The 139884-nt window shown below is 35.9% G+C and overlaps 2 protein-coding genes across 4 annotated transcripts; both read right to left on the bottom strand.

Moving 5' to 3' along the window:
- Positions 1 to 705: 705 nt before the first annotated feature.
- Positions 706 to 12136, bottom strand: LOC150077526 (uncharacterized). 3 transcript variants are annotated; one of them, XM_090386538.1, is made up of 4 exons: positions 12044 to 12136; positions 11691 to 11746; positions 2546 to 2761; positions 706 to 1111 (listed from the first exon to the last, which is right to left on the bottom strand). In XM_090386538.1, exons 2-4 carry the CDS (start codon positions 11729 to 11731, stop codon positions 886 to 888), a joined length of 483 nt encoding a protein of 160 aa, XP_090242664.1. In that variant the 5' UTR covers positions 11732 to 11746; positions 12044 to 12136; the 3' UTR covers positions 706 to 885. The 3 variants fall into 3 exon arrangements, with proteins under 3 accessions (XP_090242664.1, XP_090242663.1, XP_090242665.1); XM_090386537.1 differs by lacking the exon at positions 12044 to 12136 and adding an exon at positions 5982 to 6115 and having other exon boundaries at positions 11691 to 11748; XM_090386539.1 differs by lacking the exons at positions 11691 to 11746; positions 12044 to 12136 and adding an exon at positions 11359 to 11449.
- A 14827-nt stretch (positions 12137 to 26963) lies between these two features.
- Positions 26964 to 129266, bottom strand: Tfb1 (transcription factor B1). Its single transcript, XM_090386724.1, has 14 exons — positions 129229 to 129266; positions 108004 to 108150; positions 105006 to 105170; positions 98140 to 98341; positions 97607 to 97703; positions 86417 to 86573; positions 77217 to 77366; positions 67681 to 67760; positions 58525 to 58785; positions 54293 to 54499; positions 47221 to 47311; positions 37137 to 37252; positions 36790 to 36882; positions 26964 to 27817 (listed from the first exon to the last, which is right to left on the bottom strand). The coding sequence occupies exons 3-14, from the start codon at positions 105157 to 105159 to the stop codon at positions 27713 to 27715; spliced, it is 1713 nt and encodes a 570-aa protein (XP_090242850.1). The 5' UTR covers positions 105160 to 105170; positions 108004 to 108150; positions 129229 to 129266; the 3' UTR covers positions 26964 to 27712.
- Positions 129267 to 139884: the final 10618 nt, after the last annotated feature.

Here is a 139884-nt window from a genome sequence, read left to right as displayed (position 1 = left end):
TCACAAACCTTGCAAGGAAATTTGCTGGATCTGCTTGAAAATGATGCAAATGTTCGCTTGACTTAACAACCCTTGTACGGTTTTGATTTGCTGTAGAAAACTTTGGTACTCATCGTACTCACCTTTTTCATAGCGAGAACATCTGTTATTATGTGGCACACTCGTTCAGATGAGTTGCCCAAGACACTGGCAATATACCAAACTGCCACTCGTCGACCACGCATCACCAGATCATGCACACCGTCAACTTCTGGAGCAATGGGCATTGCCGGTCTTCTAGGTTTTTCCCTCCATTTAAATTCTGCTGCTGACTTCTTAGCCATGGAGTAGGCCCCCTTGAGTGTTGTGACCAAGGAATTTGTGGGCAAGTGTGGCCATAGGCCATACATTTATTCTAAAAGTTTCACATCTTCAACAAGTTCCTTAAATTTATCAAATCTTAATAAATTATAGAGAGCAAGAATCAATCCGATGGGATAAATGAGAATTAGTTATATCTTATAGGCCATGTTACTTAAAGTCTGTTTTAACCAATTGTAAAAAAAAAAATTATTTTGGGAGGTACTCACTGCCAGCTGTATAAACGATATGGGAAATTAATTTATGAAAATTAATATAACGGAAAAGAGAATTCCAGGATCACTGATAGTAAAAATAAAATTTCCAACATAAAAAAAGTACAGCACTTTATTGGTTTATCCATTTTGAGCATCTCTGAAAAAACCCGTGGGGTATCAGTTCATTTGTATGCACAGTTCACACATTGGTGATAAAATAATTCGTAATATCCTTGCGAGTCAGTTTTTTCACTTTAAATATTCTTACTTTGTTTCATTTTCAATCGAAATACATTTAATGCTATTTTTCTTGAATATTAATAAAATGTCACTTCGTATGTGCTCCTAGAGACAGCTTTGTCCGCGTATTGATCACTCTATCACGTAATTTGTGATTAAGCATTTCATCATCATCAAAAGATTTTGTTTTCGGAAATACCGGTACGGTCTTTAAATTTATATCCTGCTCGTGTTCACTTCCTGACGAAGAACAGTGAGAGCAACACCCTTCACAGATCTTTTTCTTTCCATCTTCTTCCTCCTCTTCCTCAAACCTTAAAAAGAAAAGCATGCAAAAGAATATCATTCAGTAACATCTAAGTCATAAGAGGTAAAAAAAATCGGGTCAAAATAATTACTTTTCGCTCGATTGTAAAAATAAATACTGCGCTGATGAGTCAGTTACCAATAAATAACCAATCATCTGCATGATCGGGTGTAGTAAACTCTGTAAAATGACAAATTTAACAATTAGGAAGCATTAAGAAAGTTATCCGGCACTAAGCAACGATCTTTAAGGATCCATATACGAAAGATGGACATCTCTTTGTAAAATGCTTGTAGAACTATCTGTCTTTGAATCTGCTTTTGCAACCAGCAGGATTTAAGCTGCATAGAGAGAGAGAGAGAGAGAGAGAGTGCATAGTGGTGACAAAGAGTACTACTATGAATGCCAGAACAAGTGTTTTGTGTTGGATTCTGTTGTGTCCTGGCATTTGGTCGTGGAGTCCTCTAATGAGACCCCACGTTGCCTCATACACCACTGAGAGGTAGCCAGGGCTGTCTGTTATTCTCTGGCTGGTGTCCGCCAGGGTGGGCTGAGCTTCCTGGAAGGAGACCAAAAAAGCTGCATAGATAATGCATTCTTAATTCTCACAGCAGAACAAACTTGCCTTTGCAACAAGTTGTCCTGGCATTGTACTACTTTCAAAGCGATGGCTCACTGATAGGTTAATTGGCCATTTGTTTAAGAGATTAGACTGCTACGATAGCCTATTTAAGGGTTAACTGGTCCATCATCAGATAGTAGGTGGTCTCTAGCGGCTGCATCCCCTCAATCTCCGAGAGTGCTGGATTTTAAAGACTTTACTATATTTAACCGATGTCATCAATGTACGTGTAATGAATGTTTATTATAATAGATATTCTTTTAAAGGGTCGACCAATTTCGAGGGACGAAAGAGCCCGTTTACTCCTTAAGATTAATTCACTCAATAATGGGAAGTAAAACTTCTACAAAGTATGTAGGAGTTCCCCCCACCCCTCACTGAATACGCTTCCAGTCGGCAGGGCTATGTCTTTAACTACAATCCCTCCACTATTAGACATAAATAGAAAATATTTTCTTGGCCCCTGAACAAAAGATTAGTTTTGCAAAAACCGCGAAAAAGCTGATGCTGTATAAGCAAACTTATACAGCACCAGACTTGAGTTCGAGTTCGGGACTCGAACTAAAGTCTTTTCCACCCGGTGATTCTACCAACTATGCTACCCATGAGGGCACTTCTTTTAGTGCATTTGTATATATCACAATTTATCCCAGAGAAATAAATCCGCCATGCTTTAATCGATCCAGCTTAATTTTTCCCTAACGAACTTGCTTCAAACTTTTTCACATATTTAAACAATAAAGAGAAATATGTTATTTTTCTCATGAGGGATCGCTGATCCCTCATCTCTTAAACAGTTACAGCTAAAAGAAAACTTACATAAATACAAGTCTAGGAGTTCTGGGAGGAGGCAAAACTGTATCCTCGTTCTCTTCAAATTCTTTTATGTCTTCAATTTTAAAAAATTGTTTGACCTTGCGAAATTTTGAGGATAACCACTCCGCTGTCTTTGATTTATTTTGGCACTCCCGATATCTAAAGCCGTATGTAGAGAATAAGTCGTCGTCATCATCCTCTTCCAAAACACTTTCGAAACTAGAGAAAAATCAGATTTACAAAATATTTATTCCTTGAAATCCTATAAAGGATAGAACTGATATTTTCATTAACTACTTAAATGAAAATAATTATAAAGTACTGAACATTTCCCCACAGATATCTACAATACGTTGGCAATACGTTTTTTGTGTAGTTATACTACACAAAAAACCTTTATAAGATTATTTTATGGTCTTGTTTGTGACCATGGATGATATGCGTGTCCATCACTTTCAGCCAAAGAAAAAGGAGCAGTCCAAACAGCGGTAGGACAGCTTTTCTTCCACTAATTACCAAATGATGCAAGAAAGAAAGCTTATAACAGCATCAGCTGTATAAGCTTATACAGCTGATGCTGTACAAATCCATTCCCTCCAATAGTTTGCCAGTTCTCCTTGAATTTATTCAAGTTGCCAACCTCCACAACAACAGATGGATGTTTGTTCCAGCAGCCAACCACCCGCTGGGTAAAGGCAGCAAACTTCCACACTCACACTTATTCTATAAACGTCCTTACTCGATTTGAATATGTACCCACCTCATGAGTGTAGCCTGAGCAAGAAACTCATCAGAATTCTGCTTGCGTCCTCCAAAAAAGTTAAATTCAATTTCTGCTGCTAGAAAGATGACAGCATCGATTTTTTTTGGACTCTGATGGAGTGTTACTAGTGCATTGCCTTCATAGAAGGTCAGACAGTCAAAGGGGCATATTACGCAGACCTGGTGAGCAGTTTGCGTGAAAACATTAAAATGAAGTGACGAGGGAAACTCAGCAAAGGGATCTTGTATTACCGGGACAACACGCTTGCTCAAAAGTCTGTCATTGCTACACTGCATAACTGTAGCTTTGAAATCTTAGACCATCTCCCATATTCACTAGAACTAGCATCACTGGACTTCTATTTCCTAATTTAAAAAAAAACAAAAAAAAAAAAAAAAAAAACAGACAGTGACGTCACTGCTGAAGTGGATACATTTCTAGCGGCCCAAGAGAAAACTTTCTTTCCAGCTGAAAACTTTTTTTTTCAACAGCTACCATAATTACACCACAAGAACACTACCCTCCAACATGTATTCGGACATTAAACGAAGGTTACACTGTTGGGAAGAAAGATCGATATGGAGTATTAAACCTCCCATTGGCTTTAATTTCACCAAAAATTCTCTGGAGGGGGGGATAGAGAATTATTAGTGTAACAACTTTTATGCAGGTTTTTAGTATATAGTGATTCGAAGCTAGTTCCATTCCTTTCAAATCTTCAGTTAGAAGAGCTCATTGTGACTCTCAGTTGTTTCAAAACGTTCTCAAGGTGTTCAAAACTGTATTCTGATCTGGGTTGGAAATGGCAGATTACTGCATTCACAACGGTCGATTTTGGGTCGCTCTCTTTCTACTATATGGCGAATGGACATGTCTGCTAATGTGACAACCAACTAGTACATCTCTTGTGGAGGGATCTTAGGTTTTATCTATTTCCATTCTGCTCCAGCTACCTATCACTGAATGTACATGCGTTTTGAATCCTACTTTTAGCTAGTACTGCCATGTGACCGTAATATTAGCATTACTTCACAGGGATTGGGTGCATGTTGGAGAATATTAGACGTTACAAATACAAAGTATGATAATTAAGGTTAGACTGTACCAATTTTTGCAAAAGAGAATTGACAATTACTTATCACACAAGCAATGATCATAACTATTATATGTATAATAGTTATCTACCACAGGTATTCAATTAGATTAAGGTCAGGCGAATTTGGAGGCCAATCAAGACGGGAGATAGCTTCACTGTGGTCCTCGAACCACTCGTGCACAGTGCGGGCCCGATAACACGAGTCCGCAGAACATGGTCTCCTAAGAGCTGCCAGTAGATCACACCAATGAAACATTGGTCCATACACATCAAGGGTCATAGTTCTTGCCAGCAAAACATACCCCATATTAAGCAACCACTGCCACCTACCTGGATAGTGGGCACCGTGCATGATGGGTCCATAGGCTCGTGTTGCTTGCGGTACACGCGAAGGCGTCAGTCTGCGCGTTGCACTAGATATTTGGACTCATCCGATCAATATGCTCGTTTACAGTTCTCCAGTGTCCAACAAGCGTGTTGTTGATACCACAGCATTCGCAGTCAACGATGATAAGCGTTGAGGAGAGGGTGTTTCTTGAGTTGTTTGCTGTGGAATCCCATAAGTCTGAGAGTGCGATGCATCGTCATTTGGGATATTGTTCTTGCATTCCCCGTATAGTATTGCAATGTCAACTGTCGCACAGTGACCTGCCGTTCAGCTCGTTAAACGCACTGCACCCTTCGCTCACCATGAACATCCGCTTTACGTAATCATTTACGGTTCTGCTGGCGGGAGGTGGTCGGATCGTTCGACACCATTCTTTTTACATCTTAACCACAGTGAGCCTGAGCAACCAAGACCTGCCATTTCCAGTATGGAAACAGCCGACGCACGAGCTCCCACAATCATTCCCTTTTGAAACTCCGTGATATCTTTACTACGACCCATAACTGCTGCTTTGACTTGCAGGGCTAGATGCCAATTACCACTGCTTTAGCGTACGAAGATGGGGTGGTCATAATATTCAGTGATCACTGAGTATATAAATGAGCCCATTCCAGTCTCCATACCAAAAACCTAGCGACTAAAGAAAAAACAGTTTCCACTTCAGATGTAGCAGTTTGTTCATTTCTTGAATACACGAATGGTAAACGATGACAATTCAGTTACGCTTTAACTAGGTTTTCAATCAATTAGGATAAGTTGTTTCCAGCTATAACTTGTGCCATAAATATACTGAGCTGTAAAACAAGCGTACTGAGTCTGGATTGTTTGTTTATGGGATGAAAAACTTGATTCCGGAGAGAACAAACACTTCAACCATCGGGTGAGACCAATCCAGCCAGGTTGCGAATAAAAAGCCATATAGTTTCTCTTGTCCTGACGGAAACCGAACCCAGGCCTGATCTGAACCACGCGGAAAAACAGCGGCTGTGGCCACTGGACTACCACAATGGCAACATTTAAACTTAAAGGCATCGAAGGTTTCATCTCTCTATTTGTGCACAGAAGTAGCTGTTCTACAAGGACCGCTCCAGCGATTAATGGCGGGCAGACAACCTACTAGTCAAAATCTTAAGTCGTACGGTTTTCATCCGAGCTTGTGTACGGAAATAACTGACTTTCTCAAATTACTTACTTGAAATTCAATGCGTCTTCCGCGTCTTGATTGGACTCAGTACTCTTGCAGGGAAACTCTGTCTCATTCTCTTCCTCAAGGTTTTCATATTTGGACATGCCACTGCTCCTGCCTCCAAGCACTTCCACAGCAACCTTAAGGGATCAACGAAGATTTAATACCATACAACGCAATAAGTTTTATTTACGCGAGCCACCAACTGATTAGGGCAAAAGCCAGCGGCGGATTTAAGCATAAACGGGGTTAAGTGGCAATTAGGTGTTCAAAATTTAACGAGGCCAACGAAATTATCTTTAAAAAAAAAGGTACAATTTCAAGGGTTAGCGCTTTAAACATCGAAATACATTGCAAGGAATGCATGTCTCAAAGGTGATTCATTAAAGCTTCCCTTTGTTATGTTTCGTGCAAGCAAGTGTACGCAATCTTGCATTTTTTATACCATAAGAACCACAAAAAAAGTGTCGTCCTCACTTAGGGCCCCGACAGCCCGAAATCCGCTACTGGTGTAAGCACACACAAAAAAAAAAAAACACCCAACGTTAAGAAGTTATCCAATAAAAAAATATGATGGTATTTACACATAGGTTTTTACAATGTTTTAGCATGGGCAAGATTAACAGAATACTGGATTTATATTGGTTGGTTTTTTGCAATGTTCCTTACAATTCAGAAATTCTCCACTTCACTGCAAATCAAAACGTTACGATACGTATCATACTGGTTTGCTCCTGCTCAGGACTGTTAGCAGCTCATTGATTTGCTCCTGCTCAGGATTGACAGCTGCTCGATCAAACTGTACATTGAGCATTTTCACCTTCTCTTAGAACACCAGTATAGTCTAAAATATCCAAGATAAACTATATAAGTTTTATATAAATGAGGTTAATTTATTAAAACCTAAAATCGCTAACACAGAAGATTGGGTCATCAAAATGGTTAGAAATTTTCAGTTTAGAGCTTAATGCACGAGAATCACCAAAAAAGAGAAGAATGATGATATCCAGCTCAGGACCCTGGATGGGCCAAGTCCATACTCACCAAATGTGAGCACATGGGATTATAATTCTACTTCTTTCGCACGGGAATGAGGAACTAAGATCACGGGCTAAGAAATTCAGCTCCTACACTAACCGTAGAGGGACGTAGGACGAGGGCATTACCTTTCAATAGCTCTTTCAAAATACCAGAATGAAATCTGTGGCTGCCATATGGACTACAAAACTGAAAGTGAACCATAACATAAAAACGCTTTCGTTTATTTTCAAACTCATCGAACCTGACGGCAACAGCACCAGTACGGGAACTTTATTATCACATCTCGTATATATAAAATTACATATTTATTTTTATTAAATATCAGAGGATGTAATTGCAAAGTCGCGCTGTATATAATATGTCTGTAAATTGCGTGTGTTTTGTGGTCTATTTGCTGGACGAAAAACCCAGTTTCTGGAAGCAAAAACCATGCTACCCTCGCCAGAGACCGACTAACTCAGCCACGTTGTGAAAAAAGACCCATAAAATTTATCGCGTTATTGACGGGATTAGAATTCAGGTCTTTTCCACCCAGTGGTGGAAATCGATGATTACGCCAAATGTGCTACCCACGAGGGTGGTGAAAAAGAAACTACTATAGTGACATGGATGACACCTTCGATATAGAAGGAAATATTGATGAATACTTGGGAGGAACGGACCAGGGACAATTTTTTAACGCCTGTTACTATGGCTACGTATTGCAAAATGTTAATATTTTCAGCTTACCGCTTGTTTACATTTCTTAGCAGAGGAGTCGATGTCTTTATAGAGTTCCATTCTTAATTGTAACTCATCATATTATCGAGGTAAAAAGAAGTTGTCCTCCAAGTCTGATTCTTCAATTTAATGGATGAGCGATTTAAAAACCATTCCAGATGGAATCTCTATAAAAAAAAAAAAAAAAAATACGTAAAACTGAATTCAAAACGACCATATGAATTCATATTATACAATTAATAGGACTCAAAGCGAATTTCAGTAAGTTGTTTATTAGATCAATCTGAGAGTAATTGAAGCATAACTCTCCGACTGACCGGAGTGGAGGGTGTTCACGGCTGAGTGAGTATATTAAATTATAAAAGGAGATTATTACAACCGCAAACTTAATCATCCAGTGGGAAAAAAAAAAAATTGACGTCTTTAATCAAAAGAAGTTTAATCAAATTATCTAAATAAAATCCTAAACAGTAAAGTGGTTTCTTTATTGCCATCATTGCCTCATTTGTAGCCCACAGACCGAATGAACTACCGTTGGTTATGACTGAAATCCTAACAACAATCACAACCATTATACTCTCACAGAAGAATTTATATTCTTCTCTTACTAGACATTTAACTCAAACAATTTGAACCCATCATAATCATGCAAGTAGATTTTATGGTTAAAGTAAATTGTGAGTGTAAGATCTATCATATACCTGCTCTTATACGCCATTAAGATTTTTACAGCCATTATCAAAAAATTCGTACCCTGACATAGACAAAACATCAGTAGAAAGATGCCGTTTTCAATAAGTTGTGTACATATTCAATAACTAACATGTAAAATTTCATTCTTGTAGGTGATCATACACTAGAGGTGGAGCCCGGGATTTGAGAAAGCACGCATTTGCAGGGCAAGAAAGCTCAGGAAATTGATGAATAAATGAAAGCTATGTGTGGGCAGAATTATCCATCCTATGACACTGTAAAAAAGTGGAAACGGTAGTTCCAGTGAGGTCGTACAAGTGTCTTTGATGAGCCAAGAAAAGGAAGTCCATCAAAATCTACAGACAGTGAGGCGGTTGCAAAGGTTGAGCAGCTGGTGCTGAGTGACAGACGTGACAATTCATTTCATCGCAAATGCAGTGGAAATTAGTTATGGGTCTGCCCACAGCATTTTACATGACCATCTGCACACGTCTAAGGTCTCCGCATGATGGGTTCCAAGATTGCTGACGCCTTTGCAGAAGCAATATCGAATGCAATGTTCTCGCCAACTTCTGGATTTGTGTAACGCGGATGTTGAGAACTTTTTGATCGGTTGCTGACAAATGCTGCGTGTACCAGTATGACTCGGAGAATTAAGACATGTCAAAACAGTGGAAGCACACCTCCTCCCGACCTCCCAAAAAGGCAAAGACCACTCCATCTGCGATGGAGTGGATGTTGTCCGTGTTTTGGACAAAAAAGGGGTTATCCTGGCAGATTACCTACCTCGTGGTTCCACACTTACCGGAGAATACTATAGAAATCTTTTGAAACAGCTACAGGATGCTTTGAAGGTGAAAATGCTTGGAATGTTAACCAAAGGTGTTCGTCTTCTGTCAGACAATGCACAGGCTCACACGGCCGTTGCCACCACCACTTTGTTGCCCAGTTACGGCTTTGAACTACTGCAGCACTCACGCTATTCTCCTGACCTAGCACCGTCAGACTTCGTTTCGAGAAATGAAGAAACCATTGCGTGGACGCCGCTTTGATTCGTCTCAGGAAGTCATCAATGAAGTGTGGAATCCTGGTTTCAGGCAAAAAGTGCGAACTCCTATGATCAAGGCATTAAACAACTGATCCATAGATGGGAGAAATGTGTTACTATACATGGAGAGTAAATAAAAAAGGATTAAAGTTCCTGTGAAGTTTCACCTTTCTAGGTAAGGGTACGAACTTTTAGATACCCCTCGTAAAAACTGTTTGTCATCAGTACTAAAGACTATTTTTGCAATGAAATTTTTTCTTCCGAAGTTCGTAATGCACAAACAGAGGATCTTACTTTAAATACTACAGCAATGACCTTTGTTTTAAGAAAGCCTCTCTCACAGAAGAGAAGCGGATTTTTTCCTACATATGTCATTAAAAAAAACACAAAACAAAACTAGTCATTCACATTTTTCCCAAAGCAAGAAAAGTGCCTAACCAAATTACACTTCGAACTTCACAAAATTTTCATCTTGACTACCTGATAAGGCAGTCGAGATTTTTTGCTCGAAGGTAAAAGCTTCGTGAAATCTAGCTTTCTGTTACTCCCTAAGACTTCATATTTATTTGTCCTTTGGTTTGTATCTCTCCTACTAGTAAAAATATACTACCTTCCTCTTTCATGTCATTTTACTAATCCCCTTCAGAACTTTATATACCTCCTGTAAATCAGGTACCACCTATGATGGTCTAGTTGAATGTGGACATAAATTAGCGCTTCTCACCAATCTGGTCTTCGTACCATGAATTGGCAAGCTCTGTCTTTTTTTTTTTTTTTTTTTAGGTGAAATACACTATAGTCTTTCTACACAGGGAACATGTACCCTCTTCTCTCTATTTAAATAGGTGTACTAAAAATAAGTGCAAGACACAATGTGCCTTCCTAGCCCCTTATTCACACAGCATAGTGAATACATAGGCCCCTTAAGTCTTTTTCGTCGTGAACCACGTTTAACTCCTTTTAACACCCAGTTATAAATATTGTTATCAAAGTGAAAAACATACATTTATGGAAACATTAAACTTCAGTTGCCATTTTCAGGCAAAATTAAAAAGCCAAAGTTGCACACCAACCAATTAAAAAGAATATAATAAAATCTGATCTTTATTTGCATAGATATAATTAAAATAAAATAAAAATGCAAACAAAAAGCATAATCATCTTTATCAGGGGAAATAATTATATATTAAACACAAGACTTCATTCGATGTCGATTTGATTCGAATTCAAATCAAGTCAGTGACAAGAGGAATTTTTTGGGTCTTCTCCACAACGTGACTGAGTTAGTCGGGCGAAGGTAGCATGGTTTTTATTTCCGGAAACTCTAGTTCCTCCTCCAGCAAACCAACCATAGAACACATGCAATTTTAAGACATGCTATATACGAAACAATATGGCTTAATTGCTGATATGCCTTAAAGCCCACTATAATCAACTTCATTCGATAATGTGTAGGCTATACTTATCAAATGAAGTTGAATTTTATACCTATGAGGTCAAAGAATTGCATTTTATTTTCCTGTTTGTCTGCACCCTGTTTCATCAATAACAATATACTATATGACTAAACACACTTCTCCAGAAACGGACCATAACATCCAAACATTAGTAAAAGAAAATTCGTGTTACATGCAAGCTATAGGACAATAGCACGGTTTCTCATGTGCAATGTGTGACTATTGCATCACACCAGTTCACGCATCCCTCCCTGCTATCGAGACTTAGTACAATATTACGTAAACTGTTAGCAAATACATTTTGGTTCCTACAAGATCGAACACCAGCGTCCTTGAGTGAGTTTGTTGATACAGGGAACCTTTATGATGGTAGGGTATATACGTAAAATATTACAATAGGTTTCGTTAAGCCAAAGGAACACACCTTCTGTGTGACAGAACGCAATACATTGCATATTCTCAGAAGAATGTTCCATAAACCATTCACAAACAAGCGATTGTTTCCTGGCTTGATTTTATTCCAATTTGTAAGAACTGAATCACCCGAATTCTAATACATTACTATCCAACGTTTTGAAAGAAGCCCGGTTCTAACTTCCAGCATGACGTAACGGCCCAACACTAGTTGTAAGGGTAGAACTCAAAAAATAGGAGGCATGCTATTATAAACTATTGCCAATTCAAAAGCAACAACTCTATATAACACAATTGCTATTTCTTTCTAGCCTATTTCACCAATGAAATGAGAACACTTACTTTATACTTCCAGCACAGGTACCAACGTTAGGAGTTTCCATCGAACACTGCAAATTCTAAAAATGAAATAACAGGCAATTTTTGACAAATAATAGCAACAATTTAATACGATTATTGTCTAAAGAATTATTCACGTAACAGTTAACACAAGAGCTCGTGAATTGGCTTTCCTGAACACTCGCTTTGAATTCTGAACAGAAAAACAAAAACAGTCGTATATATACGCATAAATGACAGCCAGATTCGAATATTAACATGGCGTATCTGTAACTCGCGCAGGAACAAAACATAGCAAAAATACTTCAGTTACAGTACTACCCAGTACTTATAAGCACTATTAAATTCACGCTTACCACAAAACAGATGGGAGAAGAATTTTCTAATACATAGATATTTCATGATATCATGTTAAGAGGAATATCTCACCCCTCCCCCCGATTCCATATTTATTACCCAGACGAGTAGAGTACTGTTTGTACCATCCTAGATTACACATTGGTTTAATCGAAATTAAACTGATCATCTTCAGCCACAAAATAATTTGCAAACTCTCATGGAAGAGAAGTTTATGTTAATCTCTAGCCTCTATCAGCCAGTAGAATCTCTTAAAATATTGCAAATGCAACAAATTTCGAGTGTTGAGATCAGGAAAATGTCATCCAGATTCGTCTGGAAAACAGCCATAAAAGAATACCCACACTTCCATCTTGTTCTCCCCCAATTCTTCCCACATTTCCATCGCGTTCTGTTCTTCAGAAATTCTTAAAAAATTACTTTGGATAGATTGAACACGTACCTTTCTGATATCCAGTCCACATTTAACTAAGAAATACGTCATTCCTACATAGGAGAGCTCGAATCCCACACAATAGTGAAGACTCCTAACAGAAGCTAATAAACTACAGGTGGCTCAATATTGAATAAACTGTTTACATAATAAAAGGTACTACATGGAAGATATGCACGTGTCTATGGTGTGACATCACCTATGAACTTTCGTTTCATAATAACAGCAGATAGCCTTATAAACCCCTACATCAATTCATAATGGTAATAACCTCTGCTATAACACAGGATATGACGTAAGATTATCACCTGTTGTAACACAAAACTACTGCACTAAAGAGCGTTATTACAGCTAAAAGGGACTTTCTGGTTTTTGGTCACTTTTATAATCGTCTACTGTGCGCACTTTTTTTTTTGGACAACATATTGGAAGATAGGTTTTCTATTTTGTGCTCTGTTGCTAGGATAATTAAGACAAGTCTTAATTAGTCTTCATTAAGGGGAAAAAACCAGTTTTACGTATTCCTTATTGATCATATAAAATAAGGCTGCTTTGTTAAACCAAATACCCAGTTCCTCAGCATATATTCTCTATAAAAGAGAATAGGCACTTGGCGTGCTTCATCCAACAAATTCACAATTATGCGCTTTGTCAATCGGTATGTTGAATATTTCTTTTTAATGAGGTAAAAAATATATATATATATTTATTTATAAATTCATGCTTAGTTTTGCAAATAAACTCCATTAAAAATGGATTCAGAAAATATGGAATGCTTAAAGGCGGGGAGAGCAGAGTTTAGATGATCCACAGCAATACTAGTAAAGAACCATTTCATTCATAACTGCTCTTATGAGCAGGACTCCTACCACTTAGAGAATACTCGAATCTATCAGGGGTAGGAAAGTTTTTTTGTGTATGATCGGTGTGATATGTCATTATACCTGTAAGTTTTAATATGCAGAGGTTTATGATAGCAAAATATTAGGGCTGTTAAAGCCCTAATATTTTGCTATCATAAAATACACTTGCAGCTTTCAGCGGTCACCCTATGCCTCCCTTTAATAAGACTAAGGGTGACCAGAAAAATCCTGTGAAATAGGATTGCCATCATGCTAAAGCAGGATTTTTAACGTTCACACTACACTAGAAATTAAATTTCACTGACCACATACAAATTTTATATCACCCTCGTGTGTAGCACAGATAGCACACCATCCTCCCCACAACGGGTGGAAAAGACTCCGCAATATAAAAATACTGCCACAGGATTGCTCAGAATTACAGCATGCTTTCAAGCATTACTTTACATAGGCTTTTTCTGTGGATTTTGTTGGACTCTCTGTTAGACATGAATTATTCTGATCATTTCGAGGAATATACTGCTGCAAACTTTGCTCTCTTTTTAAAATGTGTTATTCAAAGTTTTGTTTATAATACTGGCACCTGCTTCGGCTTTTAAAAGCACACATTCGGCTTTTAAAAGCATTTCCAGTTTCACCAGAAAGATATCTCAACTGTTTCATCTGCCTGGCTGATGAGGAACTGTTAAAATGCCAAGAATGGTCTGAGATAATTTGTTATACTCCAAGCTTTTGCATCTGTTATTTAATGCTGATTATGCAAAATATCTATTTTATCTGAAATGGTATAGAAAAATAGTGGAAACTTCGATTTTTTTTGCGAAATTCATTTATTTCATTGGTTATTGTTATTGGGATCTAAGCACATCAATGACTTAGGTTATATTGCACCGTATATATTATGCCAGTAAATCGAGTGTGTTTTGTGGACGATTTGTCAGTTTGATGGCAAATACTCGCCTGACACCAACTAACTCAGCCACGTTGTGAAAAAATGCCAAAAAAATTCTTTGCATGATTGTTCAATTTGGTTCAAAAAACTAGTTCATTCAATACTATTACTGGATGACGAATTGGTCATACAAAAAAAGATATTTTGGCTAAAACAGCTTTTCCCCCTCTTTTCGTTTGGTATATTGATGACGTTGCACTTAATGGAAATTGTATCCGTAGTTGATGTTGATCTCCAGGTAATTCTGCAATGGAGCACAGAAAGTTACTTTCAATTTTTCTAAAATTCAGTCGTCTTGTCGTTGGGTTTTAGGAGCATCAGCAACTAAGGCCATGTTACTCCGTAAATATTATCTCTAAATTGCGTGTGCTGAGGCCGATTTTCTGTTTGCTGGACGAAAAACCCCGAGTTTCAGGGAGAAAAAACATTCTACCCTCGGCTGAGAGCAACTAACTCAGCCACGCGGTGAAAAAGACTCATAAAAATTCCTCCCATCACTGACGGGATTCAAAATCAGGTCTTTTCCACCTGGTGGGGAGGATGGCGATCCAACCAACTGTTTTACCCACGAGAGCTTCAGTCCTGTCTTCTTGAAATAAAAAAATCTACTGCTCCTATGGTTATCTTTGATGACACTGATTTCTAGATCACATATCTCTATTAGGGCTTATCCAGACATCTAAACTCTCATGGCATAAGCATGTCACAAACGTTGCTTCCTCTGCATAAAAAAGGGTTTTCTTTTTTGTTCTTGGCATTACTTTTCTTCTAACTGCTCACTCTGTACAAATTTCTAACTTGTCCTACGATGGAATATTGTTCCGTCTGGGGTGATGCCCCCAAAACCTCTCCAACGCTTCTGGACTCCTTTCAAATGAAAGCAGTCAGATTAATGACCTAACCCTAATAGTCTCTCCACTGCCTCGCAAATGTTGTTTGTGCCACATGCTTTTTCTATAGATACTTCCATGAACACTGTTCTGAAAAGCCATCTGTTTTTCTCCCACTCTCTTGCAAACATATACCAGTCAGCATCCATTCATTGTCCAACTCCAACTCACAGAACTAACCTTTTCTTTTCATTTATTCCTTGTACCTCTGCTTTCTGGAACAACCATCCTTCCTTTAGATGCATTTCCTGAAAATTACAATCTACAGAAATTCAAGTCCAATGTCAACAAGTATCTTCTGTCTTCTCAGCTTTTAACCGATGCATGGTACTAAATACTACAAGTTCACTTTTCATGTTTGGAGCGCTAATTAAAAATAAAAATCCAAGGTGTATGCATTGTTTTAATTTACTTAACCCCTTTAAAGCCATATACAATGAACAATCATTAATATCTGCATATACACTGGTGTTCAAAGAAAGTGCATCACCTAAGAATTTCACAGTTCTAACCCTTTTTTCGTGATGGTATGTTAACGACTAGCATCACAAATAGAAATATAAACAAAAGATATTTATTAATAGTTAAGTAATATTTGACAGGTGCTCTCAAAATATTCCAAAATGAGCATTTGCAACCTTTATACAACAGTTTTGCTAAACACGACAATTATGACTGAAATGTTATTAAAAGCCCTCGAATTGATTCAATTTATCATTCTAAATGGAAAACAAAATGAAAAGTTCACCAGGTGCAAACTAATATTTAGTTGAATTGCCTCTGGCCTTGATAACAGCAGCAAACCATCGAGGCATTGACAAGGTCAATTTCTGAAGATAATCAACTGATAGTTCGTGGTTCCAAACATGAATTATGGCTTCCTGAAGTTCAAGAAAGATCTTTGGTTTCTTTCTGGCAACTGCAGATTCCACACGATGCCAACAATTCTCTATAGGATACAGGTCCGGGCTGTTTTGTGGCCACTAAGAGTTGTAATGGACCGTTCATCCAACCATTTTTTCACCTGTAACAAATGTAAACACATTACTGTCGAACCTCTAATGCAGAAATGAAGCTAAAGCAACTACAGAAGTGCATACTTACACTTTTTTGCCCGATGACAAGGAGCAGTCGTCCTGAAAGATGCAGTTACTTGGCAGGTGGAAATGGTTTCTAATGGTTGGCAGCAATTTGCCTTCCAATATAGCCAGGTATCCATTGGCACTTACGGAACCTTTTATACGCTGCAGGAGACCTACTCCTCGATACGAAATGCATCCCCATATAATGTGGCTGGTAGGGAATTTCACCATAGACACCATACAGTCTGGATGGTATTCTTCACCACATCTACGGTGAATCGTTTGTCTCCCATTAGAGCCAAGCAGGTTGAATTTCTTCTCATCTGAGAAAATAACTGACTTCCACTGCTCGGGGATCCATTTGACATACCCCTTATGCCAAATTAATCACTCTGTCACTAGGTCTGATGTGTATCCACCACATCAGACCTTTTTCATTTTTTGTGTGAGGAGGGGCTTCTTCTTAGGATGACGAGCTACGAGTCCATTTTTGAAGGGGCGTCTTCTGACTGTTACTGCCCTTGCTACCACTACTGTATTTCTTCCCAATCTTTTTTCAGCTCACAAGAACGAGCTTTACAGTTTTTAAGGCATAAGCGCTTCAAAACGTGGTCCTGTTTTGGCATAGAGATTCGGTTGCGTCCGGTTCCTTTTTCCTATCAGTAGAACCAGTATTCTTGAGTTTGGAAAGAAATCTATTCGCTGTCGACTGATTACAAGACACTCTATAAGCAATATGACGAGAACATCCTTCCTCACGTAAAGCCAAAAATAGCACTCTTTCTTCATGGTGTCAACTGCATGTAAATCGCCATCCTGACAAACAAGGGATGACCGGAACTCTTGCAGAGCGTGCTTATTTAGCTGAAAGTAACAGCTGATGCAATATTAGGTAATCACCTACGTGTGTCAATCTTATCTGATGCAATCTGTAATAAATATTGCCATATACTTACGTTATTCGGACGACAATTACAATTTTAATGGGTGATGCACTTTCTTTGAACACCAGTGTATACCTACAAATAATCTTTATTTACAGAAAACGTTTAGCCTTCATGAGAGCCTCTAGTCTATAGAAAATCCCTCACCAATCTTTTGGGCTGTCTCTCCTTACATACAACCAATGATCCAATTTGCTCAAGGTCCTCTATTGGATTGAGGTCAGAATTCTGGGCTGGCCACGCTAACTTTTTGTTGCTTATCTCCTCAAACCAGTTTGTAACAAGTGCAGCACGAACCATAGTGTCCTGCTGATTGAGATATGGGTCGTCCCAGACATGCTGCTGCAATGTAGGTAATGCATTATTGTCCAGAATGTCTAGAACACCGCAGAATTCATGGTTTTGTCCAAAGCAATCAACAATACCAGATCATCATGCTGCCTCTGCCAAACTTTGTCACGATAGTCTGACAGGTAGCATTCTCCATGTATTCACCACATCCAGACACAACTAGCAGACCATATACAGGTAGTTCTCGACTTTACGAGTTAATTCGTTCCTAGCGCGCGCTCGTAAAGCGAGAATTTATTTCCCATAGACATAAGGTTAAAAATATGGGTTACGTTCTCAACAATGAAATTAGTTAGTTTAAACAATGATTGATTTATCCAAAGAAATGAAAACGTAGCCTGTAAAATCAAGCATTTATGAAATTATTTACGACTTACAAATGTTAAAGAATGTTTATTCTTCATCATCGACTAAATGCACACTCGTTGATCACTCATTATTGGCTCGGTACCCGTTGGTTTGTTGCACAGGGAATCACTTCTTCGAAATGCTTCAAGAGGCGTTTGTTTCCAAGATAATTTTCTCTTTTAATTATAAATTTCACGATTGCATGCATAAGCATTTTTTAACAGCACACACAAATTGCAACTAACACGATTCGCGTGGAGTAACAAATTTACGAAGCTTAAAAATAAAAAGAATGAAGGAAGATTCCGAAAATTTATTTGTTTTATATACGATTGAAGATTTCAGTAAATCTTCAATTCCACACAATTCCAGCGATAGCTGGAATTGTGTGGTTTTTTTTGTATTGTATATTTTAAATTGTATATTTTCGCAAATGTAAGAAGACTGTGTTTACTACCCGTTTATAATTGCTTGCAGTAACAGAAAAGCCCAATGAACCGGAAAGTGCAAATTGTTTTATGGTCGTGACCTCCAGAAATGGGCTTTAGAAAAATTTCACAAAGGCATTTAAAATTGATTCTTATAACGGAACATATGATAATGATGAAAGTGTAGTGCATTTTAATGATTTGAATTGGTAACTAATACAATTTACAAACCATGCTCGTGACCTTAAAAATGACATTTTAGAGATAAATAGCTGTTATACAGCGAAAATTTCAACTTCCGAGATCTTGAAACGATATGAAATTACCAAAAATGGGTTCACGTTACAATACGATAGTGTCTCTGGAACTGATTAATATCGTAAACAGCTTTTCATTGGTGTATGGTCCAAGAATGGTGACCCTTACACCAAGCTAAACAGCATCTGGCATTAGTTGGGCTAATTAATGGCTTGTGGACCATTATTATGCAGTATCCTGCATACCTACAGGTGCTGATGTGTCCCAACTGTCTCACTGAGGGTCTCTGTGTGTGCTTCAGTGTCAACCTGTTTCAAGTGGAGGATTCTCTGCAGGGCTCTCCCATCATTGTCAGGTTTGGAGGTTTTTTCTGGATAGTTTCATGAGGTTTAGCACTGGTCAGCTTCCATTTGCAGATATCACCAATTGTTAACCTGGAGATCTTTGGTGCTGTAGAAATGCTACATACAGACTGACTTCTTATGTGGCACCCTATTATCAATCTGAAAATTATCACCCAGTTAATCGCAGCACTCAATTGTACTATTGCCTCCTTGAAGGCCTATAAGCATATTTATAGCTTTGTCTGACAGCTGGTGCTTGGGTGGGACATGACCAACTATCAATGGAGGGATGTTTAGAGATTGCAATTTATAGAACCTATCTTTCTTGGTAAGTATATCCTTTTGTGTCAAGAAGAAATTTTGTTGCTCTTCTCTGCACCCTTATCAAAAGATCTAGGTACTTCCTAAAATGAGGTTTCCAAACCTGTGTGCAGTATTCCAGATGCAGCCTAATAATTGCCATACAATGGGATGACCACTTTGTACTTGCTGGCAGTTCTTTGGCATTAACAGAACCCCATGGACTCTTTTAGCAGCTTGTTTGCGCTGCTCAGAGAATTTAATGTTGGATTGGTTTTGATAAATTTGGTTTGGTTTTTATTGGCGGATTAGCAACTACAGCTATAATGCACCATAACCAGGATGTTGAACTATACAATTACCCCTAGGTCTTTTATCTTTTCAACTGCCTTGAATTTTAAGCTATCCAATTCATTTGTATTTTTAGATTAGTGCTAACCAAATACAGTACCATGCATTTATTATTACTGTTAAACATCAACTGCCTCTTTGTTCAATACACTTATTTTACTCAGATTTCACAAAGTGGCATAGCTTGATTACTTCACTGACCACTGTGCCCTACTCTGTATCATCAGTAAACTTAGGCATCAAACTTGATGTATTTATACCAACATCATTAATAAATATTAATGATAAACACAACTCTGTGATGTCCCACTGATCACATTAGTAAATGAAGAGTAGAAGCCAATTATAACCACTCTGTCTCCTACCACTTACCACAATTGCACCAATTTACACAATCACACATGCCGCACAGTACCAAATGCTTTTCTGAAATTTAAGTATATGATGTCAAAATTATTCTTTGCATCAAGTTCCTTTGTAATGACCTCATTATAGCTAATCTGTTTGGTCAGGCATGATTTTCCCTTGAAAATCCATGCTGTGATTGCCTTATGACTTCACTCCTATCAAGATGAACTGGCATTACTATTGACTCCAATATTTTTTACTGGAACAGAGGTAAGACTTACATCTGTAGTTAGCAGCTTCACCCTTTGAACAATTCTCATGAATAGAGATAAATTTACAAATCAAACTTGTAGGGTTTTATTTGTAAATGTAGGGACTACTATTATAAGGATATTCTCATTATTATGATTAAAGGTTTAACTATTTCTTTTACAACTTCTTTTAATATGATCGGATAAACTCAGAGCACTCGATTTAGTTACAGCATAAGTATTTAAGCACTACATAAACCGATGTTACTAAAAGTAATTCAAGAATAATTAATAAAAAAATTGTGAAAGTGATTGAAATGTTTGTTTCTATCACTTTCACATATTTCTGGGAAGAGTTAATTAAATACACTGAAGAACTTATAAACACACTCATAATGAACAGCCTTATTCATTTAACCAATAAAACAGACTCACCCATTCAAATGTGGTTTCTGTGATTATTACCTGAACAGTGATTTAGTTAGTCATTACCGTAGCCGAGTGGTCAGGAGCGGGAGTGCAGTAGTAGCACCCGCTCTTTGAGTAGACCGGGGTTCAAGCCCCTGACTGCTGAATACGGTCAATCTGCCAACCCGCACTGGACCAGCGTGACAGATTATGGTCCATTTCGTTTCAGCATGAATTGTTGAGGAGGCTTCCATCCTACAGTGGGTTGATAATGGCTGCACTTTACCTTTTTATTTTATGATTACTTAGAATCAAAACACAAGTAAACACTGAATATTTCATTATTAAAAGTGAATCCATGCTCATCATAAAAAATAACTGTACTTACATTATCAAGGGTTGTGTGCATTTTCTCTTCAAAATTACAATCTTTCATCATGAAATAAATTCAAGAATACACACAATTTACAGACATGGCATATTGAATGGATTAGTTTGCCTTATTATGGGACATTATACACATCACATGACTAAAAAAAAATGGCTGATCCATTTGAAATGTGGATAAACAGTCTATACTTTTATCTGATTTCTGCACTCCAAAAGGGACTAAAGTAGCAGAAATTTGTCAAGTAAAATAAAAAAAATATATAAAAAAAGAGTTTTTGGTACAATCAGTACAAATATTCTACGTAGCTGTCTTCTCTTCATGCATCAGTGGCCTCATCATTATGGATGCGAGATGCCTGACCATTCACCATAGTCATCTCCCTTGCTCCTTTCATTTGGTCATGCCTTCAAAAACATCTGGCACAAAAACAACTAATGATGAAGTTAAAAGTGTTTTGACACTACGCTGAATGGAAATTATGAGTGTATGACTGCATTTATGACATGCTCTTGAATGTGGTGGGTGACTACATCAAAAAGTATTACACAAATGGGTCTTCATTTATGTACCTTTTCATCATTGTGATTAAGGGATGTTTCTGTGAAAAGACTCTTTTCACAGAAACATCTGTTATACTATTTTTCAAACATCTCTTCATTTTGATAACAGTCCTCTCTACTTACCTGACTTCATAATAGATGAAACATGATAAAAAAAAGTGACACTTTCAGGTTAGTTCTAGCGCTTTTCAGAAATAACATTATTTTGTAACTCCCACAATTATTCAAAATCCAATCATGCAAGAAGTCATACACCAAAAAGCAAACACCATTATTTTGTTCACACCCAGATGGTTGTACAGCCTTCTGCTGTACTAACAATCAATTCTTGTTGCAATGTGCAGTCTCCAATGTTTACCGAAACTAGTCTATCCTTGCGTTCTCACAGAGAGCACAACTAAATGTAAACAACAGAACGATTAAATTAATTTTGTGATTAAAAAATTACATAACTAGTGCAGTTATGAACTTGAAATTTCTATATCAACAGTGCTGCATATTTTCAAAAAAAATAAATAAATAAAAAAATGATAATCACATGTCCATTGTGTTTTGAGAGTTGCATTTTAAAAATTTCATAGAAAAATAACTGTGGATAAAATACGAATACGATATTTGATTTTCATAAAGCATATAGTATTGCTAAACCAACTGGGGTGGGAAGGGTCATAAAGATAGATCTACTCTGTTGTGTTACAGTTCAAATAGCACTGTGAAGCATGTTTTGTAAATTGTTTTAAAAATAATAACCACTAATATGAAAATGATATTTTCAGTTCATATGGTATGTTGATTATCCAAAATATAGCAGCAAGAAAGTCAGCAGTATCCACATAAGTGCTTAAATGCATGGAGATATGTCAGCCTCATACAACTACTACAGTTATACTTTATGCTAGACTACTTCAGACAATAGTTCTCAAATGGTGTGCTGTGATACCCCCCAAAGGGGGCATAGTTAATAATTTTCATGGTACTTGTTGTTTGGCCTTTGCAAAATGTTTAAATTTATCCATTAAATTCCACCATGTCAAAAATTTTGTAACTTGGCCTTAATGAGAGTTTTAAATCAACTGAAACAGACAAAACTCATTTCTGCAGAATATAACAGCTGACTGATCAAACTATATGTTGGCTAATGAAATGTCAAAAAAATAAAATACATATTTCAGGAGGTATGCAAAAGTAAGCATTTTTTGCTCAACTCGAACCCAAGTGAAATCTTAATAAATAGTTTTATTTATGGGGGTGGTGAGGTCAAAAATTTATTTATCATTTTAGGAGGTTGTGGCATCTCAAAGTTTGAGAACTTTGACTTAAGAGTTTAATACACACACTGACAGAAAAATTTTGCCATTCTAAAAGTGTAAATTGATGATCTTTGGTGTACATATGAAGAGTAAGAAGCAAAAATTAAAATTACCAAAACCAGTCATACATTAGAATGTAGTATGATCCCCCTCACTACCACAAGCAGCAACCCAAGCTTTTTTTGGCATTAGGTCAAAATGGTGCCTTGATCTTCTCGAGGAATACTCCTTCATGCCTGCATTAACTGTTCCTTAAAACCACTTTGGTTGAGGCTAGTCCAAAAGCACATGTCAATACTGCAGAGCAACTGACATTAGCAGTATTGGGCCAAACATTATATTGTTAGAATAAAGGGTTATGTAACTGTTGGAAAAAGCAATTTAATCAGAACATCGATCTGCAAGATTACCTTGAACAGAAACAAGAGGCGAGTGACTATCATAAGAGATGGCCCCATGTCACGATTCCTCATGTTTGATTGTATGCCTTTACTGAATATAGAAAGAAACATCTTTCACAGAAACATTATCATATGCAGATCATCATTCCCCAAACAGGATGCCAACTCATCATCAAGACAATCCATTGTCATCTCTCATTCCATGTTGCTTTATCTTTCAGCAGTGAAACTGATGCAATGCACAAAGAAAATGCAATCCTACTTTTACCAGTCACCTACTAATGGTGTATTTTGATACTGTGCTAAAGGTGAATTAACATAATTTCTAATTATGTTAATTCACATTTACATATAATTCTTAGCGAAGCATATGTATATATATTGAAGACGGCAAGAAAATTACCTGGTTCTTATGTTTGTCTGGCTGTTTCAGAATCCAGATGGCTTCTGTGGGTGCATTCTGCTACCTCTAATGGTGCCAAAGCTGTCCAATTATTTTAGGAGCTCATCCAATGTGATTAGTAATGTGTTGGGTGGGCTAATACATAACCTAACTAAGTGAATCTTCAAACTCATTAATTAGGTATAATGCTGTTCACATACTTGGAATTGGCATCTTAAAGGATGATGCTGAAGTCTACTGATACCAAGGCAAGAACAGTGGTCAACAAAAACCAAATTACAATACTATGACAAGGCTAAGATAAATTTAGTTGGTTAAAAAAACAGCAGTTAAAATACAATATGGGGAAATGTAAGGGCCTATACTCGGGTAATAGTAATCTCACTTATTATATTACTTGTGGAGTGGTAGACTTAAGACGGTTCATGAGGGAAAAGGCTTTAGTAATAATTTGTGCAATCCAACATGAAATTCTTGCAACAGTGTACAGTAGTTCTCAAACATTTTTGATGCTGATACAGTATGTATGTGCCAAAAAACAATTCCAAACCCACAAAAACCAATTAAAAGTTAATTTGTCAGAATTTTGTAATTATTTAATAGTCCCATGCTTTTTGGTTTCTTATTTTTAAGCTTATGGTAAATGCAATAGCACTAAACTTTTTTTTTGTTTCAGGCCAGGAAGATGCAGGGAAGACTAAGAAAGAGAGGAAAAATGAGCAGAGCTGGACACAAGTTTAACCAAGGCCACTTGAAATCGATTGCATCAGTTATTAGCTTTGAAAGAGAAAGGGTGATTCAGAACTCACCAGATGAAAATATGAAGAAATAAATGTACACTTTAATGTATTACTCAATAACTGTATTTTAATCAACCATTTACATTAACAGTTTGCTGTTGTCTTTTCCGACTGCAGTTTCTATAGTTGATTGAGTCAATCTGGATTGGAAAGGGCAAGAGATATTATATATATCTCATTCACAAGATATAAGATGTTTCTGCATCTTATATCTTTGTGTGATTAGGCTGGCTGAAAGCAATATCGAAATACTATTTTTCTGTTATCTGTTTCTTTATTCTTCTAAGACAAAGTTTAGATCTTTTTAATGCTACATTGTTTCTTCCCTTTGCCTCATCTGTTTAATGGCCTACTTCCCCATCACACATGGGCACAGTTCACTTTGACTAATTCACACTTGCTTCCCCCTATACTCAGGGTCACTTTAGCTATTATAAATTCATTGGGAACTATTGGCCTACTTCTTTGGTCTCTGTTACAGTCCTGTTATGTTCTCTTCACTCAGTCTGACAGTAAGTTGTTATATCCTGACTATTTTCTTTCATTCTGATATTTCGCTTTCTTTGTAAAAATTCAGGTACCCTACCTGAATTTTTTCTATTCATTATTATTATTTTTTCGTTAACTGGAATTTATGGGTTTTAACTTTGGCTTAATTTTACACTTTACTGGTTATTTATTTTAGTATGAATTTGGTTCTGCTTTCTATTTCTTTTTGGTCTCTGTCGGGTCAGCCATGATGTATACATTTGCTTGCTTTTTCTGCCCACCATGTATACATCATAACAGAAACAGAGGCCTTGCTTACTGCTGTGATTCCTTTGGTTGGGCTGGCAGCCCTTGATGACGTAGCTAAAATCTTAGGACTTACAGCATTAAGTACTATTTATATTTTTTCATTTAATTTTATTTATATAATTTTTAAGTAATCTGCTTTTATTTTTCAGGCACTTTTAATTTTTTCCATTGTAACTACACCTGTCAGGTCAGCACTCCTACACATACACTTATCGTCTATTTGCATATACAGTAAACCTTTGCTAATTCGGATTAATTGGGGGGGGGAGAGGTCATCTGGATTAGTGAAGCAAAAGATAACCTTAAAAGAACAAAAACTCAGAACACAAATAAATGGAAAATTTAATAAATAAAATATACATACTGCTGACGAAAATAAATAAAAAATTATCACTGTAGAGCCTTTATTTAAAAACTATAAAAAGACAACACATTTATTCATTGATAGAGGGAAAAATGTATTTTTATACATTTATCAGGTGGTACTGGCATCGCACGCCAACGCACTTGATCGTTGCCGTGAATACCACTTAAATACAGTTTCTTCCAGCAACACTTCTTTTGGCTTTTTTATTTTCTGTCTATTTGATATGCTGCTATTATCACTGCCCACATCAAATTTTAAAGCAAATGTCTTTATAGATTCTTTTTGTTTGAGCTTGTTAATGGTAGTCAAAGTAATGTGTTTTCGTTTTATTCCACTTTTCAATTCTTTAGAACCCACAATTATATAAAATATGTTAACTTATGTACATATATATGTATAAAGAAGTATGCAAATGAAGCGATATAAGCAATATCTGTCCGACTCAGAGTCAACAAAGACTGAACAACACGCAAGACAATGTAATGTATGTTCTGTCTCTCTCTCTCTCTCTCTCTCTCTCTCTCTCTCTCTCTCTCTCTGCACAGTAAGAATGACTTATCTGCCTTTCTAAATCCCATGTGTCTTTCAAAGTGCTCAACTGTGAATAGAATTTTTCGTATTTCGATCCGGATTAGCGAGGGTTTACTGTATTTCAGTATGGTTGCTGGGTATTTTTGCTATCACTAGCAGTATCCTGGATCCATAATCCATTATTATATATTATTATATTTTTGTTCTTTTATAGACATTCCATTTTATCACCACAGCCTACTGTTATTACTAATTATAAAATATAGATATATATATATATATATATATTTTTTTTTAGCAACTCAAAAAAGATAGCAAAAAATGTAACTATGTGACATTAATACTTAAGTCTACAAATAATGATTAGACCTGCTGTAAATGGAAATATCTATGAGATGTGAGCATTATCAAACCACAGTAATAATCACTAGTTTAATTTAATGATGCGTTACTTTTCAAAGGGTATATACTCAATCTCATATTTAAAAGTAAATGATTGCCACTGAATATATTTTATGTGCTAAAACTAAAACAGTATTAACCACTGGTTTTGTAAATTTCAAACAAAATACTGGAAGAAAGAACAAAGAATAACTTATATATATACTATTTATTATACAAGAAACTTTAGCTTTTTGCTTTCAACATTCACAGCAGTAACAATCAGGTGAGCTTCGTACAATAACATACATGTACGAAGTAGTTGTCAGTGTAAACATCTTCTATTAGCAAAAGGCTAAACATACTTTACAATACATTTTACTATTTCTTCTATATTTTCTTCATTTTTACATGATTATGACTTAATATAAAGTAGGGACAGTGAATGCTTAGGTCATACTTAACTACCCTTCAGGATATTTTGGGATGTGAACAAATATAACGACATATCAATCACAAGTATTGGCTTTCTGTGGCAATGCGTTACCACTATCACATTAGGATTGTCGCTATTCTAAGGGACTTGTATTCAGTCATATGCAGAAAGCACAGTTGTTAAAATATGAAACAATTCATTTCTCCTTTCAATAACTGTACATACGAATCAAGACAAACTGTTCTCATAAGAAACTATTGGTCAATGCCCAATGATGGCATCCATGATAAGTATTAGAACAAGTTCAAAATACAGTTTGATTTCTCCAAAAACAGAGCATCAAAGTAGTGATGATAAAAGCTGGCAGTGGCCTTAAAACCATTTTAGAATGTTGTGAATAAAGCTCCCTTACAGGCTGTTCCCTCACTGTAGGCACTGAGAGTGTGATAAAAACAAGGCTGATGCCATACTTAGGCAAGGCAAGTGGTTCTACAAATTCAAGATGGAATCCATGAGAACAGGGGATGATACTGACTATTACTTGACTGCATCAGAGAAGCTGCACGGAATAATGGCTCCTGTTTCACCAATACACTCTATAGTACTTGGATGAGGAAGAACAATGAATTTTCATATTTACAAGGCAAGTGAGCAGTAAAATTCAACACCACTCACCAGACATCAGTGCAGCATTTCTGAACTTACAAGGAATGTCCATGATAATTTTAGTGATATACAGTTAAAGTGGGCCACCCTTACTTCTTCCTTGAGACATCCTTCTTGAATGCCAAGTGCTAAATTTGTTATATGCTGCTTGAAGTAGGCTATTTAAGTGCTGAATTAGCTGAAACAAAAAAAGAATTACATTAATATTAAACAAATTATACTGATAGAGATTATATCATTACTTCTAATAAGCAATCTGTTATTGAAATATAACCATATTTCAATACCAAAAATTTTAATATATTATACAGAAAGACCAAAGTAATTAAATATTTTTAGATTTCAGCTTTCCAAGTAAAACTTAATTACTATAACTTTCAAGTAATATTGTTAGATTTGTCTATGATAAACATTTCTTTCTTTTCTGTTCCAGTCAAATTTGTGCAAACTAAGACTGTGACATAATTACTTGACAGTTTAGCACCCATAAACTTTTCAGCCTCGAACTTTAATTTTGTCGGGAGTTATATATATATATATATATATATATATATAAAAGTGCTGTTTCATCTGCATATTCTTCATGCACTTTGGGCCACACTAAATTGAACCACTCCAGAAGAGTTGCATTTTTTAATGACTTTTGCTTCACCTGAAACATTTGGATGCAACTTAAATTGATCTATCCAACCAGGAGAACACATGTTCTTAATTGTAAATAATATGGTAAAATGTTTGTCTTTAATAATTAAAAGTGGGCCACTTACCAGGACATTTAGTATTAGTATTGGTAAATGATGCAAAAAAAAAAAAACAAGCTTATAGAGCATCAGTGAAAAAAAACCCACCACTATAACACCTGTCCAACTCCAAGAATTTGTCCAGTTCTTCCTTGAATTTATTCAACCTACTAAATTGAACCACTCCACTTCCACAACAACAGATGGAAGTTTATTCCAACCATCAACTACCTGTTGTCTTAAGGCAAACTTCTGCATATATATCCTATAATCAACCTTCCTCTATTTGAATTTATGTCCCCTCATGTGTGAAGTCTCACCAAGAAGAAGAAGAAGAAGTAGAATGCCATCAACATTGAGCTTACTCAATCCATTCAAGGCCTTAAACACCTCAATCAGATGTCATAGGTACCTGGTTTCCTGACATTGCAATTTGCAGCACTAAAGCCTTTCTTGGTGATAGCACCCTTTTGTTCCCTTGAGGAATCTCAGTGCCCTTCCTTGCACCTGTTCAAGGAGATCTACAATCTTCCCAAAATGATGTCTCCAGACTTGTGTACAGTACTTAAGATGAGTCCTAATTATGGCCTTCTACAAAGGGATATCACCTCCTTATCCATGATAGCAAGGTTTCTGTATATCACTGACAAACTCCATGAGCTGTCCTAGCAGCCTGTATGCACTGCTTAGAGAACTGGTCTGTGCTTGTTGACAGGAGAGACTGCTTCTACAGGAATGGGGGTACACTTAAATAGAAAGGGTGCAAGAATATTTGCTGATGCTATCGAGGCAGTGTTAGGTGGGTCGGAAAACTGCTAGCTTGGGGGGGATACACAGACGAAAAGATTAACAGTGGCCGCAGGCAGAGGCAAAAGTGATTTTTGCACTGCTTCTATTAGAATCAGCAGCAGCCTGGAAAGGAAAGCAAGATAATGTAAATTTCCAGGACTGCTGGGAGTCATAGTGGAACAAGTAAATACATGGGCTGTATTAGGGTAATTAAGCGTAGGAACAGGTGTATGTATACTTGAATGTGCACCAATGCTAGGAGTATAGTTAATAAATTTGATGATTTGTTTGTTTGGTTTTTAGGAGCATTAGCAACTAAGGCCATACTGCTCTGGGATATGCGGTGGTCATTCCCTGACCTTTCCGCATCCTCCGTATTTGGTGGTGACGGGCTCGAACCCTGGTCTAATCAAGAAGCGTGTGTTATGCACTGCTGCTCCTTCCCACCTGGCTACAGAGGCGCCACTAAATTTGATGAGTCTGAAGTGATAGTCAAGACATCAAAGGCAGATATGGTTGGGATATCAGAGACGTGGTGTCAACAGATATAAGCAGTGCAGAATTTGAATTTGGCGAGTAAAATGTGTACAGGAAGGATAGACAGGACGGGAAGGGAGGAGGAGGAGGGGTTATGCTGTTAGTTAAGAAACACAAAATCTAAGGAAGTTCATCCAACTGATTTTGGTAGACAATGCAGTGTTGAGTCTGTTTGGTGTGAAATAAGTACTGGGAAAGGAAAAATGAGAGTAGGAGTGTGTTACAGGCGTAATAAATCTGATGAGTAAAATGAGCAATCACGCAGAGAAAGAGAGTGGGCCAGTAAATCAGAATGTCGTATACTGGGGGATTTTAACTTTCCAGATATTAACTGGAACTTGTGGATTGGTCACTCGCACACTAGCAAGACTTTTGTGGATTTATTGGATGACTGTTTTCTACAGCAACATGTTCGAGAGGCAAACAGAGGGAGTAATACTCTTGATCTGATTATCAGCAGTGATTATTCATGCATTAAGAATTTGCAGATAAAGGAACCACTGGATGACAGTGATCACAATGTCTTGATGTGGGAATTACTTAAAGATGTAACTACCATCAAGGCTAAAGGAAGGGCCTTTGCTTTCGTAAAGGTGACTACAGAGGTCTCAGACAGTTTTTAAATTCTGTACAGTGGGATCAACTGATGTTACCAATGTTGAATTCTAAATGGGAAGCCTTCAGGGACTTAATTTTGGAGGCTACTAGGCTTTTCATTCCAACTAAGAAATACTGTTCAAGGTTTAGGCCTAAATGTATGTCAGATGAATTAATGAGGCTCATGGCAGAGAAGAATGTATGGGATGCATATAAAGTATCAGATGACACAGAAACTTATGGCAGGTATAAACTAGTCTGTAATCAAGTCACAAAGGAGGTTAGGCAAATTACGAGAAATCTTTGGCAAAGGATGCAAAGAAAAACAGAAAAGTTCTTTACTTATGTAAACTCTTGAAGGAAAGGGATGAATCAGATTGGAACCACTTAACAAAGATGGGTTGACTATTGATGATCATGCTCAGGTAGCTGATAAACTGAATGAATATTTTGCATCTACATTCACACATGAGGAGTTATTCAATGAAGGGAGTTAGTTAATTATTTTGGTTTTTAGGAGCATTAGCAACTAAGGTCATATCGCTCCGGGATATGCGGTGGTCATTCCCTGACCTTTCCGCATCCTCCGTATTTGGTGGTGACAGGCTCGAACCCCGGTCTAATCAAGAAGCGTGTGCTACCCACTGCTGCTCCTTCCCACCTGGCTATGGAGGCACCTAATGAGGGGAGTTCCAGATGTTTATTAAACGTCTGGCACTAAGTGATTTTGTAATAACTGAGAGCAAAGTGGAGGAGAAATTGTTGAAGTTAAACATAATGAAGGCATCTGGGGTTGACGGGATCTATCCAGTTATATTAAAGGAGGCAGCAAAGGAAGTAAGCAAACCCTTAGCCATAATTATGAGAGCTTCCTTGGGCTCAGGGAAGGTCCCCATGGACTGCAGGTGTACAAATGTATCACCAATTCACCAAGGAAGTTCAAAAGATAACACAAGTAACTACAGACCAGTTAGTTTAACTTGTGTTCGAGGGAAATTAATGGAATCACTGGTTAAAGAAACATTGCAGGATCATCTAGACAAGACTGTAGTAATAGTTAAGACACAGCATGGGTTTGTTAAATGGAGCTCTTGTCTGACCAATTTGATAGGATTCTATGATGTGGTCACAAAAAAACTGAATGCCAAAAATAATTTTGATATCATATACTTGGATTTCACGAAAGCTTTTGACTGTTGCACATGGAAGACTGCTGTACAAATTGGAGAGGTATGGCAGTAAGGGTAAGTTGCTACAATGGATAAAGGGATGGCTGAATGGGAGATGACAGGGAGTGGTAATCAATGGACACTGCTCTTCATTGACAAATGTTATTAGTGGAGTTCCCCAGGGTTCGGTGTTAGGCCCATTGTTGTTTTGTATATTTATTAATGATATTGATGAAGGTATATCAGGTTTAATGTCCAAGTTTGCAGATGATACAAAGGTTGGCAGGGTTGTTAATGACAATAAAGGCAGTATGTCACTCCAACTGGATCTAGATAAGTTGGGAAAATGGGCCGAGAAGCTGCAACCGATGTTTACGTTGACAAATGCAAAGTACTGCATATGGGTAGCAATAATCAAAGAGAAATGTATACCAACTATGTGGTACTATACTCAGGGAAGTGAAAAAGACCTGGGGGTAATTGAGCAGTTGAATATGAAGTTTGCTGAGCAGTGCAGACAGGCTGCCAGGCAGGGCATGGTCACGGAGTCTTGTCAATGATATATAGGAATTTTACTAGCAGGGACAGGGAGGTGATTATCCCGTTATACAAGGCACTGGTCAGGCCACACCTAGAGTACTGTGTACAGGTCTGGAGACCTCATTTTAGGAAGGATGTAGAGTTGCTAGAACGAGTACAAAGGAGGGCAACAAGATTGGTGAGGAGAACAAAGGGGTGTTCTTACCAAGAAAGGCTTAAGTTCTGCAAACTGCAGTGCCTGGGGAGTAGGCACCTGCGAGGTGATCTGATTGAGGTGTATAAGGCCTTGAATGGATTGGGCAAGCTGAATGCTGATGGGATTCTTCCTCTTGCTCAGACTAAGAACCTGAGGGGGTACAGTTTCAAATTGAGGAAATATAGTTGTAGAATAGATGTGCAGAAATTTGCCTTTAGCCAGGGGGTAGTGGATTAGTGGAATAGGCTTCCACCTTTTGTTGTGGAAGCTAATAGCCTAAATAAATTTAAGTCTGAGCTGGACAGGCATTTGGAACAAATGGAGGGGTGAAATGGGAGGGTTTTTTTTTTTTTTTTTGGCTGATGCTGCATAAGCTTGCTTTCTTGCATCGTATGCCTCTGCTAATGCTAACTACTTATCTGACTGCACAATTAATCCTGGATATTTTTCATTTTCCACTACACTCAGTGTAGTACAAATGCAGTACTTTACATTTGTCAATGTTAAACTTCAACTGCCATTTCTCAGCACATCGACCTAATTTTTCTAGATCTTGTTGCAGTAGCTCACCTTGATTACTGTCATTAATCACCCTGTCAGCCTTTGTATCATATGCAAACTTAGACATTAAGCCTGATATACATTCACCAAAATCATTAATAAATACTAAAAGCAACAATGGTCCCAGCACTGAACCTTGGGAGACCCCACTAATAAAATTACTCCACAAAGAACAGTGCCCATTGATAACTATTCTCTGTCTTCTTCCACTCAACCACCCTTTTATCCATAGCAACAAACTGCTCTTAATGTCACATTGTTCCAGTTTGTACAGCAGTCTTTTATGTGCAACAGTATCAAAAGGCTTCCTAAAATCCAAGTATATGATATCAAAATTGCTTTTCGTACATCCCATCCAGTTCCTTTGGTACCACATCATAGCAGTCAATCAGACTGGTCAGACAAGGTCACACCTTTGCAAATCCATGCTGTGAATGCAGTATAATTGCATTCCTCTCTAGATGGGGTTTTGAATTACTTCTTTAACCAGTGACTCCATTATTTTCCCTGGAGCACATGTTATGCTAACAGATCTGCAATTCCTCATGTCACATTCTTCGATCATCCCCTTTGTGAATGGGGATATGTTTGCACATCTCCAGTACACAGGGAACTCCTCTGATTTCAAGGATGCTCCCATAATTATGGCTAAGGGTTTGCACACATGTGATACATCTCCAAATCTTGTGTCAGGATTATATGTACTGTGCCTACACACAGTCTGCCTTCATGAGCAATCTCAACAAGTCATTCACCTATCATTTTGCATGAGTTCCTTCAGTCTCGTGACATTTTCATCATTTTGTGACATCGAAGGTCATCCACTGCACAATTCATCTTTCAGTGTTTCCCCATATGATTTTAAACTGATTTAACCATTCATAAACTGCTGTTTTCTTCAAAGCATCATCTCCATAAACTTTCTATAATGCTTGCAACATTTCTGTAGCAGTTTAAAGAACTTGATTTTGAGCACAATGTTCAAACTGTGGCATTCTGCAATCAATTAACTGTGACACATGAGTGAATTGGTTGAGTCAGTTCCCATTTGACACGAATGCACAAGAAGAGTCAACATCAATGTCCCACGAAAACTCACAGCTGTAGTGCAAACCATTTATATAGCAATATGTGATTTCGGGAGTATTTTGAATGCACTACATATGTACATAATGCTAGTCAGTTGGGCATTAGCCCTTCTTATAAAGATGTTTAATAACCACACAAATCCTGATCTCCCTTCTTGCAGCCCATCACCTTGAAAAGTTATAAAGATTGTCATACAATCCCCCAATTTGGTGGCCAAACAAAAACACATAGAGGAAGATACATTATGAAAACAACAGTCAAAATGTAGCCACTCACTTTTTTAGTCAGTCTGCATATACAGTGAAACTTCTCCTAACGGACACCTCTCGTTAACGGACATCTCTCTACAACGGACATTTTCAAATTCCCCAACTCACCACTATTGGTTTTAACGTGTTTGCAGCTTCTGTCTAGCGGGCATTTTCTGTAATGGACGCGGACAGGCAATCTGCACTGTTTCGTTTAGATTAGCACTTAATTTGATCTCCCCATAATGGACAGCGGGCGAGCTTACGGCCTTTTTTCTAGGAACTTTTCTTCCACGTATTGCCTCAGTCGTATGTTTATTTTCTATTTCCAATTCTCTGAATTTTATCAAGGTTTACGTCGTGGTTCTAAACCCCTTTTCAAGAATTTTAAGGCACGTGTAAAACTTCTGATGAATTCGGTGTATGCAGGAGGGGAGAGAATATGGTCGGCCTTTCGTCTTTTCAGTTTCCAGTTTTGTTCAGTGTCGTGTGAAGTGCACAATGTCTTCTCATAAACATTTAACTTTAAAAGATAAAGTCGAACTCATTAATGCGTATGATCGGCAAAAAAATAGAGTTCGCAATCTCGCTGCAAAATTCAAAATCGGGAAGACCGCAGGTAAGTGACATCCTAAAGAAAAAAAAGATGAACTGCTCAAACAATTTTGGAACACGGAAATGATCAGGTTCAAAATCATTCTCATAAACTGTTGGACTTCAAATTGACAATGTTACATATGAGTGGTTTTGGCACGAACGTGCTAAAAAAATTCCCATTAATGGGCCTATTATTAGGGAAAAGGCTTTGGAGGTTGCGAAATCCATGGGAGTAAATGAGTTCAAAGCTTCTGTGGGATGGCTAGACAAGTTCAAAACTCGGCATAAAATTTCTTGGAAAACCGTAAGTAGTGAAAGTGGATCTGTTGATACTGGGGTTGTAACAGAGTGGACCGCCAAATTGGAAGATTTATGTCGTGATTTTGAAGCTAAGGGTATTTACAACTGTGACGAAACAGGGTTGTTTTTTAAAGCTCTTCCTGAAAAAACAATGAGTCTAAAAAACGAAAAGTGCCAGGGCGGAAAAATTTCTAAGGAATGCTTGACTGTACTATTGTGTACAAATATGCTGGGAGACTTTGAACGACCTCTTGTTATAGGAAACCCACAAAATCCTCGTTGTTTCAAGGGCATAAAGTTGAATCTTTTGGATGTTGACTGGAAGTCTAATAAAAAAGCGTGGATGACACAAGATATCATGAGCGAATGGATAAGTCACTTTAACCAAAACATGATTCGTCAAAACAGAAAAATTATTCTTTTCATGGATAATGCTGCATCTCACCCGCACATTGAATTGTCCAACATTCAAATCGTTTTTCTGCCACCAAACACATCTGCAGAGTGTCAGCCCTTAGATCAAGGGATAATAAAAAATTTTAAACTTCACTACAGAAAACGTGTTTTAAGACATCTCATTGCAAACACGAACGATGTAACATGTGCGAGTGACCTTGCAAAGAAAATCAGCATCCTAGATGCGATTCAACGGATTTCCTCTTCAGTAAATGCAATTAGAAAACAAACTGTCATGAATTGTTTTGTAAAGTCTGGCTTCTCAAAAGCAAAAATTGAAGTTGTGAACAGCAATGTGGAGCACCAAGAAGAACAAGAACTTCAACATCTATTGATAATGTATGATACTTCCGCTACAAGTGACTCTGGCTACAAAGATATAGACTCGAACCTCACTACAGAAGATGGTGCTCTAGATATCAACGACATTATCATCGATATTTTTCAAGAAGTTCCCCATGAGGATAAAGAAATGGAAGGAGGTCATTCTGTCGAAGAACATATTAACGGCAAACCACCGATGAAAATAGAAGAAGCGCTCGTACAAATCAATTGTTTAAAAATGTTTTTCGCCACTGAAGAAGATACTGAAGGACTTTCGATGGTTTCTTCACTCCAAACAAATGTTGAAAACAAAATTATCAGCCGGAAGAAGGTGCAGAAGAAAATAAGTGATTACTGTATGTATTTTTCTTAAGATAAAGTCATAATATGCATAGCATAATTGTATGTATATTATTTACAAAAATATTGTTCAAAATCTGTATATATTTTAATTTAATTTTACATTAAACGTTTAACGATTTTTTTTTTCTTTCTCCCTCAGACTTCTTGTTAGCGGACACCTCTCTAACGGATACATTTTCATTCCCCATGGCTGTCCGTTAAAGGGAAGTTTCACTGTATATGCTTGTTCTTTTTTCTTTCTATTTGAATAAGATGTAGAGAAATACTAAATCTACTTAAATGGAAAGCAAGGAATACAAACACAAAATAAAATTTCATGTATACTGCTTAGGTAATGAAAATAACTGTAGTTGAGGAAAACTAAACTGGTCAAAACTGTTCACAGAGGACAGAAATGCACTAGCTCTACAGTCAGTAAGATGAGTTTTTAGTTTCTAGGAACTATTTCAGACAACGTACTTCTTTTCATGTACATCAAAAGATATATGTCATGTTTAGAACTTTCTTGTATTACATGTTTGCATAATGCAAACATGTAATATCTGTTATATCTTTTATAAAAATATGAGCAAAAAATGGGAGAAAGAAATAGTAGTGTATAATCAGGGTAGTACTAATGCAAATAAGTGATGTAAATAACATACCTCTGTGCTGAGGTGATCCCTGAGAAGCCTTTCATGGAATGGCTGGAGTTTTGCACACTGAAATCTTTCTAATGTACTTTGCATTCTCATCACCTAAAATAACAATATCTAAAATAATTATGTATGCAATTAGCATATCTGAGCTACTCTAAAAGACTAACCAAGCTGTTATCTAAAAAAAAAAGTAAAATTTAAAATCTTAATCATCTTAAAATTTTTAAGATTTATATTTTGCAATAACAATATATAAGACATGTTATATATGTATGCAAGTTTTACTGAAAAATTTATTCAAATGAAAAAAGCCCAATCATACTATGTTATTTGTTAGTGTATGCTTGTAATACCTTTTCTTCTAACTGTGGTGTAGTAGTAGGAAAGCAAGACCAAAAGTGACGTAATAATTCAGAAAGAGCAAGATATAACTGTTTCAGCTCATTTTGCACATCTGTTGGTACAGTACCTATAAAACAAAAGATACATTTAATGACACAGACCTTCATAAAACAGTTACAAAGTTTTCTGAGTTTAATTTTTAAATCAAACAGTGTTTGTTAATTATCAATTCAGAACAAGTTACATTTATTACAGAATTCAACGATCTTTTTAAATAAGATTAATTCTTCATTAATCAAAATTTTTGAAATGAACTGCTTACTACACTGAATGACAAACAAAGGCATTGAAAAAGGACAGCTATAAAAATCTAGTATAGTATGAATCAGAGCTGTAATACTCAATATAGTATGTAGAACACTTAGTGTTCTATGTACTATATTGAGGTAAACTCCTCTTATTATCTTACTAATAAAAATCTAATATATACAGCAGTTTTATCATCCTATTTTAACTGCTGCAAATGTGAAGCTTGCTCTGATTAACATCCTTTAACCTGCATGTAGTGTCATGTTTGAAAATCCTTGTCTTCCCAATGGCATGGATTTTGTTATGTAATGACATTATGGCTTAGGAGATCTCTGGGCTAAAAGGTAATCACAACATCAAGGCTTACTAGTCTGAAAGCATCCCAGAATTTCTTTTTTTTTAAATACATGCACTGTTTCAAATTATAAATAAAAGTAGATATGATAAAACTGAATTTTCTCAGTTATAAATGGAAAGAAAATAAAACAGACACAAATTATTTATCAGTTTTAAAAACTAAAACCACATTATTAGCATTAGCATTAGCATTAGTAGAGGCATATGATGCAAGAAAGCAAGCTTATTCAGCATCAGCCAAAAAAAAAAAAAAAAAAAAAAACAACCACTACTCCCATTTCACCCCTCAATTCGTTCGAAATACCTGTCCAGCTGAGCCTTAAATTTGTTTAGGCTATCAACTTCAACAACAAGCGATGGAAGTCTATTCCACAAACCAACTGCCCGCTGGCTAAAGGCGAATTTCCGCACATCTATCCGACATCCGTCCTTCCTCAATTTGAATTTATGCCCTCTCAGGTGATTATTCTGAGCAAGAGGAAGAATCCCATCGGCATTGAGCATGCTCAAGCCATTCAAAGCCTTGTACACCTCTATCAGATCACCTCGGCGATGCCTAGTCTCCAGGCTCTGTAATTTGCAAAACTTAAGCCTTTCTTCGTAAGAGCAACCCTTTGTTCCATTCACTAATCTTGTTGCCCTTCTCTGTACTCGTTCCAGCAGCTATACATCCTTCTTGAAATGAGGCCTCCAGACCTGTATACAGTACTCAAGGTGTGGCCTGACCAATGCCTTATACAAGGGAATAATCACATCCCTGTCCCTGCTAGAAAAATTCCTGTATATCATTGACAAGACACCATGAGCTACTCTTGCAGCTCGTCTGCACTGCTCAGAGAACTTCATATCTGCCTGCACAATTACCCCCAGGTCCTTTTCATTCTCTACCACTGTCAGCATAGTACCACAGAGTTGATACGTTGATCTGGGGTTACTGTTTCCCATATGTAGTACTTTACATTTGTCAATGTTAAACTTCATTTGCCACCTCTCAGCCCATCTGCTCAACCTTTTTATAGTATATGATTTTAGTATTTTATAATACTGAAACTGTATTTATAATAAAATCTGATGAACAAATATCATCACCCAAATCTATTATACACAACTGGTGCACAGGTCACTATGAAAATATAAATTAGCCCTTTCTGGACTTTTAGCCTTCCAATTGCTATTTTCCTTAATGCTATTCTATTTCCTGCTACACAATCAGTCCATGCAAGAGTAAGCCCTCTGTCCTTTAATGTCTGATTTACACGTAGCTCCAATTACCTCTTAATTTCCTCTTGGCTTATTACCATTCATTTTAGCTTTGAATATCTGATTAATTAATTTTCCTTCTCATATACTTTCTATATGCCCTGGATGGAGAATATTTAGATACTTGGAGATAGGATATTCTGGACATTTGTTAGTCCAAATGCTCTATTTCTTCATTTTTAATGTGGTCCCACCTCTGCTTCCATTGGTCATTCAATTTATTTTTCCTAAAGCTCTGAAAGGTTCTAAATTTTGATCAATTTATTTCTTAAAAACTGTTATGTTGTTGTTGTTATTTTGTTTTTAGGAGCATTAGCAACTAAGGCCATGTTGTTCCGGGGATATGTGGTGGTCATTCCCTGACCTTTCCGCATCCTCCGTATTTGGTGGTTCATGGGCTCGAACCACGGTCTAATCAAGAAGCATGTGCTATGCACTGCTGCTCCTGCCCACATGGCTACGAAGGTGCCTAAAAACTGTTAGTATAAACCATAGCTATGATGCTCAATACGTTCTACGTTGATTTCATTATTTGTAAAAGAATAAGAGAAGTTGACCTCAATATGATACATAGAACACTTTTGTATAACACTACCCAGAAATTAAAATAAACTGAAAACAATTAGAAAATCAATTGAACACAATTAAAAATTAATTACAAAAAAAGTTAACGTAAATATGAAAAACGATTTTCCTTCCTGAAGCTGACAATGCTTTGATAGTATGTTGTGATCACAGGAATGAAAATTACCACGTATGTGTGAGCATGCATCTTAAATAAAGATTTTAATCTTTACACATGTGACCCCGAATTAGAGATTGGATATGGCCAGCAAACATTAACAGAATTCTCATGTAATTTAATTTCAACGGTTTCTGAAATTAATAGTTTTGTATAGTTTCGTTGGACACTAAGTATTTTGGCCTTGTTGAATAAAAAAAAATGTATTTTTCATTAATGGCAAGAAAGGCTAATTCTGATACTGCTGAACGAGAAGCACGAACTGAGGACGCGTGCTGTTTAATGCAAAAATTCAGAGGAAACCGCATGGAACCTTGGTAAGACGAGTCACAATCACCGCAAGAAATGTTTATACCGTGTCATTTATTTGTGTTGCGAAAGAGGAAAGAACTCAGCGATTGTTCAGTATAGCAAGTAATTTCCATATTGGTCTGGCCACAATCTTAAATTCAGTATCTTTAAAGAATGTGTTAAGTTGTTTGTGCCACTGTTCAATGTATGGGACAGTGGCACAAACAGCTTAACACATTCTTTTGATGCTACTATTGTTGGTTGGTGTAGTTTTTTGTCTCCTATCCTTAGCTTGTACCCTAATTCAGTTTATAGTCACAAATGGGTAACCCCTGTTTAAGAATCTGCTGGTTAATATCTGTATTTCTGAGTTTAAAGCAGATTCTGTCATTGAATATTTATAAGAATTAAGTAAGAAATTGATTAAAGATAATATACCTTTTGTAGGTGAACGGGTGATAGCTGTCATAATGTAGCAGCATACCAGTGTTTGTTGGTTTACGATAGATGTTAAATTGGATTTTATTCGAGTCCCGAGTAAGCGTGAAATTTAGAAAATTTAATGACTTAGTATCCATATTTTCCCTTTCCAATGTAAAATGCCTTGGATAGTGCTACTATCAGTAATAATGAGAACATGGTCCAAATACCTCCCATAGTATGTGATACGGGGTAGAAAAGGTGTCAAATGTAAATGCTGAATCGTTGAGAGATAGACCTCCGATATTAAACTACTTAGACTTAATCCTATTGGCAAACTAAAAATTTGTTTGTATACTTTGTCTCGAAAGGTGATATAGTTGGATTTAACTAAAAGTTTAATTAAGTGAAAAATTCCTTTAATAGGAAGCTTCATATAATTAATCGGTATACCATTATTATTTAACATATCCCAAAGAATATTCAACGCTTACATTCGTATATAACGGAGTAACATCCAGTGAGAATAAATTATTATTATCACTGAGTGTACATTCTTTAAGGTTATCAACTAATGTATCGTAGTTTTTTTTATCCCAAATTGTATCACCAGTCTAAAGGGTTTTATAATACTATATATATATGTGGCTAAGGAGAAAAATGCCGAGTTTCTGTAAGAAACAATCGGCCGAATAGGAAAATCGGTCTTGTGCAATTTTACCTGATCAAAAAGTGCAGGAATATTGTATGTTATGTAGTAATGTAGCAATTTTTTCGATATGTAGTTAATGTTTTATTGTACAGATTGACCACACTGGTAAAAAGCGGCAGGTCTACTACAAGATAAGGGGAGAGATCTGATATAATTGAATCTAACTTATTTCGTGACTACTCAACTTAGGAAGTCGTGTTTCTTTTGTGTTATTCACCACTTTGGTTAACTTGTTGAATAAATAAATATTTTTGTGGGACATTTTGAAGTCAAAATTCAATATCTATTATGACCTGTGTTTTAGGTAGTTTGTGCGGAAGTAAATTATAATTTAATCCTTCAGATAAAAGTGAAACCTGGTCTTGCGATAGCGTATACGAGGAAAGATTTGTAACCTGTTGATATGTAGGAACATTGCACACTGGGCGAGGAGATGTTTGAGAACTCGCAGCAGCATTCTGATTGTTCGTTTTAATTGATTGTTAGTGGGGAGAAGGGGGGAAGAGTTTAAGTCTCATTCTATGGCTCCACTACAAAAAAATTATCAATTTTGAACAGAATTTTTTTGAAAATTAGCATAAAGGTCCAGAAATTCTGGACCTCTATACCACATGTCACCACGTGCAGCCATACTCCCCCCCCCCTGCATCCACTAAAAAACAACTTCTACACAAATCTCACTTCCTGGTTAATCAACATGAGGTCTTGGTAATCACCTGTTGAGTATAGTATTGAAGTTTTAAATCCCTGCAGCATATTTATTTTATAGCTGAACATGCCTAAATGTAAAGATCTATACTTCCTTTTCATAAATTTTCCAAGTCCCACCCAATGTTTGTACCTTTTGTTTTTGTATAAACCATTTTTATACCAAATTGTCTATGCTGTTATCTAAATTATTCGACAGTTCTTGAAGACCTTGCAAGCTACGACTGTGTACTGAGAATATTGTGCGACAGCACAATATTCTCAACACACAACAATGACCCAATTTTAACACTCCCCACAGTAAACTTTGCTAGTAATTTCCATTCTGTTATCAAAAGTCCATAAAAAATATAGAAAGAAGTGACAATAAGGTGCAGACCTGCCTCAGACCAAGTTTAACCTTAAACTCTTTTCTAATGCTTTCTCTGATCTCTGCAGGTTTGTCACTTTTATACCTCAAGTGACAACCTCAAGGTCCTTGAGGTTGTCACAGACATTCTCTCAGATATGCCAGACAAGCTGTACTTGCTACCTGGGAGTCTAAAACGCTGATGGAACTGATATTCGGGTGACACTCAAGTCAAGTGGACCCAATTTCGGCAAAGTCCGGACAGTCTGTGACAGCCAAATCCTCTGCTTGCACCTTCACGATGGTGGGACTGTTAGTAATCCTGAGTATAACCTCCATGCACAAGTACATGGTGGGTGACCACCCAGGTGTGAACCAACGTAAGCAGGGGTCGAGTGTGGCGCCCACACCACATGGAGGAACGCCACCCCTCTATGTTATTAGGCAGTACTAGGTAGTAGATGACACTCATCAACCGGTGAAATACCACCACTTTGCTTATTGGAGGCTTGAAGTGGTGGAACCCATGTTTAGTCTCTAGAGCTAAGTTCCGGTCAACCCTTCCCTATCTCTTCCAGCATGCAGTATGATTGATGACTTTTGAGGTTATGATGAACGTCGTGGCGAGATCCAATATTCCTTACATTTCGAGGGTACAGCTCTAAAACGGTGTTTGCAGGCCGGCCGCTAGTTAGTACACCGGACCGAACCTATCGGTAACTCTCTAGGAGGCTTCCGGATCAGCTAGTGTATAATCTTGCTACCTCTACTCTGCCAGATAGTGACTGGAGGGAGTCCGAGTAGTGTGTATGCGGGGAGCACTGTCGAGGCCACGTTATGTCAAGGATCTGGGTATATTCTTACCACATGTACACCATATCCAAAAATTTCATTACTTCATACAGTATGTCCCACCCACTTTTTCTTACTATTGAATACACCATGAATTGTCAAACTAATAGAGCAAGCTTATCTGCGAAAAGATCTAAACCTCCCAAGCACTTCCTAATTCATTTCACAAATATATAGGTGGTCTCAATTCTAATCTCAACGATGTCCATTTCCACTTGCAGTCTGCCAAACCCCATGTACTTTTTCTGACAGAATCTCAGTTATCGGTTGATTCAACTACTGCTCATCTCAGATGCCCAAATTATTCGCTGTATGATTCCTTTCACCTCAAAGGTGGTACTTGTGCATATGTCCATTCTGATATTCCCTGTCAGAGACTTGGCAATTTGGAATCTCCTCTCTTTGATCTTCTCTGGCTTAAAATCTCTCTACCTCATTGTGTCAAATTCATCTGCTGTCTCTACCGTTCTACCAACTCCACTAATCACTTGGAGCTCTTTGACTTCCTCTCTTTGCAACTTGACTTTCTCCAGTCCAACTTTCCTAACAGTGAGGTAATTTTCCTTGGTGATTTTAATGTTCACAACTCCAGCTGGCTTCCGTTTCTAGTCACACCGACCCAGCTGGTCGAGATGCTAAGGCTTTTGCAATTACTAATGACCGAACAAGAATACCGAACAATCCTAATCATACAGCCAATACGCTTGATCTTTTTCTCAAAAACAACCCTTCTAAGTACACGGTCGAAGTGAGAGGTCCTTTAGGCACTTCAGATCACAACTTGGTGATTGTCTCTTCTCCAATGGAACCTTTATCTCATGGCTATTCCCAACCTTGTGTTGTTTGGCATTACAAGAATGCAAAATGGGATGACCTGCAAGACTTCTTTTCTTCTTTTCCTTGGTCGGATTACTATTTGAAAATTTCTGTTGTCAACGTTTGCTCAGATCGTATCAGTGAAATTATTCTTGCAGGAATGGAATCCTTTATCCCACACTCCACATTAAAATCTCGTCCTTTAAATAAACCTTGGTTTTCCAATAAATGTGCTAAGGCTGTTCAAGAGAAGAATGTTGCATATCATAATTGGCTTGTTTCTAATTCTCCAGTTTCATTTTCTGCCTACACCAAAGCTCACAACAATTGTAAAGCAGTTATTAATCAATCCAAACTAGAGTTTGAACAGGCTAAGAGTAGAAAACTTGCTTCTTGCCCTAATGGTAGCCGAGCATTCTAGTCTCTTGCCAAAGCTATTGGCCACAACTTTTGCCCATCTCTGCTCCCACCTCTGTCCAAACAAGATGGTTCTGTTGTCACTTCAGCCAAGGATAAAGCTGACCTGCTAGCATCCCATTTTTCTTCCAACTCATGTATTAATGATCTTGGTAAAACACCTCCCACCATTCCCAATACGCTCCATTCAATGCCTCCTGTGGTTTTTCGTCAAAAGGATGTCAGAAGGATTTTGACGAATCTTGATGCTAAGAAAGCTCCAGGTCCCGATGGTATTTCTCCACTTGTTCCTACTCTTTGCCGCCTTTTTTCACTTTTATATTCCAAAGGTGTTTTTCCTTCTGCTTGGAAATTTGCTCATATCCAGCCAATTCCTAAAAAAAGGGTCAAATCCCTTCCATCCAATTATCGTCCCATTGCAATTACTTCTCTTTCTAAAGTAATGGAGAAAGCAATTAACCGCCAACTCTTAAACTACCTAGAAACCTTCCGTCTGAGCAACAATCGCCAGTATGGATTCTGTCAGTGTCGATCCACTGGTGATATTCTGGCTTATGTTACCCATTTATGGACTAATTCAATGGAAAGGTTCGATGAAACACAAGTAGTTGCTCTTGACATCTCAAAGGCTTTCGATCGTGTTTGGCACAAAGATCTTCTAAACAAGCTTCCATCTTATGGTTTGCCAACTGTTTTTAGTAATTGGTTATCCATTTTTCTCACTAAGGGTGATGGTAGATGGCTCTCTGTCTTCTAACTTCTCCACTAATGCCGGTGTGCCCCCAGGTTCAATTCTTTCTCCCACTCTTTTCCGGCGCCTCTGTAGCCAGGCGCAGCAGTGCGTAGCACACGCTTCTTGATTATACCGGGGTTCGAGCCCATCACCACCAAATACGGAAGATGCAGAAAGGTCAGGGAATGACCACCGCATATCCCAGAGCAATATGGCCTTAGTTGCTAATGCTCCTAAAACACCAAATAACAACATAACAACCACTCTTTTCCTCTTGTATATTAATGACCTTCTTCCATTGACTGGAAATCCTATCCATAGTTTTGCCGATGATAGCACATTGCATTCCACTTTCCATTTTGAGAAACTTGTCCTGCTCAATCAGCTTCAACTTCTCGAAAATCTGCTACCAATTCCTTAAATGCCGATCTTCAGGTAATTCTCCAGTGGGGCAAAGACAACTTAGTTGATTTCAACCCTTCTAAAACTCAGTCTTGTCTTATATCTCGCAAAAAGGATTCTTCTGCTCCTCTGCTTATCTTTAGTGACACTCCGATTTCTAGGCAAAATGATATATCTCTTTTGTGGATTAGCCTGACTTCTAATCTCTCTTGGCACAAGCACATTACAAATATTGCTTCCTCTGCATCTAAAAAACTCGGTTTTCTCTTTCGCTCTCAGCGTTACTTTTCTTCCAAACAGCTGCTCACTCTATAAATCGCAAATCCGCCTAGCCATGGAATATTGTTCCCACATTTGGGGTGGTGCCCCCAAAACCTCTCTCAGGCTTCTAGATTCCATTCAGAAGAGGGCAGTTAGGTTAATTAATGATTCATCTCTAACAAAGTCTCTCCACTCACTGTCCTGTCCCATAGACGTACTGTTTCTGCTGCATGCCTCTTCTACAGATACTTCCGTGGGCACTGTTCTTCTGAATTGGCTTCTATAATTCCCGCTCTCTCTTTCAAAATAGTACACGTGACACCACCAGCCAACATCCATTTACTGTCCAACTTCAAACTCACAGAACCAACTTTTCATCTTCCTTGTTTATTCATTCAACTGCCATTTTCTGGAACAACCTTCCTTCATACATATTTCCTGAAAATTACAGTCTACAGAAGTTCAAGTCCAATGTCAACAAATATCTTCTTTAATCTTCTCAATCTCCAACCCAAGCACGGTACTAATACCTCTCGTGTTTGGCGTTTACATAAAAAAAAAATATATATTATCCTTTTTCTCTATATGGTTACAATATCTTAAAATGAGTACAACTTACTAATCACAAATGCTTTTTAATACACTCTACTACACTGATTTTATCAATAAGTGTCTTCCAAAAACAAGATCTCCCATATCACCTATCCATCTCACTCTATAACAGTTTATCTAGTTCTTGCTTGAATTTATTCAAACTACCCACCTCTAGAATACTAATGCCTTAAACACCTCAATCACATCCCCTTGCAGGTGCCTAATCTCCTGTCATTGCATTTAAGAAGTGAAGCCTTTCAATCCTTTTGCTCCAGTTGCTCTTCTCTGCACTCATTCCAACAGATCCATGTCCATCCTAAAATAAGGCTTTGAGATGATGACTCTAAAGATTATGATACTTGCTACAGCATGCAAAATTACACGTACAAAATCAACTCTTCTCTCAAAATACATATACCTAGACCAATAACATCAAAGACTACTGCTTTTTTCATATGATGCTTTTACAAGATGCTGTAATCTTTGTTTTGTTATGATAACGGTTTCTAATGTTTTGGTGATTATATACAGTTTTTCAAAGATTAAGACTAATGGAAACTTTAATATTATGATAACCTGGTGCAAAATTTCGGAGGTGAGGAGATCTGTTTACCCATTTGCCATTCATTGGTGAAGCACCAATGAATGGTAAAACCATGGTGGTGGTAGAACTCAGGTAGGTGAAAGTTGTCTCTTCAGTGAGGAGCAGGCAGCATTACCATTATTCTCAAAGTTTGCTGCTATTCTGCATCACTTCATGTTAATAAATCATTTAGCCAGGATTAAAAAACATAGACTACCAGCTCCTAGGATGAGGCTTTCATTAGCACTGATATTATAATTATTAAAAAAAAAAAACCTTTAAGTGTTACCTTTAAGAGGAGTTTGAAAAGAATTCTTCATTAATATACCACCTGGGGACAGTTCTCCAAGAGCACTAATTGCAGAATTAGAAGCAAGTACCTGCAAAATTCAAATACTAATATATAAAACCATAACTAATAATTTTTTATCAATAAAGACTCACGATGTAGCAATGTATTAATTTAATACATCACTCCATCATTATTTCCTTTGAGATAAGATGATGTTCAAATTGCAAACTAAATTATGAAATAAAAACAACAAAACAAAACTCATAAAGAAATCTTTAAAACTTTTGAAATCTCTTAAATCTTGAAATCAATTTCACGCATTACTCAGCAGTAGTTGTAAGTAACCTGACAGGTGCCCCTCGAAAATAATGTTTATATGTTTTTTTTTTTTTTTTTTTTTGTTAGTTGTTGGTGCATCGGCTTCTGTGGCCATATTGCACCTCCCAAGGTTTTTGCATTTTGTACTCTGATCCAAGCCGGGATTCAAACCCACAACCTTTGGGCTGCCAGGCAGGCAGGCAGGCACTTTACCCACCCGGCTAGCCCGGTCGGCGTTTATACGTTAACTGTTAATCAATGATTAAATACAGTCAGTCCTCGTATAGCACGATAGTTGTGTTCCTAGAAACCCTCGTGCAATATAAATAACAGGCCCTATGGGAAAAATAGGGTTAGGTGCCAACCACCCAAGATTGAACACACATTTGTAACCAAAACATTACCAAACACAATAAATAATTGTAATAAAATACATATTTTATTATGACTATTACATAAAAAAATATTACTAATGCTTTTGCTTCTATCATAAGCAAACTTGTTCTATGTTTGATTTTCTATCCAAACAGAGGACAGCAGTTCCATCTCTTCCAATTCTCTGTGTCTTGATCTAATGCATTTTATTACACTTTGAGTTGTTTCTGCTATGAAAGTGTTTTTATTTTCTCTGCATTCTTTCTAATTCTCGGCGTTGCCTCATTTAGCACATGCAATATTGCATGTTCTTTCATTTTGCTCCATAATCCTTACTGGGGTGGTAAACCCCTGTGGGCCAGAGGACGATGGAGGCCAGTGTGATTTTGGCCATAAACGCTATAATGAGGCCGCTACAAATTTTTCCCGGTAAGAATTTTTGACCCAGTCCACCTCGGTCTATTCCTTTTCACACCTTTTAAGTATTTTACTCATTTTTAGGAAATAAAGCACAATTACAAAATGAGGAGGCATGCTTGATACACATAAACAAAGCTGGGGCATGTAGCAACTGAATAAACAACACCGTAAAGGCAGAGACACACTATTAACACCTGACTGGCTCACATTTTACTAAAGCACATTTCTGGAGGTCACTACAATAAAACACTAAAAACAATTTCCAGTTGAGCTTCTGCTACTGGAATCTGTTATAAACTGGCAGTAAACTCAATCTAATTACATTTGTGATAATACTGAGAGCTGGAATTGTGTCGGTTTTTACGTTATTATGGTGAAATGTGTTTCTCCTTCACTGATATAAAAAACAAAAATACATTTTCAGAATCTTCTCTTCATTCCTATCGTGTTGCGTTCAGTTGAGGTGATTCCGCATTGGACCTCCATTTCTTGAAAACAAAAAGGCGAATCGTGCATAAGCGAATTCGGTTCATGTTATATACGACATCGTTCCCCTATTTATAAACTGTGTATGATCGAATTTGTATAGTGTAAACACGTGTTATATGAGGACTGACTGTATCCGAAATATTTTCTAACTTCCTAAACACAGTCAAACTTTTACTGCAATAGTTTCTGAAGTGACTTTTTTTACAGTTTTCATAGAGAAATCGCATGTGAGAGTCTGCTGGCAACCCTGCTACTATTTTTTTGGAACTATTTGGTTTTTTGCTTGAAGAATAGCACAATACTAAATAAGTGTCTATGCTATGTTCATTTAAAGTTTCAGGTTACTTGTTTTTCTTCTCCCATTAGTTCAATAAACATTTATCCCATAAAGATGGAAGATGAAACCCAATATTTTCTCCAAATGGTGCTACACTGTGGAAAGCAAGATAAAGTTTAAAACTTTGAAATAAATCTGAAAATTAAAGTAATTAATAGTACTGAATATACAGGGTGTTTCAAAAGTGATGGTCAATAATTTAAAGGTGAACTGTAAAAAGCCTAGTAAACATGGGTCCTTAAGTGAATCATTTTCGAGGTATTGCACATTTGTCTGTTATTTAGTTTTTAAGGGCATTAGCAACTAAGGCCATATTGCTCCGGGATATGCGGTGGTCATTCCCTGAAGCGTGTGCTACGCACTGCTGCTCCTTCCCACCTGGCTACGGAGGCGGCGCACATTTCTAGTTGGGATCCACTACTGACAAGGTGAACTGTACAGAGTTGGGATCCACCACTGACTTGTTTGTTTAGGTTAGATTATGCTCATTCTCTCCATTTCCCCTCTCTCAATGCTCTAGATGTAGCAGGCATACTAGTACTTGTCAAAAGATAGCCAACATGGAAAGAGGTTACAGCAACGAAGAGCATGCAGACGTGCACTTCATGTATGGAAAAGTCAATGGCAGTGCACTTGAGGCTGCCGCTTGTACCAAGAAGCATTTCCCTGCTGAAGGCAGCCCAACAGACACACACATTCATCAAGGTACATAAACGCCTTAGAGAACATGGGCACTTCACACATGAAGTACGAGCAGGTAGGCCCAGAAGCATAACACTTGATGTTGAGGAAAGGGTGTTAGAAAGAACATCCTGTAACATCTGTAAAATCCTGTGGTGTTGAAACCAAAAATTAAAAGTGTATTATCTTATGTTTAATAAAACCACCCTTAGCAAAGGATTCACAGCTTTTTGCTAAACTAGTGCTCCCATAGTCAGTGGTGGATCTTAACAGAAAATATGCATTATCTCGAAAATGGTTCATTTTCGGCCCGATGTTCGCTGGGACCTTTTTGCTTATTTTAATTTGTACTTTGCCTTTAAATTATTGACCATCATTTTTGAAACACCCTGTATATAATGTTTTTTTTTTTTTTACATCTTTAATAATATTTATATAGATATATAATAAGCAGAAATATATGCACATGTTCATGTTTGAAATTTCATGCACTTAATGGTCATTTAAACTGGAAAATGGAAGAGACTAATGAGACTGATGTCTCTCTATTTTGAATAAAACATTTTTTGACAATTTTCTGCAGAAATATATATATTTTTTGAAAATAAAAGGTATAAAACAGTTAGTATGTTTTAAAATTTTTAATTTTTTATTAAAATTTCAAAAGTTCAAAAAATAGGTACTGCATTCCATTAAGAAAAGATAAAATATTGGTACTGTTTACGCAGAATTCAAAAAACCCAAAAAATGATGGTAGTACCCAAAACAATTTTGGGTATTACCATCACATGGTTAATATGAGCAAGAAAATAATTTCAAGAGTTATTAAACAGCACAAATTATTTCTCAGTAAACTGATATATGGTCCACTATGTGCATTACTAACTGAATAAGACTCAGTAGAATAGACAATATTTTACACGAATACAGAATTTGAAATGAATTAAGGCTATGTAAAGTTTACTGACAGAAGAGTAAGCAAACATTGGGATTTTCTTTGTTGGAATGTCAATGCTGACTAGTGAGAAGAAAACATTTTCATAGGTAAGTCAATTATCTTTCTTCATTATTTTGATAGTACTGCAGCCATTTGAAGTTCACTGCCTATCTAATCTTAACATGGGAATTACATAATAATAAAATATTTATTGCAAAATGGAGGAGAATACTTATACAGGTAGAGTGTTAACTTTATTATCTATATATACAGTGGCAGATAAAAAAACTGCATCACTTGTGAATTTTGCAAATAATGTGTTTTGCACTGCATTGTGGGTTGCAGAAATGTTTGAAATGCATTTGCTAAATGGGATATATATCTCTGTGAATGAAATCCAATAAAAAGACCCCACCTGATATACCTAATTGCCATAAATATCTTCTAAAAGAGTAAAATGAGCAATTAACGGAAATATGAGAAATCCTGCAAATAGCAATCATGACAACCAAACATGCATTTTATTGCATATACGTGTACAAACTGTAATTGACAAGTTAACATAATAGTATTATGTACTGTAAATCAGCAAAATAAGTCATCAAGATTTTGTTGTTCCTCCTCGAGCTTAAATTACAGCCTTGCAACGATCTGGCACAGAGTTAATCAACTTTGGATATACGGTTGCCCAATTTCGTGGTACCACACCCTTACAATGCTCTCCTGCAGCTGAATCTTACTTGTTGGCTTCTTCTGAGCAATTTTAGACGACATTATGTACCAGAAATTTTCAATAGAGTTCAAATCTGGACTGTTGCCAGGCCAGTCCAACACTGTAATGCCAGCATTTCTGAGGTAAGACTGCACCTTAAGGGAGAAAAACGAGGGAAAACATTGGTGTAAGTATGTTTTAAGCCTTGTGCGATAAGACAAACTCATCATTAAATCTAAATGGCATAAAACTTAACCAATTTTGCTGTGTGTCAAGGTGCTGAGTTCTGTTGAAAAATGCAGTTTTGGACTTCTGTGTGGTGATCCCTAATAACGGGTTTCAGGCACTCAGCAGTGTAGGTTTCTGCATTCACCGTTCCATTAATAAACTTAACTCGCTCCCACCCCTTTGCTTGTTATGCATCCCCAGAAGACCATATGATGGCGGGGAACTTTACATTCGGTGTTATGCAGTCAAGGATGGTATGCCTCCGATTTTCTTATTCTGACATATTGCTTCCCATCTGAGCCATGCAGGTTGAATTTCGATTTGTCAGAAAAGATGACTGTGTCCCATTGTTCCTTTGTCCATGAAACATGCATTTTAGACCAAGAAAGTCACTTTTTCCTCATTTATTTGGTAAACAAATGCTTCTTCTTGGGCCGATAGCATGCAGACCACATTCCGAAAAGCCGTCTTTGGATAGTTCGTGCACTTGTTTCAACACCAGAGGTCATCTCAAAGTCCAGTTTTAGATCAGGAGCACTAGCATGGCAATTACGAAGGCATAGCTGTTTCAAATACCGATCTTGGGAAGACATAGTCACTCTTTTACAGCCTGATCCAGGTCTTCTTTTCACATCACCGGTTTCATGCTTTAATTTCAGCACCGGGGATACTGTTGACTGGTGGCAGCCTATTTTATCAGCGATAGCTTGCGTAGAAAGCTCTTCCTGGGACAGAGCAACAGCTACACTTTTTTCCTTGGTGTCAACTGAACATATGGAGCCATGCTTACACCTCTACAAAACAGGATACTAATGAGCACGCATACTCTTCCAATGCTGTATTTATAGAAACAGCTGATGCAATACCTTGCAATTATTGTCTGATGCAATAGAAGTGTTATCTGATGCGATACCTTTGCTTTGTAACAAACAAAATGACTGTATTCAAACAATATCTTATACATTTCACTACAAATGTTACTTTTTTAAAGGTGATGCAGTTTTTTTGTCCGCCACTGTATATACTGAGAAATACCACTTGATGCTGTCTAATAGTTTTATTTCTTGCTTTTGCAGGTCATTAATATTAGTAGTAACAAATGATGCAAGGAAGTAAGTTTATACAGCATGAAAAAAAAAAAACAAAAAAAAAACAACCTCTCTACATTGCTCGTCCATCATCTCCAATTGTTTGTAGTCTAGTTTTCCTTGACTTTATTCAAGCTACCCACTTCCACAACAACAGATGGAAGTTTGTTCCAACAATCAACACTGCTGGTTGAAGGCAACCATCCTTCCTCAGTTTGAATTTATTGGGCCTATTCATTCCATTTAAAGCCATAAACACCTTAAGCAGATCTGCAGGGTGCCTAGTCTCTAGATGTTTCAATTTGCAGAAATGAAGCCTTTCTTGGTAAGAGTACCCCTTTGTTCTCCTGCAATCTCACTGCCCTTCTCTGTACCCATTCCAGCAGATATACATCTTTCCTAAAATGAAGACTCAGACTTGCATGCAGTGCTATACAGAAAGTATCAGACAAAATTTTAAACTGTGTTTTACCCATAAAACCAAATGCCCCAACAGAACTCAAAAGTTCATCTACATCTATATGAGAATCGTTGCATGCCACATTCAACAGAATCGAATATTATTTCACAAGGAAATTGGACTAGGAAGGGTAGAGGAGGCTCGAGTACCGGAAGTTACAATCACAGAACTCCACTGTGCACTAAGCAACGGTACCATTATACATGAAATACGTCAGAATGCACCTGGATTTTCCTCCTTTGAAAATAAAAAACATAATATACACAATCAAAAAGATGTTTGCTTATGTTCCAGTGAGGCCGGGTTATGTCGCTTATGGATACAGAAAAATACTGTATCCACAAGTCCCACAGCATGTGCTACAGTTCCTGTCACAATTGGCGTTCAACACTCAGTAACATGGTAGCATCCATTTGGTTCGGAAAACAAAAATCAGTCTTACTGGTGGTAGAAACATGCATAACTGACATTAACTGATCAAGACAAACCTGAGTGTGGGATACCACTGCATGGTGTGGTTTCACAGCAAACAGGGGTTTAGCATATAATAGATACAAATGGCCAGAGAATTTTATATCTAACTGTGAAATATATGTAACCATAACTCCTCTAAATTTTAGTTGGAGAATATAGTAGTTTCTTAATAAATGAATTATACTTGACAGCTGATTTTTTGTGATCTTTTATAATTATGGAGGCAATTCTGCACATAACTAATACAATACCAGGAGCAGTAAATGCATAACATTTAAACTAAATACTATAAAATTTGCTATAACTAGTCCTAAGAATTATAACTCTAATATTATTCATTTTATGTGTAAAGACGTCTTCACTGAATAAGTGATTTTTTTTTATAAATAAAGCTATTTTAAAATGGCTTTTCAGTGCTACAAATACGAGTATGTTTTTGTTTATTTTCCAATGTGAAAAAGTTTCTAGATATGGTACATAGCTGAAACTTAATTTGCAAACATATAATAAATTTCACAAACTGTAAATAACATTAATTTCTCTTTATTACCTGAGGAAGTTTTGGGGTCCACAGCTTAACCTCATTATTTAAGAAATGGACTGCTTGAAGAACTTCTTCATGTGATATATAATCTGAATCTAACACCGGTGTGGGTCCTTGAAGATACCTATCAGTTTTTGTTAAGTTTAATGAAAGTACATTTTGAGTGTCATTATCTGCTAAATCTTCATATTCTGTTTTTGCATGAAGCTTAGCCTATAAGGAGGAAAAAAAGAACTGCATTAATTATACATATATAAATAACATCCATAAATGATGAGAAAGCAGAGTTATTATTTTGTTGTGACAAAGTAATACTTTATGCTCTGATTAAACTGCATTCAAACAGAACATAGATATTCAGCTCATTTATCTACTAACCCAATTAAGTTACAGAGCTTTCACTAATTTATAATTACAATGGGTTGGAAAGTGAAAAAATTCACCACACTTTTAAAACTTTCTGCCTAGCAACATTTTAATGTGGTCTTTGCTAGATCATAAAATTTTCTAGACCACGGAAGAAACCCTGAGAGGCAAACTAGCCACTACCATAGTTAAGTAAGGTTTCACATATAACATATCTTAACACATTACATATTTAACTTACTTTTATTTTACATTTATGAAAATAAATTAGCACTATACTGTATTTAATCCACAACCAGTCAATGAAAAAGTTGCAACATAAAAGATATTGCCAAATTTGAGGATAATTACCATCCTATTCAACAGAGGTTACTTAATTTTTAATAGAGAAATTGCATTAAAAGAAAATATAAACTTTTTATAAAATGTTCACCACTGAAATAAATTGCTCTACTTAAAAGGAGCACATGCTTTGAGCTCAAAATAAAAAGTGATAGTAATGCTGAATAAACAGTGACAAATACTGCTGAATAAACAATGATAAATACTGCAAAATTAATAAACAATCTAATGAGTGTTTAGTGATTGGCAATATTTATAAGACTGAGGTATACATCAGTAAGTACAGCCATATGAGTACAAACAGTCAAATGTTACAGTAGGGAGGTGAAAGGATAGGATAGTGAATTGTCACCTTGGTGAACAATGACTACACGTTTTCATTTGTATTGAGAGTTGGGCAACAGTGGTAGGGGTCTGAGAGGTGGAGATAAGTGAACTTATAATCACATTCCAAATAAGCTCAATGGGCAACAACAGAAGGTGAATGTGAAAATGAAGGAATCACATCCACATCACATGACATAGATGCTGGTGAAGTATGAGAACCATATATGTGCAGCATTGTCCCATTGGAAAATAGTGTTTGGGATGGAGCATGAAAAGGGCAAAGTACAGGTCTTAGAATAGTTTCAACATCATATCATTCAATCAACACTGGAAATGGCTACTGGAAATGATTGCTCTCCATACCATGATTCTAATTCTTAATCTAATATGATGCTCCCTGATGCAAACTGGATTACATCTGTCCCTGGCATATCTCCAAACGTGCATACAGCTATCACTGGATTCCAAACAGAAATGTGATTCATCACAAAAAGGTGACAGTTCCATTCTTACCCCCAAACAGCTCTCTCCTTTTGCACCGCTCACACACACACACACACACACACACACACACACACACACACACACACACACACACACACACACACACACACACACACACACACACACACACACACACCCAATGGAACGGTGTCAGAGGCAAATGAGGAAATAGATGGCAAGAATGCTGTACCACGTCTCACAATCATCTGCTAATTGCACTCCATGAAAGGCACAAAAGACATTACAATATTGGAAATCTGGTAAATTGTGACAAATAGGTTTCCTGTCACTAATCAGTAGATCTGGTTATTCTCCAATTTAGACATTCTTTTGATGACTTTGGACCCTTGGCAACATGTCTAAGTATCCCCAGTACCTATCATTGTCAACAGTGTCTGACCATTTGGGCCTCATGTCCTACACAATGATTTGCTGTGCTGTCCATCCAGCTTCTGACAACTCATCGATCAAACCCCTTTTCACACATACATACAGTCCATCAGCTGTACAAAAGGCCACTTCACATGCGTTAACATTGCACACTCTTAGATCTCACTGTTTATCAATATTTACACACATTTTTATAGCACCTTCAGATTCCTGTGTTAGGACAGTAACAGACATGCTATTGGATGTTCTACTCTGCCAACTAGTTTGACACATTAATCATTTACATCATCATATGTCACAGTTATGCATACAAATTTTTAAGTAAATCTGTCAGTTCTTTTCAGGTGGGGCAATTTCAATGGTAAGCAATGTATATGTTGACAGTGGTGGTTAACATTTTCACTAACAAGAACATTATGGACCATACCTATGATGCCTAATATCACTGGTAGCTAATTTATTTTTTCATATAACAGAGGTGCTGTGGCTGGATCTCTGAATTTCTAGAATGGGATAATTCTGTTAATGTCCTAAAGCAGGCATGAAAAATGATGCCAAGAAAATTGGGTAACATCACAAAACCTCAAAAATGCTTCCTGAGAGAGTGTCTCCTTTGCCAGCCAGCTCAGAGCTCATCACATATAACAAGTTTTTTGCCAACTAAAAGTTTACTACAAACTGCAACGATTAATTTATAGGAAGGAAATTGAAATCACTTATAATACATTCACACTTGCAAATGTAATGGGCAAGCAAGTGTGAATATCTTATTAGTGATTTAAATTTTCCCTTAATTGACTGGAGCAAGTGGGAGGGGAACTCACCATGTGGAACAAAATGTTTAAACATACAAATAATAAACATCAACTAGATGTTTATTATTTGTATCTGCATGTTAGAGAAAGTACTATGGGAAAGAATGTTTTATACCTGATCATCACCCATTAACCAAGAAGTGAAGCACATTCTATGCTGGATGATGGAGTAGATTAATTGAACAGGTACCGTGCATCAATATTTACAGACAAAAGACCCTTTGTCAGCAAAGATAAACTTCATGAGCAAAGCTGGAAAGGATGAAATTAGCAATAGTGAAATTTCATATTATTTATTATAACAATTTTTGACTTAAAAGATGCATGGAGTTGAGAGAATACACCTAGTAATTTTGAGGGAGGCAGCAAGAGAGTGCACTGAATCATTAAAGTCTAAGAGTGAAGTGGGTAACTACTAACCATTCAGTCTGGTTTCAGCAGTAGGCAAAATCATGGAGGCAATAATCAAGAGTGCAATATGGGATGATTTAGACAGAAATGGAATTCTGAAGGAAACCCAGCATGGCTAGCTATTTTGATACAGTCACTCATCAGCTGGGTGTAGGAAATAATTTCAACCTTATTTACTTGGATTTCACCAAAGCTTTTTCACTTGATCCATCACAAGGGGTTACTGTATAAGATGGAAGATATTGGAATCACAAGAAAAATACTTAGATGGAGATTGCACAATGTCTTCTGGGCAGGAGGCAGAGGGTTGTGATTAAAGATTATTCTTCAGATTGGGCCAACATAAGTACTGGGGTTCCCAAGGATCGGTATTGGAACAACTGTTGTTTCTGATTTTCTTAAATGACATTGATAAAGAGATACAGGGCATGATGTCAAGATAAGTTGATGACAGCACCAATAAGAGCTTCTTCAAGAAGACACAGATGAACTTTAGGGATGATCAGAAAAGTAGTAGCAATGTTTTAATGTAGCAAAATGCAAGGTCTTACTTACAATAGCAACAGCAATCTTAAAATAACTTATGCACTCAATGAGTTGAACTAATTAGAAACCTAGAGTGATTTAATATGAAATCCAAGAAAAGAAGAAAGTTGTCACAAAGCACATTAGACAGTGAATAGTTAGTCATCATTGTTCCCCAACTTAATTTTGATCATACTAAACAATGAATACTAAAAAGACGTTGCTATCTGGTATTCATCCCATTTTTTAATTGGAACAGTTTTATAGCAATGATAAATTAATGCCATAAAAGTTAGCAATTTGTTTGAAGCAACACTACATTCATGTGATATGAATAAAAATGTGAATAAGTGTTAATGTAAAGCACTTATAATTCTAATTTTTATTCTTGTAAAAAAAAAAAAAAAAGCCAATAACAGCGAAATCTACATGATAAAGAAAAATTTTTAATTTTTTTTTCTGCAAATTTTTCTGTCAATGCCACAGAGGTTGCTGTAAATATCATTAACAGTGACAAAATTACTTCTATAAACATAAAGGTTGCATTTTAACATATACCTTTTTTACAAGCAATTGATCATCACAGTCTTCTCCTTCTTTTGAAGTACTATTTACTGCTTTTGGTGGAATAATTCCATTAGCAACCACTTGGGTGGTGCCAGTAGTTGAAACCACATCATGAGATTTGTTGTTTAAAAGAGAAGTTTTATTTTGACATGACTGAAGAACCATCATAGAATGATGATTAAACCTGCGAATCATAGACTGATTGGTTGTATTTATACTTTGCTTACAAATCGACACCTGATTTCCATATCCCTGAAAAAATAAAATTCCCATTTTATTTTCAAAATCATGGAAAATTAAACATAAATTAAAAGGAAAAAAAAAAACTCCTGTTTTATGATACACATTGTCAAGTATTATACATTTCTGTGGAAAAAAGCCATTTTAATTTCATATAGGAATGATAAGAAAATCAAATGATATACTATAGCAATACGTGAATATTTAAAATCTTTCTGTAGTAGTAAGCAATCAGAAAGATTTTAAAAAGGTGCACAGATCATTTCACTTTACAAAAATTTCATTGTAATAAACATTGTTGAAAATTACTTCAAAAGAACCATTATTTGTTCAGATAAATTCTGCTTCACTTTTTATAATATACAGAAGTAGTAATTTTTTACTTTAATTTACTTAAATATCAACTTTAAAACTGACAATAAATAAATACAGTCAGTTCTGCTATAATGCGAATTTTTGCAATGGGACTGATATATTAGGGAACAGTGCAACTATATGATTTTCGTGTTGGCTCATGCGCGATTTCATCTGAGTAACATCAGGTGAACGCAAAACCCAGTACCAAGCTGAACGTAGCGACCCACGCAGCAATACATACAAGTTTACAAAGCTTAAAAAATATCAAACGTAAAATGTGTGAGAGTTATATTTCCCATTTACTGTAACTGTATTGGTCGGAGACACTGTTTCCATTTTCTGTATTCACAAGATTTTTTTGTTTGAACAAATTTCGTGAGATGGGATAGCGTGAGCAGAGGACCACTTTTCTGGAGGTTAATACCATAAAACAATAAAAACAATTTGCATTTCCCGATTTATTGAGCTTTTCTGTTAGCGCAGTCTAATTATAAATGGGTAGTAAACTCGATCTTACTGCATTTGCAATATTAGGGAAAGTTAGAATTCTGTGGGTTTTCACGTTATGGTGAGATGTGTTTCCCCTTCCTCTTCAATCATATAAAAAACATACATAAATTTTCAGAATCTTCTCTTTTGTGCATGCCATGTTCGTTGTTATTGATTGCTTATCTTTTTTACTGTTTTAAATTTCACAATAAAAAAAAAAAAGTCTCTGAACAGAAATATCAATTAATATGTATATATTACATTTAAAATAATTAAATGCACATGGCATAATACTTTAAGAGTTTAGTATCTATATAATATCGGTGTTTAGATACACCATAGACACTCTTAAAAAAAAACAAAAAAAAACTACAAAGTAGTTGTTGTGGGCATCATTTGCTCTTTCTCATATTGTGCTCTGCCTTCACGACGAGTTGCCATGATACTGCACTACCTCAAATAAGTAACGCTTCACTAATAGAGAAGACTATTGTTACTTATTCTCAGTGAGTACCACCACCCAGACATGTTTCAAGGCTATTGGCCTATCATCAGTGGGTGGGCAGGTACCCTAGTAGTCACAACTGGGTCGTCATGTCTGCAATACTAGGGTACCTGCCCACCCACTGATGATAGGCCAATAGCCTTGAAACATGTCTGGGTGGTGGTACTCACTGAGAATAAGTAACAATAGTCTTCTCTATTAGTGAAGCGTTACTTATTTGAGGTAGTGCAGTATCATGGCAACTCGTCGTGAAGGCAGAGTACAATATGAGAAAGAGCAAATGATGCCCACAACAACTACTTTGTAGTTTTTTTTAAGAGTGTCTATGGTGTATCTAAACACCGATATTATATGTATATATTACAGTAATAATTAAGCTATGTATGTAAGCATACATAGTCTCCAATCAATACAACTAAATGGGAAATATAGCTCTCACACATTCGAAGTTTGACATGTAGTAGTAAGGAATTTTGGAAGAGATTTAACATCAAAGTTGCCATTGATATGATTGTAAAGCCTGGAATGATGTTACAAAAGACTGCTTGATTGTGTGGCAGAAACTTATCCCTCATTTAATTTGCGATTTTGAAGGCTTTAAGCCTTCAGAGCAACTAAAACAAATCAAAGCAGGTTGTGTTGCTCTTGCAAAAGAAGTTGGTTTCAATGAAGTAGAAAATGAAGATGTAGAAGAGCTTCTAGAGTCTCACAATGAGGATCTATCTACTGAAGACTTGCAACAACTTGTTGCAGCCTGTCAAGTGGAAAGTCAAAATGAGGATCACAATGAAGTCCAGCAGGCTGCCCCATGAGAACTTAAAACAGCAGTTTTCAGCTGCTTTAAGTGGAACTGCAAAGCACCTGCAGTGGATTGAAGATAGATTGTAATGCTGAACGTAGTAGGATAGTGCTTAGTGGCATTGGACCCATACAGGCAGCTCCTGTATGAAAGTAGGAGGCAGGAAAAGCAACAACAGCTAAATAGCTATTTTAAACCAGTGCAGAAGAAAGAAAATCAGGACGCTGAATCACAGACTTCCACGTCGGGTATAACAACATTTCGTCCTAAGAATGATAACCCTCCTTCTACCTCTTCTCTATTAACTCACCAGCTACAGCCCTTCACCACACCCACTTCAAACAAGCAAACTTCATATCTTATCAAGGTAAAGTGCTATATTTACTGTAATATTTATTTATTTATTAGAAATTTAAGATGTTTAAACCAGTGTTAGCAATTTTATTGGGTTTCTATCTTTTTTTAGAGTTTTTCTTACCAGACTGAACATTTTTTTTGAGTGCTCCCCTATCCCTATTTTTCCCACAAGCCCTGTTGTTTTTAATGAGAGAAATACCATAACAAGGAGATTTTTAGGAACACATGTACTGTGTTATAGCAGAACTGACTGTACAGGCATTCTCCCTCCCATCTGCTTAGCACTCTTAATTGGGCCAATGAATAACTTTAAAAACAGAATGCTAAGTAATTCTGTATTAAGCAAGGGAAATTTATCCATAGGACATAATGTAAATAATTTCAAGTGGTTTGTATGAAGTGTTTCTGATTTTAAGGCACCATTTCTCTATATAACAATGTTGAAATATTCAAACCTTTGAATATATAAATTATGAAATAAAAAATAAATACAGTATGTTCAAGAAAATGCAGGAAACTTATTATGCAAATTATGCATTAAACTTATTATAATTATCCTTATATGTATACTGTATTTACATTATATGCAGGAATGAAATAATGTTAAATTGTAAAAATGTAGAAGCCATCCTGTAGTTTAAAATACCCGAAGCAATTCAAGAACCAACCAGACCCTAGGCAACAACGGTTAAACATAAATATTATATTCAATAAAAATATACATAATTAGCCAACCATGGGAAAAGATACTTTTCAAGGGACTTTGTCGCGGTCTAAACCCCCACAAAATACCTAACCCATGGCTGGCAGAGCCATCAGTTTCTGTTGTCATCTGCCTGTATAACTAGGACTGAATGAAGTTGAAATGGACACATAAGTTAGGTATTAAAATAATATAATAAAATAGAAATTACGTAGATTATTAATAGTAATTTAGCAGAAGACAGGCTGGATGACATTTAGCCCGACCGATAGCTGTAACAAAATAGTAAATAAGCAAAGCTGAGAACCAAATAATCTGCTAAACATAAGCTAAATTAGCTAATAATGTATTTACATTATTTATAATAATAGCTTGCGTATATCTAATGCTCTCCTGAATCCAGTTTTTTTTATAGAATGTCTAAAATTTAATTTTCAAAAAAAAAAAAAAAAATTTTTCCTGATAACCTTTCGCCATCTTTGTGTTATTATCACAAGCTAACTCACTCGATCTCTTTCAGGCAATTAGCAAAAAAAGAGGGAGGGAGAGAGAGAGAGAGAGAGAAGCTGAAACTATCTATACAGTATACTAAAATCAATCATTTGGACACAAATATGTGCATAAACAATACATATACCAGAGGTGACTGGAAACAAAACTAAATCAAAAACAACATTGCTGGGCAGTGCATAGCTAAAAGCTGCCTCCCTGTCTGGGAACAATTCCTAAAGAGAATTTTTATAAACACTCCAATAATCTTGAGTTAGCCAGAACCACCCAAGTGGGTGATTCCTTTTACATAATACAGTGGGGAGGGAGGATGTATAAAGTGTTTATTTTTGTAATATGAAAGAAATGGTGTAGTGACTGCTTCTATACACTTTTGCTTGTTGCCTTGAATGACTGTAGCATTTAACAGCTGTGAATACACAGGAAACTTATGCTAGTACAAACAGCTACAGAAAATTAACATAGAAATGCAAATTACCCATGAACATGAAAAATACCTTTCGGGGCAACAAGCAGACACCTTTCAAAATTTATCCTTGTCATAAATTGGAAATGCTTTGCAGCATTTCCAGTTTTGTTGGCAATTCAGCTGGTGTTTTTTTTTTTTTTTTTTTGTTAATTGTAGTATTGCTTAAAAGTCAATTTAAATCAATGACTACCCCCTTGAAGAGAAACACTGTGAAATGTAACTGACTGGAAAATTGAACTGAAGATCATTAAAATTTTTTTTTTTTTTTTTTTTTTTTGGACAGGACCTCTCAGAGACCCAAACATCTGCTAATGAGTAACTCCTCCAAAGGTGTTTGGAGTGAATAGTGCTATTGCAGAGGAGCAGAGTGGAACTCTGGGGAGGTTATCAAAAATACAGAGTGCTACAGTGAACAAGCCGAATACACTGAATGAGCCACAATATAACAGGAGAAAACTGTAAATAAAATACAATATATAAATATATATACTAGAAAAGTAACAATATTTTGTTTAGAGAGTATTGTTGAAGTATATTTTATTTAGAAGAAACCACATGTTCAGAAATACAGTACAGTGGCTACAACTTAGTTTTACTTTCACATTAGTATATAAATTTTTGTTTTTAATGTTTAACTTTTTTTCCTTGCATTAATATGAGAATTCACCTTTAGTGCAATTAAAAATATGTGGGTTCAGCATTCACTAAGTAGAATTTGGTTACTGATTTAAAAAAATTTTTTTAGTGGAATGAACTGCTTATGTGAATGTAAGTAGAGGAGCTTGAGATTGTGAAAAAGTGGGGCCTATTTCACTGCTATTCCCAATCTGCTTTCCACACATTCTTTGAATAGGAGCATTTTTTAAAAACTTATTCTACAAAAAAAAAAAAAAAAAAAAAGGAGAGTAAACTAATACAGGTACCCAACTTCGTAATCATATGTCATTCCTACTCTCTCTCTCTCTTGAGACATTACCTCAACAGTACCATTTCACTGGTGGTGGCGTTTGTGGGGTGGGCCCCACGTTTTTGTGGGTGGAAGCACATGATTTGTTCAAAAATGCAGAAAACAGTGATGAGCGCATTTAAAACTTACAAATTTTTTTCCAAGTGAATGCTCCCACAATTGTATTTATATATGGGCTTCACAGTGCCAAGCTAATTTTTCTAAAAAAAGTTTTTCAGTAATTTTAAAACAATATATATGTGGAACTTTTTAATTATACTGAATATTTTCAACAAACCATTTTGTTCAAATGAGACTTTCAGACTCTACTAGTGAAAATTTCATTAAAACATTATTTGTTGTAATGGAATTTTACTGTATTTACAAGAACAATCTTTTTACACATATATTCTTTAGAATCAGTTTAGCATTCTGGCAAAGAAACATCTATTATTATTATTATTACTGGAACCTGAACACAAAACAATTTTTAATTTTCCCAAATTAAAAAAATATATAATATAGTAAAAATATAATAAGTGTAGTCCAAAAATAACCTTCATTTTTTTCTTGTAGGGCTGCTACACAATATAATGCTTTTCTAATATATCACACTTTTCCACACAGTCTACTTTTTTTTACATGACTGTCACTAGTTCTCCTAACACTACAAAGTGTTATGAGAACTTGGAGGAGGGGATATATTGTGCCCACTGGAATACTACTGTTCCAACTGAACTTCTGGATCATAGTTTCAGGCAGGATATATTTAATTTTGTTAAACTGCCAAATCTGCATATGGGGGGAAATGATGCATCAATCCCCCTTCTCATTTACAAATTTCATGCCAGTGTGGGCCTTGCAAGATGGTACAAAATGAAACTGTATAGTACCAGATGGCGAAGTATCTGCCCACCACAGGCATCAACTGATTTCCGCTATCCAGTTACTGCAACACCATTTGAAACATAGCACATAACAGGATCAACCTTTTCACATCCTAAAAAATTGCACACAGAACCTTGGCAGCTGATGTGACTGGATGGTGTCACCCTTTACTTGATATTCAAAAAACTGCGAACCTGCTGCAAGACATGAGCAGGATCACTCGAAGGTTTGACGTGTCCAACTGAACTTGTTTTTTCTCAGCATTCAATTTCCACAAAACCCACTACATGTACACATACACTTTTGATATTCCCAGTTCTTCATAGATGAAGTTGTGGGAGATTTGTTTGTTTTGTAATTTTATGTATATTTATGTATATTTATCGTATGTATATTTATTCTTTCCTGTCAGATTCTTGAGAATTGTTGTATTAAGTAAAATTTCTCCTTCGGACTAGGCTTGTGTATTCAAATTGACTAGTTACAACTTCATTAAAGGCTATATACATGAAATGAAGTTAAAGATAATTATGCACATTATATGGTAAGATAACACAACATATATGGTACATTAAATGAACTGTTCCGTTATATTAATTGATATTCATATACATCATTTAGTTAGAACAAGGATACATAACACTTTCCATGAATCCCCATTAGTATAGCTTCTCTAATGTATAACCATTTAGGGATCACACTCAATTCCTTATTGGACTTTCTTATACAATTTATTTTATAGCTGCCCTGAACACAAACCTCCTCTGGCTTAGTTACCATAATGCAATTAGAACCATCTTATATGCTAGTATTTATCCTAATTATCCGTTTTATACCTGCACTAACACAAAACCCTTTCTGTCTTAGTAGCCATAATACATTTGGATCATCTTATATGCTAGTATTCACCTTAATTATCTCTTTGATTTAACCCGTCTAATAATGTAATACTTTACATCCATTCATTCATATTTAATTTGACTATCTCCTTCTATTTCTCTGTTCATTACTATGTTCTAATAACAATACTCAACTCACCTACATATACATATATATCTTAGGGTATATTAATCATATGACCTTTCTCTTTAGTTTTCTTATTATCTCCCTATAGTCCTTCTAATAATCTATAGTGTGCTTATTCTAACATGGCACTTACTTCTATATTCTGGCGGGATGTTTTCGTAAGGGCCTTCTACTTCTTCCTCATTCAGGGCCACTATCTTCCGCCATCCTATTTCTTATTGCATCAAGGGCTGCTACTCTCTGCTTCTCAGGACTGCTGCTTTCTGCTCCCAAGACTGCTACTTTCTGCTTCCAGGACTGATACTCTCTGCTTTTCAAGACTGCTACTTTCTGCTTCCAGGACTATTTCTAGGATATTATCGCCCTCCTCGGTGGACTTAGTCATCTATGTATATCTTCTTCTTTCATTCTTACTGTTTTAACGAACTGCCTTTAACTACCCCTTATATGTTCATCCCTTTTTCTCACACCCTTACATTTCCGATAAACTTACTTCAACTCCCCTCTTCGACTCTATCTCCTCACTGTATTTCCACTCAACTCTTTCTCCCCGCTAACCACACCACACAGAAGTCCAACCCAGAATCCCCTTCTCTCCCAATTTCTCTCCCCGAACTTTACTCTTCCCTTCAAGTTTGGCACGCCTCCCCCAAGGACTCCAACCAATCTTCTTTTTCTGTTTAAATTTCCATTCCTTCCTATTTGCTAACACAATTCTCCCAAGATGTCTCCCTAGCGTGCAAACCAACCCCTTTCCTGAACTTTCTTATTTTTTTCTCACAGGCAGCATGATCCTTTCATGTCCACCAGCAACCTCCAAAACACTCATTTTCATTTCACGCCGTTCTCTCTAAAAGTATCCCAACATCCAAAAATCAGTCAGCCTGACGCTGTTTTATTTTGACGCGAACACTAGACGTCCACTCATTTCCTGTTTTGGTTCTAACGGTGTCATAGATCAAAGGCGGCGCTTTGTATAATCCTGTTTCACGCCCTATTGTTCTTCCTTAAACGACCCCTTCACGCTCATTCTCAAATGGCACCCCTTTACCTAGTCCTGCTGTCCCTGTTTGCTCTCTCGTATTATTTGAATTACTTGCTTACCCCTTTGCTACTATTCTTAATTCTCGCGCTTAAAACTATCCATTACTAAATCTAGTGTTCTTCAAACTTTAACCTTACTTCTAGCAAAACAAATATTTTTATTTTAATTTGTAAGATCTTACATCTTACAAAGTAAAAAAGTTTTTGTGTGAAGATCTTTTCTTTTCACGTGTCCTCAACTATCTAGTTTAGAGTCCACAATAAGAGTCATCATAACGAGCATTTGCCAAAAGTTATAACAATCGTTTACAAGACAGATCACCAAGATCATAAAAAAACAAATTCAACTCAGCTTCACCACCATAACATTATGCTGTGAAATACTGGGCATCAAGCTAGATTTTTTTTATACATCATGGTAACCTACAGCCCAGATCTGCAAAGCCCTGCTCATATCTACCAAAGAAAGATAATGTTCATCAAGTCATTACAATCAATAGCTATTTAAATGAGCAGGATCACTTGAATTCACCTCAGTAAAGATACTTCCATAAAGAAGTATAATGTTACTTATTTGTAATGTGATGTTATGCCCCCCTCCTTCAGCGGTCCTTGTGCACCCTTCCTCCAATTAGTGCAGCACTTGAAAAAACCATTCGAATATGTTCATTTGTTTTCAAAATCAGTAAAGGACAGATATGTCTAGTGACTTGGACACAAATTTTAATTTGTATTATAAAAATTTAAACTCCATGAGTTAGCGTAATAAAAGTTAGGTCAAAATCAAAATGAATTTTAATTAAGGCCAGATTACCTCATCCAAAGATGTGTCTTCAAAAGCAGCTACATCAAGGAAAGGGTCCTGAATACCATACTTTATTGCTTGCTTAATATCTAAAAATCAGATGAAGTTAAAAAGAACAAATTTTATATTATTTGACAAATTTATCATTTATATTTGACAAATATAAATATATTCAATATATTTCAAGGATTCATATTTTTTATTTGAAAGAACATTGGGCATCAAAAATCCTATACTACTTTACAAACTAACAACAAAGATGATAATGTACCCAATTTCCATAAAATGCAAATTTAATTAATCATAAAAGGCAATTCATAAAGGTCTTTCATAACACTTTCATAATGAATTTATGTGGAAAAATAAAATGGACAGTACATATAAAAAAGGCTACAAAGGATGTCCTTTATGAGTAGCAAGTGATAAATTCATTTATTTATCATGTTTAAAATGATGGTTGTTATTAACTGTTTTTTTTTTTTTTTTTTTGTTTCCAAATTGTATCTTTCCTAATCATGGAAAATTAAATATGGAGAATATGCCAAATGTTCTATACCAAATGTGCCTGTTGCTGTTTCTCAAGCCATAACTGATTTGGACAGGACAGAGGTTCCCAAACTTTTATACCTTGTCCCCCACCCTTAAAATATTTCATAAATTTTGGACATCACCCATCTTTCAGAACAAATGCAAGTAAACATATCTGACTAAATTTAGCTGAGTACAGCTACTTTTATAAATTAATATATACATAATCTCAAAAGACTAAAATAAAATATTCTTCACACCTGGATTAATGGGATGGTTGGTCTATTTAAAAAGTGCTTCATAAAAACAATGCCCATCCCCCCAAAAAAACCAGATGCACCTCCCCAAGTGGCACACAACACACTTGGAAATCTTTTAGGATAGGCTATAAGAAAGCAATAAAATAAGGCACATAAATGTCTCCTTTTAAAAAAAATTAAATTCAGTTAAATTTGTATTATTCCTCATGGAAGGTTTATGTGACAGAATGGTTTGTGTGATGTTGGCATGGAGTTCAAAATTACACTTCTAACAGGCTGATAATAAATGCAATCTATAAGAATTTGCTTTATTGTTAGATCACCTCGCATGAGTGGGATATGTGTTATATGGGTATGGCCAATGAAAACCATGACAAGGATAAACCTTTCTCGTTAATCCAGTGAGAAACTGGAGTTCCACAGGTGTGGTATATGCTTCATTATTCTTTTGGATCTGTGAGATTTCCATCTATCTATTAGTATCCTCTTGCCATATAGAATGAGTCAATGTTAGGGACCCGAAAGACAGCTACAATATCAAGAAGCTGCTTTGCAGTTTTGTATACATGTTCTGGAATTCAACAGAACCAAATTATTTGTTTATTTTCTTTTAAATGAGTTACAGCCCGGAAACATAACAGTGGTGTGTGTGCAGGGGCAAATTGTGTTGATTTTGAGAATAGTTCATTAGGCATATCAGCAATAAGGTGAAACGGAGGCAATAAACATATGCCTCATTTGATTAGTGCAGTATGCTTACCATTTGTGATTGAGTTACACTGATACCTTTCCCCCCCACCTCAACACCATAAAAAAAAAAAAAACCAGTTACCAAGTCAGTGCATAGTTAGGGATTTGTGAAAGCCACTGCTTAATTTGCTAAATAATAGCTGAAATCTTATTTTGCAAGAGTTTACCTTAACTTTTTCATGAGTGAGTTCTCAGAATGCAAATGGACTTGCACAGGCAAGTTCTCAAAATGTGTGTGGGCTACAGATAGTGAGTTTTGCTGGCTGTGGCCCCAAGGAGTGTTTTTCTTTGTGGAATTTTAAGTTTTGTAAAAATAGACATTTTATACATAAAACTTTTGAAATATGTGTACTTACTGACCTGATTATCTAATATTAGAGTGAAATCATTGTCAAAAATCAAATCAAATAAAAAAAAAAAAAAAAAAATGGAAAGGAATTGTGAAAAAATCGATAAGCTTTTTGTTACTTCTTGTTTCTGGATGCAGTAATTTCCTTTATATCTATTTATATATCATGTGATTCACTTATTGAAAGTTCCAGGGAATTTATCCAATTTTGCTTTATATACCCAAAGTGGACAACTGTTGACATATGAGTTTTTCTTCTGATTCTAAAAGCTATTTTCTTACCACCATCTATTATAAACTGTGTCTACAATACTTTGGAAACATATATGATATTGCAACACCTATTGGATGATTTCTAGGTAATTCATACACAAATGGACATATTATCTGAAATGTACATGTGAAAATATGTCATTACTTGGGAAATTAAAATTGGTATATATTATGTACTATATGTTAGATTACTCACATGATCTAATGCCAACTATGCTGTATACAATTCAGATGAGAGGAAGTCAAATTTTGAAGGTGAGAGAGCCATAGCCACATTACAGTTTGTATCCTATTTTGATCTTTTCAAAATAATGAAAAATACATGATTTAGATGGCTGGTAGGGTTTAACATGCTGGCCACAAAAGGACACAATTAGCATTAGCTATTCTATAACTTCATATAGCATATGACAGTTCCCATTATTTTGTCAGGGAATTGTTGTTATATGCCACCAGCAAACTGATAAGGGACCAGTAAATTCTAAAACAAGCTTTCAATAGCAGTGTGTCATCCTTTAAACAAATGACAGATTAACCTTTTGGTGATGTTATTTGTTTGGAAGTAGTATCAAGGCAATTCGTAGTTAAGGCAAAGTTTGTTTTGCTGTGAACATTAAGACCACTGCATTACCTAGGCAGTTTAAATCCTTTGACTAAAGAAATTTCTAATGTCCTCAACAATTAAGGTTACAGTTAGCTGATCTCAGGCAGAAGAAGTAGGGTTTCCCATGAGTTATTCTATTTATTTTTAACCCACACATGAAAATTTTCTTGTAAACACGTTTCTATAAACAAATATATACTGTATTTTCTGGATAGTAAGATGCATTGGACCATAAGATGTACCCACATTTCAGAATGTAAATTTTAGGAAAATTATTTTATTGCATATATTTGAAACACAAACAAGTACTTAATAAACATGTCAGTGTCAAATGAAGCTTTTATTTACTAGAAATTATTCATCATTGTTATTATTAATGTTATGGTCTGAACTTTCACTTTCTTCAAAGAGTGTATTATCTTCAGTGATATCAAGGCTATTTATTGTATTGCTGATTTCACATCTTTTTCAAGTCGTGGCTGCTCTCACATTGAGTCCTGTGAATCCTTTTGCCCATTTCATGAAAACAGGTTAAAGCAAAGGATTCAATTGAAATAGCCAATGTTTGCAGCTGACATAGGCCTCATGGAGTTGCAACTAACTGTGTATTTAATTCCATAACCATTTTTTTTATTTCCTCTGTTAAGTGTGATCAGAAGTGGTCAGATACCAACAGCTAGTGATTTCAAAATGCCACCTGTATGTTTTAACTAAACTTTCTGTAGTCACAGCTGGAGATAAAAACATGGCTGGGTGAACCTTCAGACCATAAGATGCAGGGGAATTTTAGGAAACATTTTCCATTAAAAAGAGTGTCTTATGGTCTAGAATCTGACAGCTTGGCCAATTCTGGGTTTGATTCCTATCGACAACAAAAGAAGTTTTAACAACCCTCTTCAATCAAGGCTACACATCTCAGGAGGAGAGAGCAGGGTTTTACCATATGAGTAATTCCTAGTTTTTCAGTCTATACAAGATGCAAATCACCCTGTGAACACAAAATTCTACAGACAAATAAAGGAATATAGATGTGAGCAACAAGCTCCAGTGCTGATAATGAATTATTTATTATGATAAAAGATAGAAGCCATTGTATAGCATCTAGTGTTAACATTAAAGGTGATCTGAAAAATTGCTCTTGACAGGGCATATTCTTTGTCTCCTATCACTCACATGTCATAAGTGATACAACTGTGATATTATCAGCATATAAGAGGCCAGTTAATAAGATTTGAACAAGTGTCATAAATTACGCAGTTTATTAAATCTGAACAATGTATAAACCTTCAACAGCCTCCCTCCACCTATGTCAATAATAATAATTTTCCACTGGGTATGATGACTAATGCTATCAAAGGCTCCTTTCATAGTGAACATTAGCACAGGATTGTTCTCAGCTATATTGAGTTCATCTAGGATGGATACTCCTCCACCACCTTTAGGTTGTTTATCAATATTTTGGCAGCATTTGAAAATTCCATGTTATACTATTTATTCAATTTGCAAAAAAAGGGCAAAAATGAGGACTGAAGCTGGAAATTAGAAAAGGTCAGTGTGCAAATTTTATGGAGGAAACTGAATCCCTCCCCACAAAGGGATCCAACTTTGGGGGGAAAATCAAAAATGTAGGCAGGGCAGAATAAAATCTCCTAGAAGTATTCTTGCAACAACTCAATCATCACACAGGCCAAGTGACATGATGTGCTGTCACGTAAAAATAATGGACCTCACCATAACAGGTCTGGCTGCTTCTTTGCAGAGTAGATCTGAAAAATTTTCTTAGAAATGAAACAGAATGTTCTCTACCAGCTGAATGCAAAGAATGCAACAAAAAACAACAATTTAAATGAAAAATGAATAACACCTTTTCCACATATATAATGAAATAATTTTTCTTCTGGAGTAGGTGTGTGACACTGATACATTTTGAAAATGCAATACTCAGAGAAAATAAATCAGTTCTTAGGTAAGCTGCATGTCGCAACTTTTTTTTTTATGAACACATAATTATTATTAATTTAAAAAATTAAAAAAAAAAAAAGTAGGGAAGTATATAAGAACACAAAGGAATCTGAGAAAAGACCAAAGTCACAGTGGTATACACTGAATACCTTGAAAATATATAAGCGATTACCTCAATATAACTCTCTCCAAATGTATTTGACTAAAACCTAACTAGCACCAACTTAAAATGATTTTAATGTATTCCTCACTCATAGCCCACAAAAGATCTGATATCCTGGGATCGTAGATGAAGGCCCCACCCCAACCCAAACCTGAAATATATCAACCCTCCATGGAATCTCTAGTGACACAAGACATACATTATGTCAATTGCATTATAGCATAAGAATAAATTCAATAATAGAATTTCAAATTTCTAAAACTGTGAAGATGAGATGAAACTAATTTCCGAATGATTTCCCACCCTTAAGCTGATTAAGCTTTTCGACTAATGTCTTGTTCACAGGTTGGAAAATGATGCAAGTTATGTGTGAGCTAAGTTACTTATAAGAGATTATTTGTTTTGGCACATGCATGCAAATGACTATGGATCAGAAATGAGGAAAGGGCATCAAACAATAGTTTAGTGTAGTTGTGCTGGACATTTAAAATTTTTGCTTCATTAAACAGGAATGTATGACATTCATTTATTTCATGGAAAGCCAGTTCTGATGCCATAGCACGTGGCGCTCGAACCAACACAGCATGTTGCTTTAGTCTCAGATCTAGAATACATCTGGTCGAGCCATGTAAGTGGAGTCACAGTCACCACATGAAATGTTATATACAAGATCATGTATCTGTATAGAAAAAACGGAAAGAACAAAATGATCTTTTATGTACTTTAGACCTGAGACTAAAAAGCAACATGCTGTGGTACCTTGAGTCCGAACATCACGTGCTATGGCATCAGAACTGGCTTTCCATGCAATAAATGAATGTCACACATTCATTTATTGCATGAAAATTGCATGGTTTAATGAAGCAAAAATTTTAAATGTCCAGCATAAATACACTAAACTATTAATTGCTGAAACCTTGGAAATGCTGTAGTATGTGATGCTCGAACAACACAGCATGTTGCTTTAGTCTCAGATTTAGAGTACATAAAAAGTCGTTTTGTTCTTTCCGGTTTTTCTATACAGATACACGATCCTGTATATAACATTTCGTGTGGTGACTTACAATGGCTCGACTTGATTTGATTTACATTTTACTGGTGCAAAAACGACTGCAGTTATACTGTGCCAACAAAAATTGGCTCGACCAGATGTACTCTAGACCTGAGACTAAAGCAACATGCTGTGTTACCTTGAGTCTGAGTGTCATGTGCTACGGCATCAGAATTGGTTTTCCATGCAATAAATGAATGTCATACATTCCAGTTTAATGAAGCAAAAATTTTAAACGTCCAGCACAACTACACTAAACTATTAATTGCTGAAACCTTGGAAATGAGGTTACATGGCAATTCTATCAATGTCTCATGCCCTTTCCTCATTTCTGATTCATGGTCATTTGCGTGCATGTGCCAAAACAAATAATCTCTTATAAGTAATTTAGTTCACGCATACCTTGTGTCATTTTCCAACCTATGAACAAGACAGTTGAAAATTTAGTCTGCTTAAGGGAAGGAAATCCCTTAAGTGGACTTCATTCGGAAATTAGTTTCATCTCATCTTTGCGATTTTATAAATTTTAAATTTTATTATTGAATTTATTCTTATATTATAATGCAATTGACATAATGCTTCTGTCACTCGAGGTTCCATGGGGGGTTGATGTTTCGGGGTCGGGTTGGGGCCTTCACTACGATCCCAGGATGACAGATCATTCGTGGGCTATGAATGAGGAATACATTAAAATCGTTTTTTTAAGTCGGATAAGTTTGGAGAAAGAGATACTGAAGACATCATGTGTAGCTGAATTGAGGCAATCTCTAATATATTTTCAAATATCAATAATTTAGGATCCATTGAGCCATTACAGCTCTTTTTTATATACTGATCATAACTGAATACTTTGGTATGGCTTTTGTAAAGCTTGATGGACACTGTTTTCTTCACTAAGTATGAGCAGATCTACAAGCCACCCAACAGCAGATTTAAACCCATATCAACACTTTCAAGCAGGTAGAAATTTGAAAAACATACCATAATTTAAATGAAATCTGGACAAAAAAAGAAAGGTTAACTTTCCATAAAACTGTAGGAGAAACAAGTTTTGGAAATCTTCCAAAAAACTGCAAAATACAGTGAATTGAAAGTTATGTGTAACTAAACTCTTGAAGTTCATATACAATACATTAGTCAACTGGCTTAAAAATATAGTACATCCCCACCGCATGAGTTCTGGGTTTTTCCAGTCTGCACAATATGCAAATCATGTGAATATGCACATTGCATGCACACCCATCCACACTTGTACATACAGTATTTGACAATCCCTATAAACTAAAGTACCACCACAAGGAGTGGCACAACTATGGTCTGATTGTCAATGTGAAAAAAAAAATTCTCAAGAACAAGGTTTATAGTTAGTATATATAAACAAGGGTCACGTGAATGATCTTGTGGGAGATGAATGGAAACAATTGAAAAAATAATTCAAATGCAACACATAAAAAGAAAAAAAAAAAAAGTTATTGTAGAGTATTACGTTGCAAATAACAATGTAATACTAGGTATTACATTGCAAATAACAATTTTAATGAAAAATGAATAAAACCTGCATGTACATAACTGAAGAATTTTACTTCTGGAATAGGTGGCTGACACTCATACATTTGGAGAAAAAAAGTAGTCACATAAAATAAGTGCAACTGTTTCTTGAGGAGTTCACAAAGAAATGCATCTAGTGGGGAACCCTTGTATCCTGTATTATGAACATGCTTTGTGCAGAACAGTATATAATTTCTAATCAAGGAAAACACATATGCGGCATAAATCTCCTTCTTCCAGGCATATACGTAGAATCATAACAGTTCATCAGGTTATGGATATCTTCATGCCTCCTTATACAATTCCGCTGTGAATGTTGCTACATAATTTGGTTTTAATAGAAAAGAATGAATCTGTTTTCTGGATGGAGGTGATTTATAGTAATCAATTTTTAATGTTTTTTTTTTTTTTTTTTTTTAATTTTTTTTTAAGAGTGAGCATCTAATGTTGCAATGATTTTTCTGCATATATTTCCAGTATGTTTTGATGGAGGCTATCATCAATGCCCATAGGTTTAGCAGCACAATGTCATGTCATCTTGGAATGAAACAGCAACTCTTTATGTGGGCAACGACACCCAAATCGTTTCAGAGAGAAAGACATCTTGGAGGGTTCTTGTGCAGATGGACTTTGGAAATTGTTACCCACTTTGAATGGATGTACTTCATTCTCTGTACGATACTATGAATTGTATCTGCAATACTATATGTAGTATAGTATTGTAAATATAAGGTGAGGTTGCTAAAATATAGCAGAGATTGCCTTATATATAAAAAAAAGAAAAAGACTTATAACTGAGATATTTCTAGCTTGGAAATGAAGAATGAATGTGGATGTTGACTTGTTGAGGCATGTGTTCAGACTGGTTTGAAAGAGGTGGCTGAATTACAGATACAAAAAATCTTTGCTATTGGAAGTATCTACAGAAAAGACAAACAGCGGAAATTTTGAATGTCTAAGAGACAGAGCATAGACAGAATTTATAAGAGAGGAGTTATTGATTAACTTATCTGCCCTCTTCTGAACAGAGCAAAGGAGCTTGAGAAAGGTTTTAAGGGCACCATTTCCACACGTGGGGAACAATATTCTATGGTATGGTGGCTTTGTACAGAGATGGCAACTGTTTAGAAGAAAAGTAGCACTATGTGTGAAAAAGAAAACAGTTTTTTTTATGCAGGGGAAGCAATATTTGTGATATGCTTATGCAAAGAGAGGTTAGAAGGCAGGGTGATTCCCAACAGAGACATGTGATCCTGTCTAGAATTCTCAGTGTCATTGAAGATGTGCATAGGAGCAGTAGAATCTTTTACTGTGAGAAACAAGACAGGATCAAGTTTTAAGAAGGACTGAGTTTAACTTTGTTTTTTTCACCCTACTGGAGAATTACCTGAAGAATGGCATTTACAAAACTTAATTGATATTTGATAGGGGAAACTGTTGTTTCAGTATCATGTGGTTTCATATGTTTGCAAATTTCAGTGGGTAGTGACAGTGATTTACTTTGTATTTCAAGACTCAATTGTATATGCTTTAAATTTTATCCCTAATTAATTTTTATAGGAAGAACTCATGTCCATTACTAGTATTAGCTTTTCTTTAATATAGGCCGACCGGGCTAGCCGAGTGGGTAAAGTACCTGCCTGGCAACCCAAAGGTCGCGGGTTCGATTCCCGCCTCGGGCTTGGATCAAAGTACTGCAAAAACCTTGGGAGGTGCAATATGGCCACAGAAGCTGATGCGCCAACAACTACCAAATCAAAAAAACCAAATCAAATCTTTAATATAGATGCTTAAATTGTTTTGTTTTCATAGGAAAATCCTATTAAATGTATTACAGATTTTCCACTGTTATGCATATTAAAGGCATTTGTTGCAATACATTATGAGTTGCTCAGAATATATATATCATTTTTAAAAAAGAATGCCATTCCAAAACACCAAGTAACTAATTCTTTAAAAGAATTAAATCTGCTAATTCAACAATATTTTGCATACATTAAGTTTAAATGTACAAAAGTAAAATAAAGCTTAATATATATATAGAAAAAGCTTTTTACCTTGTTCATCATTTTTTGCACAATCAGCAAAAAGATCTCGGGAACCAAAATTGAGCCTGTCCCGGTGAAAATAGTGTGACTGAAAGAATTTTGTCCAAAACTCATTTTCAGTCAATTTATACGGTACATTTTCCATATGCTTTCTCTTCACTTGTAGGCAAGGAGGAAAAAAATAAAAAATAATTAATACCACACACAGAGGATGATTTTGAATTGCATATCATAAATAATAGATTCCTGACAACTAAAAGAATTTGCATAAATCTAAAATGCTCCTAGAAGTGTCATGAAAAAACACAATTTTAAAGACAAACAATAAAGGTATTGGTATTTTGTTTTCCACAATCCAATGTACAATTTATGGTATACAAGTCTGAATCACCCTGTACATATATATAAACATATTTAATGATTATAGTTACCCCTGGAGCCACAATTATATACGAGGGTGTAATCAGAAAATAAGGTTCTGTGAGCCATACAATTATTTCACAAGCATATCCATTTTGGAACTAAACAATGTATTATATGTTTTGGTTATTGCTTTGTAAGAACCATAATTTCAGTGCTACACAAGAACCATTATTCGTAAAGGCACTTATCCGAATGTTACATGAATTTGGGTATTCCATTTCTGTTTTAGTTTTAAAATTAACATAAATCTATTTTAATTTAGGGCAAAGTTATTACCCAGTATCTAAATATTAAATTAAATAAAGAGAAAAATGGGTACTTAAGACTTTTCAAGGTAACATAAACCCTTTGTTCTGTCTTAGGGACTTTGTAAGTGAATGAAAAGACAGTAAAAAAGTAAATAAAAATCTTTTCTAGTTATGATATTTTAACATAGAATATTTATACATTAGTAATAATGTAATTTTAGAAATAAAATTAAAAAATTAACATAAAATTACAAAAACTTGTAAATTTTCATTATGACTTTGTTGTATTTTCAGGCACTGATGAAAAACACATTTCTTAGTAATAAAGATTTATTGCAACACAGGAAGTGCTGATTTCTTTTCATAATTTTAAGAGCAAAATATTTTTCCATCTTCCTGATATTTATTTTCCATGTCTTTCACAACATGTTACCAAGGTTTTTCTTTGTCCTCACATACATCTTAGCTCACTCACTTTTCTTTATATCACAATAATGCTTTATAGTTTTATTTGCATCTTTAATTGCTTTAAACTTTTTGGACCGACCAGAATTTTTTGGGCATTCAGAATTTTCTACATTTACAGATGTGCCTTCATATACCACTTTTTGCCTATTCCACAAAATTTCTCTTACATTTTTGCATCCTTCGTTTTGAACAAGGTTTCTTTATTTAATGATTTTTGACAAATTTGAGTGTTTTTTTGATTTTTGTCTGTTTTAATATTTTTTTAATGCCTTGGTTTTGTTATTAATTACTATAATAGAGAACGTAATTACTTTCAATCTCAAATCCTCTATCTATCTCTGTATCTTCAACTAGATTTAAGATCTCTTTCTATAATAAACAGTTAATTATGCTTTTCTTGTCCCTGTCACGAAAACTTGTGGATATCTTTATGTTGAAATACTGTGTCTGTACTAACATGTGCAAGGCTGGCACTCTAATTACGAACAAAATTCTAGTAGCCTTTTACCATTATTGTTAGACTTATCTTGCTTGCTCTCCAACATCTCTCAGAATATCTTTGTGGATGTCATAGTGAAATAATCTGGAAAAATAACCAGTGTGTAAAAATAGCCTGAAAAAAATAGTGCTGGGAAACATGAGGAACAGCAGTATATTTTGTATGCCAATTTTACACATGGTGAGAGAATACATGTGACATGAGCCAGTGGGGAAGTGACATATCATCATTACATGCTGTATTAGCATATATCAAGAAAAGAAGGAGAAAAGAGTAGTGGTTAGTGCTACAGCTGCTGCTGTTTTAGTGTAGAGTGTTATAGAACCAATGACTGTATCACTAGATTTTGTGAGAAGCCAGAAAGGGAAGAATCTTCTAGTTGATGGTGGCTACAACCTTTGCTTGCACTGTAAATGAACTCAAAGTGATTTGGCAGTGCACTTATTACCAGAAGTAGAGGTGCTCTGGAATATACCACATTACTAAAGAATCATATTCCATGTGGTTTTTTAGTAATGTGCAATATGTAATATGCTACACTGTTGAACCTTCCACTGGTATCCAGATGAGCCATAATCATAGCCCAGAAGATGCCAGTGTTAGTTTTAAGTGCTCAATGAGGTACCGAGGAACTCACCACTTGCAAGACTGGCCCATGAACAGACATTTGAACATAGTGCTACATGGCCTTAGATGCACTATAATATCACAATAACAATAGGCTGTTCATCTTTGTCTATTGCAGGAATCACATCCAGTATATGGCAAGCTATAACCAAGGTTGATGTATTTCCTATCTCACCTCCCACAGGGCATACAGCATTCCTTAGGGCATTTCAGTTCCTCAAGAAACAACTGCCTGTGGAGAAGATCTTCTGCTGTGCGATACACACAATCAGAATTGAATGGTGATATTTTCAACCAGGAATAACTGGTCTACATTAGAGGAATTCACAGAATGATATAGTGATGGTACATTCACAATGGTCTGCATAATCTTCTGCTACTTGTATGCCATTCATGGCATGAAAGGAGCATCTATCTTCCTTTGTACATTCTGATGTCAGAAAAAAGGCAGGAGAAAGATATGAAAGAACTTGAATACCGTGAAGTGGTTGCCACTATACTTATACAAACAACCAATAATATCTGTTCAAAATCAATGTCAAAGAGACTTTGTTCCACTTCTATCAGTGTCTACAGACACAAGTACAGGCTAGCAGTTTGCAGGAACAATACTGCAATGAAGTATTTAATCTGGAAATAAAAAAATAAAATAAAAACTGAAGTGGCTTCTCCTAGAGGCAGATGTTGTTGAAGCATTTAGAAAGTAGTGGGGTCACAGTTCTGCAATGATAACGAAAAAGCTCTCTGGCCCATCGTTGATTACTTCAGATACAGATATAATTGCAATGTGAAACTGTCATCAAGCAGTTGCTAAAGGTCAAGCTAAGATCACTCTTCAATTTAGAAGAGTGATCTTAGCACTGTCAAATCAATCAAAAGATGCAAAGTCTGAAGTGAAACAATCACAATGCTGCAGCATAGCCCATAACCTGTATTGAAATATATGGAATAATTTTATAATGCTATGACAATCTCACAGCATATCAATATAATGAACTACTTAAAAACATATATATATATATATACACCACATGAAAAAGGATTAGGTTATTCTGACCAAGGTTATTTTCTAATGTCATTCATATTAAAGAACTCTTCCCTATCTTAAATCTGTTCTGAAAGTTATTGCTACACCTTCTTGCACCTGTTAGAACTAGTTTATTCTGGAGGCCTATTTCTTGCATCCAGAATAAACTAGTTCACAAATATTGTTTAGCTGAACTCCCCTGTTATTCTAATATCATACTGACCTTGTTTCTCTGCTAATTATTCATTTAAACTTCTAATGTTGATGTTCCTATCTTGATGGTTGTTCCAGCACATTTTTTTTATTAATGTATATCCTAGTTCCATGATAAGTACAGTGGAGACTGTTGAACTAGGTGTCTCACCTAGTAAGAGTTTTGTCCTTCTACAGTGAAAAAGTTAAAGTAAGTGTATACTTATCCAGGTTATTTGGGTTAGCCCCATGCTGGCAGCTTATCCTTGTTCATTCATTAGCCATTTAGCTAAAATAAAATGCCTATGAGCCTCAGCAATAATAGGCAACAAGGTGATGATTTTGATACAGCATACTCCAACATGTTTCAAAATTAAATCATCAGCAAATTCAACAGAACTCAAGAAGATCCCAACAATTCTGGTAACAAGATTCCCTAAACTGCCTCTGTAGCTTCAGTTAAAGTTAAAGTTCAAAACCCAACCAGCCATGGTTCGTTCGGTAATCCAAAGGTACAATCTATTCAACTGGAAAAATATATTAACTCTGAATATTTATGAACTGGTGCTAGAATTCTTAGGTGAGCTCTACATGTACTACATGTCTACATGACACTTTCTAAAAGCAATACATATTCAATATACTAACAAAAGTATTAAGATATTAAGAAATAAGCACATATGAAATAGATTTTGAAAATACTCCAGAGGAAAAAATGAAGTTGCAGAAGACAGAGGTATCACTTAAAATTGATACAAGGTATGGCTATTAAATAATGAGACTGTAGCAATAAAATAAATATAATGAAATATTTTGCATCTTACAAGTTATCCCCTTCAAATAATTGCCTTGGGCTTGTACATACTATCTCATAAGTTTCTTCAATGAGAGGTGCAATATTATCATCCCTGGAGCAACTGATCTCTGTAGAAGTGGAAAAGAATTCTTGAGTAATGAGCCTTGATATTCATTGTTTTCACCAACCAAGGAATTTGGGCGGGACACCAAGCTGTTGAACATTTTGTGAAAAGATTTCCCCAATCTAGGGATGGCAATGTGATATCTGGGACTGGTTTTCATGGTACAATGCTGTACTAATGGCTTTGAAAACAGTACTTGCCGACCGGGCTAGCCGAGTGGGTAAAGTACCTGCCCGGCAACCCAAAGGTCGCGGGTTCGATTCCCGCCTCGGGCTTGGATCAAAGTACTGCAAAAACCTTGGGAGGTGCAATATGGCCACAGAAGCCGATGCGCCAACAACTACCAAATCAAAAAAAAAAAAAAAAAAAAACAGTACTTTGGCCTCAGGAAATGCAAAAAGATAGCATTTAATAACCACTAAATCCTGCCAATAGGCTGGATTAAGAAGTTGACATTCTATGCTAGCATTTCTACCAAGTACCTATTATAATAAAACATGGAAATTAAAGAAAGAAAACCATTGGAATGGCTGTTAACGTAACTTCAGATGGTACCATTTTGTTAGGAAATGAATTCAGAAATATTCAGATAAAAATACATCACCAAAATGATTGCTTGTGAAATACATAACCATGATAGAAATGGCACTGTGAAAACTGAATGTTACATTATAACCAGCATAAGTGGAAAGCTTGACAAAATACAAAATTTTTAAACTGGAAATAAATAAATAAAAATCTGTGCTGCAAAGTTAGCATGGGCCAAAAGTTTGGGAAGATGCTAAAGATGGTGGGTGAAACATAATTAAAGTCAGTGCAAGCTTAAAAGTTAATAACACTAATCCACATAACGAATAAATTCTCTAGCTAAACTATAATATCCTGACTTAATAAACTAATGTTAATATATATCATTTTAATGTGTCGTAATTCTTGAAACATCCACTAGGATGCAATCCTGGATTTTTGGAGCATGTCACAATATCAAGATTTTTTTTTTCTTATCTGTGGCACTTTTTTGCTACATAATGCACAGTCTTGCTTCTTATTTGGATCGTCATCTTTCATGACAAAATACGGATGGCCACTCAATCTGTTATCTACTTCCAAACTTGATAGCCTTTTTTATAGAAATAATGTCGCTATTTCAGACATCTATTAGCAACAAGCAACTTTTTAGAAACTGCTTGTGATGAAGATTCTTTTGAGATAAATCTCCATCTTTATCAAAATGAAACTATTCCAACTGAGACTTCTAAAAGTTAGATAAACAACCTCCATCATTTCATTGTTTTATGACTAAACTAATAATTAGTACAGTAATGGTCAGCTCTGTCTACAGCAACCATATTTCTTCTGTATTCACAAATAGTGACTATCTTTTAAATTTGAAAGTTTCCCACCTCTTTTATTTTTACTTCAGTTTTGGTGCTATAAAAAGTAGAAAAAATAAAAGTACAGTTCTTTTGTCTTCCCATGCTAATGGGAAGACTATATCACTTAAACTATATCTTCTTTTCAATAATTCAAAAACCAATAATTCCATTATTTCCTAATTTCTTTGTGGCCTTTTTCTCTGGTGGTAATTCTTTCCTTCCTGTAATAGTGCTTCCCATTTCCCATAATGATATCTGCTGGGTGTAGGGTTAGTTTATGGAGTTCTGCTAGTTGAATACTAGGTATAAAATCAATTAGGGAACAAATGAAATACCCTCAATGTAGTGAAGCAGTTTCTGGATGAAACAATGTTTGTGGTAAAAGTCAAGCTTTAAGTAGAAGGCTTTTAAAAATGTGGTATTAATTATTGATATTAATTGTCTGAGCTAGTTAAAACAAATACATAAAAGCTCTGGGTCTGCTGGCTTTTGAGAGTTATAACATTCAAATGAAATTCTACCCTTGAGACCAATGTTATTTTTGTCCAATGCAATATTTCTTCCTAAAACAATATTCACAAAACCTTTAATTCAGATAAACAGCAATATTTTTTACTTTAGATTCCTACTTTGAATTCCTTTTGTTTTCTCTTTTGTTGGTGGGCAGTGCTGCAATATTCAAAATATCTGCAGAAATCTCTTATTATGTATTAGCATTAGCAGTGGCAAATGATGCAAGAAAGCAAGCTTCTACAGTATCAGCAAAAAAAAAAAAAAAAAAAGGAAAAAAAAAAGGCACCTATTCCTTCCAATAGTTTGTCTAGTTCTTCCTTGAAGTTATTCAAGCTATCAGCTTCCACAACTACAGATGGAACTCCGAGTTATATTAATATTGGTCTGAAAAATGGACAGACAAAATTCTGTCTGTCTATTTTTCAGACCAATATTCCTTTACACCATTTTCATTCAGTCCCACATTAATAGTAATAACACCACACACACAAAAAAAAAAAAAAAAAAACCATAGTGAATTATTATTATTTTTTTTTCTGGATTTCAGTTTAAATGAAATTGAAACCCAGTCATCATATGACATGGAACTTATTTTTTTGTCTTTCAAAATTTTGTAAGGTAAAAATTTTGCTAATGGTCAAAATTTTGTAAAATAAACAATCAGTTTATTTTGCAAAAAAAAAAAAAACCAGCTGAAAAAATTTTTTTTCAGTTGTGTTTTTCGAATAACTGATTTACCTGACTAAATTCAGAGTTTCAAACAGTAAATGGAAAAGGTTATTCTCCAATTTCTTCATCACTACTATTAGAAATAATTTGGACAGAAAACAGCACTGCCATCATTATCTACAAACGTAATTCAAATTCTGAATAAGAGAGTTCTAATAATCTCTTAATTCCATCTTTAGGAATGCCTTTATGAGATACTGACACCATGTCTAAATACTCACATCTAACACAGAGTATAAGATATGTAACTTTTAAAATGAAGAACATCAACAAGATCTGCCACCTGCTGTTAACAATTGAATATAAGCATCAATATAGCTTTTAAGACTGTTTATGTAAAGTATAAATACATGGCCATACAATAACTGCACCAGTAAATCATGAAAACAAATTTCACAATTTCCAATACTTACAAAGAGTTAAACTTTTAGTAAACATATACTAGGTTAAAAATAAAAAGAGCTAATGGTATAAAGCCAGCAGGAATATAGTGATTTTTCAGACCAATATTTGGTACTTCTTAATTGCTCTTAAAATTTATAAAATGCAGTGTAGCATTATGACCAACAATCCTCAATAAGGACATCCTTCCATTCTCCCCAAATCAGTCTTTGTTTGGGAGAAAATCGGACATTGATGAACTGGCCTGACCAAAGCCTCAGTCCAAGCCCAACACAGAACAACTGTGCAATGAGCTGGAAACTCATCCACGAAAGTCAACATTACTTAGTTAACAGATTTCACACCATGTTATAGGCCAAATCACACCCTAACAGATTTCACACCATGTTATAGGCCAAATCACACCCTAACAGATTTCACACCATGTTATAGGCCAAATCACACCCTAGATCACATTAAAATCTGACCTGTAAGTTGTTGCCATCTTCCCACTTAATATCAATACTTTCTGAAACAATGTATATATTATATTGCCAAAAGTAACCAGAAATCTGTTTCAAAGAAATTTTTACTGATATGACATTTAATAACATGCCAGCCCACCTCTGGTCTCAATTACAGATTGTATTCTCATCAGTAACATGAATGAATTTTTTATGACAGGAAGGAAATAATTTGATCTATTTCTCCTGCAACACAACACTCAATTCAGCTACTGATTGCAGGAATGTAGACCTGGTCCAAAACTGACATTCTGCTTCATCACAAAGGTGTTCAAATAGAATTAAGGTTGGAACTCTCTGGGCATGCCAATGAAGCTTAAATATCCTGGACAATTCATACACTGCATCAGTAGCATGCAGAGGCCATATTTTGTTTCAGCATGACAACAAATCATATCATACTACTTGGCCTATACAGCGTGGCATTCGTTTTTCCAGGATGACAACCAATAGCCCAAGCCCAAACCATAAGAAATAGCTCCAGATGGTGACAGCATCTCTGCTATGCTAAATTTCACAGTTGGAATGACCCTGGTAAATAACGTTCTCTGGGTATCCATCAGACTCAAATATAGTCATCAGATAAAAAAACCAAGCAGCATTATTTATCCTTCCATAATACAGCTTTCCAACATTCCACGGAATAATTATGATGGTTTGTGCACCAGGATAATCGATGCTGTGTATTGTGTGGTTTTCATTGCAGCTTAACCATAAAATCCAATGCTATGCAACTTTCTAGGTATCTTTTTTGTATAATATCAGTTACTGTGACCTTCCTGCCCTCCTGGTTGGTAGTATTCAATGAAGACTGACAAAATCTATATATTACTCTTATGAGTGTTCTCTCTCATTTCCCTCAATTTCTGCAGTCTATATAAATGTTTCCTTGATGTGGTAAAACCACGAGGTTTCAATTTGGTGATTATGTCCACTGTGGTCAACTATGTTGTAGTGGAACAAACAGATTGGTTGTGCTAATATAGCATCTTGGTGGTTCTTCCACTGGAAGCTGCTAAGCTGAGTTCTATGACCAATCTACTGCATTCTGTTGATTTCCTTGCCTCTAGTGTGAATGCAGTTGCCTTTAAACTTGTTCATGATACGTAGATAGCAGATATGTTTCATTTCTTCAGAAATCTCAGGGGTGTCCAGATACTTTTGGCAATATAGGACATTACATAATATAGAAACCCACCACTGGAAACAGTATTTTTTGAGTACAAATTGAAAATTTTAAACGAACTGTACTTGCTTATGAACCATACAAACCAAAGCTCACCTGCAGGATATGTTCTGAAAATAGACTCTATGATATCGGGAGTGATATTATATTTCAGTCCATTGCAACCATCAGTCTGTGGCTTAACGTCTGCCAAAAATGCAGCAGATACTCCAACGTCTTGTTTTACAATCTGTTTCTGGCTATTTTGCCACTTCTATTAGGAGAAAAGGATAATTTTCAAGAAGTTAAGAACCTTATATTAAAACTTGCAACAGTAATAACAAAAATAATTATAAAAAAAGCAAGACTACATATAAAATTTTATAATTTAAAATGTTTAATGATGGATAATTACCAAAACAGAGATGCCTCAATGTCATAACTGCATGCATACATATTCATAAAACAGCAGCATTAGTTACCATACTAATAAAATGGATTATGTATAAATAGAGTGCAAATGCATCAGAAATACATAGCTATATCTGAATAAATCAGAATATTGGTAAAACGGCATCGTTTTAAGTTATATCTCATATTGTGAATACCTTCACAACGAGTTGCCATGATATTGCACTACTTCGAATAAGTAACGCTTCACCTAAGGAGAAGACTAATGTTACTTATTCTCAGATGGATACCACCACCCAGACGGCACCGTTTCAGAGCTATTTGGCTCTTCTTCGGTGGGTGGGTAGGTACCCGAGTGATGCAACAATGGCAAAACAGTTATGAAGTATAACTCCACAATATGAGAGATGCCTGATGGTGTATCATGTATTTAGACTCAAGCGTTTAGGGCATAAGCCTCAAGCTATGAAGGAGTCTAGACTATGTATAAATAGAGTGCAAATGCATCAGAAATACATAGCTATATCTGAATAAATCAGAATATTGGTAAAACGGCATCGTTTTAAGTTATATCTCATATTGTGAATACCTTCACAACGAGTTGCCATGATATTGCACTACTTCGAATAAGTAACGCTTCACCTAAGGAGAAGACTAATGTTACTTATTCTCAGATGGATACCACCACCCAGACGGCACCGTTTCAGAGCTATTTGGCTCTTCTTCGGTGGGTGGGTAGGTACCCGAGTGATGCAACAATGGCAAAACAGTTATGAAGTATAACTCCACAATATGAGAGATGCCTGATGGTGTATCATGTATTTAGACTCAAGCGTTTAGGGCATAAGCCTCAAGCTATGAAGGAGTCTAGACTATGTGCCGTCTGGGTGGTGGTATCCATCTGAGAATAAGTAACATTAGTCTTCTCCTTAGGTGAAGCGTTACTTATTCGAAGTAGTGCAATATCATGGCAACTCGTTGTGAAGGTATTCACAATATGAGATATAACTTAAAACGATGCCGTTTTACCAATATTCTGATTTATTCAGATATAGCTATGTATTTCTGATGCATTTGCACTCTATTTATACATAGTCTAGACTCCTTCATAGCTTGAGGCTTATGCCCTAAACGCTTGAGTCTAAATACATGATACACCATCAGGCATCTCTCATATTGTGGAGTTATACTTCATAACTGTTTTGCCATTGTTGCATCACTCGGGTACCTACCCACCCACCCACCGAAGAAGAGCCAAATAGCTCTGAAACGGTGCCGTCTGGGTGGTGGTATCCATCTGAGAATAAGTAACATTAGTCTTCTCCTTAGGTGAAGCGTTACTTATTCGAAGTAGTGCAATATCATGGCAACTCGTTGTGAAGGTATTCACAATATGAGATATAACTTAAAACGATGCCGTTTTACCAATATTCTGATTTATTCAGATATAGCTATGTATTTCTGATGCATTTGCACTCTATTTATACATAGTCTAGACTCCTTCATAGCTTGAGGCTTATGCCCTAAACGCTTGAGAATAAAATGGATATAATTTTTCCATGATAAAATAAAAAAAAAAAAAGAAAAAAAAAGTCCATGCAGAAGCTGAACAATGAGCATTCAGTCTGCCGTTATCATCAGTTATAAACTGAAGACAAAATGCAATTCCCTTTTCTGCTTTAAAATCTCTTATTGACAATCCCCTTCTAATTACCAAGTAAACATGAATGCAGAATGAAAAATCACATGTAAAAATAATGTGATATCTATTCATGAGTGATAACCCACATAAGCAAAGTTTTTAATATTTTTATTTCACTTTCAGTTGTGTTGTCCATTTATGGTATCTGGGCAGAATGATTGAGCACGGTGTTAAGTATTAAATATTTAACACAGTGCTCCATCCTTCCAAAGTGTCACGTGCTCTTTCTATTCCCTTGAGGCATAATCTCTACTGGATTCATGTTATGAATGCTCCGACTTAAAATACTAGAAAGAAAGATCCTGGTGGCATGACATTTTAAAGAACTACAGACCCACCATTATAGGCCCCTTTACATTTCCTTAGAAAATCTCATGAGCTTTCTGTGTTTCTCAATTTAAGCTCAGGCCTCCCCACCAAGCAACATGATTTCCAACCTGGAGGATCAATGTCTTGTTCTTCAAGCAAAGGACATCTGGACTTCAAACTCTGTCAACCTACACAGATTTGTCCTAAGCCTTCAGTTCAGTCACACACAAGCACTTCTGATAAAGCACCCAACGCATGAGTCAAGATTCTAATCTGTTTTTGAGTGAAAAGTTATTTTAATAGCAATACAGTAATTTAAATAATAGGTAAAATCAACTGAATGTCACATTGTCACCTGTTTTTATATCTAATACTGCAGTCCCTCCAGGAATAAGTTTGGTATGTTACTGGTTCAACTGATATTAATGAACTTGGATATAGAAAGAGCAACATTAATGCCAATTTTTTGATTTGCAATGAGGTCCTTAATTATGTTAGAGCTATATAGGCATGATAATTATTCACAAATTCTGTAAGGTGCTCTAGATTTCAGATTATTGTTTGCTTTGGCAAGCAAAATAATACAATATATGAAATAGCGTATTCTATACACATATAAATAAAATTTCTAATCTGTCTGTACATTTCAGTATCTTTCAAGGAAATTCTAAAGAATGGGTTAGTAGCAAAAAACTACATTTAAATTCACTGGGGGACAAACTCGTGGTCAAAATGTAGATTTACACCCAGAGGAATCAACTGCCTTCAGTCAAATTTTTTCAAACAAGTTAGCTATACTTATTGCAGCGTGGAAAATTATTTGCAACAATCATGCTTATTGTTTCCCACATTGATAGGGATCACTCGCAGGGTTCAAGAAGTCATAAAACTGAATGAACTTGTAATTTATTACAGAAGTGAAACATTAAACGTTGCTTTAGCAAAATTCAGTTTCCCTTTTCCCTTGTGCTGGCGCTCATTTAATTCTAGTTATTGTTTTAGAAAATTGATTTAAAGAGTAAGAAAATAATATCTACAGTTACCAAAGAGCCATTTTCGAATTCATCCCTGAATTAACTTTTATGTGGTTGTGGCGTAGTCCCATATGTTATATAGTATTTTTCACATGAAATAATGGTCCTATCCATAGAAATCATGGTCATATAAATCTATTATTGGGGAAAAAAAAACACGAACAAAAATAAAATGGCACTATTTGCAAGCTTGATTATGCCATAATTTCATGATTCCCACAATTAATATGTGAGCACTGCCAAAAAAAAAAAAAAAAAAAAAAATGCACGTACCCTGTACACACAAAAGATGTTTTATGTGTAAACATAATTTAGTAGGTGTCATCAAAGATGACACCTACTAAATTTCGAACAGTTAGAATTGAAATCATGAATGATGTAATTCATGCTCACGTCCGCTACTTACTTTACCGAATCGATGTTAGTGATATATAGGATACACATGCCCACTGCTTACTCTACCGAATCAATGTTTGGAAGAGGTTAGGCCAATAGCCTAATTACCCATGTTATTGTAGCCATCTGTTGAATAGTATGATTGCAACAATACAAGTATTGTATTGTTACAATCATACTATCATGTTACTGCCATGCTTTGTCGCAAATTACACATGCAGCACTACAAGATCTGTAAGAAACAACAGTGTCCATGCATAATATACTGTCGAAACTATGACTTGGCTCAGGATCTCAACGAGTACAGGCACAAAATGGTAATGCTGCACATTCCATTTCACAATGAGGAAACAGAGATACTGTCAAAGATGAAATAAGTCAAGATCTACGACGACAATGACGAGCACATACTAGATCGCAAATTGACTGAAATATGTAAGACGATGCGAAATACGTTAAGGGCTTTAGCCTCAGGCTGCGAGAGATTTAGACAACATAGAAGTTAGTGCAAAAGCATCATATTAGTACGCAGCTAAACTCTGAATTAGCAAAAATATGCAAAGGCGGTATCGTTTAAGTTATATCTCATATTGTGAATACCTTCATAATGAGTTGCCATGATATTGCACTACTTTGAATAAGTAACGCTTCACCAAAGGAAAAGACTTTTGTTACTTATTCTCAGTGGACACCACCACCCAGACAGCACCATTTCGCGGCTATGTGGCCTTTCTTCGGTGGGTGGGTGAGTGGATATGTACTCTAGTGATGCAATGATGACAAAACAGTTATGAAGTATAACTCCACAATACGAGAGATGCCTGTGGTGTATAATATAATTAAGAATGAAATACGTTAAAGGCTTTAGCCGCAGGCTACAAGAGATTTAGACAACGTATAAGTTAGTGTAAATGCATCATATTAGTACGCAGCTAAACTCTGAATTAGCAAAAATATGCAAAGGCAGCATTGTTTAACTTATATCTCATATTGTGAATACCTTCATAACGAGTTGCCACCACCCAGACGGCATGTTTCAAGGCTATTTGTGGAGTGCAATATTGTGGCAACTCGTTATGAAGGTATTCACAATATGAGATATAACTTAAACGATGCCACCTTCGAATATTTTTGCTAATTCAGAGTTTAGCTGCATACTAATATGATGTGTTTGCACTAACTTGTAGGTTGTCTAAATCTCTCGCAGCCTGAGGCTAAAGCCCTTAACATATTTCAGTCTTAATTTATATTATACACTATCAGGCATCTCTCATATTATGGAGTTATACTTTATAACTGTTTTGACATCATTGCATCACTAGGGTACCTACCCACTCACCCACCGAAGAAAGGCCACATAGCCGCGAAACGGTGCTGTCTGGGTGGTGGTATCCATTGAGAATAAGTAACAAAAGTCTTCTCCTTTGGCGAAGTGTTACTTATTCAAAGTAGTGCAATATCATGGCAACTCATTATGAAGGTATTCACAATACGAGATATGTGTGTTATTTGGGTTTTTAGGAGCATTAGCAACTAAGGCCATATTGCTCCAGGGATATGTGGTGGTCATTCCCTGACCTTTCCGCATCCTCCGTATTTGGTGGTCACGGAGGATGCGCTTCTCGATCCAGTCTAATCAAGAAGCATGTGCTATGCACTGCTGCTCCTGTCCACCTAGCTACCAAGGTGCCTAATATGAGATATAACAAACGATGCCATCTTTGCATATTTTTGTTAATTCAGAGTTTAGCTGTATACTAATATGATGCATTTGCACTAACTTATATGTTGTAATACGATGTGTTAAGACAACGACAATGGTGACCCTGACGAAGCATGCGGTAGAAGACCCCTATTGCAACTTTTACAATCATCCACACAGCAAGACGAATAAGGATCTAAAGCTCACCACATTCAACCTACTCAGTGCAATTGCAAAGAAATGCAAAAACTTGATGACCAATGAGGACTTCTGGAACTTAATGAGAATGGCCAATGACAAGCAAAAGATTCTACTCACGTATGTAATTCGTAGTCTGTTATCTCTCAATTGCAAACCAATTCAAATATTCTTGAACAGTACAGCTGCTTGCGGAAAAACGTTTATGATTTGCCTCTTGATGGAAATATACAACTGCTTCAGTAATACAGACGGGTACTGCAACACCTACATTACATACACTTCAACTGGTAAGGCTGTATCACATCCAAGATAACTGCCCTCAAGACATCCATTTCTCTGGTTACTAAAGGGTTTCCGCCATGGGTGGCAATTGTTAGCCTAAAGCCACCTAAGTGATATGCCTCGAATCATACACATTTTTCTGCAACCAGCTGGTTTATGCCAGCTCTGAGCACATCCAAGATCACCTCCCATGATCCTTTGTTTTAAATGTTTTACTTTACTTTAAATTTTGCAAGATATCCATTTCTATGGTTACCAAAAGGTTTCTGCCACAGGTGGCAATGGTTAGCCCAAAGTCACCTAAGTAGTATGCCCCAACTCAATGTTTTTTCGCAACCAGCTGGTTTATGCCAGCTCTGAGCTCATCCAAGATCTCCTCTCCAGACTCTATTTTTCTTTAAGAAACGGAAATGACATCATTTCTGCATCGCAAAATTGTGACAAACTGATTTTTACTACGGTCCGAAATTTAGTCGCCATATCATCATCAGCCATTTTCAATCCACTGCAGGATGAAGTCCTCTCCAGCAACTTTCCAGTTCTTTCTGTTTAGTGCAATGGCCATCCATTTACTACCCACAAACTCATGAATTTCATCTAATAAGTTCTGAAACACGGCACCTAGCATACTGGAGGTGACCACCCAAATGTGAACCAATGTAAGCATGGGTCAAGGTGTGGTGCACATACCACATGGAGCAATGCTGCCCCTCTGTGCTACCAGGCAATACTAGGTGCAATACCATCACTTTGCTTAGAGGAAGCTCAAAGTGGTGGAACCCATGTTTAGTCTCTAGAGCAAAGCTCCGGCAACCCTCCATCTCTTCCATCGTGTAGTAAGACTGATGTCATTCGAGGTTATGATGGACATCATGGCCAGATCCAATCTTCCTTATATTTCGAGAGTACAGCTCTAAAACGGTGTTCGCAGGGCTGGCTGCTACATAGTCCCTGGACCGGATCAAATCTATCGGTAACTCTGCAGGAGGCTTCTGGATCAGCTGGTGTATCTTCTGGTCAGACTCCCTCCAGTTACTATCTCTGCAAGATAGTGACTGGAGGGAGTCTGAGTAGTGCATATGTGGAGAGCAATGTTGAGGCTATGTTATGTCAAGGAGCTGCATATATTTTTGCCATGTGTATGCCAAATCCAAAAATTTCATTACTTCATACAGCAAGTCCTCCACACTTTTTCTTACTACTGAATACGTCATGAATTGTCAAATTAATACAACAAACTTATCTGCAAAAAGATCTAAACCTCCCAAACACTTGGTTATTCATTTCAAAAATATACGTGGTCTCAGTTCTAATCGCAATGATGTCCATTTTCACTTACAGTCTGCTAAACCCCATGTACTTTTTCTTACGGAATCCCAGTGATTGGTTGGTTCAACCACTGCTCATCTCAGTTGTCTGAATTATTCGCTGTATGGTTGCTTCTGCTTCAAATGTAGTATTTGTGCATATGTCTGTTCTAATATTCCTTGTCAGAGACTTAAGTAATTTTCTCTGGCTAAAAATCTCCATTTTACAGATGAATTTTACAGAATGATTCCATCATTCTGTCAAATTCATCAGTTGCTTTTATCGTTCTCCCAACTCTGCTAACCACCCGGAACTCTTTGACTTCCTCTCTTTGAAACTTGACTTTCTCCGGTCCAATTTTTCCTAACAGTGAGGTAATTTTCCTTGATGATTTTAATGTTCACAATTCCAGCTGGCTTTCATTTTCTAGTCACAGATGCTGAGGCTTTTGCAATGACTAATGACCTCGCACAGATTGTTCATTTACCTTCCAGAGAAGCCTAACCACACAGCCAACATGCAAAATCTTTTTTTTTACAAACAACCCTTCAAAGTACACAGTCGAGGTGAGTGGTCCTCTAGGTACCTAGGATCACAACTTGATGGTCTCTTTTCCAATGGAGCTTTTCTATTGTGGCCATTCTCAACCTCATGTTGTTTGGCAATTACAACAATGCAAAATGGGATGAGCTGAGAGATTTCTTTCTTCTTTTCCTTGGTCAGATTACTGTTTCAAATCTTCTGCCGTCAATATTTGCTCAGATCGTGTCAGGGAAATTATTCTTTCAGGAATGAAATCCTTTATTCCACACTCCATCTTAAAATTTCATCCTTTATCTAAACCTTGGTTTTCCAATAAATGTGCTAAGGCTGTTCAAGATAAGAACGTTGCATATTGCAATTGGCTTGTATCCAAATCTCCAGGTTCATTTTCTGCCTACACGAAAGCTCACAATGATTGTAAAGCAGTTATTAATCAGTCCAAACTAGATTTCAAACAGGCTAATAGTAGATAACTTTCTTTTTCTCCAAATGGCAGTCAAGCATTCTGGTCTCTTGCCAAAGCTATTGGTCGCAACTTTGTCCATCTCTATATCCACCTCTGTCAAAACTAGATGGTCCTATTGCCACTTCAGCCAAAGATAATGTTGACCTGCTAGCATCCTACTTTTCTTCCAAATTGCATACTGATGATTTTGGTACATCAACTCTTACAATTCCCAGTACACTCCATTCAATGCCTCCTGTGGTCTTCCGTCAAAAGGATGTCAGAAGAATTTTGAACAATCTTGATGCTAAGAAAGCTCGCGGTCCTGATGGTATTTCTCCACTTGTTCTCAAACCCTATGCTCCTGAACTGTGTCACTGTTTCTCTCTTTCTTATTCCAAAGGTATTTTCCCTTCTGTTTGGAAATTTGTTCATATCCAGCCAGTTCCTAAAAAGGGCGACAAATCCCTCCCATCCAATTATCATCCCATTACAATTACTTCTACTCTTTCTAAATTAATGGAGAAATCAATTAACCACCTCTTAAACTTTCCATCTGATCAATGATTGCCAGTGTGGATTCGGTCAGTGTTGATCCACTGGTGATATTCTGGCTTATTTTATGCATCTACAAACAAATTCAATACAAAAGTTTGATGAAACTCAAGCAGTTGCTCTTGACATTTCAAAGGCTTTCAGTCATGTTTGGCATAAATGTCTTCTAAATAAGCTCCCATCATATGGTTTGCCAACTGTTTTTTTGTAATCGGGTATCCAGTTTTCTCTCTGACCACTTACTGCAGGTGATGGTAGATGGCACTCTGTCTTCCAACTTCTACCCCAATGCTGGTGTTCCCTAAGGTTCAGTTTTTTTCCCACTCTTTTCCTCTTGTATATTAATGACCTTCTTCCACTTACTGGAAATCCCATCCATAGTTTTTCTGATGATAGCACATTCTACCTTCCGGTTTGAGAAACCCTGCCCGGCATAAACAGCTTCAAGTTCTTGAAAATCCATTACCAATTCTTTAAATTCTGATATCCAGGTAATTCTCCAGTGGGGTAAAGATAAATTAGTTGATTTCAATCCTTCTAAAACTCAGTCCTGTCATATCTTTCAAAAAGAATTCCTCTGTTCATATACTCATCTTTGATGACACTCAGATTTCTAGGCAAGATCATATATCTCTATTGGGGATTACCCTGATTTCTAATCTCTCTCTTGGCATAAACACATTAAAAATATTGCTTCCTGTGCATTTAAAAAACTGAGTTTCTCTTTTGCTCTGGGCATTTCTTTTCTTCCAAACAACTGTTCGCTCTGTACAAATTGCAAATCCGCAATACCATGGAATATTGTTCCCACATCTGGGACAGTGCCCCCAAAACCTCTCTCAGGCTTCTAGATTCCATTCAAAAGAGGGAAATTAATGACTCATCTCTAACAGAGTCTCTCCATTCTCTGTCTCATAGACATTCTGTTTCAGCTGCATGCCCTTACTATAGATAATTCCATGAGCACTGTTCTTCTGAATTGGCTTCTATAATTCCTGCTCTGTCTTCCAAAGCAGTCCGAACACATGCCACAACCAGTCAACATTCTTTTACTGTCCAACTACAAACTTGCAGAACCAACTTTTCTTCTTCCTCACTTATTCATTCAACTTCTGTTTTTTGGAACAACCTTCCATCACATGCATTTCCTGAAAATTACAATCTACAGAAATTCATGTCTAATGATGACAAGTATATTCTTTCATTTTTTTAACCTTCAGCCCATGCACAGTACCAAGTACTATAGGTTCTAATACCTCTGATGGCAGGGGTTTTCATAAAAAAAAACCCTGAGATATATTAGTGCCTGTAGTATTTATATGAAAATTTTCTTTCTTTTTCTTTTTCTTTTTTTTGCAGTTTGCTATGACTACCAAATGAAGATGTTACTTATCTTCCAATTTACTCTACTATGGTTGTGGATATTATATGCAGTGTTTTAAAATCACATGGTAGAAATGTAGGAATATATTCTACAGCTAAAAGTAAGATAAAAAGTTTCTATAAATATATGTCTCAAAAGTTTTCATGTCCAAGATATTAGACATTATAAATTGCAAAACTGTGTACTTTAAACAGTAAAAAACACAAGTACCAACATAAAATAAATAATGTTATCCTACAATATGAATCATACCAATTACTCTGTGTGAGAAATCAGTGCATACTAGCAGAGTCAACATGTCTGTTACTTTAGTTTCATATTCCGACAGTGGCTGTCCTGTTGTTTATAGAACACTACTTGACAAAGTGACATTAGGAGAGACACAACAAATCTATTTACTTTTTTCTGATGTGATTTAATTTATGATGAGGTTCATAACATTCCACAGCTGCTGTTTGGATAAGGCAAAAATTTTTGGAAAATATTTGCTGCTATAGAAAGATAACCTTTACATTTTTAATTTGTGATTTTTTTAGCTTGTTTACTTGTACACAACAAGCTAAAACATAATCTACTAATAATTTACTCTGTATAGAAGTTATAGCATAAATAAACACTGTTAATCTGATATAATATTATCACATATTCACTTTTCTTTTATTTCTGGGAAAACCACTAATTCCACACAAAAACTAAGGTGGTGTTGAGTAAAGAAGAAGAGGATATATATCAATTATGTGCCTAGAATGGAAGGAGAAATCAACATGGCACTACAGTAGATCACTAATTATCCATACTTTATTGGAAGAAAATGTTAGAGTATTTTAATATTCCAAAAAATGCAGATAAACAGAACGTTTTTGTAAATTTGTTACCCAGTATTATCAAACAAGTAAATCTGATCACAAATCAATGAATATTACAGAGACACACATACTGTAAGATTTTTATACACCACGTGCTTTTCAAATTATTTTTCAAGCAATTCTTATAACATTTTTCGATATGAAACAAAGAAGTATGACAGATACTTACAGATGCATGATTAGCCCAAAATTCTTCAGCAGTAACAACTTGACTAACAACTAAATCTCTATACAACTGGAACAATTCTGGGTCTTCGCCAAGAATTCTTAGAAATGGTAAGAGATAGAAAATAAAAAAAATAATAAAATAAATAAATAAAATCCAAAAATAATATTTCTATCAATACTAACCTTAAATAGTTTTAAATATTACAATGCTGATTTACTCTTATGCAAATACTTAGTTTTCTTTAAATTTTTTTGTTTGCTGGGAATTATCAAATTGTCAATGAGTTATGAGTGTAAAATCATTATTTAATTTATAGGCTGTGGGATGATTTATAAAGAAGGAATATACAAATATGTGCAGAGAATGGAAAGGGAAATCCTTTCATTCTCTGCACATTTAAAATAGAAAAATTTATAAAGCAATGGCATTCCTTTTGATGTATTTTTGTACTTATTGTAGTGTTTAATAAAGCTAAATAAAAGTTGGTTTTATATCGACCATGTAAAGAAAATGTGTGATAACATTTCTCTTACCTATTTTTCTCTTCCAATTCCTTGTTAACCTTCCTTTTGAATTTGGGTAACAACTGCTGTAGCAACTCTTTAACATCATTGCGATCTTTCAGTTGTGCATCAGAACCAAGAGGATTAATAAAATGAAATGTAGTAGTATCACCACTGTGAAGAACCACTTGCAACTGCACTTTGGCCTTTCCTTCAGGAGATATTTTTTGCACTAATACAGAATACACAATAAAAGAGCACATATAACAATTTGCCATACCAGTAAAACTGTTCACTGATTTCTCTAGACTAATAATATAGAAACATTAGTCTAGGAAAGATTATAAAAAACAATAATTATTATTGTGGCTATAAAAAACAGTCAATACCATTATAAACCTTTTTTATAATTGTTCTAAGCTGGAACTGATTGATAAGGCTTGGACCAATACCCCAACCATCCAAGTACCATGCCTACGTAAAATTCCAGACACTCACACTGAGCCCTAACTCATGGCCCTTTTCTCAACATCACCTCATAAAAATAAGATTTAAAATTATATATGTTTAATATTATTAGTACCTACATTTGCAACAATGAAGAAATATTACTAAGGACTATCTGATAGAGGCCCTGTAAGTCCCCAAATAAGTTGTCATGGCAGTGTCTCATCCAAATGTCAGAGGAACTTTTGGCAATGCTATTTGTGAAAAACTAGTGCAATACCAAATCTGCACCTCCAAGTGGCTACATATATGGCTTTATTTCAGTAAACTGACACTGACCATGGGATGAATGCCGATATTCATTTCTATTTATGGCAATAATGTCAACTATCTAATAAAAATGCACCAAATATTCCTCTTGTCCTAATTACACATGATGTCAATTACCCTGGTTCCCAGTGGATCAACCAAGCATTCAGATGCCCAAAAAAATTGTACAACCACTGGGCAATCAATTCACTGTTCAGCTGACAGTCTTTTGCTCTCATAATCTGTCCTTTAAGCACAAACAAGTTTTCTCATGATGCATGCTACAGCTATAGCATTTTATGTGGTCTTCCAAAAAAAAATGTATATACATTTCACCACAATATATTCTATGATGTGTAAATACAGAAAGATGATTATAGGCAAATTCAACTTGCAATCAGTCAATTGGTTTTTGGTTTGGTTTTTTTTTTTTTAGGAGCATTAGCAACTAAGGCCATATTGCTCCGGGGATATGCGGTGGTCATTCCCTGACCTGTCCGTATCCTCCGTATTTGGTGGTGACGGGCTCGAACCCCGGTTTAATCAAGAAGTGTGTGCTACGCACTGCTGCTCCTTCCCACCTGGCTACGGAGGTGCCTCAATCAGTCAATAGCAAACTGCTACCCATTATTACTTACAGCAGTTCAACCCAGATTTTTACACTCTCTCTCTCTCTCTCTCTCTGTCCAGTCAAAACATGACTCTCCCCCTTACTCGTTCTCACAGTGAGAACCAGTAAATGTGATACTGCAGGTTCATGGCATATAGCTCATACAAAAAAATTGATCAACGTGAACAAGGGAAGTGAGCTGAGACTTCAAAAAAGGGATGATCGTTGGGTCCAGTTTAAGGGAGCGGGGCAGGTATTACAGAAACTGTGAATCCTGTGGGCTCTTTGTGGAGTGCAGTAGTTTAAATGTTCCATGAGTGGGCAGAGCAGCAGTTGTCAGGCAAATGGCAGGTGCCCACACCTCAACAATGGTTATGATGAACATAGGCTGTCCAACTTATGCAATCCAATAGACAAAAAACAATGGAATGGCTGACCATGAACCTGAAGATACCACGAACTTGAACCAGTGTTTCCAAGACCATGATCCAGTGAACCTCTGTGCAGTCCTGCAGAGTAAACACCAAGTCAAGGTACCCATGTTTACAGTCACTCATTAGCAACAAAATGTAACATTTGCAACTAAATGGTGTCATTGGACCACTGATGAACAGAAAAGTCTACCTTTTCTAATAAATCAAATTTCTTGCTATGTTATGTGATGGAAGGTATGGCAACAAACTGTTTCAGAAATTGCTCTGATGTCCTGGTCCAAAAGAAACAGGCAGGTGGCAGTTGTATTTTGGTATGAGATATGTTTCCTTGGCAATCTCCTTCCTACAGCCCTCATAGTTTTTAGCACTCAGACCACATTCTAAATGCTAAAAACTACCTGTCCACTGTGGCTAATCAGATACTAATCATGGTGACTGTCTTTCTGGATGGCACAGATATGTTCTAGCAGGAAAGTAATTTCCAAGTGCTACCTTAACCACCAAATTCACCATATGATTCCCACAGAACATCTCTGTGATTATATGGAATTTCAGATCAGGTGTTTGAATCCTCCACCACAGGACTCACAGATCTATGAGACACAATCCTTGCGACACATGGTACAACATACCTCTTGTAATGTTCAGAAGCCTTATAGTCCATTTATCACCATGTGGCAGCAAGAGAGGGACACATCCACTATTAAATAGGTGGTCATAATGTTTTGACTGTACAGCATGTGCATATACATTAAAATTATATTTCACCAAACAATAGAAATGCAGCACCAATACAGGCAAAATAATAAAATTTGCATACACAAAAATCATTTAAAACAAAAAATCAAACCATAATATTATTCATACAAAAAAAAAAGATTTTTTAAAAAGTTCTTAAAAATACACTTGCAGCATGATGTTGATAGGGTTCTCAAAGCATTATAATTAAGTGATTGCAATATCACAGCAAAATGGAAAAAAAAAAAAAAAAAAACTGGTATTTTACATAACAAAAATAAAAAAAAAATATGTGAAATGAAATACTTATTTTAGGTAAAAAATATATATAAATGTGTAAAGTTATATGATATATAAAAAATGTAAATTTTCATTCTGATAGAAATTAACAAGTTTACTGATATAATCATATACAATTATTTTTAAAAAAAAACCAAACAGTGGCAAAAATACAAGTTACTTTATTTAATACCTTGGTTTAAAAAATGAGACCTTGAAAAACAAAGTGCATCAATAGTCTCATCGCTGAGCAGTGAGTGAATTTTGTGAAAATATTACCTAATGCAGAGAAAGCTTTTTCTGAATTGACAATCGTTAGATGAATGGTGAAGAAGTATTGATATGTTAATTCCAAATATTTCCCTCTTAATTTCTTCCTCTTCAAATAATTTCATCTCTTGTTTGATAATTTTGAGATCTTTTTGAACTACAGTTTTGTTTTATTTGTTTTTTTTCTGTAGGGACTGCAATCTTTTTATTGATGGTAAACTCTGGTTTTTGTTTCATTGAAATGTTTCTGGTTCATCTTCACCTTCTTTAGTTTGATCACACATACATGAAGATGCAAAAGTGGAGTCAGTAATTTCAACCACAATACTGTATTCTTGATATTCCACTGTTTCAGAAAATCTTTGAATTAGAGTATAAATAATTCTTGCAAGAGAAGCTTTGCTCTCTTGATTCTAATTTTATCTGCATTCTCAAGGATTATGGAGGTATAAAATAACACTTTCTAAATTGGTGCACTTATTGTTCTACTTGAAATTTCAATGCAGCATACAACTCTTTCGACAGAGAAGAGTTTTATTCAGCAAGTAATTTCATCATAAACTGTATAGTTGCATTTGAAGTTAGCAAATTATCTTGTGACATAATGCTTTAATGGTGAGCTTTGCTGAAAGAAGAGCTGAAATTCACATTGATATAGTATTGAATTCATCCTCAGTGAAAATAATTTTAGAATTAAGATCAATCAATGCTTTTTTTTTTTTTTAACAAAATTTCTCAATATAAAAACCAATTTATAACAGAACCATAATGAGTTCTTATTATTCACTTTTCTGCAGTCTTTAAATGTAATGTTATTCATTCTGGATTGTGAGTAATATTAATCCGTAAAGTATATACATTAATATAATAATTAAATTCCTAATTATTTATTTATTTTTTTTATGAAAATCACATACACAAAAGGTATCAAAACCTATAGTACTTAGTACCGTGCATGGGTTCAAGGAGAAGTATGGGGGAATATGCCGGAAACTTTGCTCTAGAAACTAAACATGGGTTTCACCACTTCAAGCCTCCAATAAGCAAAATGGTGGTATTGCACTAGTTGATGAGAGCCATCTACCACCTAGTAATTATTAGTAGATGTAATAATTGAAAAGCATGTGTACTTTTATTACTTACTGTTAATATTAGAAGTATATCAAAATAATCAATCAATTCATAAAAAAGAAAATGTCTAAAGACAAGCAAACCTTGTCCTTTCAATTATATTGCACTACATTCTGCAGAAGACAGTGCTTGATGCTATACTGACTATTATGCGTGTCATTATATATGTCACTGTGACATCTCACAGACAACTTTCAAACTACAAATTTGGGAAGATATTCATTAATTGGCTGCATTGTTGTTTTATACAAGCAGCTTGCATATTGCAAATTGAAATAGTCTGTTTATGCATACCTAAATTGAAAAATCAACTTTTAGTTCTAGAATCTAAGGCTAGAAAGCCAAAATATTGATATTTTACTAACAAAAATAATGGTATTTCAGCACTGAAAATAGCACAAAATACCAGTATAACAATCCCTAATTACAATGCTAAACTGTAGTGCATTTTAATAATTTTCGATAATTTCTGATTTATTCATTGCTAAATATGGCTAAGGAAAGGCCAATGCTCAAGCTTCATTGTTTTAAAGAAATGTAGCATAACTGTATTACATTTATCATGAAGTGAAAAATAATAATGCTTTGAGGAATTGTCAAACAACTATTACACAGGTAGTGCAAAGAATTATGTAGTATGTAATGATGGTTTTAAACTTTTCCACTAAATTTATGACGGGTATTGTGGACTGTCAAATAAATTATAATATAATGAGCACTATGACATATTTTAATAAATGGCCAGCAGTTGAGTAAATATGCTATTTGTATTTGTCTATTAAAATCAGCATATCAGAACTGCAGTCAGGAATGCTATCCCCTATCATATCAGTTTCTATGGAAAAATCAACTTATTTATCTTGCACCTTTTCAAGGAACATAAAACATAACTTGCTGTTCAAGGACTCTCTATATTACTTTAATAATAAATCAACTTAAAATATATTTTTTTCTCTGCAGCAGACAAGTTCCAAGAAGTGAGCTCTCCTGCTTCCTTTCAAACCAACTTAGCTCTTAAAAATTAAGTCTAATAAAATAATCAGTCAATCTGATTTTAAAAAAAAAAGTGACAAAAAAAGTAAAAGAAATGAATTTTTCTGAAATGAAAGAAAATTCAGATCTGAGTTTTGGCTAGGGAGGGGAAAAATATAACTGTTGCATAACCACATCATTAAAACCAATGATAATGATTACTTTCACTATAGTAATAATGACTTTTATTATGATAATGTCACAAAAAAAAATATGCTATTTGTATTTGTCTATTAAAATTAGCATATCAGACCTGCAGACAGGAATGCAATCTCATATTATATTACACCTTATTAATTTTGAAGCATTATAATCAACTATTAATTTAAATGCATAAATCTACTCAATATACGAAGGGTATCAAAAATTTCGTACCCTTACCTACAAATAATAGCCCTAGAAAGGTAAACTTCACAGGAACTTCAATCGTTTTCTATGTACTCTCCATGTATAGTAACACATTTCCCATTTATTGATAAGTTGTTTAATACATTGGTCATAGAAGTCTGCACTTTTTGCCTGAAACCATGATTCCACTTCATTGATGACTTCCTGAGATGAATCAAAGCAGCGTCCTGAGATGAATCAAAGCGGCGTCCACACAATGGTTTCTTCATTTCTTGAAACAAGAAGTCTGACGGTGCTAGGTCACAAGTAATAGGGTGGGTACTGCAGTAGTTCGAAGTGGCCAACAAAGTTGGTGGTAGCAATGGTTATGTGAGCCGGTGCATTGTCTGACAGAAGACAACCTTTGGTTAACATTCCACACCTTTTCACCTTCAAAGCATCACAACTTTTTCAAAAGATTTCTGTAGTATTCCCCAGTAAGTGTGGAACCATGAGGTAGGTAATCTGTCAGCATAACCTCTTTTCTGTCCCAAAACACAGACAACATCACCTTCTTTCACAGATGGAGTGGTCTTTGCCTTTTTTGGGAGATGGAGAGGAGGTGTGCTTCCACTGCTTTGACATGTCTTTAGTCTCTGGATCATACACCCAGCATTTGTCATTTGTCATCAAAAAAGTTCTCAACCTCCACATTGCACAAATCCACCAATTGGCGAGAACATTGCATTTGACATTGCTTCTGCAAAGGTGTCAGCAATCTTGGAACCCATCATGCGGAAATCTTTGACATGTGCAGATGGCCATGTAAAATGCTATGGGCAGGCCAATGACTAATTTCCACTGCATTTGCGATGAAATGAATCATCAAACGTCTGTCCCTCAGCACCAACTGCTCCACCTGTATGACTACACTGGAACTCCCATTTTCACTTTTTTAAAGTGTCACAGGAGAGACAATTCTGCCCATACACAGCTTTCATTTCTTTATCAATTTCCTGAGCTTTCTTCCTCTGCAAATGCAGGAACTTGATCACTGCTCGATACTCTACTTTGTCAACCACAGCATCCTTCCTCAGATTCTGGGCTCCACCTCTGGTGTATGATCACCTACAGGAATGAAATTTCACATGTTAGTTATTGAATATGTACACAACTTATATTAAAAACGGCATCTTCCTACTGATGTTTTATCTAAGTCAGGTTACAAACTTTTTGATAACCCCTCTTATAAACTAACGTTTTAGTCTAATACATAAAAACATATAATAATATTTCAACTAATAGATAAACTAACTTACTTTTTACATCCGCATATTTGTGACTAATGGAAAATGTATCCTTGCTCTCCAACATCCATGCAATTCTCTCAGCCATCAAATACAGAGTACCATCATTCTTTTTGTGCCGTACATAACTCACCATCAACAGAACATCTTCAGATGATGTTCCCATTATATTTTCCTCTGTCAAAATTTTATAATATAAAACAGTATCACAATTACACACACATACACATATATATGGTATTGAATTACATTTTATAAATCTTTATTTCATTTATTTTTAATTTTTATTTAAGTTTAAAAGTTTACTGAAAAGTAAATTTACCATCAAAAAATAAACAGGTTGCCCCTAAAAATTACATCTCTATTGTTTGAAGAGATAAAATCTTCATTCAATAATACCCGTAATGGCAAAACAATGCCAAGAGTTTACGATAGGAATTATAGTGTAATGTGTGGAGGGAAGGTTGTGAGGCATAGCTTGCTCACCTCACACACACACAGGCTTAGGAAGAATTAATTTTTATATTCATAAAAACTTACTAACAAAACATAACAGGACTAAAAATAATCATATATCTACACATAACATAGTGCAATTAACTCTTAAATAACATCATAGTGGTTTGTGCTCTTATTGTACACAGGTGGCCCTTTTACCTCTGTGAAGGAGAAATGTACTAAAATCAAGGATTGCTGTCAGTACCACAGTTGTGTCGGGGGGAGGGTTTTTTTTTTTTTTTTGATTTGGTAGTTGTTGGCGCATCGGCTTCTGTGGCCATATTGCACCTCCAAAGGTTTTTGCAGTACAGTACTTTGATCCAAGCCCGAGGCGGGAATCGAACCCGCGACCTTTGGGTTGCCGGGCAGGTACTTTACCCACTCGGCTAGCCCGGTCGGCTTCGGGGGGAGGGGAAGAAAAGGCAGTACTAGTGCTTGTAGGCTACCTATCTCAGAGGCTAGTACTCTTCAGCACAGAGGCACCTTGGGTTAGTAGGTACTGCTGATTTCAAGCTCTCTATGCTATAAACTAAGGTTGGTAAGTTAGGTTTACTGCCAAACTATGTCTTTAACTTTGTACCAGGCATGGGATATAAGAGACCTTAAAGACTGATTTTCAGGAGGAAAAAATTATTAGAAGCAATGTTCAAAACAGTGGGCTGTTTTGAAAATAGCTCTGTCAATTGTTTGTTATTTGGTTTTTAGGAGCATTAGCAACTGAGCCATATTGCTCTGGGGATGTGCTGTGATCATTCCCTGACCTTTCCGCATCCTCCGTATTTGGTGGTCATGGGCTCGAACCTCGGTCTAATCAAGAAGTGTGTGCTACGCACTGCTGCTCCTGCCCACCTGGCTACGGAGGCGCCCCTCTGTCTATTATGTCTATATGACTGTGTGTTCACAGTCCAATTTGCAGGTTATGCAGGCTAAAATTCCAAGAATGATTAATAGGTGGAACTCAACTCCCATAATTGAAGAAGCCTTTAAGAATTCCTTGAGTTACCGACAGGCTTGAAGGCCAGACCTCTCGACAGAACCACTATACAGTCACAATGTAATGGATGCAATCAAAGAATACCCAATTTCTTGACATTCTGTTTTATTCAATTTCTTTTTTTTTTGGGGGGGGGAGTTTACTTAAGGGACAATGCGTACTCACTGAAAGTAATGGTGATACAACAGTTAAAAGAAAGAATATGAGCTGCTACAATTACCCAGTTACTTGTACCTTGGCATACATATAAACAATGGTTGAATTACGGGTTGGATGTACGCTGAACTGCACAGCTTATACTGAAATAAAATTTAAAAAATTAATTAAAAAGTGTTATTTGTAAGTGAAATTTTGAACATTAGCTTTATTTTATGTAAACCTTGTATATTCTTAAGCCTCTCAATCACAGAGCAATCAATTAGCAAAGTTTCATAAAAAACCAAGAATAGGGAAATTTGGCATCCCTTTTAAAACAGATTCTTGTGTGCTGTTTGTTATTTAAAAATAAATTTAAAACTTTTTGAACTTGCATCACCATGCTTTACTACTTTTTTACAAAAAAAAAAAAAAAAAAAAAGGCCAGTCCACCACTTGAGTATTTGAGTGGCATTTAACTTGTTCAGTAACATGCTCAAGTACTCAAGTAGCATTTAATTAATCCTTTTATGAAATATATACTGCTGTCAAAATGAGCACACTCAGGCATGCCAAAAAATTCTCAACCCCCACTCCCTAAACCTGGTTCCTAGTGACTTCATCTTTCCAAATCTTAAAACAGCTTCTTTATGGACAAAGATCCAGTTGAAGTGGGAAATGTCTGCTGTGAGAAACTAAATTTCAGAGAAATAATGCAGAATATACTTGCGTGCCAAAATAATTTAACTGTATAGCATTCAATTTCTGTCTTGTTGACAGTTTCGTCCATCCAGTGACAGTGACCAACTTCTAGAAATAAATTATGTTATCTCTAATAAGGGCACAAATCGAAGTCTTTAGCCTAAAATTGGTCTCTGTTGCTGGAGAGACTAACATGTCCTCAAGAGATAAAATTGCAATTCTTAAATTATAATATATCTAAAGTACCACTCTTATACCATGTACAGTTTTAATATATTTTATTTAGGTGTCACCTAAACTAATATACACTGAGTAACATTTCAGGTATCTTGCCAATACCCATCATCAGTATCTTGCCAATACCATTAACTATAGAATTTCTTATAATTAAAAATTAACCTTTTAATAAAATTAAAAGGTTAATTTCATTAACCTTTTAAAAGGTTAATTTAAAAGGTTAATTTCATTAACCTTTTAATTTTATTATATTAAGCAGCACACAAAATTTAAATAATCAGAGAGGTCAGTGTATAAAAAATTTAACTAATACATTTGTTTATTTCATTTAATATCCTCCATCAAAACTCTAAAACAAATGAAAGTAATTTGCTTTTTTGTGATTAACTTTTGTATCTATAAGTTACTCATCTTTAAAATTCAAACTAAGTATAAATTACTTACCACTATATTATCATCTACTTGTAAGTCCACTGCATAAGTATTAATAAATTCTTAGAAACAAGCTGTTCAAATATAATACTGGAAGAAAGCCATAGCAAAACAGAAAAAAAGTAATGCGAACCATTGTAAACAGGTATAATACCAAATCTAGAAAGGAAAAAAAGTTACAAAAATAGTTTATTATAATGAAAAGGGTTGCTAAAAAACAGCCATGATATCAATGTAAAATGTTTAGTAAGCTTAATTATATAAAGAATAAAAACATTCACCGACCTTTTCATGCAAAGAATAACATCAACTTCAAGTGCAATTCCAGTAATTCATGAAACAATAATTGCTACTATAACAGCATAATTTTTAATAAAACAAGCCTAAAGCTGCAAATATTTTTTCGTACCTATCATCAACTTTTACAAAAATTAGAATCTGATTCTAATTTTTGTAAAATTCTAATTCTAACATTTTGGGGATAATAATACTCAGAGAGAATTAATCAATCACTCACCAGCTAATATAGGTAATATCATCAGGTAAATATAGTTGTAAGCAACTATGTTGTTATATGTGAACACTATAATCATACCAAGACCCTATGATATCTATACAGAGCAGTAATTACACCACATGCAAATCACTTCTCAGTAGTCCTCTAGTAATGGACAGGTTCCAGAAATCCACATGCCAACTTGCCACAGGTGACTTATCAGGGACAAGTGGTGAGCGAATTTTCAGCCTTGTTCTAAATGCATTCAAAATACATTGCCTTATTTTCTTTGCATAATTCACATAGTCAAGTTATTTGATCATGAACAGCTGCCAACAAATTTATTAAAGCTTTATTTCCAATTTAATAAATTAATTCCTTCACAGACTGTTTGTCCCCTGATAAAAGTTAGTTTGCACAAAGATACTCACGTTTTAATTTTGTGAAACCGTGCCAAACTGAAGGTAAGGGACCAAGAAAGTGTTAAAAACATTGGAGAAAAGAGTTCTGTTGTATCATCAAGTGAAAGCAACAGCAGTGCAAGACATGCTTTCCAGCACAAATGGCTCAAGGAATTTGAATGGTTGTACTATGAATAAGTTGCATCTTGTAATGAATGTAAAAAATATTCCTGGGCTGCTGAGAGTAACTAAAGATTACTACAAGCTTTTTGAGGACCTTTAAAAGTAGAGACATTTAAGTTTCACAAGGCATCCAATTTTCACAAAAAATTGGATGCCTCATGAAACCTTGCCTGTTTTCAAAAGGTGAGGTAATTCCAATCTACAACAACCGGTCGCACTATTTATTTCTCACCCTCTTTAATCCTTAAGTAGGCATGCAGTTGTAATATAGTGTTGGCATAAGCTTATTTTCAAAATTCACAATGCAAATTAGCATAGTGTAATTATATGCTTGAATATTTTACATAATGAAAAGTCATTTTAATGCTGTTATTTACAAAAATTCAATTATCTTGCAAAGACAAGTCATTGGAGGGGGAAAGTGAGGTAGGGGCATGAAGGAGGGAGGGTAAGACAGGATCATGTGACCAACATTACATTGCAAAAAGTGATTCTGGCCCCATAGTGAGTGTTAAAATTTTCATGGTTTTTGTAAATTTTGTGTCTTTCCTATTGAATTATTGTTTATGAATAATTTAGGTAAATTCACTTTCATTATGAACAATGAATGAAAGGAAACACAAACTACACTTGTTAATTTTGTGAAACCGTGCCAAACCGAAGGTGAAAGTAAGGGACCAGAAAATGTTAAAAACACTGGAGAAAAGAGTTCTGTTGTATCATCAAGTGAAAGCAATCATGCAAGACGTGCTTTCCAGCACAAATGGCTCAAGGAATTCGAATGGTTGTACTATGAATAAGTTGCATTTTGTAATGAATGTAAAAAATATTCCTGGGCTGCTGAGCGTAACTAAAGATTACTATAAGCTTTTTTGAGGACCTTTAAAAGTAGAGACATTTAAGTTTCACGAGGCATCCAATTTTCACAAAAAATTATGTGACACAGACTGGCCAGAAATCACCTGGAAAACACCACTCTATCTGTCTCCCAAAGAAAGGTGGCAGGCAACTAGAGGAAGATGGATTCTAAAATGTTTGAGCACCTCAAGTGTCTGTTTAATACAGCCTATTATATAGCTAAATTCAAGTTATTCTTGCCATGGCAACTGGTAATTGGCTATCAGGCATTGAAATTGATGAAGCAGGTAACATGCTGGAAAAAAACAATTGGCTAGGGAAAAAGTTAGAGGCATCACAGATCTTATATCAACACACTGTACTGCTTATAAGTTGAATCTAGGGTTTTTCGAGTTAGAGTACTTGGACTCGACGAGTCTTTTATTAATTACACGGATTTGAGACTCGACGAGTCCAAGTCTTGCTTTTCCGTTGTTTTAATTACTGTTATCTTCACTTACCTGTTAAATGTTCTACATATATAATTATGATCTAATCATATTGCTATTTTTTTTCATCTCATATGTGAGATGGCGCTGCATTGCAATAACTCGCCTTGTTCATTCATATAATGTGTCATATCAAAAAAATACGATTGTGATGAAATATTTTAAGATTTATACAAAAGTTTCTTTACTGTTTGTGCCATTTTCTGTATTATATCAAGTTTCACAGAAACTGAGATTCTCCGAACAGTTCGAATTTATAACTTGGAATAACCTTTACTTTTAGAAATTAAATTTGTTACTCTACTCTCATGATTATCTTGTCTTATATAAAATTTTAAACACATTTTTACCTGTTAATATTAACTATTCTGTTCTTTATTTAAATATATTAATTTTTGTATCAATATCAATTTCAGATAATTTGAAAAAAAAAATACTTTAATTATGCCAAAGGAAAAGAGCCCAAAGGTTTGAGAACACTTTGCAGCAAGACTGAACTCCGAAGTCCAATGCAAGAAATGTTCAATAAAATTATCGAACAAAGATGGAAACACTTCAACTATGATAAAACATTTAAAAACTAAACACCGAATAATTCTGCAAACAGAAGATAAAAAACAAAAATGTAGTTCTTCCAAAAAGTAAAAATTTTAGTTAATTATTTTGTTAAAAAATCTTTGGATGAGATTGTTTCGGAATTAGCTGCTGTTGATAATATATCTGTAAGAGCAATTTACAAAATCTAGTTTTATTTGAGAAAGTCTTTGCAATTCAGGTTATAAGCTTCCTAAAGCAGAAAAAAGGCGTGATGAAACTGATTCACAATTCTTATCAAATTAAAAAATCAGAAATGACAAATTTAATACAGGAAAAATTGAGTAAGAGCAAAAGATTGTCTCTCTCTTGATGAGTGAACAAGTAGAAAAATGAGACGATTTTTAAATATTAATCTTCATGGAAATGATAGTGTAACATATAATCTTGGTTTAGTTCGAATTCAAAATTCATGTTCAGTTCTGCAATTAGTAGCTGCTGGAACGGGTACAGAGAAGGGCAACAAGATTAGTGAATGGAACAAAGGGTTGCTCTTACGAAGAAAGGCTTAAGTTTTGCAAATTACAGAGTCTGGAGACTAGGCACCGGCGAGGTGATCTGATAGAGGTGTATAAGGCTTTGAATGGTTTGAGCATGCTCAATGCCAATGGGATTCTTCATCTTGCTCAGAATAATCACCTCAGAGGGCATAAATTCAAATTGAGGAAGGACGGATGTCGGATAGATGTGTGGAAATTTGCCTTTGGCCAGCGGGTGGTTGGTTGGTGGAACCGACTTCCATCACTTGTTGTTGAAGTTGATAGCCTAAACAAATTTAAAGCTCAACTGGACAGGTATTTCGAACGAACGGAGGGGTGAAATGGGAGTGGGTTTTTTTTTTTTTTTTTTGGCTGATGCTGAATAAGCTTGCTTTCTTGCATCATATGCCTCTACTAATGCTAGTAGAACTTATTATAAGAAATCATTTGAAAAATTTCAACATCAATTTTGAAAATCATATTGTTGGATCAACTGGTGATGGTGCTAGTGTTAAAATATGGTTGTGAGTCTCCTGTATTATATCATTTATGTCTTAACCATAACAATATGTTTAGCTGTAAGCGATGTTTTGTACAAGAAAAGCATGAGTTACGAGGAAAATGAAGTTGAAACAGTTGATGATGACTTTGCTGATTAAGATTATTCGAAAGATGATTTCTCCTTTGATGAAGAGAAAGAACTCTGTGTTGATGCTGACCAATTGGAATTATCAGTCTTATTATGACTTAAAGAAAAATATTCAAATTGTTCATCAAACAGCAAAATATTTTAAGAAGTCTACTGTACACAACGGTTTTCTATGATAGAAAATAAAATGTGAATTAGAATATGAAATGGAATTAATCACAGATGTTAAGATGCGTTGGAATTCATTACTTGATATGATTTTAACTTTTTTAAGACTGTTTCAATTCATTAAAGCAGCTCTTGAAGATCTTGGTAATATGGATTTAGTAAAAAATTTCAATATTCTATTGCTTCATGATTTGAGTAACTCCTTAAAGCCGATTAAATTAACTATAGAAGCACTTAGTAGACAAGATGCAAATTTTTATTCAGCACATTTGGCAGTTAACTTTATGCTAAAAAAATTGGAAGAAATTCCAGGGAATTTAGGACAAGATCTATTAAATAAAATGAAAACTCATATAAATGAATGCCGAAATGAAAATCTTGAAGACATTTTGGATTTTCTTGTAAGTGCTAATAGATTACTAAAAAAATGGCTTATAGATTTTGCAACAAACTTAATGATTAGGCTGTTTCCAAGTGAAATTGTTCACTTTAATGAGAATCACTGATTATAATGAGAATTTCGCAAATATTGTACACCATATGACAATGGAAGAAGAGTTAAAGGTAATTTTAGAAAATGCAAAAAAATCCTCATCCTCCACTTTCAGAAACAAATTTTAATAAATTAAAGCAAGAATTTATGTTATTTTTAAGTACTAAATGAGGAACTAAAAATCTGAACAAATTATATTATGCTTTATTAACAATTCAATCTACATCGACAACTGCTGAGCAAACATTCTCTGTTGTGGCAAACTTTTGCACTAAAGTACGTTCTAGATTATCTGACATATCACTAAATGCCTTAGTTTTTTTTAGAATACTGGTTTTTAAATAAAGTTAAAGCATAATTTGTTTTACTTACCGTTAGTTATTACTTAGAATGTATTTCTGGATGTGAAATATAAATCTAAATAAAAATGTTTACTAATGTACATAATACCTATTTGTTACCAAACAAATTTATGTTAATATTTGTGATGTAATCAAAAAAATAGATTGCTCAGAATTTTTTTAAGCTAGGACTCGGATACAGACTCGCTTAGCCCCAAAATACAGTCTCTCCAAACCCTAGTTGAATCTGGTTGCTTTAAATTCTATTAGAGATGCCCCTTTGTTGCTGAAATTGAAACAGTGTTAAAAAAATTATATATCTTCAATTTTTTTTTTAAATTCACCAAAAAGACTGAAAGAACTGGAAAAAGTAGCAGCCATGCTGCAAACAAATATCCTTAGCTTCAAGTATCTGTATTCAATAGGGTGGGTTTCTAATAGAGTGGGAGCACTGACTGCACTTGTTAACAAATACTCTACAGCAGTAATGCATTAGGAAGAAATAGGCAATGGAAAAGGGGATGATGCTACAATATCAAAAGCCCTGTTAAAGAAAACGAAGACTACTTCTTTGTAATAAGAATCCATTTTCTCCCATTTTTTAACTTTATTCAAGAAACTGTCACTGATTTTTCAAAAGGAAAACCTGCTACTTAGTCAAACAAAATACCATGTGGACAGTACCACGAATGCCCTGAAACAAATAAGAGAAGCTCTAAAACATTTTGAGAGGAAACTTTTGATAATGTAAAGAGTCTAGGTATAAACAATGGTATTCAGCTAATGTACGAGGAGAGTTATTTGAATGTTGAACAAAAAAACTAACAGATGACAGAATAAAGTATTTGATAAAAAGCTTTGGTGAAAATGAATCAGAAATTGCTAAAGCTGTCTCATTACTTGATATATTTACCTGGCCTGAAGATCTAGATTTTGGGAAGGGAAGGAAGAAATAAAGGTTTTGGGGAAACATTTCACCAAATATTTAGATAATTAAAAAAAAAAAAATTTTTTTTTTTTAAAAACGACCAAACGGTCAGAGGAGTTCACAAGATAGACAGAATACAAGAAACAACAGCACCGTATTCAGTAGTCACGGGCTTGAACCGGTCACTCAAGGCACGTGTACTTATGCACCCGCGCGCCTGACCACTAGGCTACAACGGCCTCTTAGATAATATGAAGAAGCTTCAATAAATTTGATGAAGTAGTACGAGTTCAAAGTTGTGGGGGAGTGTTTAAACATACAAGATATTCAAAAAAAACAATGAGTAATAAAGCTGGTTTCCATTTCTCTCAAAACTGTTTAGTCGTTTTACCAGCAAGTACTTCATCAAGTGAACGAGGTTTTAGTCAAACAAATCTAATAAAAGGGAAGTTGAGGTCATCAATGAATCCCTTCATTCTGAATGATTAATTGATGATACACATGAATGGCCCTTCTCTGCAGGACTTTATTCCAGATAAATCAGTGATAATCTGCAACCAATGCAAGATGCACTGAAGCTCATAAAAAGTCCTTATGTAAATGAACTGTAAGTGTTAGTGGTGTGCATTTTAAACCTATGTAAAGAAAAGGATATTTCTGTATAATTATGTATAACATGTAGTAAGAATTAAAGAATGTATTATTTTTATTTTGTCATCTTAACATTTAATATTTAGTTTTTTAAAACATCACCTATAAAAATATTTATATTAGTTAGACCAATACTATGGGCGAGGAAATTTTTTTTGTGGCTAGTAGATTTAAGCTGTATTTCTGGAGCCCTAGTTATGGATATAAAAGAAGACTGTATGGCACAAGTTCAGTACTATGGAGGGGGGAATGGCTGAATGAACAAATCTACTGGTGACTTTGAACAGGGTATAAGCACTGGTGCATAGAGCAACTATGACAGAGACTCAAGAGTTTACTTATGTAAGAATTCCTAACCAAAAATTTTTTTGTACTCTGCTAAGAGTGCAAAGAAATGTAGCAAGGAATTGTTTCTTTACATTAAGGTAAGGAATGAATCACAAGTACACAATATGATTGGCATAACTACTGATAATCCTGTTTAGATTACTGACAAACAATAAATATTTACCACATTCTCACATGAAGAAGTTACAAGTTAATCAAACCTTTAGCTATAATGGTGAGAGCATCCCTGGACTTGTGGAAGATCTTCTTCTTTCAGTCACATAGCTCCTGAGGAGCTGTTGTGGCCACCAACAAATTCCTCCAACTGCATCGATCATGTGCTCTACAAGCGGCATCGCAAAGTGTCATGCCCAGAAGTTCACTTATCCCATCCTTCCACCTAGTTGCAGTTCTTCCTCTGCACTTTTTCCCCTTGATTTTTCCTTCCATTATATTCTTCAACAGAAAGTTTTCCCTTCTTACTATATGACCAAAAAACTTGAGTTTTCTTTTGTTGATGCTATGAAGAAGAATTTTAGGCCTGTCAATTATTCAATACCCACTCAATTGTTCTTCTAGCCAAGTAGGAAATAATTCTCCTGTAATACCACATTTCAAATGCCTCAATTTTCTTCCTGTCAACTCTTTTCAGATACCATCCTTCACATCCATAAGGGGCACTGAAAAAATTAATGAATCAATGATTCTCAGTTTCATCTTTAGGAGCAGATCTTGATCTCTCCATAATTTTGTCAGATCAGTGACCAACATTTTAGCAATTGTCTGCCGTCTCTTTACATCATTTGAGCAGTCACTATTTTTATTTATTCTTGACCCTAAGTAATCAAATTCATCAACTTCTTCGATATCTTGCCCATTAACCTTCACTTGACTGGAACCCAGATTATCACCAATTACCATAATTTTAGTTTTACACACATTCAGAAACAATCCTTTTTTCTTACTTGCTCCTCAGAGTTTCTTTCAGATGATCCTTAGAATTTGAAATTAGTACAGTATCATATGCATAACGAAGGTTGTTATATTCAGTCCTCCAATTTTGATCCCAGTCTCTAAACCTTCCAAAGCTTCGTGCATGATATCTTCGGCATAAAGATTAAAAAGGTGAGGTGACAAAATACAGCCCTGCCTGACACCGTTACCTACTGTGAAAAAGTCTGTGTTTCCCATGTTGGTTCTCACATTTCCTTCCTGTTCCTAGTACAGTAGCTTAATCAGCTGAATTATATGGATTGGGAATCTCATAATAGTAATTGTTTCCCATAGTTTCTCATGTCGAACACAATCAAATGCTTTTGCATAATCTACAAAACACAAAAAGACTGAAACATTGAATTCTTTGCATTTTTCAATAATTAGTCTTAGACTTAAGATCTGATCTCTGGTTCTTCTGCCCCTTCTGAAACCTGTTTGCTCTTCTGGCATTTCTTCTTCAAGTTTTCGTGAGATTCTGTTTAATATGATTTTAAGAAGAATCTTGCTAGAATGAGAAATTAGGCTAATAGTCCTGTAATTTGAGCAACTTTTCAGATCTCCTTTTTTTTGGTAAGGGAATGAAAATTGATTTCTTCCAATCTGATGGCCACCGTTCCATTACACAAATTTCTATAATCATTTTATGAAAACACTCGCTGCCCTTCACACCTGTAGCTTTAATCAATTCCAGGTGAAGATGGAGATGTGCTGTTTGTTTGTTTGTTATTTGGTTTTTAGGAGCATTAGCAACTAAGGCCATATTGCTCCAGGGATATGCGGTGGTCATTCCCTGACCTTTCCCCATCCTCCGTATTTGGTGGTCACAGGCTCGAACCCCAGTCTAATCAAGAAGCATGTGCTACGCACTGCTGCTCCTGCCCACCTGGCTATGGAGGCGCCCATGGAGATGTGCAAATGTCTCTCTTATTTGCAAGGGTATTTCAAAAGGAGAAGAGAATAACAAGGCACCTGTGAATCTGACTTCTGTGACAGAAAAAATAATAATGGGGTCAACAGCTAAAGAAGTAATGCAAGACACGATAGGAACAGAGATATAAGGCAATTACAGCATGGATTTACTAATGGAAGATTGTCTGAATAATGTATCAGCTGCAATGAGATTATCACAAAGGATAATTTTTACATCATACACTTATATTTCAGTAAAGCTTTTGACACTGTTCCACATTAACAACTGTTGGAAAAATTGAAGCAATGTGGCTGAAGTTCTTCATGCATGATATATTACTACTCATTAATGGATAATTAAATGTGGGGAGACAGTGTAGACATAAATGGCCAATGCTCTTCTAATGTTATCAGTGCTCACAGCACTAATAACATTAGTCTATATACCACAGGGTTTAGTGTTGGCCCCCCTTATTAAAGTTTGGTGTCTAAGTTTGCTGATGGACAAACAACGGTGGTTAAGGGTAGTTAATGAAATTAATCAAGGCATGCAACTTCAAGATCTAGATAAACTAAGCAGATGGAGTGAAAAATGACAAATGAAATTTAAGCAATGTTAAATATCAAATGCAAGGTACTAGCAGTAATCACTGAATAACATACCATTTGAACAGCACCAAACACAAGTTAAATGACTTATTGAAAAAGACACAAGGGTACATAGTACAGTCCAACACGAATTTGTCTGAGCAGCACAGCCCCAACTGTAGGTCACCCAAGATGGAGTGCGGACACTCAGTCAGAGATCCAAAATGCCTCACTTATGGGGAGCAGATTTAAAAATTATAACAGCACAGAGGTCAAAATAATGCAACACAATGCGCAACGGACCAGAGCAGTGGCCAACCAGCTTAGAATCAAGGTGGATGAGGAGGGAGCTGACATTCTCCTCCTACAGGAGCCGTATAATAGTCAGTACACATGAAAATAGTCAGGGACTACCCATTGGCCTACAAGTTGATACAGGTGGAGGAAGATACTCCATGGGCAGTGATCCTCTTCAGTAACACTTACTTGACGGCTACAAAAATTTTCCAACTCTGCAGCCTGCGCCCATATCATCTCACCTGTTGGTCCCTTCTACATGATATCCTTATACTGCAGACCGGGCCAGGAACTGACCTATTCAATCAACTACCTCCAGTGACTCATGGACTTGCTCCCAAATCAAAAAATTGTGATAGGAGCAGATGTAAATTGCCACTCGGCCTTGTGGCATAGCACCATGCAGGATCAACGGGGAAACCCATAACAGACAAATCCTGGAAGATTTCCTCGTTGGCTCAAGACTTAATGTGTTAAACCAGCCACACCACTTGCCGGCATTTTGCAACCTACAATGGGAGGCCACTATAGACACACTCACCATGTCTGACCTGGCTGCCCACTGCTCTGGTGGTTGGAGGGTTGAAAACTCATGGACAACCTCTGACCATCGAGTAATCAATTATATGATCTCAAGAACCTTAACGCCGGCCCTGATTCCCAGGCAGCTGCAACATAGATTTGCAATCAAAAAAGCAAACTGGGAGCTGTCTGCACAGCAGCTACAGGCAGTCGAAACCAAGCACCAACTAGGAAAAGAAGCAGACCAGAACAGAACAGAAGCAGAACCTAGACTACCAGGAAAGAAAAGTAACAGAATTGATTTCCAGAGCTGCCCAGACAGCAATCAAAGAGAAGAACTCCATCCTTGGCACCTTGGTGGAACCATGAAATACAGACTCTCCAGACAGTTGTGGTAAAGTGAAGAAAGGAGTTCCAACGTGCACGTAGGACTGGCCAGAAAATGAGGTTGAGATCTTAAGCCAGAGATACAAGGAAGTCAGGAGCCAATATACAGAAAAAATACACAAAAGTAAAAAGTGTCTGGGAGTGACTAGTGTTAGGCACAGGAAATGAAGATCCATGGTGGACAGTCTACCAAGTGGTCACAAACAGACTCCCCAAAGGAGAAATCCTAACCACAACTAAAACCCCACAAGGAACACTCACAACAACATGGGAACAATCCATCAATAATATTCTAGACAGCATATTCAGAGAGGCAGTTGCCCCGAGTAAGAAAAACAGAGTAGAACATGCCAACCAAAAGACAGATGCTGTGGAGAGACCCTTCACTCTAGAAGAGCCACAAAATGCAGCAACACAAACCAGACCTAACAAGTGCCCAGGAAAGGATATGCTTGAGCCAGAGATCATCAAGAGGGTGGTAGATCTAGCTCCTAACCTCCTCCTACACTTATATAACAAATGCCTGGAAAAAAGGTTACTTTCCAAAGAACTGGAGACAGCCACAGTGAAATTAATCCTGAAGAACCCAACTAAAGACCCACAGCTGCCAAATTCTTACCAACCGATTGCCCTGCTGATAGTATTAAGCAAATTACTGGAACGACTGCTACATACCTGGATCCAGCACTACTACTACTCTGCTGCCAAATTGGAATCAGCCAGCCAGTATGGCTTTAAACCTGGTTTATCAACTGTGGATGACATGAGGAGCCTACTCCTTGCTGTGGAACAGTGCCAGAAAAAAATATTTCTTGGCTATTGCTCTTGACTTCACCGGGACACTCGACTCCTTTTGGTGGTCGAGTGTCCTGAGCAGACTTAGACAAGCCAAAAATTCAGGCCAATTTATATAGTGTAATAAAAACATATCTGTCACAGAGCCATTCAGGTTGTAACCCCATACCACAGAGTAACAAAAACAGTTCACAGAGGATGTCCACAGGGGTCGGTTCTCAGCCCACTGTTTTGGAACATGGTATTCAACGAGTTCCTGCACACTGACCTGGGACAGATCCGTTCTCAGGCATTCACCAATGACCTGATTCTGCCAAGATGGCTGACTTTCATGTCCGATTGGAAGACCAAGCAAACACTACCTTGGACATACTTCAAAGGTGGACGGAGGAAAACTTTCTGTATATCTCACTGGAAAAGACAACTTCCATCCTTCTGAAAGGAGCCCTCAGTGAGGCCCCCTCAGATAAAAATAAATGGAACCACCATCAAATTCTCCACCAAAATGAAATACCTCGGCGTAGTGTTCGATACCAAACTGTTGTTTAAACCTCATCTCATCCGAATGAGGATCAAAACAAGAAAATATTCTGGTATGGTCGCAAGGGTCACCCACTCTCTATATTATAAAACTACATTCGTTCCAATGATCACCTATGCAGCAGCTATTTGGTATCATAAAACCACCATGGCTGCAAATAAGAAGATACTAGATTCAACCCACTGGACAATCCACCGATCGGGCTAGCCGGGTGGGTAAGGTGCCTGCCTGGCAACTCAAAGGTCGTAGGTTCGAATCCCGCCTTGAGCTTGGATCAGAGTAGTGCAAAAACCTTGGGAGGTGCATTATGGCCACAGAAGCCGATGCGCTAACAACTAACAAAAAAAAAAGCTGGACAATCCTTCTCACAGTGACCCGAGCTTGCAACATGGTAAGCATGGAAGCTCTCCGAGTAATTGCTGGGACCTTACTCCTGGACGGCCTCCGTAGCCGAGTGGTCAGGAGCGGGAGTGCAGTAGCACACGCTCTTTGAGTAGACTATTATGGTCCATTTCCCTCAGCATGAATTGTTGAGGAGGCTTCCATCCTGCAGTGGGTTGATAATGGCTGCAGTTTACCCTATTTTTTTTTTTTACTCTTGGATCTGGAAATTGTCGGGCAGGATCTACTGTATTACCACTCGAAAGGAATTCAAATGACATTCCATGGATTCACTACTGAGCCTACAAACAGCAGGACGGTAGAAAAATTGAGACTGCAAAAACATCTTCAGCTGGAATGGCAAAACAGATAAGTGATTTGATTAAAGGTGAGGTCACGTGAAAATTTGTGCCATATATAGAAAAATTTACCTGAAAATACCAACTTGGTTTCAACTGGGATCGGCACCTACTTTACTCCTAATAGGTCACAGCCCTTCCAATGGAAAAAAACTCGCTGCACTAGGAATTATCAATGATCCGCTGTGCACTTGCAGGGAGGTCTAGAGCTGGTTCCATGTAATGCATCAGTGTCCACGATATAAGGACCTGCGTGGAATATTTATAACCAGAATGACCATTGTGCAAAATCAGGAGAAATATCTCCTAGATTCCTACAAGGAATATAAGGCATTCACAAAATATGCTCAAGACATTTTCACAAGGAGAAAAGCTGAGAACACAGCACTGAACCACCAAAGATATGTAGTGGAGCAGCACCCGCAAAACAACTGAGTGAGAGTGACACCAAGGACCTGAAGAGACAAACTGCCCAGCAGCTGCATTGTTGACGAAAAGGGACTATTGTGCATAACAAAAGATAAAAGGACAGAACTTGCTGGTCTCACGAAAGACTCCATCACACACTACTCTCCTGGACCTGAACACCACCAACGAGGACCATACCTGCAGCCTTGTTGTAATAGCCACTTGGCATTCTGTACCCTGCTCTTGAAAGGTACATTTCAGTCCACAACCACAGTGAGAGGGGAGCCAGATCTCTGACTCCCCTTGCCATTCCCCCCTTTCCCTCTGGTGGGGTATGGACATGCCCCACTGACCACTGCAGGGGTCACTTCACCTATCGACCCCTTACTTCTACTCTCCCCCTCCTCCTGCCAACTTACTGCATATGCCCCACATGTCAAAATTAAAACATCAAAATCAAATGCTTGCCTTTTTGGCACTATTCACTTTCAGTGTACAACCCTCATTTTTTTTTTGATAGGTCCCAGCCACTGAAATCTCAGGAAATTAGGTGGCAGGACCTTTTTTTTTTTTTCCTTGTTAGTTGTTGGCGCATCAGCTTCTACGGCCATAATGCACCTCCCAAAGTTTTTTTGCATTTTACTGTGATCCAAGCCCAAGGCAGGAATCAAACCCACGACCTTTTGGTTGCCAGGCAGGCACAGTGGCAGGACCTGCCAGAATAAAATCTAGAATTGGTGTACATGGTCAACCGCCCCGAGGTTAAGTGTGGGCAATGCTGGGCCCAGCATCTAATAGGCCAGAAGACCGATGGTACATGATGTTACATACCACAAGATCTACACACTTTTAAATCTCTGGCTTTTACAGCGTACTGTATCACATGACAATGTGATACAGTGCTATGCAGAGATGGGAGGAACCACTGTTGCCGTTTGACCCTAAACACACTTTACACCAGTGGGGGATATATGATGTGTAATGTAAATTTAAATACTAATGCACAATAATTAAGATAAATAAGCAAGAATATAAAAGATTAAAACTAGGGTTAGTGTGTATTTAACTGTTCTGAAACACATCATATAGGCCTGATGTAGCCGAGTGGTCAGGAGCGAGAGTGCATAGCCCGCATTCCTTGAGTGAACCGGGGCTCAAGCCCGTGACTACTACTACATATGATAAATATTTGATATTGATGATTTATTGTAAGCTCTACTGACTCAGTTGTCGTGCCGGAGTATAAACAGAAAATTTATTTATTTTTATTTATACCATATGAACTGGTGCATTATGACCCACGTAGTCCATGCGCCCAATACAAACCAAGCCAAACTTAACTGTAACATTTATGGTTTGTCTTCTTTTTCTCACACACACTCTCACTCATTCTTCTGGCTTTCATTTCATTTGTTCGACTCTTGCTTTCTGCACTGCACTCTCAACTTATTATTAATCTTCATTTGTGGTGCAGGCCTAGTCGCAAGTTTTTTGCAAGCCAGGACAGAATGCAGTGATAGTGTTTGTGTTGTTAGTAAATGTTTGTTAGTATATATAAATTAATGTAAGTTATTAACTTTGTATTCTTTTAGCCAATTACATTTGCTCTTTCACTCATTCCCATTCACCATAACATTCATTCACTCTCTCTCTTTCCCTCATACTGGGTCATTCTTTCTTTCACCAAAACTGGCATTTATTCTCTTTTATCATAATACCTAATTCACTCAGTGCCCTGCCTATTCATTCTGTCTTCCATTCTCATTCATTATACACTGCATCCCCTTGCTACTAGCTTACTGATATTTTTTAGCCAATCTGCTTCCCTGACTGCCTGTACATTTCCATCCCATCCGCCCTACATGGTTACTTTTTTTTTTTTTTTTTTTTTTATGTAAACCCCAAACATGAGAGGTGTTAGAACCTATAGTACTCAGTACCGTGCGTGGGTTGGAGGTTGAGAAGATGAAAGATATTTGTTGACACTGGACTTGAACTTCTGTGGACTGTAATTTTCAGGAAATATGTATGAAGGAAGGTTGTTCCAGAAAACGGCAGTTGAATGAATAAATGAGGAAGATGAAAAGTTGGTTCTGTGAGTCTGAAGTTGGACAGTAAATGGATGTTGGCTGGTGGCGGCACGTGTACTATTTTGAAAGAGAGAGCGGGAATTATAGAAGTCAATTCAGAAGAACAGTGCCCATGGAAGTATCTGTAGAAGAGGCATACGGCAGAAACAGTACGTCTATGGGACAGGACAGTGAGTGAACAGGACAGTGAGTGGAGAGACTCTGTTAGAGATGAATCATTAATTAACCTAACTGCCCTCTTCTGAATGGAATCTAGAAGCATGAGAGAGATTTTGGGGGCACCACCCCCAAATGTGGGAACAATATTCCATGGCAGGGCAGATTTGCGATTTATACAGAGTGAACAGCTGTTTGGAAGAAAAGTAAAGCCGAGAGCAAAAGAGAGAACCAAGTTTTTTAGATGCAGAGGAAGCAATACTTGTAATGTGCTTGTGCCAAGGGAGATTAGAAGTCAGGGTAATCCCCAAAAGAGATATATCATTTTGCCTAGAAATCGGAGTATCACTAAAGATAAACATAGGAGCAGAAGAATCCTTTTTGCGAGATAAAAGACAACACTGAGTTTTAGAAGGGTTGAAATCAACTAAGTTGTCTTTGCCCCACTAGAGAAGTACCTGAAGATCGGTATTTAAGGAATTGGTAGCAGATTTTCGAGAACTTGAAGCTGATTGAGCAGGACAAGGTTTCTCAAAATGGAAAGTGGAATGCAATGTGCTATCATCGGCAAAACTATGGTTAGGATTTCCAGTCAATGGAAGAAGGTCATTAATATACAAGAGGAAAAGAGTGGGGGAAAGAACTGAACCTTGGGGGGACACCGGCATTAGTGGAGAAGTTAGAAGACAGAGAGCCATCTACCATCACCCTCAGTGAACGATCAGAGAGAAAACTGGATAACCAATTACTAAAAACAGTTGGCAAACCATAAGATGGAAGCTTGTTTAGAAGACCTTTATGCCAAACACGATCAAAAGCCTTTGAGATGTCAAGAGCAACTACTTGTGTTTCACTGAACCTTTCCATTGAATTAGTCCATGAATGGGTAACATAAGTCAGAATATCACGAGTGGATCGACACTGACGGAATCCATACTGGCGATCATTGACCAGACAGAAGGTTTCTAGGTAGTTTAAGGGTTGGCAGTTAATTGATTTCTCCATTACTTTAGAAAGAGTAGAAGTAATTGCAATGGGACGATAATTGGATGGGAGGAATTTGTCACCCTTTTTAGGAACTGGCTGGATATGAGCAAATTTCCAAGCAGAAGGAAAAACACCTCTGAAATAAGAAAGTGAAAAAAGGTGGCAAAGAATAGGAGTAAGTTCAGGAGCACAGGTTTTGAGAACAAGTAGAGAAATACCATCGGGACCTGGAGCTTTCTTAGCATCAAGGTTCATCAAAATACTTCTGATATCCTTTTGACAGAAGACCACAGGAGGCATTGAATGGAGCGTATTGGGAATGGTGGGAGGTGTTTTACCAAGATCATTAATACATGAGCTGGAAGAAAAATGGGATGCTAGCAGGTCAGCTTTATCCTTGGCTGAAGTGACAACAGAACCATCTGGTTTGGACAGAGGTGGGAGCAGAGATGGGCAAAAGCTTTGGCAAGAGACCAGAATGCTCGGCTACCATTAGGGCAAAAAGCAAGTTTTCTACTCTTAGCCTGTTCAAACTCAAGTTTGGACTGATTAATAACTGCTTTACAATTGTTGCGAGCTTTGGTGTAGGCAGAAAATGAAACTGAAGAATTAGAAAGAAGCCAATTACGATATGCAACATTCTTCTCTTGAACAGCCTTAGCACATTTATTGGAAAACCAAGGTTTAGATAAAGAACAAGATTTTAAAGTGGAGTGTGGGATAAAGGATTCCATTCCTGCAAGAATAATTTCACTGACACGATCTGAGCAAACGTTGACATCAGAAGTTTTGAAACAGTAATCCGACCAAGGAAAAGAAGTCTCGCAGGTCATCCCATTTTGCATTCTTGTAATGCCAAACAACACAAGGTTGGGAATAGCCCTGAGATAAAGGTTCCATTGGAGAAGAGGCAATCACCAAGTTGTGATCTGAAGTGCCTAAAGGGCCTCTCACATCGACTGTGTACTTAGAAGGGTTGTTTGTGAGAAAAAGATCAAGCGTATTGGTTGTATGATTCGGATTGTCCGGTATTCTTGTAGGTAAATGAACAATCTGTGCTAGGTCATTGGTAATTGCAAACGCCTCAGCATCTCGACCTGCTGGGTCGGTGTGACTAGAAAACGGAAGCCAGCTGGAGTTGTGAACATTAAAATCACCAAGAAAAATTACCTCACTGTTAGAAAAGTTGGACTGGAGAAAGTCAAGTTGCAAAGAGAGGAAGTCAAAGAGCTCCAAGTGATTAGTGGAGTTGGGAGAACAGTAGAGACAACAGGCATTCAAAATTGATCCTTATAACTGAAGATGTGATTCTAACAAATGACGAAAGTGTAGTGCATTTCACTGTTTTGAATCGGTTCTTTGAAATTTGATTCTATAAAGCAGCTGATTCTAATAACTAGTGATCATAGTAATTGGCACTTACTGTATATATAATAAAACACCAATGTGAAAAATAATAATTTATTCCTTTATAACACATGAAACATAAAATAAATAACAAAATTTATGTATATTTATATATACATGTTAGTAAAAAGTTGCTTTAGTAAATTATATGAAGATAAGGTACGTCTGCTAAAGCCGAATGTCATTAAACTTATCTAGATCAAAATTTATTGAATGTTGGATGCCACTCCTTAAAGGATGAAAGGCTGAATAGTAATAGAAAGTAAAATATGGTGACAGACAAAGATATATTAAAATAACAGTAAAAGACTAACAAATAAGCAATAATAAAATTAAGTAAATAAAAAGTATGTCTGTGGAGGTGAAAGAAATTACTGTATGTTGCAGCCAATATTTTAAAACTGGCAACAGCAGAGTTTGGATTTTAAACAAGGAATGCTACACCCCCCCCCCCCCCCCCCATAGCCAGGATTTAAGGAGAAATTTTGTCTGACCAATTACTACGATGTGGTCACAAAGGAACTGGATGCAAAAAAAAAAAAAAAAAAATTTGATATCATATACTCTGATTTCAGGAAAGCTTTGATACTGTTGCACATAAAAGACTGCTATATAAATTGAGGCAGTGTGACCTTAAGGGCAAGTTGCTACTATGGATAAAGGGATGGTTGAGTGGGAGAAGACAGTGTGGTAATCAGTGGACACGGGCTAATGTTATTAGCGGAGTCCTCCAGGATTCGGTGTTGGACCCATTGTTGTTTTTTATATTTATCAATGATATTGATGAAGGGCATATCAGGCTTAATGTCCAAGTTTGTGGTTGATACAAAGATTGGTAGGGAAGTTAATGGCAGTATGCTATTGCAACAGGATCTAGAAAAGTTAGGCAGATGGGCTGAGAAATGGCAACTGAAGTTTAACATTGATAAATGCAAAGTATTGTATATGGGCAGCAGCCAATCTCTATCTCATTGATATCTATAATCCAGGATTTTTCCATCAGCTTCCAATCACTTAGAAGTACCAGCCTTCTAACCAAGTCTTGTTAAAGGCTGGTTCCTCGATGAACCAAAACTGCTTCATCAATGAACTTCTTACCATTCATTTTGAATGCCACAATGACATACTGATTCATCAGCTGGATCAAAGCAAGTGTGTTAAGTGGCAATTTCAGGCACCCAATTTTAGGAAAAATAGTCTGAAACCATTAGGCTTCTGACTTTTCTATTAAGGACTGACTGTGATGGAGCACTGTTGATGGTCAAGAGAGCCTTAACATTGTGGAGGGATAGTTCAGCAATTCAAACTGATAACACCGAATTTCAAGATCAAAGTAGTTGTAGAACCATTGGAACTATAATAAAAGACAGAGTTAGATGTGTAGCTGTCAAAATTTGCAGAGAACACATTCTAAGCTGTTCTTTGTATGTGCTTCACTTTGAACTCGCCACCAGTCTGGTTGTCCTCCTCTGAATCCTCTCTAGAAGTTCTATGTTTGTAGGTGTGGTCTCCAGATCTGAATACCATATTCCAAATGCAGTGTAACTATCACCATGTAAAGAGGGAAAATAATGTCCTTCCTACTAGCAAAGGCTCTATAAATTACAAAATGTCATATAACATCTCTGAGTTAAAATGAAGAAAAATTAACACAAAAACAGCAATTTTTTTTAAAAAACAAGAAACAAAAAAGTAATACCATGTACAGCCAACGACTGGTTGCTTGAATCCCTCCCGAAGTGGAGTAAAAACCTAACCATTTTTCACTAAACACAAATGAAAGTCAATTAAAAACACAATTCCTGTTATAATTGTTTTTTTTTCCGTCCAACTACCGGTTTTTGCTTGGATCCCTCCCGAAGTCATGTAAAAACCTAACCTTTTTTCACTAAACACAAATAAAAGTTGATTAACATGTGCAATTAACAATAAAATTCCTCTTTGTATATGCACAATAGAATTTTTTTTTTTAAAGAATGTAACTGACACAATACTAGGTTAACGAGATGGGAAAAGAAAACACCTCATTTCCAAGTTTCGCTTTACTTTAACTCAGAACAACACAAGGTACCACATGGAAACCAAACCCAGCAAGCAAATATAACCAGCAAACCCAGCAAGCAAATGTAATTACGAAACGATACAAATTTCGCACTTACTGCTGCAATGACGTCCGCTTGAAATGAAGAGGGGGAACGCAGTGAGTGGGCGAAGTCACAACCTGTCAATCACTGCTTTCCCCCACTTCTCATGTCATTTAAGGGTGTACCCCAAATTTATTTTTATTTTGCTAACCTGTGGATAATATTCTTCCGATTTTCACGTATCATTTAATTTTGTTAATTGATAAGGGGAAAAAAGGTGTAAATTTGTACTTTATATCTTCATTTTTATAGCCTGTCGATAATATTCCTCCAATTTTCTTTTATTAGAATTGTCATTTAATAGAATCAAAATTCAATTCACAAATGTGATCACAATAACTGGCGCTTACTGTAATTATTTTATGGCACTAGCATAAAAAAAAATAAATGCTGATTTGTTCGGATTATTGAAGTTGGGAATTTTGAAGCTTTACTGGAGCAGCCCCTTACATAAACACACCCAGGATCCTGAGCTGGATATCATCATTCTTCTCTTTCTTGGTGATTCCTTTCTATTTCTCTCTCCCTCAGGGTAACTTGTAAATTTTTTTTTTTTTTTTGGCTTGTGCAGCATAAGCCTCAGGCTTCCTTGCAATATATGGCTAATATTACTTGATACTCCCTCTGAACGCTTCGCGGACCCCAGTTTGGAAAACGCTGGTATAATGGATTTGTTATAAGAACATTTTTTTTTTTTAAATTAGTGCGACGATTTCAGGAGACGTTTGGATAATCAGTAATATTAAAATGCAGTTTCAGAACAAGTTAAATCAAGTGCGAAGCATTCAAGACGAAATTATAACATTACAACAAATATCAAATATATATAGAATACCGTTTCCTGAATACCGGTTTCGATTGCAATTGTACATTAATTATTTGCAAATTATTATAAAATAAAATGCACACCAACAAAGTTGTTTTTTTATTTTCATTTTCTGTTTTTCAAAACAAATGTTTATCAACTATACTTATATTAAAATTAACATTGAGAAAAGGAAGCTCCATCGCAATCCATTGTTAATGCATTCCATTTGACATTAGGTGCTGTAACGTGCAATTAAAGCTGGTATTATTATTACTATTCTAAAAGTTTCAATATATATATTTGCAAAGAAGCATTCTTTTTATAAACTAAATCAGAGTGCCAAAATTTAAGGATGAAAGTAACATTCTACAAAAAACTTCAAAACGTAAAAAGGAAAACTACTCACCCGGGTCCACAGCACGGAGCCATATACACCAATGCCTTATGGGAACCGGAATGGACGTCATTATCTCCAGTAGCAACAGTAAATTGTTGGCAGTTGAAGACTGTAAACTTCCTGCGTAACTGACATAAGCGTAGTTAGTAAAACTGGATCTTAGAAACTAATTAGTCTAATTGCATAGAATGTAGTTAAGATGTTAGTTTTATTTAAGAATAGGCAGAAATTCTAAGGAACTATGAGATTAATTCTTAATATGTAGTATTAAAACAGGCGGTAGAGAACACAATGACGGCTACAATCATACCGGGTAGTTTTGGCTCAGGTAAGAACAGATCATAAATATTTTTTGCAATTTTATGATAAAATTTAAAGCTGTCACAGCTGTTTATTACACTGAGCTTGTGATTATCCGTACTAATTGGGGATAACTAGTTCGGATAATCAGTTTATTTGGAAAAAATGAAGAGTAACTTTAAAAGTTATTCTTCATTTAATTAATTAATCTAACGTCACATTTAGCCTATATTCCAAAAATGCAATGCAAACTTATGAGATCGTCTCCCTCCCCCACCCCGTATGATAATTTTACAGTATTCCACCGCTTAAAAAAATGAAAAACGTATTGATTTTTAATCGGCGGTGTATGGGGAAATAGGTGAGACGAGGGTGTTGCCTCTCTTTAATCGTATTAATATAAATAGTTCTGCCATTCATATTCATGATCCATTGTGGTTCGCTCCTTTTCTCTTAGCTTCAATGTATGTGCGAAGAATTCTTTGCATTCTCCAAAAATGTCTCACAATATATCTCGACATGCCTAACCTCCTGAGTAACCTGATTATGGACTAATTGATTGACTAATTACAGAGGAAATTTAAGTGGTAAAGGAAAGGGTTTTTAGTTTTAAGACATGAAACTACAGTGGGCTGAGTTTACACAGCTTATCCTGGAAGTTGCAAACATGTTTGTTCCAGTGGTAAATTAAAAAAAAAACAAAAAAAAACACTGTATAATGCCCTTCCCCAACTATCTTAAGCGCATAGGTAATTTTTTTTTTCCAGCTGGTGCAGCAAAAGCGTCTAGCTTTCTTCTGCTGTAGTATGGCCAATATTAATGCTAGTAATTAATCACATTGCTCATATGTACACTGAGGAAATGTATTCATTTTGTTGACTTTTTACATAGGAATATAGAAACAGTGTCATATGCTTATGTGATCATAAAATGTATAGAGAGCCAACATTTAATACTAATATTCTATAAATATTTATCTACCAATTAAATGTGTAGTAAAGAAAAGGAATATTTTGAAATCAGAATTTTAAGGGAAGCTTGATTGTGTTCACCATAATACTGTGTGTGTGCATATATATATATATGTTTTTTTTTTTTTCTTCTTTTATTTAGAAAAATCTAAAGTAGCCTTTGGAACCACTCAGGAACGGCCACTTTTACCTGAAGTACTACCTCACAATCGAATAGGACATGAACGTTACTTTAAAAGCCGCTTTCCAGTGGGTCCTGGTTCCTATGACATTGAATTGGTGAGATACATTTATTTCTGTAGAAACTGTGTTTTTATAAAGTATGAAATTGAAAAAAAAAAAAAAAATGACTGTAGAAATTATTTCTTACATAGGCAGGTAAGTTAGAAATTCATTATGTACAAATGCATACATTAAATGCAAGAATTTTCTTACATTAAATGTAAGAAATAAGTCGTCCTATACTTATATAGTGTAGAAACGGTTTACTTGTTTTCAGAGCCCAAGAAAATCAAAGAGCATTGTTGAAAACTGCTTCCACCACACTTAGTGGTAGAGTGTCTTCTTTTTTAACATTTAGAGATCTCCTATATAGCACCCTTTAAATCTAGATCAGTCTTTCTCAAACATTTTCATCAGCATGCAGCTCACTTCAGTGAGCAAAAGATTTCCTGGGCCACTTTAAGAGTCAGAAAATTTCTGACCAAAAAAAAAAAAATAAAACACCTCTGGGTTGTAGCAATGTATATCAGTAATTTGCATTTTGACCAGCCCACTATATTTGAACCCCATTGAATTTAATAGAAAGAAACTAAAATTAAAATATGCAACATTTTGGAACATGTTTACTACTTGCAAGGCTGATATCATTTTTCAGCTCTGGCAATATACTTTTTATTTACTTGGCTGTATGTATCTGTTTACCTGGATGATTTGTGCTGGGTGCAGGAGGGGAAGTTACAATCATAAAATAACATTATCAAATTAAACACTTGAAATAATGATTATCTCAGACATCAAATTTTGCATTTCAGCAGTTATATATAATTTATACTGTATTGACAAATACAGTTCTAAACAGTAAAGGCACTCCTGGGGGTTATGTAATACTCAACTTTACATAAGTTTTTGCCGGCCGGTGCAAACTTAAAAAAATTGAGGAAATGCATTTTGTATCCTGTAGGAATAAATGGAGGTATTGTGAAAATATCATAATGTGAACCCAATAACATATTGTTTTTTTTTTTTTTTTTTTTTTTGGTAATTTGTTCCAAAACCGACCTTGGAAGTTGAAATTTTCGCTATAAAACTAAGCTATTTATCCCTCTAAAAGGTAATATTTATAATGGAAATTGCACTACCCTTTAATCATTATCATATGTTCCATTATAAGAATCAGTTTTGAACGCCTTTGTGATATTTTTCTAAGACACATTTCTGGAGGTCATTACCATAAAACAATAAAAACAATTTGCACTTTCCGATTTATTGGGCTTTTCTCTTAGCACAGTCTATTATAAATGAATAGTAAACTTGATCTTATTGCATTTGTGATAATATCGATAACTGGAATTCTGTAGGTTTTTACGTTATGGTATTATGGTGAAATGAGTTCCCCTTCACTGAAATCTTCAATCATATAAAAAAACATAAATAAATTTTCAGAATCATCTCTTCATTCCTATTTACTTATTACAATAGTAAAGGGAAAGGGACCAGTGGAAAGTGCAAGTGCTGGCAGTGCTAAGAAACGAAACAAAATTTATTTAGAAATGAAGATGATTAATTAAGAAGTACGAAGCAGGACAAAGTTTGTCATCTGTTGCATGGAATTAGATCTCGCTGCTTCAACAGTGAATACTATTTGAAGGGACAGTGTGCATATAAAAGAACATGGTAAACGATCAACGCATTTAAGATCAACAGTGATCACAAAACAGCGTTCAGGTGCAATATTGAAGATTGAAAAGCTATTAATAATATGGATGCAAAATGAGATTCAGAAGCAAGTTCCCCTGAGTCCAATGGCCATTCAAGCAAAAGCAAGATGTATGAAGATATTAAGGATAAGTTCATGGCAAACAATGGGTGGTTTAATAGGTTCAAGCATTACGCTTGTTTCCAAAACATTAAAGTATGCGGTGAAGTCACCAGTGCCGAGTCTGCAGCTGCAGAGAAATTAATTGTAACCTCCACTGACCTGATGGTCAGTGGAGTTTACAATTAATCAACCAATACAAATGTTAATCATATTTAGCAGTCACGGGCTTGAAGCCCAGTCCACTCAAATAGCGTGTGCCACTGCATCCGCACTTTTGACCACTCGGCTATGTCAAGCCTGCAGTCTGCATGGTCACAGATACCCGCAGCAACCTTCCGCAGACTTATTGATTCCCTCCCACTCTTTTAAGTCTCCACAGCCTTCAACTTCCCCAGTGGTGTGCTTATCAGCTGGAGAGTTAATTCTGGCAACAATGCTCTAAATGTAAAACTTGTTGACGTTATGCCTGTCTCCTCTCTCTTTATGTAATTTTATAATTTTGTACACTTTTGTAATTATTTCTGTGCATGAGATAAAAAAATTGAATAAATAATTCTATTTACCTGTTCATCGAACATTTCTTTTTTGCTCCAATCAAATTTAGCATGCATAGTTGCAAGTGCTGTCTAAGCATTTAGGGAAATTTTGACTTACGTAAAACTCGACTTACAAGAGTTCTGCAGAACGCCACCCTTACGTAAGTCATTGAGTGGCTGTATAATTAAAAACACACATATGGTTGTAGAGGAAATATCTTCAGTAAAAGCATGCAAGCAGAAATTGAAATGTATATGTGATTAGGAGTGAAATGAGGGATCATTAATTTACCTGACTCTCCTCTTTTGGATAATCCAGAAGTTTATATATATATATATATGATCTTTATTGTAAGGTTCCTAGGTACACGCAGGTACCCTACCTTTACAAACCCTTCACGGCACTAAGCCAGGGGTTAACAAGCGGCAGAGATATCATCTCGCCGGAAATGTAATAAATACATAATAGGATAAATAAATAGCACATTGAATTTAGTTAAAAATAAAATATAATAACAATAATACATCAGATTAAAATAATAAAATAAATTAAAATAACACATGACAGTTTTCTTGAATTCAAGTTTCCCTGAAATTCTTGCCAAGCCGGAGCGATCTCACATCAATTGATGGTTGTGGAACACACGTGCAGATCCAGGATGCGCTGTCTGTACTTTTTGTCATCGACGATTTTGCACAGGTCGGTGTCCAAGGACTGAGCTAGATGGAGCTTCTGATAAGGGAGGAACCAATCTTTAAAATATAACCTCGATAGAAGAGCAAGAAGCTTGGAAGCTTTAGGGTTACCATCCCAGATGTGGGAAGAGTACTCCATGGTATGGCAGATTTATTTGTACAGAGTCCAGAACTCTTTAGAAGGTTAAGTAATGGAAAGAATGAAAGAGAAGGCCTAGTTATTATTAATTTCTGTTAAGGGAGCAGCATTTATGATATCCATATCTAAGAAAGGTTAGGAGTCAGAGTTACCTCTAGTAAAGCTTTATTAATCTTGTCTAAAAATCTGAGTATTGTTGAAATGAGTATGGCTGCATCAAATTCTTTTTTGCAAGATAAAAGACAGAACCTGATTTTACATGGATCGAAGTTAACTAAGTTTTCTTCTCTCCACTGGAGATCAGTGCTTTACATTAACAGATATTCGCAAGGCCATAGTTGTTTGCAAAAGTTGAATGTGGTGTACTGTAGTCTGCAAAACCAACAGACAGAATTTCCAGATAATAAGAGAGTCATTAATATAGAAGATGAACCTATCTTTTTTTTTTTTTTTTTTTTGTTAGTTGTTGGCGCATCAGTTTCTGTGGCCATAATGCACCTCCCAAAGTTTTTGCATTTTCTACTTTGATCCAAGCCCGAGGCGGAATTTGAACCCGTGACTTTTGGTTTGCCAGGCAGGCACTTTACCCACCCGGCTAGCCTGGTTGACATGAACTTATCTACCATCAAATGTACAGAGTGAGTGGTCACTAAGGAAACTGGCTATCCAGTTCCAAAAATTAGAAGGCAGACCATAAGGTGGAAGCTTATTTACAAGACTTTTGTGCTGTGTATATGTTCCAGAGGTCCTCAAATCCACAAGTATATTCTGAAGATGTTGCATCTCTTTGCAAAGCCAACCAGATGTGAATAATATTAGCATCATATGTGTTTGTTATGTTGTTTGTGTTTTATGATTAGCTTTTTAGTTACCAGGGAGCTGCAATTACCAGGATGAGTGCTAGGAAGCTACCTTCCAAGTGAAGTGACTGCACCTCCCCAGTACTCATCTCTGGCATGTGAAGCTAGCAGTCCTCTCTTTGTCATTAATGGGGTGTCCTCCAGTCTTGTCTAGATGAGACAGGTGAATGAGAATTTAAAGAAAAATGAGATGTAGATAGTTTGAGAGTTGAGAAGGAGATAAAGGTAGAAAAGCTGGGAAAGAGAATCCGACATATCCTCCAGAATAAGCAATGAAGGATTTAGGGTGAACAAGGAAAAGGAAGGAATGAGAGCGATTCAATCATGCCTGAAAATCCACAAGAATGTATAATTCCATCTCTGGAGAGGTCAGCTTGTAAGATCCTATACCAGTGAAGTTTACAATATTAACTTGATAAGATCTCTGAAAAGTATCCTCGTGATCCCATCTTTGTGGAGGTTAGCAGTTTGTTCTTTATCAGGACCAGTCAAGAATGTTAGCAGCAATGCCAGATGCGATCAAAACCCATATATATCAAGAATAAGTGTTTGAATTTCTACAAACTTTTCCATGGAATCCATACTGTTGATCAATAATCAGGTAAAAAAGGTGAGAAATAGTGGTTGATAGAGTTCTCCATTTGTTTACAAAGGGTTTGTGTAATCACATGAATTCTGTATCTGGCTCAATTCCTAAAAAGAATTAACATTCTTTTTAGGAATTGGACCAGATACAGAATGTACTTACGCAATGCACATAACTTATTGATCCTGAAGATGAGCATTTAGTATTTTGCGAGCGAATTTAGTCATATTTGGAAATGCAAGCACATTGTCTCTCTGCATATAATAACTCAACTCCCTGTGAACAGGTTTTAAAGAAATTTTATATTTGACTTTTAGAAAATTTCAAGCCATTCCGTATTTCATTAAAATCAGACAGCAGAAATACAACAATGAACAAGTTTTTTTTTTACTGTTTGTTTATTCTGTTATCACAAAAGAAGTACATGTTATATTTGATTAATGTGTATTTCATCCATGAAATACACATGGATTACATTTCACAACAATGCGATGTGACATATGTGCAGTGAAATTAAAAAATTATGTTATACACATATTATTAATTGATTGATGAAAAGTTAATTTGTTATTTACTTTTCACTTCTATTAATGGTAGAAAATTGAGAAATTTTCTTAATTTAAAAAAACAAAACAAAAAAACCAGAACTGAATTGTAATGCAGTGTGCAGTACCTAACCTACTGTTTTACACATGATACTTCTCTGTCTCTCTTTCTTTTTTAAATTAAATTTGCTATATCTAAATTTCGAAACAAGTGTGACAAAATATGAACTTCATTTTGTATATCTTTTTTTTTCTCTTTAGTATACTTCTAATATATATGAACAAGAAAAGCGAACCTCAACTAATAAAAAAGGATGGGGATTTGGTCTGAGAACAGGTCCACGTATTGGTAAAATGTTTTTATCAGTAAGTATCCATATATATAAATATTCATATATATTATTGAAAGAAGAAAGTATTTAACTAGTGTAAGAAAAGCACTTATAGTAATAAACTGTATAATATCGGTGTAAATACACGATAGTTTACCCATAAATTTAACTACATAAGTAGTGTAACAGCATTGTTTTGATTTTATCTCATATTGTGGCTACTTTCACAATGAGATACCAGGTATTGCACTACTTCAAATAAATAACGCTTCTCTAGTAGAGGAGACTACTGTTATTTATTCTCAGTGGGCACCACCACCCAGACGTGTTTCAGAGCTTGTTGGCTCACTCATCAGTGGGTGGACAGGTACCCTAATAACACACAGCAATAGTCTGAATTACGTTGAAGTAAACATTATGCATGGCCAAACTGCGTGATGCCTCGAATTAGAATGGCAATCACATCAGCACCAGTGTTGCCAACTGTAGTCACTTGAAAATAGCTGAGCCACAGATAAAATCCTATGTTAACAATGAAAAAAAATTTTTTTTTGTAGCTGAACGTAATTTAAACGATTGGTGTATATTCTCTGAAAAACAGCGGGAGCGACGTGCCCCTACTCTGAATTTGCCACTGGTTATGGGAATCAATTAAATGCCAAAATTGATAAGTACTGGTATTTAATTGATAAATGCCAGTTTTGATAACCCAAAACAAATTGGATTAATCTATATCAGCAAACAAAAGCTTTCATTGAGAAACTGAACTCCTAGCTGCATGGGAATAAGTGTGCAGACACACACAAGTGCCGTTTACAATCTGTACTTATCAAGAAAAAGTACAAACACAATTTGAAATAAATTAACATAGAATTGACATCATATAAGATCTTGTATGATGTCAATGGCCTCATACATTAAATTTTCACAATGGCAAATCACATAACTTTCAGGTGATGACAGTATATACAAAACTAATCACTTTGTGTAGCAGTAACATATTCTGTAAAAAACAAAGGGTTAAAATGTTTATTAGAAAACTTTTTAGTATTTCTATATTCAGTTGCGAGACTTCCTGGCAATAATTCTAATCAATCAGAAACCTCAGGAAATCTGCTTCTATCTAGAGAAAAAATTTAATTTATTAAGAAGATGGACTTATCAATGAGATAGTCTGAACAAACTGAATAAAGTAAAGAGTGATGGTTAAGAGAAGGAAAACTTTCCTTCTCCTGATATTTGAAGTTATTTTTGTTCCTTCTTTTTATTCCAAAATAACATAAGAAGACCTCTTAGTAGTGAGATTTTCATATGTTTATTTACTTTAAAATTAACCCTCTACCAGATGTGAGTAGTATCTAATAACTCCCAAATGATTTTTAGGTTTTTTTTTTTTTAACCACTACCTGACTGAAGCTCATAATACTTTTCAGGAAATGTATTATCTCTGAATTCTCTATTGAAAAGATTTCATTTAATGTGCAGCTTTTGACTGTACACATTTTAAATTGATTTTATAGAGTGAGGAAAGGATGGTTGCTATTGTTTTTCAAGACATTTTACTTTTGCCACTGTAGACAAATAACTGATCATGCTCAGATGTTGATGTGTCTCTTTCATCAGTATATTCCAAGTTTTTGTGAATGCTGGAAAATTAGTGGCTCATATTCCCATGGCCATTAGATATAACTATGTGGGGTAAAGATTTATTGTGCATCACTTATACTTTCATGTTCTGAGCTTTGTCATTTGAAGATAGCTGTGTAACTTGTATTAATTTCATTGCAGAAATTAAAGCTGGAAAGATTTAATTGTAGGAAGAGTGGTTAATGATCAGAACATGGCCATTTGGCTTCAAAATGACTTAGATCAGTTGGATGTATGGTCTGAAAATGGCAGCTGAAGTTTGCTGCAAGAGTAGCTCATGGTGTCTTGTCAATGATATATAGGAATTTTTCTAGCTGAGATAAGGAGGTGATTATCCCCTAGTATAAGGCAATGGTCAGGCCACACCTTGAGTACTGTATACATGTTTGGAGGCCTCATTTTAAGAAGGATGTAGATGTTGGAATGAGTACAGAGAAGGACAACAAGATTAGTGAATGGAACAAAGGGTTGCTCTTATGAAGAAAGGCTTAAGTTTTGCAAATTATAGTGTTTGGAGACTAGGCACCTGCGAGGTGATCTGATTGAGGTGTATAAAGCCTTGAATGGTTTGAGTATGCTCAATGCTGATGGGATTCTTCTTCTTGCTCAGAATAATCACCTTAGAGGACATAAATTCAAATTGAGGAAAGACAGTTATAGGACGGATGTGTGGAAGTTTGCCTTTAGCCAATGGGTGGTTGATTGCTGGAACAAACTTCCATCTGTCATAGAAGTTGCTAGCTTAAATAGATTCAAGGCAGAACTAGACAAACATTTGGAGCGAGGGGATGGGCGAAATAAGGTTTTTTTTTTTTTTTGGCTACATAAGCTTGCTTTCTTGCTTCATGTGCCTTTGCTAATGCTAAATGTAAGTTTTTGCACCTGGGAATAGAAATATAGGCATTACTTATAAGCTTGGGTGAAATTCGTTGTGACCCTTTCCTGGGTTAAAAAGTTGAAAAGGTACCTTTCTTTCTAAAATTTTATTTTTTGAATCCAGGGCCTCAAAATTGAATTTTCCATTGGGCTCCACAAGTGTTTGCATTGCTACTGAGAAGAATGCTATTTCTTAAATTCTTCTTTAATTATTGGAACTGCTGAAATGGCAGGCATGGCCTCTTTGTTAATCATAGTGGGGAGCATATGTCATATTAATCAAATAACCAGACATGCATCTAAAATTTTGGGCCTTTTAAAACTGAACTAAACAGTTTTACAAATATAATTGCTGTTTACTCTATGATAGTGTTCTGATCTCGGAACATGCTTCCTTCCCAGATCCAATCATTATTGTATAAAGATTGGATCTGGGAAGATCCAATGATCTGTAGAGCATTGTACAAAAATCATATTTTGCAAACAAATTCTTCTTGAGATGCTGCCACCCCCAATAAAATAACAGCATGATTAAGCAGAACTTTGTCTATTTAAAACCTGTGCTTGACCTTTCAATAGTGGTTTGATAGAAGGAATAGAACCACTATTGAAAGAATGTGAAATGAGATATTGAGAGAGTACAACAGAATATGAAAAAATATTGAAAGAATATGAAATGAAATACAGTAATACCTCAGTTAACAAAGTAGATGTGTTCCAGAACTTTAGTTTGTTATAAGAAACTTTTGTTATCAGAGGTAGAAATACCATGGCAGGAATATGGATTTGTTCCTGCACTTAATAAAAGAGGTATGTGTACCTCTTTTATTAAGTGCATTGTTCAAAATAAATTTATTTAAAATGAAAATTGCATATCATATTAAGAAATACAGTGTAAATGAAATTTTGCAAAAGTGAAGTAAAACAGTAAACTAAAAATCTATTATTAAAAATAATACCCAATCACACTATTGCTCACTTGAAGGCTTCTTCAAAAATGCATCTAGAGTAGTAAACTGTCTTGCTTTTTTCTTACGATCACATAGTATTTCACTATAACAATTTAAGACATTTAAAATATGATTCTTTTCACTGTGCAGCTTTGTCCGAAATCGGGATCATTTTCTGATAAGCTA

This window comes from Mastigoproctus giganteus, chromosome 12 (assembly GCF_048544385.1).
Source record: "Mastigoproctus giganteus isolate SK-2022 chromosome 12, ASM4854438v1, whole genome shotgun sequence".
Classification (NCBI taxonomy): domain Eukaryota; kingdom Metazoa; phylum Arthropoda; class Arachnida; order Uropygi; family Thelyphonidae; genus Mastigoproctus; species Mastigoproctus giganteus.
The sequence above is the reverse complement of the archived record's forward strand: the minus strand, read 5'-3'. Positions and strand labels throughout refer to the sequence as shown.

What these genes read in the sequence shown, in the direction of transcription:
- LOC150077526 (XM_090386537.1), bottom strand. Translation starts at nt 6,079, where the DNA reads ATGTCCAAATATGAAAACCTTGAGGAAGAGAATGAGACAGAGTTTCCC. An exon ending in GAAGACGCATTGAATTTCAA is followed by an intron (nt 2,762 to 5,981) that starts GTAAGTAATTTG and finishes ATTTTTCTCTAG; the next exon opens with TTTCGAAAGTGTTTTGGAAG. An exon ending in ACTCCTAGACTTGTATTTAT is followed by an intron (nt 1,112 to 2,545) that starts GTAAGTTTTCTT and finishes TTTCTTTTTAAG; the next exon opens with GTTTGAGGAAGAGGAGGAAG.
- Tfb1 (XM_090386724.1), bottom strand. Translation starts at nt 105,159, where the DNA reads ATGGGAACATCATCTGAAGATGTTCTGTTGATGGTGAGTTATGTACGG. An exon ending in AAGACACATCTTTGGATGAG is followed by an intron (nt 58,786 to 67,680) that starts GTAATCTGGCCT and finishes TTATTTTTTCAG; the next exon opens with GGATATGGAAATCAGGTGTC. An exon ending in GGGATCACCTCAGCACAGAG is followed by an intron (nt 27,818 to 36,789) that starts GTATGTTATTTA and finishes TTTTTGTTTCAG; the next exon opens with CTAATTCAGCACTTAAATAG.